Source organism: Rattus norvegicus, chromosome 2 (assembly GCF_021556685.1).
Source record: "Rattus norvegicus strain SHRSP/BbbUtx chromosome 2, alternate assembly SHRSP_T2T, whole genome shotgun sequence".
Lineage (NCBI taxonomy): Eukaryota > Metazoa > Chordata > Mammalia > Rodentia > Muridae > Rattus > Rattus norvegicus.
The window spans coordinates 143,632,328-143,776,506 of NC_141535.1; the positions used below are offsets into that span (position 1 = coordinate 143,632,328).

Genomic DNA, 144,179 nt, shown 5'->3' on the forward strand with positions numbered 1-144,179 from the left:
TTCATTTGACTATAATGTATACCTCATTACTTATAATTGCATGTTTTGTTTAAGATATTAGCATCTTGACTCTTCAAGTATAATAATTTGCAATATTCCTTCTTCTAATGCCACTGGGAGCTTTTGATAACAAGGTTGTGGTTACCTGACAGAAACTCAAAAGTGTGGGTCTGTTTATACTTCTTCTCAAAATAGATATTAGTTCTCCTTCAACTGTTTGGAGGAAGTTTTACAACAAAGCTACCTGAGTTGTGATTTTATTTTGCTTTGGAGAGTATGAAGAGGCTTTTAATCCAGATTTAATTCTTTAATCAAGATTAAGTATTTTTAAGTATGAAATTTCAAGGTTCTTTTTCTACTCTTTTTCTTTCTCTCTCTGATTAGGCCTCTCTAAACATTCATTCCTCTGTAGTGTCTGTGTTCATTCGTGTGGTCTTGTGTGCATACACGGGTGTGTGAATCCATGCATGCGTGCATGTGGAGACCAGGAGTCAGCATAAGATGTCCTCCTCAAGCACTGTTCTCCTGATTTTTTCAGATCAGGCCTCTCACGGAACTGGAGCTCACTGGGCTAGATTGGACAGCAAACCTCCAAGATCTACCTGTCTCAGCCTCCCAGAACTGGGGTTAGAGGCATGCATTGCAATCCCTGGCTTCTCATGTGGATCCTGTAGATAAAAATTAAGATGCTTATGAAGGAAGCATTTTATAGATTGAGCCATCTTAATGGCCCATGGTTTTTCCTCTTATGTTTAAATGCTTTCTATTCTTCTTACTTTTTTTTCTGTTTTTAAGACAAGCTCTTACCATGCAGTCCCAGGTGGCCTGGAACTCACTCTGTAGGCCAGGCTGGCCTTGAACTCACAGAGATCTGCCTGCCTCTGCTTCCCAAGTGCTGGAGTTAAAGGCATGTGTCCCCTTGCCTGACATTAATTCTAATTTCTTGGGGAATTTGTCCAATTCAACATTGTGATCAACTCTTGGATACAAAATGTCATACTCCTCTCTTAAATTGTTTTATTTTATAATTAGGACCTGTAGTCTCATCCCCTTTTACCACTGACTTGGATAGTTTTTATATTTTCTTCTTTATTCTATGACCAAGTTTTACCAATTTTATAGACTTTAAAAAAATAACTGGAACTTGTTTCTGATTTTTTCTACTTCTATCTCTGTCTCACTGATTTCTCTTCTCATCTTTATTCATGTCTTTTTGTTTGTCTGTGTTTACTTGCTTCTTCTAGTTTCTTAACATGAAAACTTTAAATATTAAGCCTTCTCTTCTTTAATCATTTGTGTTCAGCTCTCCTTCTTTTCAATCACTAGTGTCCAGCCCTCCTTCTCTTTAATCACTGGTGCCCAGCCCTCCTTCTCTTTATCACTACTGTTCAGCCCTCCTCTTAATCACTGGTGTGCAGCCCTCCTTTTCATTAAGCAACAAATCCCCCGCAGCATTAATTCACCTCTGCTCCACATGCTTTGGTGTATTCTATTTTTACATCTTTGATTTGTCATTTGAATTATTTTAAATTCTTGATAGATAAAGCAAGCACATAAAAATATAGTACAGATGTGTATATAGTAGAAAGCAAGTTTGTCATCTTTGTGCAGACTCTAGAAATAAAAACTTCCCCAACCAAAATGGTCCAAACGAAGATACTTTAATAAGGACTTCTGTAGAAATTCTAATGCAACATATAACGAATAGTGTCACGACATAGAGATGATTCATCAGCAGAACATCATTATTTCCTCTAGCAAATCAACAGAACATCATTGCTGCCTTAAGTAGGGTGAACTTGGGGAAATGGTGTTATTAGATATTCCTCAAAGCCAGAACACAGAATTCAGAATGTGAATTATCATGGCCACTGGTCTCCATGTTTCCAACTTTGCTGTTGCTTCTCTTTAACTCGTCAAGCTAGTCCTTACGTGGGGCTCACAAAGTACTCGGGGCATAAACCTAATAAAAGAAGAGTACAGACTGGAGGCATTGTAGACAATTGGATGACAAGCATCAGTGATGTCACTCAGGTAATGGGGTGGAGCTGCTTTGAACGGTAAGAGCTGAGCATAATACACAATTGTAAGGAAAGTACCCTGATAATGGAAGACCAAAAACCACAAGTGGTCCTTGAAGTCCATTCTAAGAAAAGAAGTCATGAAAGAATCACAAAGATATTGCCAAGATGGTGTTCTGTACTACAAACCCTGTCCTCACTGTAGGGTATGTGTCGTGATGGTGTGCAAAGTGGTAAAAAGTCTCAGTATAACATCACATTGAATCACATGCTAAGAAATCTACTCCTTTAATGTTTAGAACCCTTCTTGAAGTGGAAGTTTCTGGATATGTCAGGTGACGCAGACTCACACTGTATTTTACTGAAGCAAGACCTGAGGGAGGACACATGACGTTTGGACAGAGTATAAATAGGACTCAACAGACAGTGATGGCACGCTTGCATAGCTAGCTTTGCAATGTTTCATTAGTCTCACATCTTCACCGATCTGCACTTTGTTGAGAGAGGCAAGGTAGAGAACTGATCCTAGTTGCTCCCACTGACTCATGCTGATTCTGTGGAGGCCTGGCGGTTTCTGCTAGATTGTGCCACCACTGCTGATTCGGGTTTGGTATCTTAACACTACTGAACTGGACTGCTGGTATCCTGACAACGGAAACTCGAATTGCCTTCAAAGAACTACTTCTAAACGGGTCTACATTCCCTTGTCCTATTTACCTCTTTTCTCCCCTATCTTTGGATGGTTGGTTAGAAAGAGGGTAGGTCAAAGCATTTGTGAAACCTTATTAAATGTAGGATTTAAAAAATAATCTAAGCCTACACCTTCTGATTAAATCAGAAAGAAAGGTTCCACTTAAAACTTCCAACAACTTGAGTTCTCTGCACCCAAATCCTGGGGGAGGGAGAGCTGAACCTTCAGAGAGGCGGGCGCGCCTGGGAGGCCAGAAGAGACTGCACTCTGCGCACGTCCAGACGCCAGAGGAAAACACCAAATGCCATCTGGAACCCTGGTGCACGGAGGCTCCCGGAAAGAGCGGCGCAGATCTTCCCGGTTGCTGCCGCCTCGGAGAGGACTTAGGCAGTACCCCACGAGCAAACTTGAGCCTTGGAACCACAGGTAGGACCAACTTTTCCCCTGCAAGAAACCTGCCTGGTGAACTCAAGACACAGGCCCACAGGAACAGCTGAAGACCTGTAGAGAGGAAAAACTACACGCCCGAAAGCAGAACACTCTGTCCCCATAACTGGCTAAAAGAAACCAGGAAAACAGGTCTAGAGCACTCCTGACACACAGGCTTATAGGACAGTCTAGCCACTGTCAGAAATAGCAGAACAAAGTAACACTAGAGATAATCTGATGGCAAGAGGCAAGCGCAGGAACCCAAGCAACAGAAACCAAGACTACATGGCATCATCGGAGCCCAATTCTCCCACCAAAATAAACATGGAATATCCAAACACAACAGAAAAGCAAGATCTAGTTTCAAAATCGTATTTGATCATGATGCTGGAGGACTTCAAGAAAGACGTGGAGAACTCCCTTAGAGAACAAGTAGAAGCCTACAGAGAGGAATCGCAAAAATGCCTGAAAGAATTCCAGGAAAACATAAATAAACAAGTAGAAACCCATAGAGAGGAGACACAAAAATCCCTGAAAGAATTCCAGGAAAACACAATCAAACAGTTGAAGGAATTAAAAATGGAAATAGAAGCAATCAAGAAAGAACACATGGAAACAACCCTGGACATAGAAAATCAAAAGAAAAGACAAGGAGCTGTAGATACAAGCTTCACCAACAGAATACAAGAGATGGAAGAGAGAATCTCAGGAGCAGAAGATTCCATAGAAATCATTGACTCAACTGTCAAAGATAATGTAAAGCAGAAAAAGCTACTGGTCCAAAACATACAGGAAATCCAGGACTCAATGAGAAGATCAAACCTAAGGATAATAGGTATAGAAGAGAGTGAAGACTCCCAGCTCAAAGGACCAGTAAATATCTTCAACAAAATCATAGAAGAAAACTTCCCTAACCTAAAAAAAAGAGATACCCATAGGCATACAAGAAGCCTACAGAACTCCAAATAGATTGGACCAGAAAAGAAACACCTCCCGTCACATAATAGTCAAAACACCAAACGCACAAAATAAAGAAAGAATATTAAAAGCAGTAAGGGAAAAAGGTCAAGTAACATATAAAGGCAGACCTATCAGAATCACACCAGACTTTTCGCCAGAAACTATGAAGGCCAGAAGATCCTGGACAGATGTCATACAGACCCTAAGAGAACACAAATGCCAGCCCAGGTTACTGTATCCTGCAAAACTCTCAATTAACATAGATGGAGAAACCAAGATATTCCATGACAAAACCAAATTTACACAATATCTTTCTACAAATCCAGCACTACAAAGGATAATAAAGGGTAAAGCCCAACATAAGGAGGCAAGCTATACCCTAGAAGAAGCAAGAAACTAATCGTCTTGGCAACAAAACAAAGAGAAGAAAAGCACACAAACATAACTTACATCCAAATATGAATATAACAGGAAGCAATAATCACTATTCCTTAATATCTCTCAACATCAATGGCCTCAACTCCCCAATAAAAAGACATAGATTAACAAACTGGATACGCAATGAGGACCCTGCATTCTGCTGCCTACAGGAAACACACCTCAGAGACAAAGACAGACACTACCTCAGAGTGAAAGGCTGGAAAACAACTTTCCAAGCAAATGGTCAGAAGAAGCAAGCTGGAGTAGCCATTCTAATATCAAATAAAGTCAATTTTCAATTAAAAGTCATCAAAAAAAGATAAGGAAGGACACTTCATATTCATCAAAGGAAAAATCCACCAAGATGAACTCTCAATCCTCATCTTCGGTTGCTTTATATACAAGTGTGCAATTTCTAGGCTTGAAAGTAAAATGATGCTATCTGGTGCTGGATAGAGGAGCCTTATTTTTTATTATGGCAGCAGGCTATTTTTGTAACATGGTGATTTGGTTGAACACAATAAAGTACAGTAGTAACTAAAAAAAAAAACTCAGATGACAGCAAATGCTGGCAAGGATGCGGAGAAAGAGGAACACTCCTCCATTGTTGCTGGATTGCAGACTGGTACAACCATTCTGGAAATCAGTCTGGAGGTTCCTCAGAAAATTGGACATTGAACTGCCTGAGGATCCAGCTATACCTCTCTTGGGCATATACCCAAAAGATGCCCCAACAGATAAAAAAGACATGTGCTCCACTATGTTCATTGCTGCCTTATTTATGATAGCCAGAAGCTGGAAAGAACCCAGATGCCCTTCAACAGAGGAATGGATACAGAAAATGTGGTACATCTACACAATGGAATATTACTCAGCTATCAAAAACAATGTCTTTATGAAATTCGTAGGCAAATGGTCGGAACTGGAAAATATCATCCTGAGTGAGGTAACCCAATCACAGAAAAACACACATGGTATGCACTCATTGATAAGTGGCTATTAGCCCAAATGCTTGAATTACCCTAGATGCGTAGAACAAATGAAACTCAAGACGGATGATGAAAACGTGAATGCTTCACTCCTTCTTTAAAAGGGGAACAAGAATACCCTTGGCAGGGAATAGAGAGGCAAAGATTAAAGCAGACACAGAAGGAACACCCATTCAGAGCCTGCCCCACATGTGGCCCATGCATATACAGCCATCCAATTAGACAAGATGGATGAAGCAAAGAAGTGCAGGCCGACAGGAGCCGGATGTAGATCTCTCCCGAGAGACACAGCCAGAATACAGCAAACACAGAGGCGTATGCCAGCAGCAAACCACTGAATTGAGAATAGGACCCCCGTTGAAGGAATCAGAGAAAGAACTGGAAGAGCTTGAAGGGGCTCGAGACCCCTTATGTACAACAATGCCAAGCAACCAGAGCTTCCAGGGACTAAGCCACTACCTACAGACTATACATGGACTGACCCTGGACTCTGACCTCATAGGTAGCAATGAATATCCTAGTAAGAGCACCAGTGGAAGGGGAAGCCCTGGGTCCTGCTAAGACTGAACCCCCAGTGAACTAGATTGTTGTGGGAAGGGTGGCAATGGGGGGAGGATGGGGAGGGGAACACCCATTAAGAAGGGGAGGGGGAGGGATTAGGGGGATGTTTGCCCGGAAACCGGGAAAGGGAATAACACTCGAAATGTATATAAGAAATACTCAAGATAATAAAAAAAAAAAAAACTTCCAACAACTTTAACTCTTGACCCTCTTGCTAATTTTCTTTCTCAAATACAGAATAAGCCTGTGTTCAGAGCTTCTGCCACACAGCAGGATTTGTTTTGAGTTAGTGACATGTTCAGAGCACTGACTTTTAAAATTCTGCTGTGGAAAACATTACTCTTTTTCTCTCCATGTAGAAGATGCAGGCTACATTTGAGGTCTATGTATTTATCAAAGTGAAGCATCATCATGTGTCTGTAGTTCAAAACAAGGAAGACAAAAGCCGTGGACATTATGAATTTGAGGTCTAAGCCACAGAGAAAGACATTTTTTCTCAAAATGTGTGTGTGTGTGTGTGTGTGTGTGTGTGTGTGTGTGTGTGTGTGTGTGTGTTTTGCTTAAATTAAAAGGCTATGTTAAATGAAATAGTTATCTTATTTAATGTTTTGGCAAGTGTAGTGAATGGATACTTGAATAACTAAGTGTGGGACACAGGTTAATATTACCACGAGGTATCTGTTTGTATCTACCCAAAAGCTTCTGCTCTAAATTACAGCAAACAAAAAACCCTTTCTGTGTTTGAGACATAAACTGTGGATCCTGACGCATCTGGAAAACAGCATCAGAGTGGTCTGGCCACATGGGTAGTAAAGAGAATTTACTCAAGTCTTGAAAAGACAGAGAGGTTATAGAAATATATACACAAAGAGAGGTCAGGAACCCAAAGAGTGGACTTTTGGGATTTAATAAGCCTACCCACAGTGACATAGTTTTGCCAATAAGGCCCCATACCCAAAACTGTCCAGACAGCACTACTGGGGACCAAATATTCAAATGTCTGACACTGTGGGAAACATCTCACTCTAACCACAGAAGGTCTCAAGGAGCCTGACCTCCAACCAACTATGTTTCCTGAACTCCTCAGCTCCTGGCTTCACCTCCCAAGTGCTGGATGTTTGCAGGATGGGTGCTGTCATCTCCATCTAGCTTTTGGTTTTGGCCTCTTTGATCCTCAAGGAGACAATGTGTCTGACTTTCAGATATCACCTTCTTTGTGGATATTACTTCTGGTGCAGAACATCAACACTCAGTTTTGCTCTGCTTTTGTTTGGGGTTTTTTTCCCCCCTAGTATTGAAAAATATTACACTCACTTCCTCTGCCCATGCCTTACACAAAACCAAAAACAAGTCCTGTGTTTTCCTACTTCGTGTTCATATTTTGAAAGCTGGAAGAAAATAGCATGGGAAGTTGCCCATTAAGGTTCTTATTAAAAATAGCAGGCCCATGTAGAATGCTTTTAAAAAAGACTCCCTTTGTACATACTCATTATAGATAAAGCATCTTAAGAAGCATCATACAACACAAAGGACAGAAAACTTGTTTTAAAGTCCTAGCTACATACATAGATGTTTGATGAAACAAATGTAGTCAGACGTTAAGTTTAAAATGTGTCTTGTGGGTGTATGTTGTGTGTGCTCACTGAGAATGCCTTTTAATTTTTGTAAAAAATTAAAATTTTCTTAATAAAAGGTTGAAAATATCTGACATTTACACAAGGAAAGCATATGAAAATTGGACCCTTCATCTCTGTGCTCAGTTATGGGGAAAGGATCCGTTTAGGTTCCCTAATGAGGGTTCGGCCATCTTGGTGGTTGATCAAGTGCTTCCTGGGTCACACAGTTGCTAGGTACCGTTTAGGGTCTCAATTCACAGACACATTGACTCACCACTTGCAATCCCACCTGGGCTGCTGGCAGGACAGATTTCACTGACACCATTGATCACCTTTTGGAAATATAGAAATTAAAATTCTGAACTAAGTACCAGAAGCTCCTGGGGGATAAGCCAGGCCTCGGACATGCAATTCTTTGTTTGATACTGACTGCCTTTTCATTGACTTTAGTTGAAGACTATTGTAAGTTACCAGAGAGACAAGGGGGTCTGACAAACAAATTCAAGGAGTAGAGTTAGCCAAGGAATTGCTGACTCAAAAGTGGTGAGTCTGCTACTCCTATTGGAGTTTTTAAAAAGACAAGTGGAAAAAAATTAAGATGATCTGTAGTTCAGCCTGTAATTCTAGCTTCAGACATGGAGGCCAAAGACTGAGAGGGAGGGATGAGATAGACAAGCTTTTCACTGGGGACCCAGACAGCACGCTGCTCATCTCACTCCAAGCGAACAGCTTCTCCATCCACACATAAAGTTGCCCTACTGAAATTAGCCTCTGTGCTAAGGATGTTCCATACAGATACGTGGCAGACTCGTGTTATAAATTTCAACTTGCACTTTAAATTTTCTGTGTCAGGAATTCTTCTTTAGGTTGATCTAGACTTAATACAATTGTTTAAAAATTTCTCCCTGCTGGTTTAGCTTTACAGATGTTTGTTGGAGTAGTCTCTTCTCACTGGGAATTTGTAAAGTGTTGTAAACATAACAGTAAAAGTCAATTGACCTGAGTTCCTGTGATTTCATGAACTCAGAGTCAGTTTCTACTGACATGACCAATTCAATGGTGCATATCTCATAACACAAGATAGGATGCTTGCTTAATTAGGTTTGTTCTTGAGACTCTTCCAAAGTTTTACCACTAATGAAATCCCAAATATTTTGGCATAGTCGAAGAATCTTAAATAAGATTTTCTTAAATATGAGATGTCACTGTGACCCAAGAGAACACAGCACCAAGTGTAAAATTGTTTTCATGAACATGCTTTGCTAGAAACACACATACTTACGTCTTCATAAATGTCAGAATTTTTTTATAATAGGTTTTTAAGCTACACTGGTTATAGTTACTGCAATTTGCCAATTAGATCTGATGTCTTTTGATAGTGGACCATGGGCAAACATGGGTTCTTTTAGTTCAATTATTAATATCAAATATCAACTCTCAGATCTCTCTCTCTCTGTCTGTGTATGTTGTGTGTCTGTCTGTCTCTCTGTGTGTGTCTGTCTGTCTCTGTGTGTGTCTGTCTGTCTGTCTCTGTGTGTCTGTCTTTGTCTCTCTCTCTCTGTGTCTGTCTGTCTCTGTGTGTGTGTATGTGTGTGTGTCTGTCTGTCTCTCTGTGTGTGTATGTGTGTGTGTCTGTCTTTCTGTCTCTCTCTCTGTGTGTGTCTGTCTCTCTCTGTGTGTCTGTCTGTCTGTCTCTCTCTGTATGTGTGTCTGTCTGTCTCTCTGTGTGTGTATGTCTCTCTCTCTCACACACACACACACATACACATACATACACACACACACACACACACACACTAATTATATCCATATCTATATAGATTACACAGTGGCTACAGAAGTGTCAAAGAAGCCACATTTAGGTTGGATGAGTTCACAGAGACCTTCCTGGAGGAGGAGGTAGAAAGTTGAGATATTGTAAAGAGAGCCACTGTTGCTACACACAGTTGGAATGCTGCCAGAGGCTGAGAACAGGGCCTTCAGAATTGCAAGTAAGAAGCCACGACCTAAAGACTATACATGGACTGACCCTGGACTCTGACCTCATAGGTAGCAATGAATATCCTAGTAAGAGCACCAGTGGAAGGGGAAGCCCTGGGTCCTGCTAAGACTGAACCCCCAGTGAACTAGACTGTTGGGGGGAGGGTGGCAATGGGGGGAGGGTTGGGAGGGGAATACCCATAAGGAAGGGGAGTGGGGAGGGGGATGTTTGCCCGGAAACTGGGAAAGGGAATAACACTCGAAATGTATATAAGAAATACTCAAGTTAATAAAAAAAAAAAAAAAAGAATTGCAAGTAAGGTCACAAGGTTGAACCTGGCCTGGGGGTTGGGCAGAACTTTAGAGACAAAGTGGAATCCATAAACAGGGCAGGACGATAAGACTGTGGAGGCAAGGTGAAGGTCTGCTCTGGTCAGACAAATGTATGCACAGATGGTCAGCAATTAGAACAAGTTGGATCAGTAGTGGAGGCCCCAAGAGTAGTTCTTCACCTATTGATCCTTTTATACACATACTGAGTAGTCAGATGACAGGTTGTCAGGGCCATTATCATTGTTATACTAGGTATCTTTCTTTATGGGTCCAGTTGGGAGTATTATATCCTTCCTTAGTCTACTGTGTTCAGTAAGTTCTTGGGCCTGGCCTTTCTAATATGGTTGTGATCATATGGTGCTATTCTGCTGTGTTGTAGATGATCCCTTTTATTTATCACTGTCTCTCATAAGTACTACTGGACAGGTAATTACCTATGTGGATAGAGGTGCCTGCCTCTGTATTTGCACTCAAGTAGCCAAATACTACTTGCACAATGCAGTTACTCAGAACAAGGCATAATAGCCTGAGAACCAGTTTTACACAAGAGAAAGGAACTTAGAGCTGAGCACAGTCTAATCAAGTATGTTCCCCTACTCCACTACCCACAATATTTTATCAGCTGTGGTCTGTAACTACCTACATAGATCAAAATGGCCCTCAAACTTGAGGTGATCCCATGTCTGTCTCCAGAGCGCTAAGATTACAGTCACCATCAAGATGGCTAAACTATTTGAAGATAATTCATATCCTTTAAAATTATTACATTTAAATTCTTAAATAGTTAATTCAGCAGGTTTTTGAATATTCAGCATCGTGCAAAAACCAGCACATGATAGTGTGTGAGCATTGTTATCGCACCAAGAGAAAACCTGTAACCATCAGCAGTTGTGTCCCATTCTAGTTTTTCCTCAGTTCCTCACATCCCCTAGTCTACTTTTCATCTCTATGTATTTGCCAGTTCTGGGTCTTTGCTTGCTTTAGGGCAGAACCTGAGATAGACCATGATGGTCTTGAGCTCTCCATGGAGTTGAGGATTTTGATCTCTTGGTTCTCCAATTTCTGCTTCCAAAGTGCTAAGGTTACAAAGATGCACACACAGTATGTGTGCACTAGGCTTTCTATATGAATGGGCTCAGGCAGGAGATGGCATGTTGGGACTAGTATCTTTTCCTCTCAAGGTTCATCCGTGCTGGGGCATTTACCAGCAATGTATCTCTTCTTATTACTGACTAACCTTTGTGTGTATTTCCATTTTGATGTATTCATCAGTTGGGGTACACTGGGCTTATGTTCACTAGGCATGTACCTAGAAACAGAATTGGTGGGTCATATGGTTAACTCTGAATTTAAAACTCTGACTACTGCCAAAACTGTTTTCCAAAGTAGAGCAGCCATTTTATGGGATCAGCAGCAAGATGCGGAAATCCAAGCAATACTGGAGAAGAAACTGAATCTGAGCCTCAGAGATCTACACTCAAGAGAGTAGAATGGATGGTCTGAGCTCAGGAGACGCTGAGCCCGAGGTCCTCTGTTGACGACTGGTACCAAGCCGTTCTGCAGAATCCGGATAGTCAAAAAGTGGAGCTCTGACCAGCAGCATGTTCTGAGGAACTACTTAACACGTATGTCTCAGGTTCCACCCCAAATCTACTGATGTGAAGGGCAGTTACAGTGGTTTTCCTGACACGCGTGGCTGATCACCGTTATACAGCACTTAAAGCACTTTTAAAACAATGTCTGGGCACCTGTACCAGATGGGAATGCCAGGTATTTAAGATCGGTTCAGGGAAGAACAGCGTGCAGGCACATATGTGTCCAAGGTCTCCAATCCAACACCCCCAATTCTAATTATTTTTATTAATCTTCTTACTTTCATATTTTATATTTTATTTTTTAAATTTTTTTTTAATTTTATTTTTATAAGCAGTCATTTTCTTTGTTTGACCCCTCTCCTATAGTATGTTTCTTGTATAATAGCCCAATTGCTACTCAACCACAATTTTAAAAAATCATTGGGCACCACAATAAATGTTTTGGTAAAACTAAGAAATGAGAAGTCAAACCATTTATTTTATTTATATTTATTTATTTATTTATTTATTTATTTATTTATTTATAAGAAATTTCAGGCGGTCCAGATCTGGGCCCGGATCAGAACTGAACTGGTCAAAAAGTTCCCTACATTCAAATCCCTTGCGGGGAGAGGGGAGAGCTAGACCATCAGAGGGGCAGACACCCCTAAGAACTCTGCTCTCATTCCCAACTCAAGAGGAAAACGCCTAGTGCCATATGGACCCTCTGTGCACACGAACCTAGGAGCAGTAGGGGCAGGACTCTTCTAGTTGCTACCCTCACAGAGAGCTAAAAGCCAGCCCCAAGGAGCAACTACATGCCTGAGAGCAGAGGAAACACCAATTTTTCTGCTCCAAGTGACCTGTCTGGTGAAGGCAGAATTCCTCTGGGACCGAGCTGGCACCCGAATCTCCCTGATCCCGGCCCACAGCTCCCTGCTCCCAAATCCAATGGGAGACAGAACTGAACACCCAGAAGTGTGGGCAATTCTGAGACTGCAGGGCAGGACAGACTGCCACTTCTTCCCACCTTTGCCCACATCCCTGGCCCAAGAGGAAACTGCATAGTGCCTCTGAACACAGGAATATAGGAGCAGTCAGCTGCAGGAGCCCCAAGGTTCAGACTGTGCCAGGATCTGAACTGAACCCAACAAATAGCTCCCTGCACCCAAATCCAGTGTGAGGGAGAGCTAGAACATCAGAGGGGCAGACACTCCTGGGAAAGCAGAGGAGACTACTCTGCCCACATTCCCGACTCAAGAGGAAAACACCTTGTGCCATTTGTACCCTCTGCACACAGGGACCTAGGAGAAGTAAGGGCCGGACCCTTCTGGTTCCTGCCTACGTGGAGAGCTGAAAGCCAGTGGACAGGAATGACTACACACCTGAGAGCAGACACTCTGTTCCCATAACTGGCTGAAAGAAAACAGGAAAACAGGTCTACAGCAATGCTGACACACAGGCCCATAGGAGGGTCAAGCTACCATCAGAAACAGCAAGACAAGCTAACACCAGAAACAACCTGATGGCAAGAGGCAAGCGCAGGAACCCAAACAACAGAAACCAAGACTACATGGCATCATCAGAGCCCAATTCTCCCACCAAAGCAAACATTGGATATCCAAACACACCAGAAAAGTGAGATCTAGATTTAAAATCACATTTGATCATGATGATGAAGGATTTTAAGGTCATAAATTATTCCCTTAAGGAAATAGAGGACAACACAAGTAAACAACTAGAAGCTCTTAAAGAGGAAACACAAAAATCCCTTAAACAACTACTGGAATAAACAACCAAACAGGAGAAGGAAATGAACAAAACAATCCAGGAGTTAAAAATGGAAATAGAAACAATAAAGAAAGCACAAAGGGAGACAATACTGGAGATAGAAAACCTAGGGAAGAGATCAGGAGACACAGATGCAAGCATCACCAACAAAATACAAGAGATAGAAGAGAGAATCTCAGGAACAGAAGATACCATAGGAAACATCAACACACATGTCAAAGACAATGTTAAACAGAAAAAGGCCCTAGCCCAAAACAAACAGGATATCCAGGACAAAATGAGAAGGTCAAACCTAAGAATAATGGGTATAGAAGACTCCCAACTTAAAAGGCCAGTAAATATTTTCAACAAAATGATAGAAGAAAACTTCCCTAACCTAAAGAAATAGATGCCCATAAACATACAAGAAGCATACATAACTCCAAATAGATGGGACCAGAAAAGAAACTCTTCCTTCCACATAATAGTCAAAACACCATATGCACAAAACAACAACAACAAAAAAGAATATTAAAAAGCAGTAAGGAAAAAGGTCAAGTAACATATAAAGGCAGACCTATAAAAATTACACCAGACTTCACACCAGAGACTATGAAAGCCAGAAGATCCTGGACTGATATCATACAGACCCTAAGAGAACACAAATGCCAGTCAAGGTTACTGTATCCAGCAAAACTATCAATTAACATTGAGGGAGAAAACAAGATATTCCTTGATAAAACCAAATTAACACAATACCTTTGTACAATCCAGCCCTACAAAGTATAATAAATGGAAAAGCCCAACACATGGAAGCAAACTACACCCTAGAAAAAAAACAAGAAAATAATCTTTTTGCAACAAAACCAAAAGAAGAGAAGCACACAAACATAATCCCACTTCCAAATACGAAAACAACAGGAAGCAACAATCACTATTCCTTAATATCTCTTAAAATCAATGGACTCAATTCCCCAATAAAAAGACATAGACTAACAGACTGGATACATAAAAAGGACTCAGCATTTTGCTGCCTACAGGAAACACACCTCAGAGACAAAGACAGACACTACCTCAGAGTAAAAGGCTGGAAAACCACATTCAAATCAAATGGTCTGAAGAAGCAAGCTGGAGTAGCCATTCTAATATCGATTAAAATTGATTTTTCAACCAAAAGTCACCAAAAAAGATAAGGAAGGACACTTCATATTCATCAAAGGAAAAATCCACCAAGATGAACTCTCAATCCTAAATATCTAAGCTCCAAATACAAGAGCACCTACATTCATAAAAGAAACCTTACTAAAGCTTAAATCACACATTGTACCTCACACAATAATAGTAGGAGATTTCAACACCCCACTCTCATCTATGGACAGATCATGGAAACAGAAATTAAACATAGACATAGACATAGACAGACTAACAGAAGTTATGAACAGATATTTATAAAACATTCTATCCTAAAACAAAAGGATATACCTTCTTCTCACCACCTCATGGTACTTTCTCCAAAATTGACCATATAACTGGTCACAACACAGGCTTCAAAAGATACACAAAGATAGAAATAGTCCCATGCGTCCTCTCAGACCACCATGGACTAAGGCTGGTCTTCAATAACAACAATAAGGAAAGAATGCCCACATATACATGTAAGTTGAACAATGATCTACTCAGTGATAACTTGGTCAAGGAAGAAATAAAGAAAGAAATTAAAGACTTCTTAGAATTTAATGAAAATGAAGGTACAACATATCCAAACTTATGGGACACAATGAAAGCAGTGCTAAAAGGAAAACTCATAGCTCTGAGTGCCTGCAGAAAGAAACAGGAGAGAGCATACATCTCCAGCTTGACAGCACAACTAAAAGCTCTAGAACAAAAAGAAGCAAATACACCCAGGAGGAGTAGAAGGCAGGAAATAATCAAACTCAGAGCTGAAATCAACCAAGTAGAAACAAAAAGGACCATAGAAAGAATCAACAGAACGAAAAGCTGGTTCTTTGAGAAAATCAACAAGATAGATAAACCCTTAGCCAGACTAACCAAAGGGCACAGAGAGTGTGTCCAAATTAACAAAATCAGAAATGAAAATGGAGACATAACAACAGAATCAGAGGAAATTAAAAAATCATCAGATCCTACTATAAAAGCCTATATTCAACAAAACTTGAAAATCTGAGGAAATGGACAATTTTCTAGACAAATACCAGGTACCAAAGTTAAATCAGGAACAGAGAAACCATTTAAATAACCCCATAACTCCTAAAGAAATAGAAGCAGTCATTAAAAGTCTTCCAATCAAAAAGAGCCCAGGACCAGACGGGTTTAGTGCAGAATTCTATCAGACCTTCATAGAAGACCTCATACGAATACTATCCAAACTATTCCACAAAATTGAAACAGATGGAGCACTACCGAGTTCCTTCTATGAAGCCACAATTACTCTTATACCAAAACCACACAAAGACCCAACAAAGAAAGAGAACTTCAGACCAATTTCCCTTATGAATATTGATGCAAAAATACTCAATAAAATTCTTGCAAACTGAATCCAAGAACACATCAACCCAGGGTAGGCTTCAACCCAGGTATGCAGGGATGATTCAATATTCAGAAAACCATCAATGTAATCCACTATATAAACAAACTCGAAGATAAAAACCACGTGATCATTTCATTAGATGCTGAGAAAGCATTTGACAAAATTCAACACCCCTTCATGATAAAAGTCCTGGAAAGAACAGGAATTCAAGACCCATAACTAAACATAGTAAAAGCCATATACAGCAAACCAGTAGCTAAGATTAAACTAAATGGAGAGAAACTTGAAGCAATCCCATTAAAATCAGGGACTAGACAAGGCTGCCCACTCTCTCCCTACTTATGCAATATAGTTTTCAAAGTCCTAGCCAGAGCAATCAGACAACAAAAGGAGGTCAAAGGGATACAAATTGGAAATGAAGAAATCAAAATATCACTATCTGCAGATGATATGATAGTATACTTAAGTGACCCCAAAAGAGCCAGAGAACTCTAAGCCTGATAAACAACTTCAGCAAAGTGTCTGGGTATAAAATTAACTCAAATAAATCAGTAGCCTTCCTCTACACAAAAGATAAACAGGCTGAGAAAGAAATTATGGAAATGACACCCTTCATAATGGTCCCAAATAATATAAAGTACCTTGGTGTGACTTTAACCACGCAATAAAAGATCTGTACAATAAGAACTTCAAGACTCTGAAGAAAGAAATTGAAGAAGACCTCAGAAGATGGAAAGATCTCCCATGCTCATGGATTGGCAGGATTAATATAGTAAAAATGGCCATTTTACCAAAAGCAATCTACAGATTCAATGCAATCCCCAACAAAATACCAATCCAATTCTTCAAAGAGTTAGACAGAACAATTTGCAAATTCATCTGGAATAACAAAAAACCCAGGATAGCTAAAACTATCCTCAACAATAAAAGGACTTCAGGGGGAATCACTATCCCTGAACTCAAGCAGTATTACAGAGCAATAGTGACAAAAACTGCATGGTATTGGTACAGAGACAGGCAGATAGACCAATGGAACAGAATTGAAGACCCAGAAATGAACCCACACACCTATGGTCACTTGATTTTTGACAAAGGAGCCAAAACCATTCAATGGAAAAAAGATAGCATTTTCAGCAAATGGTGCTGGTTCAACTGGAGGTCAACATGTAGAAGAATGCAGATCGATCCATGCTTATCACCCTGTACAAAGCTTAAGTCCAAGTGGATCAAGGACCTCCACATCAGACCAGATACACTCAAACTAATAGAAGACAATATGGGGAAGCATCTCGAACGCATGGGCACTGGAGAAAATTTCCTGAACAAAACACCAATGGCTTATGCTCTAAGATCAAGAATGGACAAACGGGATCTCATAAAACTGCAAAGCTTCTGTAAGGCAAAGGACACTGTTGTTAGGACAAAATGGCAATGAACAGATTGGGAAAAGATCTTTACCAATCCTAGAACTGATAGAGGGCTAATCTCCAAAATATACAAATAACTCATGAAGTTAGTCTGCAGAGAGACAAACAACCCTTAAAAAATGGGGTACAGAGCTAAACAAAGAATTCACAGCTAGGAATGCTGTATGGCTGAGAAGCACCTAAAGAAATGTTCAACATTCTTAGCCATAAGGGAAATGCAAATCAAAACAACCCTGAGATTCCACCTCCCACTAGTCAAATGGCTAAGATCAAAAACTCAGGCAACAGTAGATGCTGGCAAGGGTGTGGAGAAAGAGGAACACCCCTCCATTGTTGGTGGGATTGCAGACTGGTACAACCATTCTGGAAATCAGTCCGGAGGTTCCTCAGAAAATTGGACATTGAACTACCTGAGGACCCAGCTATACCTCTCTTGGGCATATACCCAAAAGATGCCCCAACATATAAAAAAGACACGTGCTCCACTATGTTCATTGCAGCCTTATTTATAATAGCCAGAAGCTGGAAAAAACCCAGATGCCCTTCAACAGAAGAATGCATACAGAAAAGGTGGTACATTTGCACAATGGAATATTACTCAGCTATCAAAAACAACGACTTTATGAAATTCATAGGCAAATGGAATGAACTAGAAAATATCATCCTGAGTGAGTTAACTCTATCACAGAAAAACACACATGTTATGCACTCATTGATAAGTGGATATTAGCCCAAATGCTCGAATTACCCAAGATGCACAGACCACATGAAACTCAAGAAGGATGACCAAAATATGGATGCTTCAGTCCTTCTTTAAAGGGAACAAAAATACCCATAGGAGTGGATAGAGGCGCAGTTTAGAACAGAGACTGAAGGAACGGCCATTCAGAGCCTGCCCCACATGTGGCTCATACATATACAGCCATCAAAACTAGATAAGAAGGATGAAGCTAAGAAGTGCATGCTGACAGGAACTGGATATAGATCTCTCCTGAGAGACACCGCCAGAACATGTTAAATACAGAGGCAAATGCCAGCATCAAACCACTGAACTGAGAACAGGACCCCTGTTGGAGGAATTAGAGAAAGGACTGAAAGAACTGAAGGGGCTCAAGACCCCATAAGAACAACAATGCCAACCAATCAGAGCTTCCAGAAACTAAACCACTACCCAAAGACCCTGGATGGACCCTGGGCTCCAAATTCATAGGTAGCAATGAATAGCCTTGTTGGGGCACTAGTAGTAGGGGAAGCCCTTGGTCCTGCCAAGGCTGAACTTCCAGTGTACGGGATTGTTGGTGGGGGCGGTAATGGGGGGGATGAATAGGGAGGGGAACACACATACCGAAGGGGAGAGGGGGGGTTAGGCGTCTGATGGACTGGAAACCGGGAAAGGGAATAACATTTGAAATGTTAATAAGAAATACCCAATTTAATAAAAATGGAAGAAAAAAAGAAATGAAACAAAAAATAAAAAGAAATTTCAATGTTTTGGAATTTTTTTCCTGAAAATGACCTGGAAAATAAAGATTATATCTATTATTTATGTCAAATATCCTGCATAGTGATAAAAAAAACTGAATAATAGGAAACAAGGGTAGGGAAGAATCTGAAAAGGCCACTAGAGGTGGTGTTTGCATGCCTAATGAATGTCATGTTAAAGAGTATCCTTTGCTAGAGACGGCCTGTAAGTTTCATCTGGAGCTTCCTTGCGGTCAACAAGAAGAAAAAAAAATACCGAATTACAATAAAACAGGAAACAACTACTCAGAAATTGCCTGGCCATCCATGGGGTTGAGGTTCATCAGAATTTTCATCTTCAGTCTACAAATCAAACAGATCCAAATGCATGAATTACCATCTTCTAGTCTTGAATATTTTACAGTAAGTACTCCCTGTACGTAAGCAATGGGAGAGCCAAAGAGGGCATCTCAACTCCTGACTCAAGGCAACAGCTGTGCAGACCACTGAAGCAGCAAAGGTTCTGCGGGTGTGGTGTAAATGGTCATCTGGAAGGACTAGACCAGTCTACTGGACTCTCAATAAGTTTTCTGTCTCAGCTCTCTCTTCTTCCACTATTACCCTAGAGCAGAAAAATCTGTAATTAAACATCCTTCACTGATATATAAAAACAAAAATTATCCTTAAAAGTGGGGATTCCATTTGATAGTTTCACATGTGTTTATTGTCCCTGGGTACAGAGTCTAAGTCAGTTTAAACATGCCAGAAAAGAGCTTTACTATACGGCCCAGGCTGTCTTCGAATGCACAGTTCTCTTTTCTCAACTTCCAGTGAGCCATGATGGCAACATGAGCCACCACGTGCTTCTGCTCAGCATTATTTTATACAAAGAAAACGCTTACCCCAGACTCTGCCCACAAGCGTTCTATTCTTAATTAACTTCTAGGAGACCAGATTCTTAGATCCCAATCTTAGCATACAGACAACTATGTCAAAAGATCTTTCCTATTTGACTTAGCCCTGATCGCTTTGCTCAAATCATCCGATCCCATTTTAAATGGCAGGGATATTGGAGATAACTAGGCTAGCGTCCACACATCAGCAATTCTGGAAGCCCCAGATGCTATCACAAGTCATTGCTGACTTTGCCAAACCAGAAATGCTAATGTTTCCCTGGACACTAGCAATTGGCTGCCAAGTCATTCAGGTAAAAGGGGCCAGGCTAGCCAAAGCTCGATGGTGGCTGGAATAGGACACAATGTGACTTATGTATAAGAAGGGGTCATTTGTGATGGAAACAGTACTAATTTGGCATTAAATATCTGAACCTGAGCGAGTCACTGATCCCTCTGGAATCTCCTTGCCTGTAATTAACAATCAACAGTAAATACTTAGCTAGATTTGTAGTACTTAACATGAACTATTCGTGATGAAACATTAAAAATAGCTATTAAGGTCTCCATTTTTTTCATATAAGAAAACTCAGGCATAAAAAGGCACTTGCCCATGGACACACAATTGAATCCAATCAAAATCTAGAGTCTGAGCTTTGCAAATTAAGGGTTGAATAGACAGACACTAGAGGCCCCTTCCAGTTCTGCTATTAATTTGCTTTCCTGACAGACTGGGATAATCGGGCTGTTGTGTGTTGCACAGAAGAGGAGATAACACAGGCTAGGTGTTCAGCACAGCAGAGATGGTTCAGTAGATAGCAGCTATTAGTATTGTTCAACACTTGTACTATTACCATTTCTCAGAACAAGTCCCTTCTGTCCTCTCTCCCACAGCTGCCTGCGTACACAGTTATTCCAACTGAACTGATTAATAAACTCAGACAACAGGTCAATTCAGTCATAAAAAACGAGCGAGCCTGAACTGGTGCTGGGGTGAGCTGCCCAGTGGGTCTCCAATGCCATCCAGCGTTTCGCAGCGATGGAGTGCTGTGCCATCCAGTACCGTAGTTACTCGAATCGGATGCCCATGGAGCTTTTAAAATATCTTGGAGACTGAATGTCTAACTTTTAAATTTTTACCTAATTATAAAAACCTTCAGTGGCTCTCATCTTAGATAACTCCAGCAAAATCTGTCTGGCAGCTGGGAACTCTTGATGGGCAGACACCAAAGAAATAATCCAAAGTTTTCTAGGTCCCCTGCACCTGCTACGTGGGAACGTGCAATGGGGAGGGAGAAAGAACTCTTTCCTCATCAGTGTGTCTCCAACTTTTTTTATTTTATTTTTCAGGATTGTTTAAAAAATTTTACCGGGGGTGGGGGGGGGCAGAGTCACTTGGACATACCTGTAATTGTAGCCCTAGGGGAAATAAGGCATATGAATATGAGGCAAACTTACATAGTAAGGCTTTGTCTCAAAAACAGAAAACTATTTAAGACCATGAATACCTATAATTAATGGCATTATACCTTTCAAAACCTCATTTTTAGTATGAACAGAAACTAAAAGGTGCTTTTAAGTCAGGGCTTGAATATTCAATTAGGAAAAAAGCAATCCATTCAGATGAAGAAAACATGACGTATTTGAAGGGGCTGTCTCATCTAGTACACTAATGGGTAACTAATGTAAATCTTATGCGCATCCTCATATCTCAGAACACATGATACTCTACCTTACAGGTGGATCAAGAGCGGAAGGGCCATCAGTAAAGAAGTATCAGTTTCACTTTCGGTTTCTTCTGCAACAATTTACCTTCCAGCTTAATATATATACAAATGTATACATTTATACAAGTACATTTACATTATACACGTTATGCATTATACATTATACAAAAGACATTTATAAAAATATAAATACATTTACACAAATACAAAATTCATTTACATAAATACATATATATTTGTATTTATATGCTTTCTAATATGAAGAACACAACAAATATAGTTGAGCCTAAGCCTATAATTTATCACTGTACAAATTACTAGACTTTTCGTCATGTTCTGGGTCTCAATATTTTGAGCAACTAAGAAGGCCCCAACTTTTCCTTTCCGCCCCCATAGAAGCTGGCTGGGTGAATACTTCAGTGGCTGCCCAAATTTACACAAAATGAGATTGAAACCTACTGAGGCTTACTTGTGTTAAACCAATTGTTAAATGATAGTAATTAATGGAGTTTTAACACAGGAAAGGCTTTGTTTGGATTGCAATGTTAAAAACCGCCTGGAAGGGTCTTCTGCACAGAGCCTTCAGTTTTCGCTGCCCTAAAATCCTGCTGGCCAGGGTGTGAGCAGTAAATGCTAACACAGTGACTGCCCTGGCACATGCCCTACTCCATCACTGTCCTGTTGAGTTAGCCTCAGAGAAGGCCTTCCATCAGGACTGTGGCTTCTCGGGCTGTCTGCAAACAGACATCAGGCCATCTGCCCCTTTGCCTTCCACCCAAACACAGCTGTTGGGCTCTATCCCAGCTTCAGCCATCTGGAGTCGAACAAAGACCCTCTCCTCTTCCTCCTCCTGCCTCCAAAGGGACACTGCGGGAGTTTTTGCCCTCTGTTGGCCTCAGTAAGTAAAGGAGGATGGGAGCAGAAAGATCCAGTTACTCATGGCAAGCAGCTCCTTTTTCTGTATTTGCAGAGTTAGTGAAAGCCTTGAATCATTGTCTAACCCAGACCTAGACTAGACTTCCTGGACTCAAGAATGGGATCCAGTCTGTGGCCTCCAGCAGCCTCTAGAGAGTATGACAGACATGTATATAGCCAAGTCTTCTGCAAAGAGATGCTCAACCCTGACAGAAAGGTTGGAAAAGTCTCTGATGGGCCTAGCACCTGAAAACAAGTCTGCATTTGGTTACTGCAAATCATATACAGAGCGACTAGCCCATACAATGTGGGGGAGAATGTGCACAAAGGGAGGCACAGGTAGAGCAGAGTAGGAGCTCTTGTGGGAGGGTCGTAGTCTTCTTGGAGGGAGTTGAAGCAACAAAACCAATTATGAGGAAGGTGTTGGAAGTTCCTGGGAAGAAACATACTTTCTACTGACTCTTCTGCCATGCTGATTAACTGATTAGCTCCTCAGTGATCGTGGAGAGGTTGTAATTTTACAGCTCAGTGCTAGATTAGAAATCTATCTTAGGCTATCTATGTAACCCTTTAATAGCCAAGCCTTACGTAACTCCTTGTCTGACCTAACATTCTGTGAGTCACAGATAAAAACTTCTGAGTACAGTAGCTATCAGGGCAACCCATTTCCATGAACCCAATGGCTAAAATGTCATCGACAAGTATGTGAGGCCCTATGCCAGAGAACCCTGCCCCCACTTTGCTGTAAAAAAACCTACCTGATATTCCATTGATGCAGTTGAAAAGTATCTTGATTTATGAATTTGTATCGTTACTAGGAAGCTTCTTAAAACTGTTACCATATTGAAATTTTGGTTAATAGGTATCTGAGTTCTCAAGCCATAGTTACTCAGATTAACTACCTCTTCTCCCCTTTAAGGTGAGAGCTGTGTTTTCCTGTGTCTGTAGCAGTTGGTAATCTATAGGAGCAGTTGTGCTGGCTGATAAAAGGCAATGGGTAGGGACAGCCAGATGCGGCGTCTCCACTTGGAATTAATCACACATTTAATAACATAAAAGAAGGGATGTTTGACCACCCATTTGTTTTTAGGTTGATGCTGCTAAGTGGAGGAGATAACCGGCGAGTTAAGGCTTGCCACCTAAGCATGAGGAGCCAAGCTTCATCTCCAGAACCCCCACACTGCTGCAGCTTATAATCCCAGTACTAGGGAAGCTGGGACAGATGGGTCCCCGGAGTTTGCTGGCAACCAGGCAGCCTACTTGATGAGCTGAAGAACCCCAAAAGACCATCTGTCTTCATTAAGATTTCTATGGTTGAGGTAAAACACCATAACCAGAGAAACCTGTGGAGGAAAGGGTTTACCTCAGCTTACACACTCTGATTGCCCTCTACCATGAACGAAAGTTCAAAGACAGAATTTGAAGCAGGAACCTAGAGATAGGACCAGAAGCAGAGGCTGTGGAGGGGTGCTATTTACTGACTTGACCCTCATTGTTTATTCAGACTGCCTTCTTATACAAGCCAGGACCACCTGTTCAAGGGATGGGGGGCACCACCCACAATAGGCTGCCCCCCACATCAATCATGGAGCAGAAAAATTCCCCACAGGCTTACCCATAGGCCAATCTGGAGGGGGCATTCTTTCAATGAAAGTTCCCTCCGCTCAGGGTTCTAGCTTGGGTCAAGCTGACAGAAAGAGACCAAGACACCCTATCTCAAAAGACAGTTCAGAGTGCTTTTGAAGAATGCCCAAGGTTGTCCTCTAGTCTCTACCTTTATACACGCATACACAGACTGGCAAACCTGCCTTTCAGCCTCAGCCCATTGACTCCAAAGGCACCAATCTTGTAGTGTTCTCTGTTACTTCTTGGTCTTGGCCTAAGATCAGGTGAACCATGGTGTATTCATGTATGGGGGGAAACATGAAAAATGATCAATAAGGAATTTCATGAGTGTTACTGTTCTAGGTTACTGATATAAAATACTGCTGCTGCTTCTGCCCAATCTAATCCATTCTCCTTGTCCCTGTTGTGGTTGCTAAATGCCCCAGTGCTGTGCTTCACCTTACCTGCCTGCTGACCATGGTCCTTGAGTCGCATTCTTGTATTCAGAGGCCTTCAGTACAACCTGTCCTCTAAGAACCCTCCGACCTTTGCTGAGCCAGAAGGGTACGTCATGTGGCTCCCCCTTGCACGCATGACTGTCTGAAGATGTCACAGCGTTTCCTTCATGGTCTGCTTGTGTTGTGGATTGGTTCTAATGCTATTTGTGTTCATGTGTCTCCCAAAATCAAATTAGGATTCACATGTCTGCGTGTGAGACAATGAGGATCCCTGCCCCCAGTTGGCTCTGATTGGTGAATAAAGTTGCCAGTGACCAATGACTGGGCAGATAGACAAAGGCAGTAGTTTAGATTTCCCAGGCAAGGGACCATGGGAAGGAGAGGGTTTAGAATCGCTATGCCTGAGAAGCAATAGGATGCAAGCACGGGAGCTGCGGGGACAGAGAACCAGCTATGTAAGAATCAGGAAAAACTGCCCGCCCCAAGGGCCACTTCCCAAAATGGGTCTGAAGTATCAGAGATGAAATATAGATTTTATTAAAAAATAATTCAGGAATATTGGAGGGGAGAGTGTGTTAGCCGTGGGGAGGTTTGGAAGTGACCAGCCATTGAGCTCCTTAGGGCATATTAAAAATAACCCAGCGTGTTTGTCTTTCATTTGCAAATCCAGAGCATTTTGGCGGGTGGTGAGAAGTGCACACATCCACAGGGGAGTTTAGAACAGATTAAAAAGTTACCACTACATGGTTGTGCTCTTTTCTTTTTTTTTTTTTTTTTTTTTTATTAACTTGAGTATTTCTTATATACATTTCGAGTGTTATTCCCTTTCCCGGTTTCCGGGCAAACATCCCCCTCCCCCCTCCCCTTCCTTATGGGTGTTCCCCTCCCAACCCTCCCCCCATTGCCGCCCTCCCCCCATAGACTAGTTCACTGTGGGTTCAGTCTTAGCAGGACCCAGGGCTTCCCCTTCCACTGGTGCTCTTACTAGGATATTCATTGCTACCTATGGGGTCAGAGTCCAGGGTCAGTCCATGTATAGTCTTTAGGTAGTGGCTTAGTCCCTGGAAGCTCTGGTTGCTTGGCATTGTTGTACTTTTGGGGTCTCGAGCCCCTTCAAGCTTTTCCAGTTCTTTCTCTGATTCCTTCAATAGGGGACCTATTCTCAGTTCAGTGGTTTGCTGCTGGCATTCGCCTCTATATTTGCTGTATTCTGGCTGTGTCTCTCAGGAGCGATCTACATCCGGCTCCTGTCGGTCTGCACTTCTTTGCTTCATCCATCTTGTCTTATTGGGTGGCTGTATATGTATGGGCCACATGTGGGGCAGGCTCTGAATGGGTGTTCCTTCAGTCTCTGTTTTAATCTTTGCCTCTCCCTTCCCTGCCAAGGGTATTCTTTTTCCTCATTTAAAGAAGGAGTGAAGCATTCACATTTTGATCATCCGTCTTGAGTTTCGTTTGTTCTAGGGAGCTGTTTTCTACCCCACCTCTCTAAAGTTCTTAGAAGTGTGGAGACCAGGTAAGCATGTAGATATGTCTCCATATATGTATCTACAAATGTCTGTATCACAGACAGACAGACACAGACATACACACACACATGCACATAGACACACACATGCATACACACAAAGTACACATACAGACACACATATATGCATGGACAACACACACACACACACACACACACGCATGCACGCATGCACGCACGCACACACACACACCCCACAACTCCAGAATGAATATTTCCTCAGGAACAAGAAGATAACAATTTTTGTTTCATTCTTGCTCCAGATCAGATTATTTGAAAATAAAGGTCAATGATGAAGGTCAATGTGCAGGAAACAAATTCAGTAGTGCCCTTGGGATCAACATTTGTAGAAGGATGGGGAGGAAAAAGAGGGCAAACTCAAACTGTGGAGTAGATCCACTACCTAACCTGGTAGCTTTATGCAGCCAACAAGGATGTCTAAAAATAAAGTGACCATTAAAAGTGTGCACCAACAAGGTCAAACGGCAGGTCCTCCGGACTCCAGTAGGTCTTTGGATGTGGAAGAACCCAGGAAAGGCCTGTTCCGAGGTATCTGGGGTAAATCTTAAAGAAGCTGACAGTTGAAGACTAGCTGCCATCTGCCCTCACAGCAGCAGAAACAACCAAGTCTTCCTTTAGGAGAGATTGATGGCACACATCACTCAGGCCCCTATGAAGCTGGTCCTAACTTGTATCCACATAGGCAGGGCAATTTGCTGCTCTGTGTTTTAAATCTATCCTCTAAAATGAGACTGATTGGATTAGGCCATTCCTAAGATTTTTCTAGTTCCAAAGTTCTAAACATTTTAAGTGATCTTTTTAATACAATTATATTTTCTTACCCAGAATTTTACTGTGTCTATGCAGTATAGGAGGATATAGGAGATTACCCTGTGTTTTATACATATGGATGGATATACGTATGCTATATGACGTATGTAGTTCTTAATGACATGGACATGGAGAATGAGACAGTGTCCTTGTTCTTTTTGCCGTGGCAGAAGTTTGGCTAGGACACACAAGCAAAAGGGAAAATGGGGGATTAGATAAATCCCTTCTTCCGGATCATCTCTGAAGGGGTAGGGTAGGAAGGTGAGCACACACTTGTGTCTGGACTAGAAATATAAAAATAAGGTTGTTTACTTAAGAATTTAGGAGTATAATTATGTCAACCGGTTCTCACTTGCTTGCTGCAATTATGACGACTAGGTTCAACGGCAGGAATTCTGTGGGAAAAGAGTCCTCTCCTCTTTTTTCCCTTCATCAGCCAGCCTACGGGATCTTCCACCTCCTCCCCTGCTGGAGTTTTTCAAGGCTCATGTGGGCATCTGCAACATGGAAAGCAGATGGCTTTTTTCTTGACTCTGCTTTGTTCTTCTTTAACAGCCTCTTTACAAAAGCTTCCCAGAAGCGGATGCTCCAGGTCGGCTCAGCACTCGAGAACAGCAGAATCCGGTTATCTAAGAAGGTGAGATTCCCAAGCGCTAGGTAGACATGAAGACAAGGCAGACCGCTGAAGGTCAGTGTGGGGATTTTAAGGAGTCTGTCACTGAGTAAGGATGCCATGTGCTGAAATTACCTGGGCCATGTTCTATGATTATCTGAGTTGTGTAAGTAGCTACCCATTTGCAGGTAGGGGTGACTAGTAGGACAAAGTTTTGATGTCTGCAGACAGGATTACTTTTTAAAGACTTTGAAAGTATGTCCTTATCTCATGGTGAACATCTCAAGCTGGGCCAGCTTGGTTACTGTCATTTGGTTGCTGAGAGAAAATGGTTAGGGTGGTACACAGGTGGGGGAAAGGAAATTCAGGATGCTGGGGCGAGGATAGATACATCAGAACTTGGTTTTCAAATACCGGTCTGCAGGCTGGTAACAAGCTGGCTGCTTCCAAATTGCTTGGGAAGCTTGTTAAAAATAGACGCTTCTAAAACCTAGCTCCAGAAATTTTAATGCAGTATCAAATTATGGTTGATTCTGATAGGTTTAGGAATGAAAGGAGTAGTTAATATGTAAGATTTAGAAGACTGGTATGCATCCATTATGTAAATATGTGGTTATTAAGTGTCAGCTGCATGAAAGTTAGGGTTTTTTTTTCCTTTGGTTCTTTGGAAATAACAAACATGTAGGGGACAGGCTGTGATGGTTGATATTGGTTCCTGAGGTGACTGGATTGAAAGACATCTAGAAAGTTATTAAAGCACACTTTAGGGAGTACTTGACAGTGCTTCCAGAGACAGTTGGCATGTGTGTCAGGAAACTGACCTGGGAAGACCTGTCCTGAATATGCAGGACACCACCCAATAGGCTTGAAGCCTAGATCAAGTAAAAGGACAAGCAGAAGCAAGGGCACGCACAACTCGTTTTGAGTAGGTGCGGTTTTGCTGCTGTTATGGTCTGTGAACATCAGATTTCAGCCTTTGCAGCCTTTGAATGTAAACTCACACAAGCAACTCTCTGGTGAGCTTCCAGGCCTTCAGCTTCAGAATGGGGATGTATCGTTGGCCCAGATTCTTGGATTGAGAAGCTGATGGTTTCTTTGAATTTTTGCCTATAGTTGCTGTGATGACTCAGCCTCTGATTAATGAAGATAATTAATAAATTCCACCACACATATACACACACATGCACTCACACGTGGGCACACACACATTCCAGGAGGTGCGTATTTTCTTTTCTCATGAACGTGACAAAGTGCCTGACAAGAACATCATTAAAGAAGGAAAGATTCACTTTGGTGCATGGTTTCAAGGGTTTCAGTCCATCATGGTGGGCAAGGCATGGCAAAGCAGCCCCATGGCATTGAGAGCTTGTGGTAGAAATCTTTATACAGTGATTCTAACACGAAAGGGTTAGATGAGAAGGAGCCAAGGATAATACACTCCCAAGGACTCACCACCAGAGACCCATGTCCACTAGCTAAGCCTCGTCACCTAGAGGATTTACAGCCTTCCCCACTGGAACTTCCAGCTGGAGACCAAGTGTTCAGATGTGCGTGTGTGTAAGAGGTAACAGACTCAGACCATCTATAATCTATTGGTTCCTTTCCTCTGGTGAATGCCTACACACACACACACACACACACACACACACACACACACACACACATGCATGCAGCATGTTTCAAATATCTTTGAGCAGTTATGGAGGATTGTATAGGTGGGTAGATTAATAGCAGACAGATACATAAATTTTCAGACATCAGTTTTTACAGCTCTTTGGGATATAGAGAAAAGAGTGAAAGTGTGCTTTCTAGAGAAAATAAGTAGGTATTTAGAAACATATAAAGAATGAAGAGAGAAAGAGTTTGCCCAGAATAATTCCTGTTTGAGAGATCTAAAAGTTGGGGAAAAGTTCAATGACGCTAGGTATGCAGTGCTTAGCACAATGTATGTAAATGTCAGTAAGTGATTAAGTATTAATTATAGAGATTAAAAGCTATGGCAAAGTAACATTTTATCTTTCCCTCCCTCCTTTTCTCCCTCCCTCCCTTCCTCCCTCCTTCCCTCTCTCTTTCTATTTCTCGTGTGTTCTACAATTCCAATTATTTTTCATGGAAATTTAAAGTATTTTCTAATTTCAAGACTTTTATTTAAAAACCAGTTTTGAAAGACATTAAACCTTCAATAGTTTATGTATGAAAAAATAGGGGGATGGGCAGTGCGATGGTTGCCAGAGGAAAGGCAAGTCAGAAAAGAGATGAGGCCGTATCACAGGCTTCCATGTTTCTATAGCAATCCCTGTGAAGTTGTCTTCCTGGAAAAGCTATGGCTATCTCAAGGTGAGGTTATGGTCCCTGTGGCCTTTCAGAGCCCAGGTCTTCTCCATTCAGCAATTTTTTCTTCGTCTTAGCATCTGCATATGAGGAAAGAGACTATAGAAACAGTACATGTGCTGCCATTGACAATTGCATCCCCATATCTTTACAAAATTATTCTGCTCAAATTCAATTGTTGAAAATTAGTCACTGGGCCCAGCTAGACGTGAGTAGTGTATGAGTACGGAATGCTGGGAAATGTAGTCTCTAATGGAAACTTTGGGTCCTAAGATCCTCAGGTATGTGGCAACATACTTGTGAAAGGAAATCAGAAAGTGAAGCAGTCACTAAAAGCAGTCAGTAAAAGAAAGACTAAATCAAATCTCTTACATTTGAGAGAAGAGAAAGCGTTCAAAGAGTCCGTAAAAGATTAACCATTGAAGCCTCAGGTTTAAAAATGAGAGCTGGCTGAGAAGGTGCCTCAGTGGGTAAGGTTCATATGAATGAGGACCTCTGTTCAGATTCACACATCAAAAGCTGACTGTAACAATGTGCATCTGAAATCTCAGCTCTGGGGAGGCCGAGGCAGGAAGATCACTGGACTTCAATGGCAGCCGCGCAGCTTAATCTGTGGTGGGTTGGCCTGATGCTGCTTGTATTCTAATGTTAATACTGGTTCCTCAAGACTTGGTTGCCCCAGAGACAAGAGAGTACTTTCAAGAGAACTTTTTTTTTTTCAGGGAAAGTCTTGTATTACAAAGAGAATCAAATTTACAAACTGGAATCGGGTAGTTTATACAGGTGGGACCAAGCTTACGAAAGATTGATCCAGCTGGAGTTCTGGGTCACCCGTGACCAATTACAAAGCATCTGTGTGCTTAAGGGCAGTGTTTTGAACACAACAGGCACACAAACTTCGTGGTGTAACAGACAGCAGGGAAAATGGGATTAATGAGTAGATGGGAAAGCAAAGCAGACAGTATGGCCGTGCCTGGGGGCTCCACTGTGGGTGGCTGGGTGGGTGAATATATGGGTGTGTGGATGACAGAGGAAGTGTGGAAGTAGAGACCTTTTTTTCTAGAAATTTACCATCACCTGGGTGGGGGACAATTGGAGACAAGCTCCACCTAGATTCCTTTTGCTCTTGGGTTTCCCAGCAGCTAGGAAGAGGACACAGAACATGTAGTTTAAAGACCCATCCCTTCTCTCTCCTTTTCCAAGATGATATAATGCCACCCCTTGGTGGACAACACACACTGTTTGAGCCCTTTACATGTTACCAGTAAAAGCTTGCCCCTGAGGAGGATTAAGCCGAGGTTGCCCAGAGGGTTAGTTCCTGGATTCTGCTCCTCTTGGGTCCCTACAGAAGTCCTGGTTGATCAGTTTCTGAGGCTTGTCTAGAAGTGGAAGAACCTGCAAGACGGTTAAGCCCCTAGCTGTCATGAGGAAGGATGTTCTTCACCCTCCTCCTAAGGACAGACTTCTCTGCGTCAATCGGGGTTGGCCGACCTGACCTTGTCCTTTCTGGCAACACAAGGGCTCTGGCCACGGGTGCAGGAAAATCCCTTTGCTCAGCTGCCAGCAGGCGGCAGGGACTGAAAAGGAGGAGCGCCACCTAGTGTCGCTTCTAAGCACGACCAAAGGCATCCAGACTCATTAACCCTCCTCAGAAGACAGGGCAGTGTGGTAACAAATTCACCTTTGCCTTCACACAATAAAAAAATACTACCCCCTTCTCTTCCTCCAAAAAATCCAGGAAAATATCCAAAGCTGCTGACATGTAGGGAAAAGGCACAAAGCGACTAATTGGACAGGAACCAAGGAGGAACAAGTTATCTCAAGAACTTGCCTGTTCGATGATGCTGAGGAAAGCACACCACGGGTCGGCTCAGACAGGAACCCCGAGAGGCACATACACTGAGCCCGGTTCATGTACAGATTCTGAGCATTTTTTTCATAATTGATCATCACATAGCTTGTTCATACATTGAATGTTAGAATACCATGTCAAACCACGGCCAAAGAGAAATGTGTAATCCACCGTGTAATTCTGCTAGTAAGGAGGCTGAAGTTAGAAAACCCCAGGTTGAGCCCAGGTTGAACACAAGTTCAAGACCAGTCTGGGTAACCTAGTGAGAATGTGGGGAAAAAAGGGATGAAGCAGTACCAGTGTTTCACATGGCACAGCATGGACAAAGCCTAAGTCCAATCTCTAGCGGGGGAGAGACAGAGAGAGAGCACATATATGATAATATAGTTTATGTGGTATATAGTGTATGTAAGGTATGTGATATGTGGTATATATGTGTGTATCTGTGGTATATGGTGGGTATATGTTGTCTTTGTATGTGTGATATGTAGTATGCATATATTGTGGTTTGTATAGATGGGATGTATGTGTGTGGTGATATAGTATATGAGTCTCGTATGTGTGGCATGTGGTATGTGGTTTGTATGTGTATGTGGTATGTGGTGTATATATGATATATTTATGGTGTATTTGTGTGTGTATATGGTGTGTGTATCTGTATTTGTGGTGATATAGTATGTGCAGTGTGGTATTTAGCATGTGATGTGTGTGTGTGGTACGTAGAATATGTATGTGGTGTGTGTAGTATGTGGTGTACATATGTGTGATATTTGTGTGTATGTGTTATGTGGTGTGTGTATGTTGTATTTATGTGTGTGATATATGTTGTATATGTGTGGTGTGTTTGTATAATATGTATATGTGTTGATGTGTGTGGTATGTGGGGTCTATAAGCATGGGGGAGTGTGGGGTGTAGTTGTACATGTGTGTGTTAGAGTGACCAATGCATATCAAAGTTCCCGTCCTCCTTCTCTTTGTTATCTTTGTTTAGGGGTTCTCTTGCTTATGGTAATGATACTCCTTGGCGGTTCGAGGGACTCTTCCTCATTTCTGATGTCACATATTTCCATGTGTTTCATGTGGGCATTCTCCGTTTTTCTTATTTAATACCTGTCTTTTCCTTAATGATAGTTCTGCTTTCTGACACATTCCATGGGGAGGAAAGGACTTATTTTTCTCACAGTTCCACAGAACAGTTCATTATCAATATGTTTTTGTGGGATCTCTCTGCTCTCCTGGCTTCCTATTTCTGTCTCTCAGTGGTGTGTCTGGATGAATATGGGCTCTTAATTTTAATGGAATCTCTGAGTATATGACATTTTATGATTCTATAAGTTTTCTTTTTTAAAGATAGAAATTTTAGACTAGTTTTAGGTTAAGAGAAAATTTGACAGATGAAACAGATTTCTTTCTTTTTCTTTTTTTAAATTTTTTTTAATACGAGTACACTGTTGCTGTCTTCAGACACACCAGAAGAGGGCATCAGATCCCATTACAGATGGTTGTGAGCCACCATGTGGTTGCAGGGAATTGAACTCAAGACCTCTGGAAGAGCAGCCAGTGCTCTTAACCACTGAGCCCTCTCTCCGGCCTGGAACAGAGGTTTCTTATACATCCTTCTTCCTGCCCATACATACAACACCGCACCACCAACACCCCTAGAGTGTGGTGCTTGCTGTAATTGGTAGGCTTGTGTTGACACATCACTATAACCCCAAATCTGTCATTTACAGTCCTTCTTGGTGTGGTACATTCTATAAGTTTTGGAAAATGTAATGGTAGACATTCTCCATGGTAGAATATTTTAAATAAATATATTTAAAATGTGAGTATTTCCTCTGTACTGAAGTCTTGTGCTTCATCTGTTCATACACCTTCCCTCCTACCTATTGTCTCCATAGCTGGACCTGTTCCAGAATGCCACACAGTAAGTCTCAAACGTGGCCCATTTGATACAGTGCTGTGCATCTAACCAAGCTCTTCTACGTATTTCCTTGGCTTGATAACGCGTTTCTTTCCGGTGCTGAATATTCCATCCCCTGGATGAACTAACTTGCCTTAGTTAGGGTTACTATTGCTGGGATGAAAGGTCAATTACCATGGAGAGGAAAGGACTTATTTTTCTCTCAGCTCCACAGAACATTTCGTCATCAAAAGCAGTGAGGGCAGGACCTCCCACAGGGCAAGAACTTGGATGTAGGAGATAACAGCTGAGGCCATGGAGGGCGCTGCTTACTGGCTTGTTTCCCTATAGCCTGATTTTCTGGAGATAGATTCTCAGTCAAGGCTCCGTTCTCTTTGAGGACACTAGCTTGTGTCAAGTTGACATAAAACTGGCCAGTATAGCAGTTTTTCCAATTATGTGCTGGAAAACATCACCACTGCTTTCACGATTTCCATTTCCTTTTGAGACAGCATCGCATTAGTCCAGCCTGCTCCAGATTCACTCTACACGTATGTATATTATTAGAGTTATAGCTAAGTACCTTATTTTATCAAATGCTAATGTGAATAGTGTTATATTTTTAAGTCCAAATCCCACTTGTCTATTGCTGGCACGTAAGAAAACGACTCACAGGGTATACTGTATTACACAGCATGTTAATGCTGTGACCTACAGCTTTGCTGCGGTGAGGTCCAAGAGTGTTTTGGCCGTTTGCTCAGATTGTCTACATAAACTTTAGTACAAGGTTTTATTTCTTCCTTCCCCATCTGTGTGACTACAGCAGCAGTGTTTGGATTATGAAGAAGTTTTAATATATTTTTCGATGTCGTGGCTAATAGAAAAAGTAGGTGTTTAGGAACAACATAGGACTTCCAAGCACTGGTGTGGGCTTCCCAAAGATGGTTACACACAAGTCTCAGCCGTAATCACACAAACAATATCAGTGGCTCTCAAGTTACACCTCAGAGGTTGCTAAGAAATACCCCACCACCACTAACACCCTTTAAAGAAATAAGATCATAGGTTTCTCTGAAGGTGCCTTGGATGGGATCACAATCTTACGAGATAACTGTGTGTCACAGAGGGTTTCATAAGGAGGTTAAGATATGCCTTTTACTCTAAATGTGTTCCTGGTGCGAGTCCTAGAAAATCACAGCTCTATAGCTGGGCAAAGAGATAGGCCATCCCCAAGGCTCATATACACCTCGGCTTTGAGCATGGTTCACTGTTATTTTAATATTCTTATTTAAATTATCTCCTTATGAAATAGTTATTTTCTGTATATGGCAACCTTCAAAGGAAATATTGTTAATTGTGCTGGAATGAGAGGCTTCAGTTAGGCATCAAACTTTACACATTTCTTTAATTTTCTAAGTCCTTCTATTCTGCCTCAAAATGACTCTGCAGTGTGTGTGTGTGTGTGTGTGTGTGTGTGTGTGTGTGTGAAGATACAGCCACCTGTCTACTATCAATCAAAAGACACAGTCTCATAAATGACTCATTACTACCAACATGGAAATGCCAACTATAAACTTCCCCAAATAGATTGGGAACACCTGAGCACTTGGTATTACAAAGACTAGTCCAGGAACTGACTGAATACACCAGACCCACAATGGATACAAAGACCCTTAACTTGTGATGCAGTGGATTGCAGTGGCAACAGTTCTACCTCCCTGCCATCTAACCCCCAGTGTGTGCATCAAGGGACATAGGGGCAGAGAACACTGTACTTACTGTCTTTGGGGCTTCAGCTTAGTTTGGTTGTTTGATAAGGCACACTAGAACCATTTTTGCACATCCGCCCATCTATCTATCCATCTATCTATAGTTGGTCCCATCCTTTGCCTTCAAGGTCCTATGACTTCTGTGCCTAAGCTGTGACCCTACTGTACAAGAAGCTCTCTGAGCTCGTTAATACCTTATTTCTCATCTCTCTCTGCATCTGTATGAGCTTTCTACCTTTGCTTCTAGCAGGCCTCTCTGAACTCTGCAGCCTCTTCAACCCTACTGTAGTCATTCTGTGTGTATTTACATATACATGTATAGACAGACACTGCGTACTGCTACACACACACACACACACACACACACACACACACACACACTGCAACGTGTGATTTGAGAGTTAATAATGGTGACTAATATTGTTATAAAATAACCTGTGACAGGAATGGCCAGTGGAGGTCTACTAGGTAAGTTACGGTCAACAAAACCAATGGAGCCTGCATATTAATGTTATCCAGTAAGCTCTGACATTGTGGAAAGGCCCATACATTTCTGTCTATGTACGATAATGCTTACCTTCCTGTTCTTCTTCCTTCAAAATCTTTGTAAAAGTTCCTAGTAAACATCAAATTAGCACATTACGTAGCTGGAGCCCTAGGCTAGAAGCTTGACTCCAGAGAGGGTTACAACAAATTAATTCTAGCATGAGCACCAGAAAGTAACGGGGGCAGTTAGAGGAAGGTTTTAGTCAATAGGGCCTTGTTGGAAAAATGGAGACTCATCTTCTAGATGTCAACTTGACTGGATCTAGAACCATAAGAGAGATACATCTCGAGTAAGTCTGTAAAGCTATTTCCTGGAAGAGTTAACTGAGTGGAAATACTTTCCACTGGAAGGAAGCTCAGATGTATGGAGGCCCAGGGAAAAGTTGTTTCTTTTGCCTGCTTACCTTTGCCCCCTTCCTGGTGAGGGTTTCTAACTTTTTTTAGGACCCCAGAGCCCAGGTTCTAATTCTTCCAAATGGACAGATACCAATGGCTTTCCAGGAATCCCCCAGGCCTTCATCACAAGACAGAGATTGTCGAAGTATCTACCATCCTGGAGCTAACACATAATAGGTTGTCAGCCTCTGCAATGTGCAGCCGCTGTTAGACTAACGAGGCATGGATCATGGAAGTCAGGACATCATTCCTGCATAGAACCCTGACATACAATCGAGACAAGCTTTTAGTTTAAACAGAGAAAGAATTGTGGCAGAGGTAAGGCCTATGCATAATGAGGTAACCTTGGTCGAACTCTCGTTAATCCTGGCTTTACAAAGTGATTTCAGAGAAGTTTGTATTGCTTAAAGAGACAACCTAGTGTTCTTGACATGATCTCTCCTACTCCGTGCAGAGTTGTCCCCAGTTTCAATCATGGGGTGACCTACCTTTGAAGCTTTACTGCTTCAGTGTAAACTATAGATTTAGGGCAATAACTGGGTACTTTCAGAGACATTTCCAAAGGTCTAGTGCAGAATATTGTCAAAGCTCACACACACACACACACACACACACACACACACACACACCTCTTAATATTTTACCTTAGCGTTGTGCTTTTTGGCCTTTGGGGCATGAGCAGTTTGAGAGTTGGGTTAATGTACCTTTCACCGGGACCTTGCTTTGGATTCTCCTCAGCTCCTTGTGACTTCCATTCAAAGACCTTCAAGGCAGGCTGGAGAATGACTTATTGGTAGACAGTGCTCCCTGCTGTCTCACAGGGCCTCAGCCTTTCTGTCAGGTGCTCATAAGCCCTTGGTAGCGCCAGCTCCACAAGATCTGCAGATACCTGAAAACAGACACCCACATGCACATATACACGTGTTCACACACATAAGCTCACTCACACATGAGTGCATGAACATGTGGCACACGCGCACAAATAAAACTTAAAGTGAATCTGAAAAACATTGAGAGTTAACACACATGCAGGGTAGTGTGAAATAGGCAAAGCTCATTACTAGAGTAACATAAAGCACCCTAACAAGTGAGCACAGGCCATGGATCCAAAGACTCCATCTACAGTTTAGGCAGGGTTTATACTGCCTTAAACTCTCTGGAATAGAAATCATTCCTGAAGGTGCCCTCCCAGTAATTGATCACCCGATTCGGACTGACTTGCAGGAGCAGGCAACGGCACGTTTGGGTTTTTTTGTTTTGGGTGTTTTTTTTTGTTGTTATTGTTGTTGTTTTTGTTTTTGTTTTTGTTTTTTTTGGGTTTTTTTTGTTTTTTGTTTTTGTTTTTTTTTTTTTGCTATCAGAAAGTTTCCTGTCAGACAATAATATTGTGAGGTTTTGAGCTTTGAAGATGTATTTAGATTCCTCTGGCCAATAATTACAGTCTCTAGTTCCAGTGCGTGGGATACCAGCTGTTGACGAGAGAGGGTTCTAACCCTAATATTTTACAATCTAGATAATGTCTGTCTCTCTACCTAATACCTGAGTGCTGAGTTAAGCCTCAATCCACTTTGAATGAAGGGGTCAGACATCAAATGAAAGCAGCGACCCCGCGCTCTTATCTTGCAGATGCCCCCACAGAGGAGTCCATCTTTTTAGCAGAAGCATTTGCAAAGTAAGAAAAGACCTGTTCTATTTATGACTGTTTTTCACAACTTAATGACAAGGACTCTAAATTGAAATGAAATGTCTGCAAAGCCACCTAACAGAGGAGAGAGGGAAAATAAATCAAGATTTTGATTAAGGGTAGGAAGACAGGAAGCGCTGTGTGGACAGTATAGTTTTTCTTAGGTTGCTTGTGTTAACTGGTCTTGAGAAAACAGAAATGAGTAGCTGAGGCAGGCAGGCAGACAGGTTAACAGAAAGGGTGCTTACAGATGGAGAGAGTCCTCATAGGCAACAATGAAGAGAGGGTAAGGAGAAAAAACTCAAGTGAAGAAAACATGGGAGGCTGAGGTGGTGGGAGGTCCCTCTAATTGTAAACTCAGGATCTAAGTATTTGATAAAGGGGCGGATTAACTCTCTACCCACCAGGCAGCCCTCAGTTTTGTGGATTTCTCAGTAAAACATTGTTAAAGAAAAAAGACACTTGAAGAAATCCAGAAATTAGTGACAATGGATGTTTACCACTTAAGCCTTGAAGGGAGTAATTACTTCCTGATTGTCTTGTCTTTTGTTACCAAGTCAACAAAACACAAATTGTTTGTTTTCAAACGTGCTTTTGGTATCGTAGCAGTATTTACATTTCCCCCAAAGAGATAATTGGATAAAGACATCAGTGGGAACATCTCAGGCTTTGGTGAACAGACTGACTTAGAATGAGTGCCTTAGTACTTACCAGGATGAATACCATCCTGCTGGACTGCAGCCTTTTAGGTGGGGACCTAGGACCTCTCAGCATTAAACTGTGCATGCGGTGACAGGAAGCCTTGGAGCCATAGCTGGAGACATTACTGGTCCTTGGTAAATATCCTGATCATTGCACCACTATTTGGTAAAATTTCAGTATGATGTTTTTCACTTGCAAAATAACAGCTTTGTACTAAGAATCCTCTTGGGGACAGAATATCCAAAGGAGGCTAGGTGCTGATGTGCAGCAGTCTTACTTTTTAAGGGCATCTGCAATAGAGCCTAAGAAGATCTTGGAGTGTGAGTTTATTTGCTGAAACAAACTACAGCACTCAATAGTAGGAAATCCTATTAAGATCATGAAAACTCTACCACAGGAGCATTCCCTCTGGGACAGTAGTTTTCAACCTTCCTTTCAACCTTTAACACAGCTCCTTTTGTTGTGGTGACCCCAACCATAAAATTATTTCATTGTTACTTCCCAACTGATTTTGAATCGTAATGTAAATATCTATTTTTCCCCCTTTAATCTTAAGTGACTCCCATGAAAAGTTGTTTGGTGCCCAAAGTGGTTATGACCCACAGGTTGAGAACCACTGCTCTAGAAGAACTCATATATTGTTTGTCTGTAATCATAAGATAATTGATAGATTTGACCAGTCACTGCAGGAAGTCATAACAAAAGGCACACAGTTTGAGCTCCTCCGGAAGCCAAGCTCTTCCATCTCTCAATCCTCAAACCTCACAGTGCACCAGCCGCTCCCATGTCCATGAAGTCACTTCCAAATGCTTGTGAAACTAAAATTTGTGTTATTTCCAAAAAATCCTTGATATGGAAAGAAGTGAGTACAGTCCTTGAACGAGAGAAGGTTTCCCTCACCAAGGCCAACGTTATGCTCCCAGGAGGCATTTATCTGTGGTCACACAGGGCCCCCTTCTCTTTGCTGAACGCTGAGGTATTTCTTCTGCAGTTCTTTTTCATTCATTTTGTTATTAAGACCACTCAGTTCCCAAGCACAGAGGGAACCAATGAAGCCTGGACCATTTGTTATATCTGTTTGTCCTGTTTCAATGCACAAGTTGATGGAAACATTGTATACTATAATTTTAAGAAGGAAACAGCAGGGGAAGCTTAGAAAGAAGGAGTTCTCAGGGAAAGTTAGGGAAATCGAATTAACTGGGCAGATTTAGTTCTCACAAAAATATTGCCTTTGTCCGAGTTCTCTCTCGGGTCTGCTCTACAAACAAATTATGTCTGTGAAGAAAAATCTAATGGAATTTGACTCCAGAGGAAGCTTGTTATTGTTAAAAAGAAAAGGAGAGAAATGGAGACTTCAGCATTTTCATAATTGTAGGTAGTGACTGTTTGGGTCCATGGAGTTTTTACAATGGAAAAAACATGAGAAATTACAAACCACAGACACAGTGTTGATGGGGAAATGGCAGCCCAAAGGCACTGCTGAACTGGCTTGTAGTCACACACACCCTTAGCACTGAGTGGAGAAAGAAACCAAGGACTCCAGGTCTGAGGGCCAGTCTGTCTGTCCCATCGTGATAGCTATCTTGGACCACCACACATTTTCAAGAAACACCTTTTAAGACTTACACTTTTTGGAAAGTCAACGAAAACCTTGAGGATCAAAACATACCACTCTATGCCTGCAGGAGACTAGGATACACTACCCTAAAACATACTTCTGTGGTGTATTTTCAGATGATTATTCTAGGGAACTACAGACATAAAAAGCAGCTCTGAAGACGTGCCCTTTGTAAAAGGATTTACACTTACACAGAAGTCTGAATCAAGTTCCTGTGAACAGGAGAGGAGTTGCTAAACATAAAGACAGACTATGCTAACTGACAGGCACCATATAGTCTTCCCTTCATTGTTCAGTGTCTCCATTTCACCACTTCTAGAAGCCCTAAGTCCCTGATCTTCACACAGCTCAAGATGCTGTGTAAGGCTGAATCTCCGGGCCCATTTTGAGTCTTAGATTTTGTAGGACTCCTGTGTGCTGTGTGTATATATAATTAAATATGCTTTTCTTCTATTCTGTTTTTATGTCAATTTAATTTGCAAGGCCAGCCAAAGAACACCAAAAAGTAGAGGGAAATCTTTTGTCTTTATTCTCTACAACCTCAAACCTAACAGAAATGCACTTTATAGGTTGTGTTCCTCAGTCCAGTATCATCAGAATTTCCTGCTGCATTGCTTTTCCTAGAGTGACACAGAAATATCTCTTTATCCCTGCCTTCAGCTGTCTTACCTGTCCATGGTAGGTCTATAAAATAAACTTTGTCAAACTGTTGACCACTGTCCGGGTAACTACAGAGCCTTTCTTTGGTGACAATCCTATCTGGAAGCAGATCCAAGTCCCCTTCACCTAAGAATCTGTACAGTGATTACTTTGGTTCATGGAATAGCACAGAAACTATTGTCTGCCTTTTCCCAGGCTCTGGTTTCAGAAGCTGCAGACTTCTCTTTACGGGACTCTTTTTCTCTGAATACTCTGAGCCATCGTACAATAGCCAACCGGCCATGGTGAATTCTTAGTGCTAGAGAAGCCATGTGTGAATGTAGTTGAGAGGCCCTGCTGATCACTGCTTTATGAATTTTGATGCTAAGGCATCAGACATATAGGCATCAGTGATGACGCTGTCTTAGTCTAGCCTAGCTACCAGCTGAACATCACTCGGTGACTTAAATCAATTTAGAGGGAAGCAAAATTGTCCGGTTGAGATCTACTGCTTGAGATCCCAAGCACAAAGTAGTAAACTGGATGGCTGTTGCTTTAAGTCCTAAGTTTTGAGAGCAATTAGTAACAGAAAACTAGAATAGGCTCCAACTAGAATACTCAAATGAAACAACCCCAACTCTCAGTGACTTTAATGCTACTTCCTAGAACACACTCACTACATTAGCTTTACAAAAAAAGTAAAAGGAAAAAGAATGTTTGACTGAAAATATGGGGGGACCTGTTATAGTGGCTTAAATGGACAATAGAATCCAGAAGTAGGCAGACAAAATCAGTATAGCGTCTCTAAGCTGTTCACAGAGATTCAGGCCCCCTTCAACTTCCTGCAGCACACAGGAGGACTGCTGTGTGGCTCCCAACTGGTGTGGCCTTGTTCTAAGGTACAAAAAGAGATAAGGGAAAAACAGTATGGGAGCAAAAGCCCATGAGACTTCCAAGTAAACTTGCTTCTTCTAAGCACTGTATTCTACGATTTTCTCTTACATTTCATTGACAAGATGGGGTCATGTGAACCACGTCTAGCTGCAAGGGAGTTTGAAGGGCAGGTGGTATTTGGCAGAGAGTGACATCACCTTCACAGAAATTGGATTCTGCAGGAAGGAGGAATAACATAGATAAGTGACTAGCATGTGTAACAGCTCTCTCTTCTGGAGGCTCAACCAAATGAAGAATGGCTATAGCTCTTGAGTTCTTATGGGAAAGTGCTTTATAGCATAATGTCATGGGGAAGCTAGGTAAGAGGATTTATATAAAGTTGAGCTGTGATAGAAAGTTCATCGTGTCTGCTTTACATCACATTTAAGATGGCTTAGTGAAATCTATAAGAACTTCTTTGTAAGGGAGGTATACGCCCCTCAACTTGTCAAACATCACAGGGCCACCAGAGATGACACTTCCTTCATGGGCGGTGAAGCAACAAGCCAGCGCCATTATTCTAAGAAACAATTTGAAATTTGCTCTTCACAAATATAAAAGGCCCTAATAACTAGGCCAACCTGTAACAGTCGCTGCCACACGTCTTTGCATGACAAATGAACAAAGATGTAAATCCACTTTCAAATAGCACGGGCAAACACAGAAACTCATTACAAAAATGGGGGCTTGTCATGTTTGGCACACACACACACACACACACACACACACACAAAGAAGCCCCACTCCACCCCCATCCCCCCAAACCCCCTCTGCTCCAAAGTCTAAATACCTTGTGATCACTTGAATGCCTAAATGTTAATGAAGCAATTTGACTCACTCAGCAGGATGAGTAACAAAAGGAATGCTTTTTAAGATGCAGCTGTCAACGATTACAGTCAGCGGTTAGAGCTGGCTGGTACTCAGCTTCTTAGAGCTCATGGAAATGTGGCGCCCATTTGACAGGAACCCACCCCTGACTCCCAGGAAGACAGTAAACCCATGTTTACTTGGCAGGCCAGGGAATGGAATATTCTGGTGAGCTGAGTACCTCCACCCAGCTCAGAAAGAAATGACAGGGTTTGAAATGGTCCAGAGTGATCAAGGAAAACGCACTAAAGACAGATTCAGGATTCACTCCATCCGTTCTGGACGTACTGGCTCAAATACCGTTTCTAGGCCTTAGGATTTCCTCTCTTGTTAATTAATCAATTCATTTTTATTTTTATGTGTATATGTATGTGTATTCTGCCGCGTGTAGGCCTGTGCACCACGGGTGTGGTTAGAATCTAGTGCTAAGCTTGGAACAACAGAGAAACAGAAGGAGCCTTGGGCTTCCTGACTGGCCCCGGAGCACGCATGCCACTGCTTGGATTCTATTCACTTTCCATTCAGCCCAGAGTCCCTTGATTAAGGAATGGTCTGGCCCACAATTAGTATGAATCTTCCTGTATTACTAGCTTAATCAAAATAATCCCTCACAGACATTCTTAGAAAATAAAAGCTTAAGATGAAAACTCTTTCAAAGGTGTGCCTGGGTGCCTCCAAAGATGACAATTGGTACTAATCATCACAGAGTACAGTTGGAAGAATTAATATTAGATAATTTTTTAATTGTTAATGTTTGTCTTTGTTAGGGCTTCCATTGCTGTGAAGAAACACCATGACCAAGGCAACTCTTTAATTGGGGCTGGCTTACAGTTCAGAGGTTCAGTCCATTATCATCATGGCGGGAAGCATGGCAACATCCAGGCAGGCACGGTGTAGGAGGAGCTCAGAGTTCTACATCTCGATCCAAAGGAGGAAAGTGGAACTCTATGCTGGGCTGAGCTTAAGCCTCAAAGGCCACCTACAGTGACACACCTCCTCCAACAAGGCAGCCTGCATTGCCATCCCCTTTGGGCCAAGCATTCAAACACTTGAGTGTCTGGGGGCCATTCCTATTCAAACCACCACAATTTTCTTAAGAGTAATGATAGCATTTGCATGCTTTTTGAAATATGTTTGCTTAAGTATTAAGAGTTAAGTATTATGTTTGCCTATTGCTTTTAAATTAAGAATAGGTAAATACATAGACAGACATTGTCATGCATACATAGAAAAAGGACTCAGTTACGGCTATTTACATATAGATCAAGGTAGAAAGAGAAATGTGATTAAAGAGAGGGGAGATGGGAGGAGGGAGGGGAGGAGGTGGGGAGGGGGAGAGGAGGGGGAGAAGGGAGAGAGAAAGAGAGAGAGAGAGAGAGAGAGAGAGAGAGAGAGAGAGAGAGAGAACAATCATTTAAAACTAGACAGGGTGGAAATGTCATTCAATTTCACCTTTTATGTACGGAAAAACACTGAGAAATAGGGAAGGAAGTTGTGGTTTAATTTCTATCTTCAAGTGCAAACCAAATAATTCTGATATTAACTTTAGAGCCCCAACCTATTTTTTCCCAAATAGTACTTGGTAAAGTTTCCTGCTTCTTCATAATACTTAAGCACGAAAGGTGGGGATACATGCTTTCCGTAATATTTGACTTTAGTGAAGCTTTGGGTTGTAGTTTTCTTATCCTTATCAGAGTGGCATCCATTCCCTCAGACTGCGTCACCCACCAGTGGCGCAGTTCTCACAGGCACCTTTGGGATGATAACTCTTACATAGAGTATGAGCACTTCCTCCCAGTTCTCCCAGAGTGGATGAGTGGGTGAGTGGGCCCACGCAAGTCCTACCCCTCTGGTCCATCAGCTCAAATACATTGCAGAAGATCCTAGCTGTGTTTTCAGCACATTGAGCTGAAGGGAGGTGACAGTTAACATTCTATCCTGGTAGTGCATGGATCTGCTTCCATGAATGGCCGACCCTTGAATGGCTACTTCAACATGTCAGCAAGTACTGACTATCATAAACTAGCCCAAAGGGTAACATCAGTTTCAAGGGTGCTCTTCTAGCCCTGGGCACTTTGTCAGACCCAGGCTTCTTCCTGCCTCCAGCGTTGGAGAAAAAAGCCAATGACAGGGTTCTAACTAGCCACAGACTGCACACTGCTGTATCTCTGTGTTGTCTCCGGTAAGTGATTACAACTTCTCTTGTCCTCTATCCAATTCCAACCCTGATAATAGTGCAAAAACTATCACTTTTGCCCAACAATAGAGACCTGGAGAGGATAAGTTATTATCCCAAAGCCCCAGAACTCATAAAGATCAGTACAAGACCTGAAACTTTCCCCATCAGAAACCTCTCTCCTAGTGGCTGCTCTCCATGCTGGTGCACCACATCCACCTTCCTGCTAAAACGTACTTTTTTATAAGCGTTTATAGGTGGACAGACATATGGCCTCTTGCTGTATCAGGGTTATGGCCTGAGATCAGACACTCTCAACAGGATCAAACCATAAGGTATTTTGTTTTAGCAATAGAAAATGCACAAATACAGACCTCTCACCCAAGGAGATACAAGACTAGTAGGGATGTTGATTCCAACAGCAAGGAGCCTCAAAACTCTTCATAGTCACTGTTGGATGGATATCCACTCACAGCACGCTATAGAGTGTTTGAAAGCCACAAACCTGACTCAGCCCTGACTTACCCCTGTTAGTATTGCTGTGATGAAACACCATTGCAAAAGGCAACTTGAAAAGGAAAAGGTTTATTTGGCTTACATATTACAGTCCACTGAGGAAAGCCAAGGCAGGAACTCAAACAGGGCAGAAACATAGAAACAAGAGCTAGTGCAGAGGTCACAGAGAAGTGCTCCTTTCTGACTCGCTCAGCCTGCTTTCTTATAGAACCCAGGACCACAAGCCCAGGGTGGTGCCTCCCCCATCAATCACTAGTTAAGAAAATGCCTGCAGGCCTGCCTGATCCGATGGAGGAATTTTCTCAACTGATGCTCTCTCCTCTTAGATGACTATATGTCAAGTTGACACAAAACTAGCTAGCACAGTCCTCCAAAGCAATGATCTTGCACAAGATATTTCAATCTCATTTATATGACTAAAGAGGGGGTGGGGTAAAAATAAATCATATTAGGACTTAACTGATGATAAGGGGGTCTGTGACAGCAGAGTGAAAACTTCCATCTTCTATCACACTCAACATGCCCATCCAGACTAAGCCAGTTTCAGTAGTCAAATATACATAAGTTTAAAAATTTTAAACCTTTAAAATGTAATCTTTTAGTCTCCTGAAAGAATCTAAGCATGACTATAATATAAAGTTATAATTTTATTTTGATTATTTTTATACTATTTATTTATTTGTGTATGTGTTTGCAGTATGTGTGAATGTGTATATATGTTTATAAGTATGTGCTCACGTGTGTGTATGCAGTTGTGTGTGCAGGTGTGCATGAGTGCATGTGTGTGCAGCTGTGTGGGTATACAGGAGTATGTGTGCATGTGTATGTGTGCATGGTGTGTATGTGTGAGAGTGTGTGTGTGCATGCAGGTGTATGTGCATGTGTGTAAATGTGTGAGTGTGTGTATGAGTGTGTGTGTGTGTGTGTGTGTGCAGGTGTATGTGCATGTGTGTGAATGTGTGAGTGTGTGTATGAGTGTGTGTGTGTGTGTGTGTGTGTGTGTGTGTGTGTGTAGATGTGTGTAGGTCCATAGTTGATGTAGGTATCTTTTTTCACACCTTTCCACTTCATTTATTGCAGCAAGGCCTCTCATTAATCCCCGGAGTTTACCAGGTTCAGGCAGTCTAGCATTTCAGTATTCTCTCACCTCTCCTTACTGGATTTTTTCGTTGTTTGTTTTGTCTACCTGCTTGCTAGCTTGAGACGCTGGGAATGGTATCCAGGCCCTTTCACCTGCTAGGCAAGCACTCAGCCACTGCTTCAATGACCTCAGTCTCCCTGGTCTCTCTGTCTCCCAGCTCTTCATTACAGATTTTGAAAATCCACCATCTATCTTGCCTCCAATCCCTACTCTCTCACCTCCTCTTCCCTCTCCCCATGACCTATTTGCATTTTTCCCCTTTTCTTTTAAAAGAATAGCTAAAAGCAAAGCTTTCACTGTGTTGGAAAATCTGCCTCCCAGGGATCTGTAGTCTTCGCTGCAGCCCATCTCAACCAAGGGCTCTTCAAGTAATTGATGATGGTTATTAGTCCATGTTGAGTGAAGGGTATTTACTGCTCACTCAAGGCCCTGGGGTTCTTGTTTTTAAATGCTCCCCATCAACATTTGCTTTATATGTTCCATGTGTTCAATAAAAGGCTTAATGCAATCTCTGCCCTCTGTGGGAATATTTTTCTAGCCTGGTTGTCACCCTCTTACTATGTGGTTTCATAACTGTTATTCTCAGCTGGAGTTGTGTGGTTTGGTTTCTCAAAGGATATTTGGAGACGTTTTTAATTACCATGATAGCAGGGGATGAATAAAGTATCCTAGTAGGCGGAGGTTAGAGATGCTGCTAAATGTCCCACAAGTCACAGGATGGCTCCTCCAAATGAGTATTATCTGGCAACTGTCAAGAATGTCAGGACTGGAACATAGCTTCGTATTAATTAATATGTCCACAGTCTAATAAAATCAATGCATTTAAGATCAGAGAACTTTCTAGAACCTAGTTTGTGTAGCTGCTCTTGTTCCATCTATAATTCTGTCATATCCAGACCTTGCTTCTTCTTTCCCTGATAATAGGGACAGAGGAAACACTTTGGCATGAGCATGTGCTGGGGAGAGACGGTTGTGTTAATCTTGAGATTCACCAGAGAAAAACAAGTTCCACCATTTTGGGCCAAATTTGAAGCAATCTTACTAAATATTAAATACTGAGCAAGGTGAACTTTGCAGGTTGCAGGGGTTTACAAAGACAAACCTATAGGCCACCATACTTTCCTATGAGGCTTTACTATATTCCAAGAACTACAACTCCCAGCATTCTAGGAAGTTACTTGGCCCTTGGGCAGATGGGGCTTACAGGTTAATTTTGGGCATTACATTCCCCACTGGAGTTGTGTCTCTGGTCAAATCCTTGACTCTGTGATGGGTACTTGTTATTTTTAGAATCTTATAATCATCAGTTTAATGAGATTGAAATAGGGATTATCATTTAGTTATTGTATCAATGATGTAAGAGCCAAATGTAATTAGTAGAAGTAAGAGAGCCAAAGGCCCTATGATGACTGACATCAGAGTTACTCTCTCGGAACCTGAAAGTGGATAGGGCACCAGTCATTTATTTTATCTCAAGTATTCTTTTTGTAAATGTTTTTTTTTAGTACAGCCCCATTATAATTCTGAATGGATTGTACAGAAATAACAATTTCTTTAAAGGCTATATAATACTCCTTTGTTCTGCATAAAACAGGGCAAGTGTCCTATTATATTGCAAAACTATTTTCACTAATGAATCTAACAGTTGACAAATCTGGGCTCACTTTTCTGGTATGTCAATTGGCATTATAGGTAGCCATTTTGTTCCCTATGCCAGGAAGTTTCCTTTTGATTTAGAGTTTCAGCCTGTTTGGAGGATTGGAGGTGGGACAGGGGTTAGGACAAGGGCTGGAGGAGGTGCAGTGGCAAAGGACAACACACTCTCTTCTGTAACTGCTTCTAGTTGAAATCAGGGTGTTGTTGTCAGGGTCCAGCAAGACTGAAAGGTTAGTCAATGGCCGGGCGATAGGGCATCTATCAGAAGCATCTGGTTGGCTGACCCAGCTGAAGGGACAGGGAACAATCACATGGGTTGGACTGGTTTATGTCAGCTTTCAGCAAGTCCAGAGCTCAGTAGTTTGCAGTCCTTAGGTGATTCCCAGCTGGTGTCTGTTGGCCAAGTGAAAATCTGCTGAGACAAATGTAAGCTAGAGGCAGAAGTCAAAGTTTCCTAGTAATTGGAGAAGGGGAAGAATCTCAAGACCAGGGGAAAGTCCCATTTTGAGGAAAAGACAGGTGCAAAAACTTAGACTGTACTTACCTGCAGTCTCCTTGAACTCTGATGGGTTCCAAGTCTTATGCTTTCTCTGACGCCCTGAAGCTTACATGAATCATTAGCTTACAGAAGGAGATACATTAGCATTCTCACTGTGTTGAAACCCACATGGAAAAGGCAGCTAATAGGTGTTTCTAAGGCCTCCGCAGACTCATGCCTTTGAGTCCTAACAAAAGCTATGGCTTTAAGTTCAAAAGCATGACCGTGATTATTTTTTCTTGTCCAAAAAGCCATCTATACGGATTGGACAGAGATGTTTCAGCTCCATGGAGAGCATCTTGAAGTCTATATTTAGTATAACAACCAGAGACAACTCAAAATCTTGAGCTTGTAACTGAATAGCAAGCAGTCAGTGCTCTACCAGCTTCTTTTAACACTGTTGATTAATGCTAAAACTCTGAACCTTTGAAATCTTAGTGAAACAATGGCATAGAAGGGGAAAGAAATCTGAAATATAATTTTAAAATTTTTTATATACTGTAAATCATTTTTGAGACCCTAAGAACTTATTTAAGCTTTTATATCCTCAAGCCTTCAGACACTCTAGAACATTTTTTCTTTATTTAACCATTTACCAGAGACATCAGCAGTTATCACAGAGAAGTCATTGCAAAGCATGCTCGTTTAATGAAAAGTTACACTGAAAACCTGTTTATCCTTTTTTTCTTTAATAAGAAACCTAGCAGCTTTAACTAACCAATGAACTCACTAATGAACTAACAAGGTAGTTCTTGCCTTAGAAGAAGGAGCTAGTTGCCTCATGTTCCCTAGCTGATAAAGCAATGGTTAGCTTAGCCGTCAATATGATCAGAGACCTGAGAAGGATAAATTATAATCAAAATGTCCAATTAATGTAATTAATTACATTAGTACTAAGTATAACTACGAATATAGTTTGAACACATTAAACATTTGGGGCACTTATAAGGTGATACACTATTAACTTACATTTCTTAATTATCCTTAACAATTCCTATAAGACTAGACTTTTCCTTCCATCCCTGCTAGGGTTAGCCTTTGAAATAATGACTTAAATTGAAGCTCTTTTAGTATCAAAATAAAACTTTTAACTCGTAAACATAATATATAAAGAGACTGGAAACTTTCTTGATCCTTACATGGTGTACCATTATAGAACATAATAGTGTCCTGCGTGACTTAGTTTACCAAAATAGCTACAGCTTAACAATGCTGGCAAAAGCCAAGGAAGTTAGACATATGTCCTTAAACCAGTCTCTGTTAGCGCGGAGAGATGTTTTCTAAGCCAGTGGATCTCAACCTTTTTGGTGTTCTAACTCTTTTTTTTTTTTTTTTTTTTTTTTTTTTTTTTGGAGCTGGGGACCGAACCCAGGGCCTTGCGCTTGCTAGGCAAGCGCTCTACCACTGAGCTAAATCCCCAACCCCGGTGTTCTAACTCTTAACACAAATTTTTATGTTTTGGTGACCCCAACCATAAAATTGCTCTCATTGCTATTTTACAACTGTACTTTTACCATTGTTATGCATCACACTTCAGATATCCAACATGAAGGCAACCCTAAGCTATTACTGTAAAAAAAATAATAATAAAGGGCGGGGGAAGTCATGATCCATAGGTTGAGAAACTGTTCTGAGTTCTTTGTCAGACTGGTTAAGGTCGTTTGTCTTACTGTATTATAAGATAGGAATTCCTCAGTCTCTCATATTTAGCTATTGCCCTAATTTTTAGCCTTTTACTCACCTATCTTATAAGCTTTAAAATGTTCCACATTCTTATAAACTTAAATATTTTTAAAAGTTGTTACTTTAAATATCCAGTTTTAAAACTTTTTCAAAAGAAGTTTAAAGTTTTTCAATTATGTATTCTTGCAAAACCAAAATAAAGTGTCTATTTAAAGAGTGAAGACACAGAGGACAACCATAATTTTCAGAAGGCAAAAAACAAGCTCTAACAGTACAATTGAATGTCTCTAAAATCAATAACAAATGGGTTACTCTTGGGTTACAAAGTTGGGCTGTCAGCAAGTTATTCTTGTATATGAACACACAGAGGTGCAACTTTAATAACTTATTTTTAAAAAGCATTGTTTTAAATTCCATCTCATATAAATTTGTTTTTAAGACCTGGACAGGAATTATACAAATATCTTATCCCAGATCTGGGGATCTGTTGTCTCCTTGGTCAGCCACACTACCATGGGTGCCCTTGGTCAAAATGGTGGTGAAGCTATGATGTCTGCCTTCTCCAACCCTAACAAAGATAGCAACCAGCCATGTGTTGCTGCTCAAGGTGGCAGCAAGATACCCAGACAAAATATCACATGGTCCCTTTAAGATTATCTAAGCATAGGCTTTTGATTACCAACCCCAAATTAGGAGTTTTAAGTTAACTTTTTGTTACAGATTTTTAATTATACTCAATAACTTATAAACCAGTAATCTCTTTCGTTTCTGGACATAGACTTTAAAAGCATGCCTGAGTTTGAAGAAGGGTGAGCTATAACCCAATTCCAGAATCAGCTTCTCAATAAAGTAGTGAGGCCATGCTGATTCCATGACAGGAATCAAATGGGCAGTGAAGGAGACTAGGCCTAAATCACTGTTTCCAAGAACTTAGCAATTTCAGGCAAGTCCAGGCCACAGAAGCTGCTCTGCCACCTGGCCACAATGGATCAGCAGCAGTTTCCAGACTTCCTCAGCCACTTCCTCAGCAATAGTTTCCAGACTTACACAGCAAGTTCCCAGCCCCATACCCTGGTAATGGAATGTCCATAGAGATGGACCCAGCATATTAGCATAGAGCTCACCTACCCCAGAATTCCTTAATGTGCTTTAAATGAGGCCTGAAAGCTCACTTGGTTGTCTCTCTTTTCTGATAATGGGAGACCCCAGCATGCTAGACTTCTGCAGAATAAAACACTGTTTTAATTTGCTTACTATTTGAGTCTGGGTATTATTCTTCAGCAAATCATGAACCCTTAAAGTAGAACAGCACAAAACATCCTTTAAGCTCACACATTCAAACAAAGTGGCTGGCTGTAACAGTAGCAGCCAAGCTATAATCAAGACACAGTAAACGTATACATCCAAGGAAGAGGCCAGTCAGAAGCAAGCATGCAGTGACCACTGGGTATTCATACATTTCTTAAACTGAGCCTGATGCAATTCTGCCTCTGATCCATGTTTGCTGCACGTTGGAAAGTCACATATCCATCCATATACACAAAATAAACAGACAACACTTCTCTTACCCACTCCGGTGTTAGAATTTCAGAGGAGGAGTGCCTTGTGGCTTTCTTATGAGGACTCTGGGTTTTTCAAAGCTGTTTATTGGCCCCATGCACTGTATTTTGTGAATCTTAAAACCCCCAGAGATCCTACTTTGTAGAAGTGGCTTTTGTTCAGACAACAGCTCCACTGTAGTAAGACTCGGGCAGGAGGTCAGATGGTACAGGCTGTGCCAGGCTTATAAGAGCTGTATGTGCAGACTTCCATATCGTTTCAATTCAGAACACACAAGGACAGATCAGATGCACAAGATGCAAAGCCAAAGCAAGAACAAAAACATAGAGCTAACAATAACAGAGAGTACAAGACAATGACATTTAACAATTCCTTCTTGTATGACCCAAATGCTAAGGACCCATCAAAGGCAGTCTTTCCTGCCTCCCAAATCCATGCTGAGGCTACCCAAATCCTCAATTTTGTCTCTCAGTCTCCTGGAAAATACCCACATGGTCCCTAGGCTTTGGAATTTGTTGATCACAAGGTGCCAGGCTTCTCCAAGAATTTTCAGTCAGGAGAGTGAATCTAATGGCGTGGGTTGAACTCCTCAAATAACCAGAAGTAACCAGTGGGCCCTGGGACATACCCCAGTAGCTCAAATGGTGCTGCACAGAGCTTGTCAAATCCTCCCCATTCATCAGATAGGATATTCCATAACCAGAATCTAGAAATCGGGTAGGAAATTGTCCCAGAAAGCTAACTTAGAAAGAGCTTCTATCATTCATGTACCAAAAAAGGAGGCCTCAATAAAAAAGAAAAAGAAAAAATACTTGCTATTGTCTTTCGAGTATAGCCATTCACATCAGAATTCTGCGGAGTGGAAAGTACTTCTTGGGGACCTTGGGTCAGCCTGGTTAGCTATCACAAGTCGTGTGTACCCCCTGGCCTTGGGGATCCCGGAGTGAAAAGAGAATTTCAGGTGGATTTATTTCCTTGTTGGGCCCCAAATGTTAATCCTGAGATTCTCTGAAGAAAAACTAGTTCCACCAATTTGGACCAAATTTGAAACAATCTTTTTGAATATTAAACACTGACAAAGAGGTGGATTTTGGTCAGGACCACTCCTGGAATTTCCACTGAATGGCCCCAAGACATGTGTTGCAGGGGTTTATAAAGACAAACTTACAGCCACTGCATGAGGATTTATTATTTTCCAAGAACTACAACTCTCAGCATTCTAGGAAGTTACTCGGTCCTTGGGCAGGTGGGGCTTACAGGTTAATTTTTAGGTAATACTGATGCTTAGCAGGGAAGCTGGTGTCCAATGACGCACCAACAAGATACTCTCTTTGTTTTCTGGGTGTAGAATGATGTGAAACTTGCCTGTGTCTTGACCCATGAATGTAAAGCTATGAGACTTTGGCATTTCTGGCCTGGAGCAGAAATGTCCCCTTGTTGGATAAGATTCAAAAAGAACACGCTTGGCCTGGAGAGATGGCTCAGTGGTTAAGAGCACTGACTGCTCTTCCAGAGGTCCTGAGTTCAAATCCCAGCAACCACATGGTGGCTCACAACCATCTGTAATGGGATCTGATGCCCTCTTCTGGTGTGTCTGAAGATATCAAAAAGGAGGGAATGCACGATGAATCTCGGAGACAGCACAGAGCCTGTAGCACACTGCTAACTTCAGCATGGTCCACATCAGCAGCTGGTCTGGAAGCCGAGTATTTCTTTGATTCTCTTAGGCAGTGACAGGAGATGAGAGGCTTTCTGTCTGAAGAGCCTTCTGAGAATGGATTACTCTAATGCTCCTCAGGAGACAGAGAGGTTTCCTGATCTATTTTGCTCTAACACATAGCTAAAAAATCAATTCATTGCTCAGAGGGAATTTCTAGTGGTTCTCCACCGGTGGGTGGAATTCATCACAAAACATATATCTGGTGGACTTAGGTACTGAAACATGGCTCAGTAACAAAATTACAGTTATAAAGTAGCAACAAAAATAAATATCTGGTTGGGGGTTCCTAAGATTATAAGAAGTATGTCTGTGACCATGGTGTGACCCACAGGCTGAGAACCACTTCTCTAACTGAGAGCGGCTTTTACATTCGTAATCCTCTGCAGAATTCCAGCCATATACAGCAAACCAGTAGCTAACATTAAACTTGAAGCAACCCCACTAAAATCAGGGACTAGACAGACTGCTCACTCCCTCCCTACTTAGTCAGTATAGTACTTGAAGTCCTAACCAGAGCAATCAGACAACAAAAGGAGGTCAAAGGGATAAATATTGGAAAGGAATAAGTCAAAATATCACTATTTGCAGATGATATGATAGTATATTTAAGTGATCCCAAAAGTTCCACCAGAGAACTTCTAAGCTTGATAAACAACTTCAGCAAAGTGGCTGGGTATAAAATGAACTCAAACAAATCAGTAGCCTTCCTTTATTCAAAGGATAAACAGGCTGAGAAAGAAATTAGAGAAACGACACCCTTCACATAATCCCAAATAATATAAAATACCTCGGTGTGCCTCTAACCAAGCAAATGAAAGATCTATATGACAAGAACTTCAAGTCTCTGAAGAAAGAAATTGAAGATCTCAGAAGATGGAAAGACTTCCCATGCTCATGGATTGGCGGGATTAATATACTAAAAATGGCCATTTTGCCAAAAACAATCTCCAGATTGAATGCAATCCCCATCAAAATTCCAACTCAGTTCTTCATAGAGCTAGAAAGAGCAATTTGCAAATTCACAAACCCAGGATAGCAAAAACTATCCTCAACAATAAAAGAACCTCTGGGGGAATCACTATCCCTGAACTCAAGCAGTATTACAGAGCAATAGTGATAAAAAACTGTGTGGTATTGGTACAGAGACATACAGGTAGATCATTGGAATAGAATTGAAGACCCAGAAATGAACCCACACACCTATGGTCACTTGATCTTTGACAAAGGAGCTAAAACCATCCAATGGAAGAAAGATAGCATTTTCAACAAATGGTGCTAGTTCAACTGGAGGTCAGCATGTAGAAGAATGCAAATCGATCCATGCTTATCACCCTGTACAAAGCTTAAGTCCAAGTGGATCAAGGACCTCCACATCAAACCAGATATACTCAAACAAATAGAAGAAAAAGTGGGGAAGAGTCTCGAACACATGGGCACTGGAGAAATTTCCTGAGCAAAACACCAATGGCTCACGCTCTAAGATCAAGAATTGACAAATGGGACCTCATAAAACAGCAAAGCTTCTGTAAAGCAAAAGACAGTGTCATTAGGACAAAACGGCAACCAACAGATTGGGAAAAGATCTTTACCAATCCTACAACTGATAGAGGGCTAATATCCAAAATATACAAAGAACTCAAGAAGTTAGACTCCAGATAGCCAAATAACGCTATTTAAAAATGGGGTTCAGAGCTAAACAATTCACAGCTGAGGAATGCCGAATGGCTGAGCAGTACCTAAAGAAATGTTCAACATCCTTAGTCATCAGGGAAATGCAAATCAAAACAATCCTGAGATTCCACCTCACACCAGTCAAAATGGCTAAGATTAAAAACTCTGGTGACAGCAGATGCTGGTGAGGATGTGGAGAAAGAGGAACACTCCTCCATTGTTGGTGGGATTGCAGACTGGTACAACCATTCTGGAAATCAGTCTGGAGGCTCCTCAGAAAATTGGACATTCCCTTACCTGAGGACCCAGCTATACCTCTCTTGAGCATATACCCAAAAGATGCCCCAACATATAAAAAAGACACGTGCTCCACTATGTTCATCGCAGCCTTATTTATAATAGCCAGAAGCTGGAAAGAACCCAGATGCCCTTCAACAGAGGAATGGATACATAAAATGTGGTACATCTACACAATGGAATACTACTCAGCTATCAAAAACAATGACTTCATGAAATTCGTAGGCAAATGGATTGAACTAGAAAATATCGTCCTGAGTGAGGTAACCTAATCACAGTAAAACACACATGGTATGCACTCACTGATAAGTGGATATTAGCCCAAAAGCTAAATTACCCAAGATGCAATCCACAGATCACATGAAACTCAAGAAGAAGGATGACCAAAGTGCAGATGCCTCACTCCTTCTTAAAAGGGGGAACAAAAATATTCATAGGAGGGGACATGGAGGCAAAGTTTAGAGCAGAGACTGAAGGAATGGCCATTCAGAGCCTGCCCCACATGTTCCACACATATAAATATGCAGCCACCAAAACTATATAAGATTGATGAAGCTAAGAAGTGCATTCTGTATATCCAAAATATACAAAGAACTCAAGAAGTTAGACCGCAGGGAAACAAATAACCCTATTAAAAAATGGGGTTCAGAGCTAAACAAAGAATTCACAGCTGAGGAATGCCGAATGGCTGAGAAACACCTAAAGAAATGTTCAACATCTTTAGTCATAAGGGAAATGCAAATCAAAACAACCCTGAGATTTCACCTCACACCAGTGAGAATGGCTAAGATCAAAAACTCAGGTGACAGCAGATGCTGGCGAGGATGTGGAGAAAGAGGAACACTCCTCCATTGTTGGTGGGATTGCAGACTGGTAAAACCATTCTGGAAATCAGTCTGGAGGTTCCTCAGAAAATTGGACATTGAACTGCCTGAGGATCCAGCTATACCTCTCTTGGGTATATACCCAAAAGATGCCTCAACATATAAAAGAGACACGTGCTCCACTATGTTCATCGCAGCCTTATTTATAATAGCCAGAAAATGGAAAGAACCCAGATGCCCTTCAACAGAGGAATGGATACAGAAAATGTGGTACATCTACACAATGGAATATTACTCAGCTATCAAAAACAACGAGTTTATGAAATTCGTAGGCAAATGGTTGGAACTGGAAAATATCATCCTGAGTGAGCTAACCCAATCACAGAAAGACATACATGGTATGCACTCATTGATAAGTGGCTATTAGCCCAAATGCTTGAATTACCCTAGATCCCTAGAACAAACGAAACTCAAGACGGATGATCAAAATGTGAATGCTTCACTCCTTCTTTAAAAGGGGAACAAGAGAGCAGCTCTCTGCTCCCAGACCCGGTGAGAGAGAAACCCAACCGCCTGGTCAGGTGGGCACTCCTGAGGCTGCAGAGCGGAAGAGACCACCAACACTGCTCACCCCTGCCCACATCCCTGGCCCAAGAGGAAACTGTATAAGGCCTCTGGGCTCCCGTGGGGGAGGGCCCAGGAGCGGCAGGACCCTGAAGGAAACAGACCGGATAAACAGTTCTCTGCACCCAAATCCCGTGGGAGGGAGAGCTAAACCTTCAGAGAGGCGGACAAGCCTGGGAAACCAGAAGAGACTGCTCCCTGCACACACATCTCGGACGCCAGAGGAAAAAACCAAAGACCATCTGGAACCCTGGTGCACTGAAGCTCCCGGAAGGGGCGGCACAGGTCTTCCTGGTTGCTGCCGCGGCAGAGAGCCCGTGGGCAGCACCCCACGAGCGAACTTGAGCCTCGGGACCACAGGTAAGACCAACTTTTCTGCTGCAAGAAAGCTGCCTGGTGAACTCAAGACACAGGCCCACAGGAACAGCTGAAGACCTGTAGAGAGGAAAAACCACACGCCCGAAAGCAGAACACTCTGTCCCCATAACTGACTGAAAGAGAGGAAAACAGGTCTACAGCACTCCTGACACACAGGCTTATAGGACAGTCTAGCCACTGTCAGAAACAGCAGAACAAAGTAACACTAGAGATAATCTGATGGCGAGAGGCAAGCGCAGGAACCCAAGCAACAGAAACCAAGACTACATGCCATCATCGGAGCCCAATTCTCCCACCAAAACAAACATGGAATATCCAAACACACCAGAAAAGCAAGATCTAGTTTCAAAATCATATTTGATCATGATGCTGGAGGACTTCAAGAAAGACATGAACACACTTAGGGAAGCACAGGAAAACATTAATAAACAAGTAAAAGCCTACAGAGAGGAATCGCAAAAATCCCTGAAAGAATTCCAGGAAAACACAATCAAACAGTTGAAGGAATTAAAAATGGAAATAGAAGCAATCAAGAAAGAACACATGGAAACAACCCTGGATATAGAAAACCAAAAGAAGAGACAAGGAGCTGTAGATACAAGCTTCACCAACAGAATACAAGAGATGGAAGAGAGAATCTCAGGAGCAGAAGATTCCATAGAAATCATTGACTCAACTGTCAAAGATAATGTAAAGTGGAAAAAGCTACTGGTCCAAAACATACAGGAAATCCAGGACTCAATGAGAAGATCAAACCTAAGGATAATAGGTATAGAAGAGAGTGAAGACTCCCAGCTCAAAGGACCAGTAAATATCTTCAACAAAATCATAGAAGAAAACTTCCCTAACCTAAAAAAAGAGATACCCATAGACATACAAGAAGCCTACAGAACTCCAAATAGATTGGACCAGAAAAGAAACACCTCCCGTCACATAATTGTCAAAACACCAAACGCACAAAATAAAGAAAGAATATTAAAAGCAGTAAGGGAAAAAGGTCAAGTAACATATAAAGGGAGACCTATCAGAATCACACCAGACTTCTCGCCAGAAACTATGAAGGCCAGAAGATCCTGGACTGATGTCATACAGACACTAAGAGAACACAAATGCCAGCCCAGGTTACTGTATCCAGCAAAACTCTCAATTAACATTGATGGAGAAACCAAGATATTCCATGACAAAACCAAATTTACACAATATCTTTCTACAAATCCAGCACTACAAAGGATAATAAATGGTAAAGCCCAACATAAGGAGGCAAGCTATACCCTAGAAGAAGCAAGAAACTAATCGTCTTGGCAACAAAACAAAGAGAATGAAAGCACACAAACATAACCTCACATCCAAATATGAATATAACGGGAAGCAATAATCACTATTCCTTAATATCTCTCAACATCAATGGCCTCAACTCCCCAATAAAAAGACATAGATTAACAAACTGGATACGCAACGAGGACCCTGCATTCTGCTGCCTACAGGAAACACACCTCAGAGACAAAGACAGACACTACCTCAGAGTGAAAGGCTGGAAAACAACTTTCCAAGCAAATGGTCAGAAGAAGCAAGCTGGAGTAGCCATTCTAATATCAAATAAAATCAATTTCCAACTAAAAGTCATCAAAAAAGATAAGGAAGGACACTTCATATTCATCAAAGGAAAAATCAACCAAGATGAACTCTCAATCCTAAATATCTATGCCCCAAATACAAGGGCACCTACATATGTAAAAGAAACCTTACTAAAGCTCAAAACACACATTGCACCTCACACAATAATAGTGGGAGATTTCAACACCCCACTCTCATCAATGGACAGATCATGGAAACAGAAATTAAACAGTGATGTAGACAGACTAAGAGAAGTCATGAGCCAAATGGACTTAACGGATATTTATAGAACATTCTATCCTAAAGCAAAAGGATATACCTTCTTCTCAGCTCCTCATGGTACTTTCTCCAAAATTGACCATATAATTGGTCAAAAAACGGGCCTCAACAGGTACAGAAAGATAGAAATAATCCCATGCGTGCTATCGGACCACCACGGCCTAAAACTGGTCTTCAATAACAATAAGGGAAGAATGCCCACATATACGTGGAAATTGAACAATGCTCTACTCAATGATAACCTGGTCAAGGAAGAAATAAAGAAAGAAATTAAAAACTTTTTAGAATTTAATGAAAATGAAGATACAACATACTCAAACTTATGGGACACAATGAAAGCTGTGCTAAGAGGAAAACTCATAGCGCTGAGTGCCTGCAGAAAGAAACAGGAAAGAGCATATGTCAGCAGCTTGACAGCACACCTAAAAGCTCTAGAACAAAAAGAAGCAAATACACCCAGGAGGAGTAGAAGGCAGGAAATAATCAAACTCAGAGCTGAAATCAACCAAGTAGAAACAAAAAGGACCATAGAAAGAATCAACAGAACCAAAAGTTGGTTCTTTGAGAAAATCAACAAGATAGATAAACCCTTAGCCAGACTAACGAGAGGACACAGAGAGTGTGTCCAAATTAACAAAATCAGAAATGAAAAGGGAGACATAACTACAGATTCGGAGGAAATTCAAAAAATCATCAGATCTTACTATAAAAACCTATATTCAACAAAATTTGAAAATCTTCAGGAAATGGACAATTTCCTAGACAGATACCAGGTATCGAAGTTAAATCAGGAACAGATAAACCAGTTAAACAACCCCATAACTCCTAAGGAAATAGAAGCAGTCATTAGAGGTCTCCCAACCAAAAAGAGCCCAGGTCCAGACGGGTTTAGTGCAGAATTCTATCAAACCTTCATAGAAGACCTCATACCAATATTATCCAAACTATTCCACAAAATTGAAACAGATGGAGCCCTACCGAATTCCTTCTACGAAGCCACAATTACTCTTATACCTAAACCACACAAAGACACAACAAAGAAAGAGAACTTCAGACCAATTTCCCTTATGAATATCGACGCAAAAATACTCAACAAAATTCTGGCAAACCGAATTCAAGAGCACATCAAAACAATCATCCATCATGATCAAGTAGGCTTCATCCCAGGCATGCAGGGATGGTTTAATATACGGAAAACCATCAACGTGATCCATTATATAAACAAACTGAAAGAACAGAACCACATGATCATTTCATTAGATGCTGAGAAAGCATTTGACAAAATTCAACACCCCTTCATGATAAAAGTCCTGGAAAGAATAGGAATTCAAGGCCCATACCTAAACATAGTAAAAGCCATATACAGCAAACCAGTTGCTAACATTAAACTAAATGGAGAGAAACTTGAAGCAATCCCACTAAAATCAGGGACTAGACAAGGCTGCCCACTCTCTCCCTACTTATTCAATATAGTTCTTGAAGTTCTAGCCAGAGCAATCAGACAACAAAAGGAGATCAAAGGGATACAGATCGGAAAAGAAGAAGTCAAAATATCACTATTTGCAGATGACATGATAGTATATTTAAGTGATCCCAAAAGTTCCACCAGAGAACTACTAAAGCTGATAAACAACTTCAGCAAAGTGGCTGGGTATAAAATTAACTCAAATAAATCAGTTGCCTTCCTCTATACAAAAGAGAAACAAGCCGAGAAAGAAATTAGGGAAACGACACCCTTCATAATAGACCCAAATAATATAAAGTACCTCGGTGTGACTTTAACCAAGCAAGTAAAAGATCTGTACAATAAGAACTTCAAGACACTGAGGAAAGAAATTGAAGAAGACCTCAGAAGATGGAAAGATCTCCCATGCTCATGGATTGGCAGGATTAATATAGTAAAAATGGCCACTTTACCAAAAGCAATCTACAGATTCAATGCAATCCCCATCAAAATACCAATCCAATTCTTCAAAGAGTTAGACAGAACAATTTGCAAATTCATCTGGAATAACAAAAAACCCAGGATAGCTAAAGCTATCCTCAACAATAAAAGGACTTCAGGGGGAATCACTATCCCTGAACTCAAGCAGTATTACAGAGCAATAGTGATAAAAACTGCATGGTATTGGTACAGAGACAGACAGATAGACCAATGGAATAGAATTGAAGACCCAGAAATGAACCCACACACCTATGGTCACTTGATTTTTGACAAAGGAGCCAAAACCATCAAATGGAAAAAAGATAGCATTTTCAGCAAATGGTGCTGGTTCAACTGGAGGGCAACATGTAGAAGAATGCAGATCGATCCATGCTTATCACCCTGTACAAAGCTTAAGTCCAAGTGGATCAAGGACCTCCACATCAAACCAGACACACTCAAACTAATAGAAGAAAAACTAGGGAAGCATCTGGAACACATGGGCACTGGAAAAAATTTCCTGAACAAAACAGCAATGGCTTATGCTCTAAGATCAAGAATCGACAAATGGGATCTCATAAAACTGCAAAGCTTCTGTAAGGCAAAGGACACTGTGGTTAGGACAAAACGGCAACCAACAGATTGGGAAAAGATCTTTACCAATCCTACAACAGATAGAGGCCTTATATCCAAAATATACAAAGAACTCAAGAAGTTAGACCGCAGGGAAACAAATAACCCTATTAAAAAATGGGGTTCAGAGCTAAACAAAGAATTCACAGCTGAGGAATGCCGAATGGCTGAGAAACACCTAAAGAAATGTTCAACATCTTTAGTCATAAGGGAAATGCAAATCAAAACAACCCTGAGATTTCACCTCACACCAGTGCGATTGGCTAAGATCAAAAACTCAGGTGACAGCAGATGCTGGCGAGGATGTGGAGAAAGAGGAACACTCCTCCATTGTTGGTGGGATTGCAGACTGGTAAAACCATTCTGGAAATCAGTCTGGAGGTTCCTCAGAAAATTGGACATTGAACTGCCTGAGGATCCAGCTATACCTCTCTTGGGCATATACCCAAAAGATGCCTCAACATATAAAAGAGACACGTGCTCCACTATGTTCATCGCAGCCTTATTTATAATAGCCAGAAAATGGAAAGAACCCAGATGCCCTTCAACAGAGGAATGGATACAGAAAATGTGGTACATCTACACAATGGAATATTACTCAGCTATCAAAAACAACGAGTTTATGAAATTCGTAGGCAAATGGTTGGAACTGGAAAATATCATCCTGAGTGAGCTAACCCAATCACAGAAAGACATACATGGTATGCACTCATTGATAAGTGGCTATTAGCCCAAATGCTTGAATTACCCTAGATCCCTAGAACAAACGAAACTCAAGACGGATGATCAAAATGTGAATGCTTCACTCCTTCTTTAAATGAGGAAAAAGAATACCCTTGGCAGGGAAGGGAGAGGCAAAGATTAAAACAGAGACTGAATGAACACCCATTCAGAGCCTGCCCCACATGTGGCCCATACATATACAGCCACCCAATTAGACAAGATGGATGAAGCAAAGAAGTGCAGACCGACAGGAGCCGGATGTAGATCGCTCCTGAGAGACACAGCCAGAATACAGCAAATATAGAGGCGAATGCCAGCAGCAAACCACTGAACTGAGAATAGGTCCCCTATTGAAGGAATCAGAGAAAGAACTGGAAGAGCTTGAAGGGACTCGAGACCCCAAAAGTACAACAATGCCAAGCAACCAGAGCTTCCAGGGACTAAGCCACTACCTAAAGACTATACATGGACTGACCCTGGACTCTGACCCCATAGGTAGCAATGAATATCCTAGTAAGAGCACCAGTGGAAGGGGAAGCCCTGGGTCCTGCTAAGACTGAACCCCCAGTGAACTAGTCTATGGGGGGAGGGCGGCAATGGGGGGAGGGTTGGGAGGGGAACACCCATAAGGAAGGGGAGGGGGGAGGGGGATGTTTGCCCGGAAACCGGGAAAGGGAATAACACTCGAAATGTATATAAGAAATACTCAAGTTAATAAAAAAAAAAAAAAAAAAGGGGAACAAGAATACCCTTGGCAGGGAAGAGAGAGGCAAAGATTAAAACAGAGACTGAAGGAACACCCATTCAGAGCCTGCCCCACATGTGGCCCATACATATACAGCCACCCAATTAGACAAGATGGATGAAGCAAAGAAGTGCAGACCGCCAGGAGCCGGATGTAGATCGCTCCTGAGAGACACAGCCAGAATACAGCAAATACAGAGGCGAATGCCAGCAGCAAACCACTGAACTGAGAATAGGTCCCCTGTTGAAGGAATCAGAGAAAGAACTGGAAGAGCTTGAAGGGGCTCGAGACCCCCCAAAAAAAGAAAAAAAAAAAAGAAGTGCATTCTGACAGGAACTGGATATAGAGGTCTCCTGATACAGCCAGAACATGTCAAATACAGAGGTGAATGCTAGCAGCAAACCACTGAACTGAGAACAGGACTCCCATTGGAGGAATTAGAGAAAGGATTCAAGGAACTGAAGGGGCTTGCAACCCCATAAAAACAATGCCAACCAACCAGAGCTTCCAGGGACTAAACCACAACCCAAAGACTATACATGGACTGACCCATGGCTCCAGCTGCATATGTAGCAGAGGATGACCCTGTTGGGCACCAAAGGAAGGAGAAGCCCTTGGTTCTGCCAAGGTTGACCCCCGAGTGTAAGGGAATGTCAGGGGGTCGGGGCAGGAAGGGGAGGTGGATGGGGAGGGGAATACCCTTATAGAAGAAGGAAAAGGGGAGGGGATAAGGGGGCTTATGGACAGGAAACTGGGAAAGGGAATAACATTTGAAATGTAAATAAAAAAATCCAACAAAAAAACAACAAAACAAACAAACAAACAAAAAACCAAAGAGAGAGAGAGATTCTACTCAAAATACAAGGTTGACGGCTTCTAAAGTGTGACACTTGAAGCTGACCTCTGGCAGCCTCACATGCACACACATGAACAGGCACACATAACTGCATATACGTATATGCACACAAGTGCAAAAAGATGAAAAGGTGTAGACTTTAACAAGTTTACCTGGAGTTAACCGAGATCCTATAGATTTAGGGGAGCAATGGGCTAAAGAGACAGCTCAGTGGTTAAGGGCACTTGTTGCTCTTGTAGAGGGTCCAGGGTTGACCCCATCTGTAGCTCCAGTTAGGAGGTTTCTGACGCTGTCTTCAGCCTCCTCTGACATTGCAGTCAGGTGTCGCACTTGCATAGGTAGACGAAAAACACTCATACATATGAGATTAAAATGAATATAAAAATATTGGGAGGGAATAAAGACAGTGTGTGTGTGTGTGTGTGTGTGTGTGTGTGTGTGTGTGTGTGTGTGTGTATACGCTGATTAGTTGTATGTCAACTTAGCACAAGTTAGGATCTCCTGGAGGAAGGAATCTTAATCTAGAAACTATTTTGTAAGGCAAGTCTTTAAGGCACTTCCTTGATTGATAATTAATGTGGGAGGATCTAGTTCACTTGGGTGGTACCACCTCTGAGCAGGAGTCCCGGACCATATAAAGAAGCAGGCTGAGCCAACCACGAGTAGTAAGCCAATACGAGGTATTCCCCCATGGCCTCGACTTGAATCCTGTCCTGAATTCATTCTCTCAGTGATGAACACTTGGAGGTGTCAGATAAAATAAACCCTTTTCTCCCCAAGTTGCTTTTGGTCATAGTGTTTTATCACAGCAATAAAAATATTAAGACAGTGTGAAAAAATTTTTGAACATTTTAAAGTTTTTCATTTTAATTGAAAAGGAAGCCCCCTTTGTTGCTTATGCCCTCTGAAGTAATCCCCTACCGCCCCACCCATTTTCTGTAAGAAATGCTTTGTGAGTACTTACCAGGTGCTCAATAAAACGAGGAGCTTCTTGAAGAACGTCACACAAAATAAACCAACCAATCACAACAAAAAGCCAACAAGATAAGCACCTGTTGGCTTGTAGCTGTTCAGACCAAGGGCCCCTGAGAACTCACCCAAAGTCAATCAGACAGATTCAAACAGAAGTTGGGCCCACCCAAGCAGCTGAGAGCCACTGTACTGGCTCTGGGGCAAGAAAGCCAGGAGAGTTGTCGAAGACATCATGACTTGCCCATGGCTCCCTCCTAGTAAATGAAGCCAACCTCTGCAGAGCCTACGCTCCCACACCTGCCTCCTTGTCTCTGCACGGGGTGCTTCCATTCAGGCCCCCTAGAAAGGATGCTGCCAGAGACATGTGAGCCTCTGTTCCACGTCCCATTCGCTGTGCTTTCTGAAGTGTGGAACCAGCAAGTCATGGAGTGATTTCATTTAGTTTTGAAGAAATGCCAAACTATTGTCTACCACTCTGCATTCCCGCTGGCCACCCTAAAGGTTCCGACTCCTCTATGTTCTCGCTGATGTTTTTCTTTTTTTCCTTTTCTTTCTTTTTTTTATTATAACTGCTGAGGCTGAGATGAGATGTCATCTCATTGTACTTTCGATGGCATTCTCCTAACAATAAATGACATTGAGCATCTTGTCATGCACTTGTTGGCCATTTGTATGTCTTTTTCAGAGAAATACCTGTTAGAGTCCTCACAATTTCTGACTGGGTTGTCTGCCTTTTTGTCAGAGGTTGGTTATTTATTTATTTACTTATTATTTATTTACTTGAGACAGGGTTTCATTATGTAGTCCAGGATGGCCTCAAACTGAAGATCTTCCTGTCCCGGCTTCCTAGGATTGCAGGCACACTCCACTACAACTGGTCGTAGAAGTTGTTTTTTTCTGGAGATGTCTTAAGTGAATGTCTAATCCTCAGCCACACATTTTCCAGTCTTAAAGTTACAACTGGAGAAAAAGATGCTGTCTTACTTAAGGTTTTATTGCTGAGAACAGACACCACGAGCAAAGAAACTCTAACAAAGGCGAACATTTAATTGGGACTGGCTTACAGTTTCAGAGGATTAGTCTATTATCGTCATAGCAGGAAGCATGGCATTGTGCAGACAGACATGGTGCTGGAGGAGCCAAGAACTCTACATCTTGATTTGACGGCAGTCAGGAGGAGACTGCCTTCCCCATTGGGCATAGCTGAGCATAGGAGACCTCAAAGCCCACCTTCACAGTGACACATGTCCTCCAATACAGGACACTTGCTATGGTCAAGCATCGAAACACATGAATCTATGGGGGTCAAACCTATTTAAGCCACCACAGATGCATTTCATAAAAGCCATAAAACTAACTGCAGAAAAGAGTATGATGTGTGAGGGAACTAAGGTCATTAAGCATCCACTCCACCTACCTGAAGCCAGGGGCTTTCTTCTAAATACGTGTGTACAGGATCCACTTCTTGGGGCTTGTCCCATGCCTGCCCCGAAGCTCCGTCAGCCTGCCTGACAAAAGGATAAGGGCTTCCAACCACTTCCACTGTCTTCTGCAGGATTTCCACCCACAGTCTCAGCAGAGTGACAGCGCTTGAGGCAGGAGGAGGATGGGAGATGAGAGGATCTGCAGTATGGGAGGCGCTGTAAATCAGGATGCTCTGCCAGCCTGCCTTTCAGTGAGTGACTCAGCACTAGCAGGTCACAGTCATCACCCACCACCGGGTGCTCTGCATATCCACTGTTGCTACAAGTTGCTTGTTTTCCAGGGCAACACGCACTTTATAAGGTCTCTCTGAACATCTCGGTGCTCCCCCCTCTCTGTGTCTGTCTGTCTGTTTCTGTCTATCTGTCTCTGTCTCTCTGCCCCCCCCCCCGTGTGTGTGTGTGTGTGTGTGTGTGTGTCCCTCTCTCATTCTCTCTGTCTCCAGGTCTCTGTCTGTCTCTAACTCCCATGTCCCCACTCTAAGACAGCCTTTCACTCTCCCCTCTTAGGGACACACTTTTGTCCCAATCTGCCAAGGAACCCTTCACAGTTTATCCCATACGGAGGCGCTTCCTTTCAGACAGGATAGAGGGATAAGGGGGTGAGCACAAATGATATGGTACTATAGAAGAAATGACAGTTGAGGTGAGGACTTTGCATGCTGAAGGATCAAAGAGAAGGGAGAAGAAAATCATGAAAGTGCAAGGTAAATATCAGAAAGAGGCAGACAGTGGGTCTACCAGGGGACAAGCCTTCGTAAACACAGCCTACCTGCTAGAAAGCCCTGAAGAACTTTGGCTGTTACTGAGAGAACTTCTGCCTTCACTCTAGGCTCCCACAGTCCCCCTCAGGTCTCTGTCTCATGGCTAACAGTAGGCATTCTAACTTCTTTAATTATTTCTTTATTGGTCACATACAGGGGGCCAAAATGAGAATACAACATTTATCTGTACCACAAGAAGGGAGCCAGTGAGCCAGGGGACCCTAATTCTCAGCATGTTTATACATAGATGCACAGCAGTGACACAGGCAGGATGAGGGTAGACATACCCAGGCGATGTCTGCTCTGTGGAATGGAAGCAGCTGGCAGAAGCTAGACACTGATCTAAGTTTAGCTGCTTGGAGGAATCCTGCTGAGACTCAGGCTAGGGTGGCAGGAGGCGCTGCTCACAAATCCACCCGGGGACTTTTCCCTCCCCTAACTGGAAGAATCCCAATTTGAGCATGGTTGCTGGTCTGGAATTTACCACATGGCATTGGAATGGAACCTTGACCAAATTGTCCTTCTGTGGCCCCTGAAGCCAACACATGCCACAATAACAGACTACAATCCCATGATAAGAAAGAGTTTGGAGCTAGCATCTGCGTTCCTTATACCACTGTCATTCTCAACCTGCTCACTGTGAGGATTAGCATCAGCAGCTCATGAACCGAACCTGTGAGACAAAGAACCATGGTTGGTGAGCTGGAGTTTCCATAATGAAATGTAATGCGTTTTTTTTAAGAAAGAAGCTTGCAATGGCTATTAAGGTGGAGCAAGCAAGGGAGCTCTTTAACCCAGACTCCTGTCAACACAGTCACAGAGGGAAGATTCTGTGGTAAAGTGAACCATCTGTAGATGCCTGACCCAGTGTAAGAAAAAACATCGAGGAGGATATACATATACGTATATGTATATATTTTTTTACTGTTGCCAACCACCATTTTCTTTTGCATCATCCCAAATTACTGTACTCATTATTCCTCTGCAAGGGAACTGACCATCAGGGGCTCTGTCCTTCAGAAGGCAGTAGGATGGGCTGAACTGAAGACTTCAGAGGAGGGATACCAGGCTGGCATTAAAGCCTGTACCAGATGGAGGCAGTGTCAAAAGGAGGTAGACTCATGAAAACAGCAGACATGTAGCATAGTGTCTCTGACCTGGTCCATCCCTATGGTCACCCAGGTTCTAGCTTGCTTCTGAATGGACTACTCCAGCTACAGATTTAGGTCCGAAGGAAGAAACCATGCTTACAGGTTGTACCTGTTTTCCATTGGCTCCCCAGTGCCCAGCATGGAACCTGCACCCAGTGCATAGTTCTTATCGGCATCCATGTCAGACGAGTTCTAGAACTACCCCAAGGATTCCTAAATCTGTGGAATATCCAGTTCTCCTATGTAGATTGCTATATTTGCATATAACTTGGACATATCCTCTCATATACTCTAAATCTTCTCTGCATAATACGTAATTACCAATGTAAATGCTATATAAATAGTCAGTTTGTTTGGGGGAATGGCAATAAGTATCTATCTATACAGCTGGATTTTTTTCAAATATTTGCCTGCACTTGAATCATGGAAGAAGAGTCATGTAGCTTAAAGGTGCAGTGGGTGAGTAGATGTCAAGGTGTTTCTTTTTAGCAGGATCAAGCAATATTCCTATCCTAGAGGACCAAGAAACTAACTCAGAATGCAGCCATCTTCCACAGCAGATGTCACTGAGCCTGCCTCCTGGTGTTCATACTCTTGTAAATGTGTTTCTAAGACATCATTTATGGTTGAAGAAATAATACCCAAGATTGGGTTACAAATTTATTAGCTTCTGTAGAGGGATTTTAATCAAGCAATATGGCTACTCTGACTGGAATATAGTCATTCCCTTGGCACACACCGCTAATCTCTCTGGCTAGAATATAGGCACACTTTGAGTACACATCTTTAATTCCAAACAATGAAGGCAAAGTAAAAGGAAGCAGCCATGTTTGGAAGTGATGTCTAATTGATAGGCAGGCAAAGTGATGAATCACAGAAAGATTTGTCAGGACAAGATATACCCAACTCTCAGGAACAGAGAGAAAAGAGAAACTACTTAAGAGAGAGATTTTACCAGGACAATTGTAGAAAGACAGGTTGCAGAGAAAAGACAAGTTAGACACTGCTGAATAAAAAATTAGCCAGAGAATTAGAAGAATCCAGAAGTTTTGACCATATTGACAAAGTTAGTATGAGGGCAAGCAGAGCAATTTAGTCAGAAGCTGAGAGAAGTCAGTTTGAATCAGTCAGCCTGGAGAGGAATTTTGAGCCAGAACAGTTTTAACTAATCAGCCAGAATTCGGAAAAAGTTAGAAAGGGTGAGTTTAGAGATAGTAAGTCTCAGAGGCTGAAATCATTCTAGGCCAAGGTAAGTTTATATGGAGGCTAGAAGTTTCCAGGACTAGGTTTAGGTTAGCAGACAGAGGCAGTAAGCCTCCAAGATTGACAATTATATCAGGCAAATTGAAAACACTTTTACAAGCTTTCATCTTGAGAACTTCTCTTTTGTTCTTTCTGGGGTATGCCAGCTACCATGTGAGGACCTGCCCTATGTTAAGACCTACATTGCAAGGAAGCATTACATAGCATTGTAAGAGAAGGGAGGCTTCAGCCAACAGCCAACAGCCAACAAGTTGAACTGTTGAAGTCCTCAGACCAACAACCCACCCTCAATCTATTGAGGATTCAGAGAACAACAAAGCCCATCACCTCTTGACATGATGGAACAGGAAGTACCCCACAGAGACTATACTCTGCCATGTCAAATTGCTACCTTGGAATAATTTGTTATCAGTGAGGGCGTTGCAAGTAAGTGAGAGACATGAAGCTATGAAGACTGAAGTTCAGTAGGTGACCACTCATAGAGCTCGGTCACCTGGTCATTAAAATGAGTTTCTGAAATGCAGCAGAATTTGAAATTTGACATTAAAATAGAAGGATGTTTAAGGATAGACATAGTTGGCTTATTCAGGCATAAGAACTTTAATGTCCACCTCAGTGTCATTCCTTTAAAGGTTGTTGCCCAGGGTGAGTGGGTGCTTAGCTCATGATCCTGTCATTCCAGTTGAGCTCAGTGCTTAGTGATCTCACATAGAATAGCAAACACGTTGTTAGTCACGTCTCAATAATAACCTATATTCTAAATCAAGAACCCTATGACATCTAGTTTCTCTGAGTGTGGGGAACTCCAGAGACCTTCAAGAGAACTTGGGCCCTGGCCCAAAGCCAACTGAGGGTATGACATAGTCAGGCCTATGGCCTGAAATACCCTTTCAGTTTCCTGCCAGAGAAGTTTGGTCAAAGGTAGGAATGAAGCAGACGTTTTGAATCCAAACTGGAAAACAGCATCCCAGCTGCCCATGGAGTATAGGCAGTGGAATGCGCTAATGGGTTAACTACAAGACAGATTTCCTAGGGCCTCCTTATGGACCAACAGCCTGTGGCATCACAAGTTAAATAGGTCTTAGTTGCTATGCATCATCAATCAGTAAACTATGGGCAGTGAGAAAGGCGCCCTTATTTGGACAATTTCATCAGTGCAAAAGAGAGGATTGCACTGCCTCTCTGAACAAGGAATCCAGTCAAATGCCAAGAGAGTTCAGGCTCAAGGACCCATGGTGTTATCACTGGGGAACACGGGGGTGGAATTCTTAGCCTGAGGCTCCTTAATCTTTGTCCTCACCTGCCTGAGACAATCTTGAGGGTCGATCAGCATGAAGCCTTGCTCCAAGAGGAAGCAATCTTGTTTCTTGGAAGCTAAGGATGCTACTTACTGATGCATGTATCTTCAGAAACCCACAGGCCTTTATTTTGATATATTTGACCTTAAAGCATCTCATTGGACTGAAAACTCATTCTCCCTTTCGCAGGTAACATCAACACTGTCTTTGTTGAAGAACCAAAGGAAGAATAGATGGGTTATCTTTTATTATAAATTCAAATGTTGTAAAAATTTGAATGGTTGTAAAACTGGTCTTAAAATATTTTATTGTCTTTGGATTTATAAAGTCAGTAATAGCCATGATGAAACCTTGAAACTGCTCATCGATTTAGTCTTGAGGAACCACTGCAAGGAGTTAGCTTGTGCACTGAATGCAACACAAAAGAATTACCGTGTGCAAACCAACTCAATTTGCTTACTTAAAATGTCAAAAGAGCTGGAGGTCTCATACAAATCCAGAACTTACTAGTACCTAAGAAACATGTACAGCAGATTTTTCGTCAGCCCCACAGAGAACCTCAAGTATCCCTAAACTCCAGTTTGTGTTCTGGTTTTTCACACAAACATTGGTGCCTTCTATGGACTTGTGCGATATTGTAAAGCTGGGACCGTATTGAGACCACACAAGCAACACTTCCCCCAGGATGCAGATGCAGTCAACCCTGCCTTGGGAGAGAGAGAGAGATGGGCAGAAATGGCACCCAGTTTTTCTCACCATAGCAGCTTCCAGGCAGAGGGTGGTCAATCTGACAGCTAGATATCCCGCCTCCCCCTCCTTAGACACTCCTCTTCCCCTTGATAGCAAGGCTCCATGCTGATCAACCCTCAGTCCTCTGATACCACAGCATCTAGTTGGGGAGGGGAAGTTAATCCTCAGTGTAAAAATGAAACTTCCAGAAATGCTCTGAATCACCCACAGCTAAATCCAACTGAGTAAAAGACATTTTAACATGGCTAATACCATTTAGAGTCCCAAAGGGGCACGACATAAATTGATTTTGTTTTTGTACTTTTCCGAAGTGGACTCAGGCAGTTTCTTAAGCACAGTGCTTTGGGTACGTCTGCTGTAATCGCATTGGCTCCTGTGGTTTGCAGGGAAAGTGTCTATTAGATATGAAATGTAAGAGGCTTAATTAAAATCATCCTCATTGCTTTCCAGCTGCCTCAGACACTTCTGAGAGGCAACCAAGATGGCGTTAGTTTCTAATGAAGTTCTAATAATTGGATTTATAGCTCATTTAGGGGATTTATCTTCATGAAGAAATAGAACTGATATCTTAACAGCTTCAGTGCGAGCTGGGTGGTGGCGGCAGCGGTGCACGCCTTTGATCCCAGCACCCGGGAGGCTCACTGCTTTTTAATTTGTTCTGTTTGCCTCAGATGTATGTGTGTATTCTTTCTTTACACATCTTTTTTCCTTTATGGAGGTGTTAGAATCCAGCCGTGACCTGATGCGTGCTAACCAAACACTCACCCTCTGAGCTGTACCCCCAAGCTCCATTTATTTACTTGGGATTTTTTTGTTTGTTTATTTGTTTTGATGGGTCTTTTTTTTTCTTTTTTCTTTTTGAGACAACATCTCATATGGCCCAGAATGCCCTCAAACCTGAACTATGCAAACCTGAATGACCTTGAATTCCTGATCCTCCAGTCTGTACCTTCCAAATACTAGGATTATAGGTTTGTCCCAGCATACCTGATTCTGACTCATTCTTATGAAAACCATGTATACTGATTTTAAAAATTAACAATAATATAATGTAAAAGAAGTCTCCACATATAATTTTTGGTATCATTAAAATGTCACCACACCACTCTGTTTTAGCCTACATTTCTGTTTTTTCCTCAGGCTCTCCCAGATCTCTGGAGACTTCCTCCCTCTTAACTTGAGTGCTCCTTCCACATTTTCAGTCTAGGTTGTGTTGAAGCCCTTGGGGGTGTCCTTCTTGTCACAGGCCCCGCTTTTAAGCCTGGCTTTTCACATCACTGGCTCCCTCTTGTGGCTATAGGTGGTCATTGCATACCCACTGCAGTGCAAGGGGAGGTTTGTGGGGTGGGCCCAACCATGAGAAAATGCTCCTGGATAGAGCTAAGCATCAGATATAATCCAGCTGGTGTTTCATTTAAGCAGCAGGGGGATGGCTAGCTTCAGTCAAAACCATAATTCCAGAACTATGCAGTGCCTCTACCACGGTGGCCATTGGCCTTCTACCAGGTCTTTCCCAGAAACTTCCTAAGTACCTCCCCATTTGCTCTGAGTATGCTCAAGATCTCGTGTGTTGGTTTGTTGGTTTGTTGGTTTGTTGGTTTGTTTGTTGGTTTGTTTGTTTGTTGGTTGGTTGGTTGGTTGGTTGGTTGGATGGATGTTTTTGTCAGCATGGTCTCTGCCAACTGCTGTCTTGGGGTGGCCTTTAACTCAGTTCTGTGGCACACATCTGTGATGGAGGTTGACGATGCCTAAGCTGTATGTATCTCAATGATCATACGAACCCCTTCTTCTCTGCTGAGGACAGCCTTCTGCAGTGCAGAAGAGGAATAATAGATAGTGCACTTGTTTCCTCATCCGTGGGTGGGAACTCTGGGAATAGCCCACAGAGAGCCTGCCTACCTTTGGTTGTCACTTTGACTATATCTGGAATGAACTACAATCCAGATGTGGAGAGCACGCCTGTGAGAGATTTTATTCTTGGTTTGCAGTCAGTTAATCCACTTGTAGTCCAGACCTTTGAGGTGGGAACACCCACACCTTTGATCTGGATGTTGAGGCAGCAGACAGGTCTTTACATTGGGCCACATCTTCTGGAAGCTCATATAAGGACAGGGAGGAAGGAAGCTCTTGCTCTTTGCCTGCCTATCATCCCCTTGCTAGCACATCCATTCCTTCACTGGCATCGGAGCCTACTTCTTCAGGATTCCAGCGTATACAGAAGACTAGCTGAGACTTTCTGTTTGCAGCCAGCCATTGTTGGATTTGCTGGCCTATTGTAAGTCATTCCAATAAATTCCCGATAGATAGATAGATAGATAGATAGATAGATAGATAGATAGATACATACATACATACATACATACATACATCAAGACAGATTCAGTACCAAAGTTCTCTGACTCTAGAGAACACTGACCAATGAGCCCAGTACTGCCCACTCTCCCAGCATGATCATCCCCAGTGTCTCTCCTTCTTGATCCTTCTTCACTAGTTTCCTTCCCATCTGCCCCTATCTTTGCCTCCTAGGATCCCTTCCCAAGCAGCCTGTTGCACACATCCTTGTGTAGAACACCAGTTCCATGAAAGCCCAATCTAAGACAACTCATACTAGAAGTATTCCAAGGAAACAGACACAAACATAGAGGGGATTCTGGAACTGGATGGATCCCTTACTACCAGGGTAGAACAGAACATTAATTGGGACAGAATCCCCTAGAAGGAGGTGTACTGACTTACACGGGAGCTCAGGCACTCCAGAGTTAAGTGGCAAAACCCCAAAATAGCCGGTGCTAATCGCAACAAAAACTCCCAAACTGACTGAGACTAAGAACCCAGGGTCAGAGGCAGCATTTAACCACCATCATCTCCTACAGCCAGGAACAAGCTTGTGACGAGAATCCAGCCCACAGCCTGGTATCCAGTGCAGTGGAGTAATAAAGGAAGTTGAATTTACACCCTGATACTCCTATTGTAGGGAATTGAAGACTCTGATAAAGAGTAGAATCTGATGCACAGGATGAGAACCCAAGACGATACACTAAAGTATGTTGGTCTTGTAGATTCCTATAAACATGTAGTAGCAGAAGTTTCCTGTTCCCCAGAACAAATGCCTGCTTCCTAGGGAATGTTCGATATCCTGGGAATTGGTTGCTCCTCTCCAGTAATTATGGCCACAGGTCAGTAGAGCTTGGGAAAAAAAGCGGTACTCAGGAAGGACAGAGATTTGCCAGGAAACTGAGCCACAGTTGTGTCCCTAGGGCAATACTATCTGCAGGGAATGGTAGAATGGATCCTGACCTATTGTCAATGCTTGGTACTGCTCTGTAATACGGAAGGCTATGAACCAGAGGTAAGGTGGGAGTCAATATCACAAAACAGAGCAAAACAGAAAAACAAGCTAATGCTTCGCAGGGACCTCTGAATGATGCCTGAGAGGCCACACGCCTGGTTCGTGGAAGGTGGGGCCCAGGGCTTCACACATGCTAACAATGCCAGGCCCTCATTCCAGGAATTCTGTACTGAGGAAAGGATATTTATTACCTGCATCTTGACAACTGTGGGCTGATGTCATTATTCCAGTTATCACTATCAGCTTCCAGCAGAATCATTTACATATTCAATTACACAGGATAATTTTTAATGACAAATGGCCCAGGCCCAGTTGACGATAACTTGCGCTAGCTGACCCTATACTGACAGACTCAGGGAAGGCATTATTATGGTTGCATCCTCTTACAGCTGCTCTGCTTTCTCTCACAGTTCTAAAACTCCTGGCAATTGCGATCCTACTTTCCCCAACTCCCTTCCAGTCTGCCCCCAGCATAGCCCGACCTTGCCCTCCACCCTCACCCACTCACTCCCGTGTCTCTATGATCAGAACAGCCAACCACAACAACGCTTCAACTGGCAGGAAACAGTCTTCACACTCTTGGGATTTCCTATTATGTGATGTGCAACCTTTTCCAGAAACAATCGAATCTAAAAATAGAAACTGCCTGGATTCACCTTCATCTCAGCACAATGACTCCATGGCTGCTGTAACTGGCCTTGAAGCAGTGCCAGGCCCTTTGAAATACAGACTCATCAGTGTAAATGAAGGAAGCACTTCCAGGGACTCCTGAGCTTGCTGGCGAGCTAGGGGAGGCTGCTGTTTACTTATTCCCCATTCTTTGTTATTTTGTTGACTTTTGCCAGGAAAGCCTGGGTAGGAGGAAGGAAAGCAAGAAGAAGTAAGTGGAGGAGCTCAGAGGGGTGAAGAAGATTAGCAAGCAGGATTGGTGACTCCTAGACTAGACTCCAGAGGTATTAGGTGAGTTTTTGGAGGCTGTGTTTGAACTGGAGAAGAGAGGGAAGGAAAAGCAGATTGAAACAGGATTTTCAGCGGCCCACATAGCTGGAGTGTCTGGGCTTTCACAGCTGGTTCATGGCTTCCGGAAATGGAGAAGGAAGGAGAGTCAGTTTTAACGTCACCACCAGGGTCAGCAGTTACTGTTTCTCTCTCACAATCCCCTGAGTTCTCATTCTCTTCTGTGTGGAGGAGGAGACTGAGGAAGGGACAAAAGACTAGAGAGGAAGGAAGCATCTGCCTGAGACAAGAAAAGAAGGGGTGGTTAATCGGACACGGCCCCTCAATAAAGACCGGGATCCCACTGGTATGTGTGACCCTGGGAGAGAAACTGGGAGTTTTCAACAGTGATGCTAAAAGCCACGACCTGGGGATTCAAAAGCAAATAGAAAAGAGACAAGACCCAGGAGACCGGAGCTTGAAGTTCCCGTAGGAGAAACAAGCTGAATATAAGGTCTTCCCAGGCTCGACTCCGAGGTAAACAGCCTGTGTCCTGAGCCCAATCCTTCCCACCACCAAGCTGGGTGACTTGGAAGTCCTTGTTTCCTTTCCCTGGGCTGTGACCCATTTCATAAGGTAGTGGCGAGGGTTACACGAGGTGGGAACGAACATCTCTATCTCCTTCGTTGTGTTCAGGGGCTCTGTGGGTAGAGCCGAGACTCACCCAGAAAGATGTGGTTGGTAGAAATTAACTTTCACAAGAAGCCGGGCCTGGATGGAGAAAGAAGACAAATTAAAAGAAAAATGGCAATGGGGAGGGAACCAGGTGCTTGTATACATGGTGCCTTGGGTACTCAAGGGGACGTGGGAAATTTCTCTCTGAACAAGCACCCGGTAAATACAGAAGATCAATAAAACCAAATTACTACTGCTCTGCAGCCACCAAAGAAGCAATGAAGGTAAACAGTGACCATTATATCAATATATAAGTTATTGCCTTTCCGCCCTAAGTCCACCCTTTCAGTACCTGTTCGGAGGTCATTCATTGAACGAACTCCAAACACTTCTTCCCATTGCGCATGATCTGACACTTCATCAGTAGAGGGCACTAAAGAGACACAGCAACAAGGGGCTTTCCTCTTGGTTTTACTCCTGGTGTCTGACCTCCAGCAGTGCTCTTGTAGGTTCCTCAGCCATGCCCTGTGCCATCAAGATCCCTACTGTGTACGGTCCTTCTCCCAGATTCTCTGCCTGAACTCAGGGACCCCTTTGCCTTTGCTCTCATGAAGTACAAGTTTCACACGTACAGTGGAGTCCGACCTCCTACCCACTTTCCACCTATGGCTGGACTTTGTTTTTTAAAGCCCTCCAAGTGTGAATGCTTCACACGAGGCCTTACACTTCCTATTGTGTATGGTAAGTAAACAGCCTTAGCCTCAGCTTACCTGTGCCTTTTGGGCCCTTCCCTTCTTGCATGGCAACTATGAACGTATGGACGGGCACCTGCCAGATAGCCTAGTGTCCCCAACTACTGGCTAGTGTGCCTCAAGCCTTCCTCTTCAACAATGTCAGAAGCCCAGCCTTAGGGGGAGCCCCTATTTCAGGGTTGTTTTTCTTTGATATTCTCCCTCAGATATAGGGTGGCCTTTAGAGGCAACTTTACATCTCCACAGCTATTATTTTAATAATTCTGTATGTTCAAATTTCTGTTATTTAAATTACTGATTAGTTTTCTGTTTCCCAAAGTCAGCCATGACACAGGTATGTGTTGGGGGATAGTGGTTGGGCTAACTTCACAGAGAGACAAAGAAATCACCTGGTCTTGCTGGAGATCTATAACAAAGAACATAGCAGTTCAAGTGTTCTTGACAAAATATCAAGCGTGGTTGCTGCCAAGACTTGGATCTAACCAAACATTTGGGAGGAGAGAAACATGTTCAATGATACCATTCGATATGATCACAAGATCAAGGCTTAAGAAAACTTCATAGGAAAAACAATCAGAATTCTCGAGTGACAGAGGGAAGAACCTGCCTGTCATCTGTCTAGAGAGTTACTCTGTCCATCTGTCTACCTATCGATTGTCTGTCTGTGGATTTTTATCCAATCAGAACTAAGGTTTGTCTGTCTATGAGTTTTTATCCAATCAGAACTAAGGACTTCATTGCACACTGATTCCAGAAAAAAAAATTGAGGCAAATGAATATAACTGTCGGGATATTTGATAATACTAATTATCTTTTTAAAAAAGAAATAGTGAAGGAAATATGAATGCTAGATATTTGTGGACATTATGAAAAGTCTCTTTATGTTTATGTGTGAGTGGTATGGGGGAATTTTCTTCAAAGTAATAGTTGTATGGGATACAGGAGTATGGGGGACTGTATTGTGCAGGACTTGATAATATTGAAGCTAGTGATGAATACACGTGTTCATTAAAACATTTTTTTTCCCATTAGAGGTAGCGTCTCATTGTATAACCCAGGCTGGCTCGCTGTGTGGCCCAGTCTACTTCAGTCTTCTGAGCACCCCCATTTTTTAGCTTCATTTAAAAAAATCTGCAAACTTAAGAGAAAAGGCAACATACCTGAAAAATAATGAGTGAGAAAAGTGCGCATGCCCCAACTCATGTGACATCATCCATTCACAGGCAGGATACGCATGGAAACATGGTTCTTGTCACTGGTGCTACCACACCGACAGTCCACCATAAGTTTTCAAAATGTAGAACAGACATGCACTAGTGTAAACCCCATTGTTCTGGTTCCAGATAGCTATTATGGAGAAATTGTCACATACGTCAGCTAAAACCTGCGTTTATTCAAGCAATCTGTTTAGTAACCAAATCCTAGGGGCCGAGCAAATGTTGGCCAGTGGAGAAGGGGCTAAGAGGAAAAGGTAAACAAACACGGGGGTGGGGAGGTCCACACAGGATCTTCTGAAACAGTTAAAAGGAGAGGTTATGTGGACTTTTGTGGCAAACTCCAGAATGTCACTCACGGAGTGGGGTGTTGCATTTAATCTTTCTGTTGATCTTTTCATAAAATTCTACTCATATTGCTTGCAATTAAAGAGCAGGCAGGGCAAGCCCCTGCCACCCTAGACTGAGCAGCTGGTGACTGAGTTTTGCAAACCTTCAGAGGATCTGAGGAAAAGCAGTTCCCTGGGGGCAGTAGAGCATGAATGCGGCAAACTGGAATCATCCTCGGAGGGTGGTTCAGTGTCCAGACCGGCAGGCCCTGCCTGACTCCTGCCTCTTTAGTATACAAGTAAAACTCTATATTTTAAGACAGAAAACTCAGCCTTTTCCCTATTCCAAAGGTTTCCTCAAATATGCCTTGTCATGAGGCTTGAAGGCAAGTGATCTTACCTGACTCAGGTGTTAATTTTTAAGGTCCAAAAAGCTAAAGCAATTAGTTGCCCGTAATGCCCAGAAGGTTTGACATCTTCTTAGGGGTCTCCAGCTCAGTACTGAGGACAGTGTTTTAGCTACTTATCCACTGCTGCCTCAGGACATGTGACAAGTCAAGAGAAGAATTTTTATTCTGATTCATCATTGAAGAGATATTTGAATACATCACTTCAGGGGAGGCATGAGTAGCTCTTCACTTGACCACTGTCCAGGAAGCAGAGCACGGGACTGGAGCCACAAGCAGGTATAAACTTCACAGGCCTGCCCTGAGTGGCTCATTTATGCTATCATCTCCTCAGGAAGCTACAGCCTTCAGCACAGTCTTCACAAACTGGGCAATTGAGTGTTTAAAACACGAGCCTAAGAATGACATTTAGACCCAAAGCAAAACGGGCAAAAGAGAATGCCTGGGAAAACGTTGAGTTTTGGGAATTGTGTGTGAGAACAGCACCCATGTTAGGAGGCCTGCAAAGTAGCTTTGCAGCCATATACACGTGACTGGCAACAGCTGACAAACCACCACAGCCAGGACAAGAGCATGAGTTACCCCAGGCTTTGGGCTTTGGAGGACAGCACTCTTTTAGGGGGTGGGGGTGGGGCTTCTCTGTTCTACATCAGGTGATCATTTTGAAATGATCATGGTGCTGAAGGACCTGCTAAATCTGGCCTTGTTCCTGCCTTGGCAGGCTGCCACGCATGGCCCAGGATGATGGAAGAGTGTTTTTACAAGTGTGAAGCCCCAGGAACGTTGTCTTCATCCTGTCTGATAAAGCCCAGAGTCAGACAAGCAGGAGGCAGGGTGGCGGGGGGCAGGAGGGGGTGTTACACAGGTTCTAGCTCCATTCCAACCCCTGCAGGCCTACTCACTAAAAACTTCTCACAATGCCAACTTAATAGTCATTTCCCAGCTCTTATGTTTGAGAAACCATTTGGGAATAAAAGTAGTTTTCACTCAGAGTATCATTTTCCCCCCATATTTCCCTCCCTCAAGCAAAGTGAGAAAGAAAAGTAAGATAAAGGCAGCCAGAAGTCAGACACTGAGAAGGAGGTGATGGTTATTCCATCGAGGAGAAGAAGGTTTACTGTGGCTCCTGCTGATGGGGTGGCGGCCTGGAGGGCTGACACTGAGATCAGGAACAAGAGCATTGGATCCATGATTGACTCCTGCCACCATGGGGAGGGAGGGAGAGAGAATGTGGTACATCAAGTTTTCCTCCTCACGCAACCAACTATGATACTTCATGAGCCCATGGATCAAATGCCAAATAGGGAATGCACGTCATGAAGTTTCTTAGGAAAAAAAAACCAGGAAGCTGGCTCATTCAAGGACATTATTAACAAATAAGAACAGGTAAATTTTACAGAATTAAAAAAAAATTGTGAAACGGATTAGATATTTTCTTGTGCAATAAGTTTAAAGGAAAAACAAAGACTTAAAAAAATCAGCTTTGTTCCTAGCACATGGATTCAAGTTTGTGGTTTGGTTTTGGTTTTTGAAACAGGATTTCACTATTGTGGTGGCTTGAATAAAAATGTCCTCTATAAGATCAAAGGGATACAAACTGGAAAGGAAGAAATCAAAATATCACTATTTGCAGATGATATGATAGTGTACTTAAGTGACCCCAAAAGTTCCACCAGAGAACTACTAAACCTGATAAACACCTTCAGCGAAATGTCGGGGTATAAAATTAACTCAAACAAATCAGTAGCCTTCCTCTACTCAAAGGATAAACAGACTGAGAAAGAAATTAGGGAAATGACACCCTTCATAATAGTCCCAAATAATATAAAATACCTCAGTGTGACTTTAACCAGGCAAGTGAAAGATCTGTATGACAAGAACTTCAAGACTCTGAAGAAAGAAATTGAGGAAGATTTCAGAAGATGGAAAGATCTCCCATGCTCATGGATTGGCAGGATTAATATAGTAAAGATGGCCATTTTGCCAAAAGCAATCTACAGATTCAATGCAATCCCCATCTAAATTCCTACTCAATTCTTTATAGAGATATAAAGAGCACTTTGCAAATTCATTTAGAATAACAAAAAACCTAGGATAGCAAAAACTATACTCAACAATAAAAGAACTTCTGGGGAAATCACCATCCCTGACTTCAAGCAGTATTACAGAGCAACAGTCAAAAAAACTGTATGGTATTGGTACAGAGACAGGCAGATAGATCAATGGAACAGGATTGAAGACCCAGAAATGAACCCACACACCTGTGGTCACTTGATATTTGACCAAGGAGCTAAAACCATCCAGTGGAAAAAAAGACAGCATTTTCAACAAATGGTGCTGGTTCAACTGGAGGTCAGCATGTAGAAGAATGCAAATCGATCCATTCTTATCACCATTACAAAGCTTAAGTCCAAGTGGATCCAGGACTTCCAGATCAAACCAGATACACTCAAACTAATAGAAGAAGTGGGGAAGAGTCTCGAACACATGGGCACTGGAGAAAATTTCCTGAACAAAACACCAATGGCTCATGCTCTAAGATCAAGAATCAACAAATGGGACCTCATAAAACTGCAAAGCTTCTGTAAGGCAAAAGATTCTGTCATTAGGACAAAAGGGCACCCACCAGATTGGGAAAAGATCTTTACCAATCCTGCATCTGATAGAGGGCTAATATCCAAAATATACAAAGAACTCAAGAAGTTAGACTCCAGAGAATCAAATAACCCTATTAAAAATGGAGTACAGAGCTAAACAAAACAATCTCACCTAAGGATTATCGAATGGCCAAAAAGCACCTAAAGAAATGTTCAACATCTTTAGCCATCAGGGAAATGCAAATCAAAACAACCCTGAGATTCCACCTCACACCAGTCAGAATGGCTAAGATCAAAAAACTCAGGTGACAGCAGATGCTGGCGAGGATGCGGAGAAAGAGAAACACTCCTCCATTGTTGGTGCGATTGCAAACTGATACGACCACTCTGGAAATCAGTCTGGAGGTTCCTCAGAAATTGGACATTGAACTGCCTGAGGATCCAGCTGTACCTCTCTTGGGCATATACCCAAAAGATGCTCCAACATACAACAAAGACACATGCTCCACTATGTTCATAGCAGCCTTATTTATAATAACCGGAAGCTGGAAAGAACCCAGATGCCCTTCAACAGAGGAATAGATTCAGAAAATGTGGTACATCTACAAAATGGAGGACTCAGCTATCAAAAACAATGACTTCATGAAATTCATAGGCAAATGGAATGAACTAGAAAATATCATCCTAAGTGAGGTAACCCAATCACAGAAAAACATACTTGGTATGCACTCACTGATAAGTGGGTATTAGCCCAAAATCTGGAACTACCCAAGATGCAATCCACAGACCACAGGAAGCTCAAGAAGAAGGATGACCAAAAAGCAGATGCTCCCACTCCTTCTTAAAAGGGGGAAAATATCCATAGGAGGGGATATGGAAGCAAAGTTTAGAGCAGCGACTTAAGGAACAGCCATTCAGAGCATGCCCCACATGTGGCCCATATATATATATACAGCCACCAAAACTAGATAAGATTGATGAAGCTAAAAAGTGCGTGCTGAAAGGGATCGGATACAGATCTCCCCTGAGAGACACATCCAGAACATGTCAAATACAGAGGTCAATGCTAACAGCAAACCACTGAACTGAGAACAGGACCCCCTTGGGGGGAATTAGAGGAAGAATTGAAAGAATTGAAGGAGCTTGCAGACCCATAAGAACAACAATGCCAACCAACCAGAGCTTCCAGGGCTAAACCACTACTGAAAGACTATACATGGACTGACCCAGGACTCCAACTGCATAGGTAGCAGAGAATAGCCTTGTTGGGGCACCAGTGGAAGGGGAAGTCCTTGGTCCTGCCAAGGTTGGACCCCCAGTGCAGGGGAATATGGGGGGCAGTAAGGGGGATGGATGGGAGGAGGGGGAGGGGATGGGGGCTTATGTACAGGAAGCTGGGAAAGAAAATAATATTTGAAATGTAAGTAAAGAAATATATCTAATAAAAAATGGTCTTCATAGACTCATAGAGTTGAATGTTTGGTCATCCAGGAGTGGGAGTATTTGGAGGTGTGGCCTTGATGGACTGGGTGTGGCTTTTTAGAGGAAGTGTGTCAATGGGGGCGGGCTTTGAGTTTCAAATGCTCAAGCCAAGCCCAGTGTCTCTTACTTCCTGCTGCCTGCCAATGAAGATGGAGAACTCTTGGTTCTTCCTCCAGCACCATGTCTGCCTGCATGCCACCATGCTTCCCAGTACAGTGACAACAGACTAAACCTCGAAGCATAAGCCAGCTCCTATTAAATGCTTTCCTTTGTAAGTGTTGCCATGGTCATGGTGTCTTTTCACAGCAACAGAACTTTAAGACAACTGTATAACCCCTGCTGGCCTTGCACTCACATTAGTCGTCCTCCCTCAGACTCCTCTGTGCTGGGTTTACAAGGCTTGTGCCACTATATCTGGTTGCAGCTTGAACATTCAACACTGTAACATGATGTAAATGTTTTCTTTAATAAGTAATAGATTCCTTTTTAATGCTTCTATTTTACTTTAGTTTGCTTACATTCAGTTAAGTAAGTTATAAAGTAGGGCAAATGGCATACACTAGACAAAAATAAAACCTAACGCAAGTAAGCAACAACAGAATAATCGATCACCCCCTCTGCCATCATCACCTCTGTTTTCAGAGGAACCTAAGGCAAAGGCCCAAAAGGTACCACATAAAAACATACAACTCCCTTTTGAAGCTTGAATCAATCTGTGGGATTCAGGACTTGGCAACATGCCATGTGGAACAGGAGGACTGAACTTGAGGGGAGGTGACCGAAGCCACCATGCAATCCGCTGAACCACAAGAGGAGGGACATTAACCTGGCTGGGCAAGAAAGCAAATGGTCTCTGTGCCTTCAAGGAATTCTCTGCCAGCTGGGGCTCAGTTGAAAGCACCAGTTCTCATTAGTAATTCCTCAGGCCCAGACGTAAGACTCACTACCGTGCGGTTTCTACAATCCTGTACCAGACTGACTAGCTGATGTTTTTTAACTGAGTTGAGAGAGGGCTGCAAGCTTCTCCATGGCTGCTGCCTTTGAGCACCGAGGCCACGTTTTTCCATTTGCCTGAAAACGACTCAACATTTTTGCTGCATTACCAAGGCCACTTTAATTTATCACTTTGTTTTAAAGAACTGCACCATCCAAAAATAACACAAAATTACTCATTCTGTTGGAGGGTACTGCAGCCTTTCATAAGTCGTGTAATCTTCCACTGATTGGGCCCGGCTGAGACAAGAATCAGCCTTCTACAACCTAGCAGTCACCAATGGAAGCTGCTGGGTTTTCAAAGCAAACTGTAAGTTCTGTTTTTCATTTCGAAACAGGGTCTCATGTAACCTAGGCTAGCCTTAAACTCAATACTAAGTAGTCAACGATGACCTTCTACTTCTGATCCTTCTGCGTCTACCTCCCCAGTACTGGGATTACTAGCCTTGGCCAGCACACCCAGTTGTTTGGGGTTTGTTTGTCTTTTGTTTTGTGTCTTTTAACCACTAGTGCCAGAAAGAATATCTGAGCAGAGAGAGAGAAGCTGTGCAGCTAAGTTTTACATCCCTCCCTTGTCTCATTTACGTTGACTGTAATAGTACAGAGATAGCTGGCTTCCTCAGCCATCTTCCTCCCAGTTCTCCCGATGTCCATAAGGAATTATGACTCCGCTTTTTAAATGTTGAGTTTAATATTAAGTTTCATGCTTTAAGTATCTAAAGAACTTTGGGACTAAGTTCTTTATATGAGAAGACACTTTAAAACGTGGGCTTGTGGAGAAGTACAAATCAAGCCAGTTTCCAGAAGTTTCGCTGAGATCATCTGTGTGTGATGATGATCCGTGCTGCCTTGGCCTTCAACTGCATTGGTGTGCTTAAGACAGCCTTACGGTGATCTGTTTTGAACATCATCATAATGGAATATATATATGAGGACCTGGCAGAGAAATGCACTGTCTTATTAAATTTCAGCATCCACTTCCTTTTGTGTTTCTCATTATCCCTCTAGTCTCTTTGTGCAGAGGAAGGAGTCTCCATGTCTTAAATGTTTCCCTCCCCCAAGGACAGCCTGGGGTCAGTCATGACTGAAGCCTGCAGTGTTCTCCACTTTTGTTGACTTTCTATTTTAGAGGAGACCTTTGAGAGATTCTTTGCAATGAAATTCTGCTAAGAGGAAAAGTCTAGCAGTTGGTGGTATTATTAAATGCCCCCAATTAAACCACAGAATCTGCCATTCACAACCCTCGTCCCTTGGGAGCTCAGAGAGCTCTGGAGGTTTTACCGTATTAATCCTCACATTCCATTGTGAGGAGGACAGGATCAGACCACTTTAAATCAGGGCTTCCTAGATAGTTTTCCTTCACAACCCCTTTCTACCTGGGAAAATTGTACGTGGCTCTGCAAACACAGGTATCTAAAATAGGCATGGAAATCAAACATGCAGCACTGGTAAACTAACTTTATTTTAAAACAACTCTTGACTTTACCGTTTATTAAAATAAAAGCAAATTTACAGACTAATGAGATGAACATGACTGTTTATTTATACACAAAAAATGAAATCTTAGCTGAACATTTATTTGCTACTACAGGACACAGAGCATCTCCGACGTTTTCCTGAATTGATTAATATTTTGACTTCATCATCAACAACACAAAGAATGCCACATCACATAAATACGTAGCACAAAACTAGAGAAGTATGTTTCACGCCATTTTCACTTCATAAATTGTTAGAAATTCTGTTCTAATCCCAAGCCAAAGTTCATTTAACCATCTTGTAGATAAAATCCAAGTCAGCGATCCAGACAACACTTTTTTTTCTTTGCTTTGTTGCCTGGCTTTGTTTTACTTGCCTGTTGTAAATATTTTTGTTCAATGTTTATTATTTTGTAATTTCACATATTTACACAAAGTATGCAGATCATATACACTCCCCACAATCCCCTCTATTCCCCTCCAACTCTTTCACAGCCCCCTTACAACTGCCCTCCAACTGTTCCTAGACCCCACCTCCACAACTCCCCACAAACTTTATGAATTTTTCTTTTCCCTTTTTGCTAATGATACACTGAGTCCAATTAGCCTTACCCATATGTACATGGGTAGAGGACTACCCCTGGGACCCAAGAAACAGACCATAAACCAGTTTTCAAGGATAAAAACAAACCACAATTTTAAAGATTAAACATTCCAATAGAATGCAATACAAAGATATACAAAGTTAATATTTAAATACTGAAAACGGACAGTAGAAAATATTAAAAGTCTTTGTTTCCATAAGAGCAGACGACTTTGTATTTGTAATAAAAAGACCATAATTTAGAGCACACAATAGCCTTGAATCCTGGTTAAGATATTCCAGTTGACACTGCTACTGTGACAGTACAATGTGAATATTGCGTGTTCCCAATGAACGGAAGCTTAAGTGAAGTCATACAAACTACATGGACAGGTGCTGCACAGACACCTTTGCTTCGTTACATTTTGATGTTCGATTTCTTTTTGGTCATGGACATTCGGAGAAAACGTTGGTAATGTTTCATGACCCCTACAATCAATTGTGCAACCCCATAAGGATCACACACTACGGCTTAAGGAATTGCTCTAAATGACGCTCTTGCCTGGTGGCAGTGGTACTATGTTGATCCCCAGTTTCTCATGCAGGGATCATGCAATTAGAAAGGTGGAGTTTTCACAAGATCAGAGGGAACTGGGGTAGGGTATGAAGGCTCGGTAGCTGGACAATGGGCCAGTCTACTGTGAAGGGAGCAGGAAGGAGCAAGGGAGCCCACAGAGGAGCACTTGGCCCAATGCATACCTGATCCAAAGCACATTTCCCTACCTCCTGCTGACACATCTCTCCGGCAGCCTTCACTTTAAAGACCTAATCTGCTTATCAATGTAGACTCATCTCCCTGAAGCTGCCAAGAAGAATCTGGGTCAGTGGAGTTGACAGTTGCAGGAGTGGTCAGACCAGGATGTGAGCAATGATGAGTACACTCTAGCTTGTGGCTAGAGTGATCAGGCATATTCTTAACAGAAGTGTAAAGGCAGAGCTACCTGTAGGTAAAGAACAAACTTGAACTTCTCTTTCTTCCCTTTTGGCAATCATATTCGTTCTGAAAAGTGAGAAATCTACACACACACACACACACACACACACACACACACACACACACACACACACACAGAGGCACATTCAAATTGAGGGAGCTTCTCCCAGGCCCCTATGAGGTGTTAATTTACTTTAGAGAAATGATTTTCTGAATCATTTAAGGTGTTTGCACATCTCATAAGGGTCTTTGTCCTAGAAAGAAGCAAAGAATGCAACTAATATTTTGGATGGGAAATTTCCAAGTCAGGTGGAGGAGGCATTGCAGTCAGAAGAGATCTCTATCCTACAGATAACTGTTATCCCCACTCAGACATAGTATGGAGAAGTTGCTGAGACTCCAGCAATGGAGTTTGGAAACTTTGCCTCCATGGTGGTCAGTGTGTGTTGGAGTAGTAGGATATGAGGAAGAAGTTACCATATCTAGTTGTAGCACAGTCACCTGACTGTGAGAACTCAGTCAGGGCTCAGGTAAAAACACCAACAAACAAACAAACAAAAAACCCCACAGAGAACAACCTGAGCAGGACTAGAGCAGTTCCTACAAGTGTGACAAAAAGGAGGGACTGGCCATTGATGTTGTCATGTTGTTGTCATGTGTTGTTTTAACCTTCCTGAGATGCTTTTAGTCTATACAGTCATCCTATATCCTGATGCTTTCCAGGTGGTTCATAATCTAATGTTATTGGCTTCAACACAGACTTACAGGTAATAAGATCAAATGTAAACTATGTGAACACCTAGGTACCTGGAGGAATACAACTCAGGCTTCTGCGTCTGTCACTAGACTTGTTGCAGGTTAGACCATGATGACAGGTACCTGGGATACAGGATGAATCCTTTCTCTTTCCTGAATGGCAGGTGTAGAGAAAGATAACCAACACAATATAAGATACAGAAGGTTCCATAGAACTGTGGAAGAGGAGTCCTTGACCTACCATCGTGATGGGATGAACTTAGAGAGCTAAAAAGTGAGGGCCCCAACAGAGAGGTGAGATGGGGAAAAGCATTGTAACAGAGGGAGACCCTGGGCGGGGGAGGATTGGACAGGAGGACAGGGAGCAGGAAGGAGGTGGTGGCATGAAGAGAAGAGATGGCAGCCACTAACGTTTCTATTCTCTTCTCTTTAACTCACATTCCTTCAGATGGAAAAAGGAAGTAAATCAAGGGATGGTTTTAATAGTTTAAACATATACAGTATTGGGGCTGGAGAGATGGCTCAGCAGTTAAGAGCTACTGCTTTTCCAGAGGTCCTGAGTTCAATTTCCAGCAACCACACGGTGACTCACAGCCATCTATAATGGGATCTGGTGTGTCTGAAGAGAGCTATAGTGTACTCATATACAGAAAATAAATAAATAAAATACACACACACACACACACACACAATATTATCAGAGTTCTGTTTCTAATAGCAATGATATAAACAGAAGCATCAACCTTCAAACAACATAAATATCCACCTACAGAGAAATGGTTGAATATGAGGCATCTATGTATATTAAGTAAGTGTGTGTGTGTGTGTGTGTGTGTGTGTGTGTGTGTGTGTATAGTATGTAATCCTTCAAAATAGAAAGAGCTCCAGATGTAAACACAGCAGCAAGTCTGAGAAATATTAAGTAGAAAACCTAGATCTCCGGGTGTGAAGACTCATGCCTGCAATACCAGTAATCAGAAGGCTGAGACAAAGATGGGTCAGTGATGGCTGAGACTTCGCCATGAACAGGACTGTCTGCTTGTGTATACTTCTTGCCCTCTGAAGTTAAACTTCAGGTCAGATCCCTAAGACAGACCAGGGGGTGCTGTTAAGACTCCTATGGCTGCATTAAATAAGGTTTGCCCCTGTTTTTCATGCTTGTCTCTTGATGTCTTGGGGATACATTGTCAAGCCTAGCTTGTTGAGCCCAGGCTTAGAGCTAAAAGCTGGAGCAACACAAACACATGCCCAGCATCAACTGGGAAGCACAGACTGATAATAATTTACTCCTCACGTAAAAACATACTAACCACCTGAACCCTTAGGCAAGTATATGGAAAACATGGACATTTGAGTGTATCAAAACCATGCTTAAAAAACCAGGGCCAAAAACTCATCAAACTAGGGCTGGAGAGATGGATCATCAGTTAAGAGCACTAACTATTCTTCCAGAGGTCCTGAGTTCAATTCCCAGCAACCACATGGTGGCTCACAACCATCTGTAATGAAATCTGATGCCCTTTTGTGGTGTGTCTGAAGACAGCAACAGTGTACTCATACATTAAAAAACAAAACAAAACAAAAAACCAAAACTCATTGAACACACTAGACTAACAAAGGGTATAATAATACCCACCCTCTTCAGGATTCCTTGAAGGACAGCTAACCCTGAGATGGCGAAGGCTCCACCCACTTTCCATCTGACCATCCCAGAGAACTCCTGACCGTTCTGGGGACTTCAGATTAGCCTGGTCTCTACTGCTAGGCACATACCACTTGAATTACTATCTATTAATCCATGGTCAATTCACCTATCCACAAACTCGGTCACATTGTCCTACCCCTTTAAGGGGACCCACAACTCAGCTCTCAATGCCTCTGGCAGCTTTCCAGCTGAGCTTACTAATGTGTTTTCTAACCACTTGCAGGGACCCTCTCGGCATCAGCTCTGAACCTCTTCTTCCACAGACCTTTGTGAACTTTAATGCCTCCTCAGCCCTCCTTTTAAAAAGAATAACTTTTTTCATTTTCGTTTATTTGTGCGTATCTGTGTAGGGTATACGCTACCTGTGTGCGAGTGCCCATGGAGACTAGAAGAGAGTATCTGATGCCCTGGAGCTGGAGCCGTGGGTAGGTGTGAGATACCTGACATGGGTGCTAGAAACTGAACTCAAGTTCCCTGCAGGAACTGCAAGTGCTCACAACCCTTAGAACATCTCTCTCACTTCCTGTTCAATCTTTTTGTTGCTATTCTGTGGCGCTCTCTCTCTCCTCTCTCTCTCTCTCTCTCTCTCTCTCTCTCTCTCTCACATAAAAACTATATGAAATGCAATGTTCAAGTGTAATGTATTTTGTGAATATACTGCCATATGAGAAGAAATAAGTTATTAGCTATTAATCTCAGAATAAAAAAAAAAAACAAACAAAACCCTCTGTGGCTGCCAATGCTCAGCTATTGAACAAAAGCAGGAGTCCTTGCTAAATTACAGCCAATAAAGTAGTTTGTGAATATATGATTATTCAATAAGTTCTGACATTTTGGAAAGACACAAATGTGTCAATCTGTTTCTGTCATAGCGCTCATAAACTGAGACAGTCTCACGTCCTAATGCCTACGTCTGAGCTTTGCCATTGGACATACTTTAGAGGTCCCACAGCTGGATGGGTGGGACAAAGGGGGTCCGTCATCATTTTCACTAACTACTGTGTGACATTTAGCAGACTTTCAGTACTGGAACAGTTCAGTACTGGATTTGTACCTAAAGCCCCATGAGTGGGAAGTAAGTTCACCATGGATGACATTGGTCCTCAGTCTCTTTTACTTTATTTTGAGACGAGGTCTTACTGATTTGTTCCAGGAGGCCAAGCCTCCTGCCTAGGGTCAAAGGCCAACACAATCAAGCCTGGCTTAGCTAATTCCTATTTTGGATGTGGCATAAGCATAGGGTATTGTCAGTGTCTATGACTTAGTCACCAACAGATCACAGAAAGGTAACATATTACAGTCGTTTCAGAGATCTCAAAATATCTGCCTTCATCATTACTGCAGATTATGTCCCTTAACTAACAAAGGGACCTCATGAAACTGAGAAGATTCTGTAAGGCAAAAGACACTGTCATTTGGACAAAGCAGCAGCCTGCAGAATGGGGAAAGTTTGTTTTGTTTTGTTTTGTTTTGTTTTGTTTTGTTTTTTAACCAACTATGCAGCCAATAGAAGGCTAAAATCTAAACTATATAAAGAACTCAAAAAAACTAGATATCAAGAAAACAAATGAGCCAATTTAAAAATAGGGTGCAAATCTGTGGTGGGTTGAATAAAAATGGCCCCTGTAGGCTCATAGGTAATGGCACTGTTAAGAGACGTGGCCGTTCCTAAACTGGCCCAACTTGAGATCCAACCCATGGGCAAGTACCAATACCTGACATTATTAATAACACTCTGTTATGCTTGCAGATAGGAGCCTAGCATAACTGTCCTCTGAGAGGTTATCCCCAGAAGCTGACTGAAACAGATGCAAAGCCCTGAAGGGAATGGAAACTCCACTGAAAGACCAGCAGAATCAACTAACCTGGACCACTGAGAACTCCCAGAGACTTTAGCCACCAACTAAAGAACATGCATGGGCTGAGAACCAGACCTTCTGCGTTTCAGTGTTCCTGTGGGTCTCTGGAAATTGGACTGAGAGCTCTTCCTAAAGCCTAACTGTGGAATCCATTCCCCAACAGGGCTGCCTTGTCTAGCCTCAGTGGGAGAGGATACACCTAATCCTGCAGAGGCTTGACTCTCCAGGGTCATGGGGGAGGGGCATGCCAAGGAGATCCCACCTTCTGAGAGGAGAACAGGAAGGGGAGGGGGTGAAGGGAAAGGACTCTGTGAGAGGGGGACCAGGAGGAGGAGTAGCCTTTGGGATGTAAACAAACAAACAAATTAGAGGTGTGGCCATGTTGGAGTAAGTGTGGCTGCTTTCCTGGCTCCTAGCTCCCTCTCCAGCACCACATTTGCCTGTATGCTGCCATGTTTCCTGCCATGATGATAATGGACTAATCTGAAACTGTAAGCCAGAAGTAACTGAATGTTTGCCTTTATAAGACTTGCCTTGGTCATGGTGTCTGTTCACAGCAATGGAAACTCTAATTAAGATAATGTATATATTTGTGGCTTCCAGTTTAGTATTTGTAGTTGTCTGCAAATAAAGTGGGTCTCTGTTTTTTGTGCTTTCTCTTGGGCTCTTTGTATTCTATTTGCCCAATTTTGATGTACAATTTTTGTTTTGTCTTTTATATTATGTTACATTATATTATATTATATGGTATGTTATTATTGTTCCAAAGAAGCCAGTTTATTTTCTAATGAGAAATAGAAAGGAAGTGGATCAGGATGGGACGGGGAGTGGGATTTTTAGGTCTCAAACCTGGGACAGACCAACTGAAGTGCCTATTAACTTACCAACACTGGTGCTGGCCACTGTGTTCTCCCAGCATCCTTCAGTCTATACCTGTTACTCCCTGCCCTGAGCTCTCCAATCACAGCTGACTCTAACTACAATTAGAAGCCTAGGTTCTAAACTGGAGCTGGTAGTGCATGCCCTTAATCCTGGCACTCGGGAGGCAGAAGCAGAGAGATCCCTGTGAGTTTGGGGCCACCCTTGTCCACAATAGTGAACTCTAGGCCAGTCAAGATTACATAGTAAGACAGAGGAAGGAAGAAAGAGGAGGAAGGAAAGAAAGGAGGGAAGGAGGGAAGGAGGGAAAGAGGGAAGGAGGGAGGGAGAGAGAGAGAAGAAAGAGGAAAAGAGTGAGGGAGGGAGGAAAGAGGAAAAGAGGGAGGGAGGGAGAAAAAAACCTCTAGATGAGGTTAGAAGCTTTGTGTAATCTCAGTTTGGGAAAGCTGAGGCAGTACAATTCAAATTTGAAGCCTGTGAATGCTACTGAATGATACTATGTTTGGTAACAAACAAAAAATATAAAAGGGGGCAAAGTGGGGTTTACCTCTGCCGCTGTCTCTGTACACATTCTGGAGGCTCAGCCTCCAGCTCACTGTACACTCCTAACCAAATACGCTAAGGAAGACTCTATGTCTGTGTAAACACTGTCCTGCCTCAGTGTTAGGTGGCCCCACGTCTGCACACTTGCTTAAAGTTAATGGCATCAGAAAGGCCCAATACCCTGTGTAGCCAAAGGAAAAGAAGTGGGTGTCTGGAATTACAATCAGGCATTTTAGTTTGACTGCTATCAACTCTTCTTTCTTTCAGTTCAAGTGCAGCCAGCAAATGTTATGAAAATGAAAGAATAAATTCAAACCCTCTAAACAGCTAGTTTAACTTTCTGAGTGGATGTTAGGGAGGTACTTAACATCTGCTCTCAGTGTGGTTAGGAGTTAAGGTTTCTAATAAAGGCCAGGGCTTAGACAAAGCACAACAAACAGGTTTCATCCAGATCTGCTCCATTCACCAAAGTTCTGGGAGGGGCCGGCTTCTCAGCCAACTGCAGGCACTGGGAGGGAGAAAGGGCTGATTGCCTGAGGTCTGTGTTATGGGAAAGGGGACATAGCTATGAACATGTCCCATTTATCCAGAGGCCAGCCACAACTGGTGCTGACAGCCACCTTTAGTAGACACCGATAAAAATACATCCCCAAACATTCCTTCCACAGGCCACGTGTGACGAATACAGGAGGAAACTTCAGCCCCTCCCATTATTCTCTCATGTTTTGCTAACTTAGTGATTTAAACAGGTTAACCAAGAAGATAATTAATTAAACTTCTGTTTTTAAATCGATAACAAGGAGCACGAAGTGTAGCATAATATCTCCGTAAGACTATCTGGGATGCCGAAAATATAGCACAGCTGATGAAAACAAATTTATCCCAGATAACTAATTTGATCAAAGGCTGTGTGATCTACATGCTTCCTGTTTTGACCTCATGACTTCTGCTCCGGAACACTTCTCGCAAATGTAGTGCTTACCTACTCGTGCCTTTGAAGATGATTTTGGGGAGTGTGTATTGAGAAGGGGTAAGCATGCCTTACCCCTTGAGGGTGCTTACTGATCCTTCTACCTATATGGAGCAATTTCTGAAGCATTCTCTTCCCAACCACCAGGGAAGACTAGCTCTTCATCAGCCCTGTTTCGTGGCTGAAGCACCTGAGGCTCTAGCTGACGTCAGAGAGCTGTGCCTTCTCTGCTCTTTTGCTTACAGTGTCGCTGGTCAGGGTTCTGCATGCCTATGTCATAGCCTCCTAAAGACAGGAGGTCTTTTCAAAGGAACAAGAAAATAAACCAATATTCCTCTATGGATTAAAGGCCATAACTTACCTATCCACTGCTCCCCAGTGGCTGGGAGAGAAGTCGCATCTCCAGCTTTCTGACCTGGGCCGGTTCACCCCTCCTTAGGCAACCTGGTGGTCCCCTGCTCCTGGGAGGTCACCATATTGATGCCGAACTTAGTGCGGACACCCGATCGGCATAGCGCACTACAGCCCAGAACTCCTGGACTCAAGCGATCCTCCTGTCTCAGCCTCCCGAGTAGCTGGGACTATAGGCGTGCGCCACCGCGCCCGGCGCATCTCCAGCTTTCTTATTTTTATTATTCGTTTCCACAGACGTGAAGGAATCTGTTTGGCTGCTTGTGCTTTGTCCTTGAATCCGAACAATTTCACCCAATGTGCTTGTTTCCGTGTTTTAAAATGTGCTGTCACTCTGTAGTACAAGATGGACTGCTTTCATGTTCCTCCACCTTAGTCTAGCTTCTATGTCCACCTCACCAGACATCCTAGTTATAATGTCATGAAACCAATGAATCTTCTCATGTATTAAACATTGCTGACTGGGAGGGGTGGCCATTCGACACAAGTGAAAACATATGAGAGAAGAAGGGGTACAAGCTTGGGAGATTATCTAAAACGAAACCGTTAAGATGGCAACACATTACACAAACTCACACTCCCTAATGGTCTTCTTACAGCAGTGTTTGGAACCCTGGTCCCACTTTTCTCATCAGCTACTAGTAACCTTCTCTGATTTCTCTTGCCAGCGCTATAGTCCTGGGTTCTGGCTCCGGAAGTAGAATTTAGTTACTGCTTGTGTTGCTGAAACAAAATGCCTGACAAAGGCAACTTAAGGAAGGGTTTGTTTCGACTCACAGCTCCAGGGTACAGTCTATATGACAGAGCAGGGTAAGCGTATGCACGTTCTGTATTATAAGAACTCATGGGGCTGGGGATTTAGCTCAGTGGTAGAGCGCTTACCTAGGAGGCGCAAGGCCCTGGGTTCGTTCCCCAGCTCCGAAAAAAAGAACCAAAAAAAAAAAAAAAAAAAAAAAAGAACTCATTTGCACTTTCTTGTGTGGGAAGGAATCTATGCAGACACTGTTGATGCTTTGTTTGCACTGAGTTAACCTCTAGTCTGGATCTCTTCAAAAGGATTGGCTCAAGAGGCCTTGATGTTTGCAAACCCTCCCCCAGCTCTGCAGAGGAACCAATACGGAGAAAAACACCAACACCAGTGACAAGATGGCCACCTGACCAGAGGGGAAAGACTGGACTTGGGACTGACTGATGGTCTTGTTTCTTCCTTTCTGTGTAACCTGCTAGTTGAGGGGGAGATAAAAAAAAAACAGGTCTTCAGGAAGCTGGCCCATTGTCCTCCCACATTGCTGGCTCTCCGAATAAAATGCAGTTTAAGGATTCAATCCCTAGATTTTGCTTCTGTAGTGGGAATCAGGGCCACTTACACATCATAGCAGGGAAGTCATAGCTGCAGAAGCCTGGGGTAGTAGGCCATGTTACAGCCACAGTCAGAACTTGGGGGGTAGGGGTGTGAGGGAAGAGCACTGATGCTCAGCTCACTTTCTAGCTTTATTTTTTTTAATTTAAATTCATTTCTTAAAAGTAGAACTAGAGACCTCTTATTAAGAAAGAAAAGAAACACTCCCTGGGGTGGAAGCGGGCTAGTGACTTCTGATCCTTTATGGGTTGATTGTATAGCAGCCCCTTCTTCTGCATTTGTTTATTACAGAGCCCACTCCTGCCTGCAATGCATATACATATACATGTATACGTACACGTATACATATGTATATATAATAGCAGATGAGACAGTTTCCTGTCTCTGCCAACTGGCTTCTTTTACACATTAATTTTGATGCATCTTCTTCCAGTCCCTACTTCCCTGGCGGCTGTGGTCCCAGGGCTCTTGTATGGGAATTACGGGATGAAGACCTTCTATTGTGGACATGAGGGGCATAGCCACACCCCAGTGGCCAGAAGACCCTCTTCCTCTGCTCTACCTATCAGTTAAACAGGGGGGTGGGGTTCTTTGTGTTAGGAATTGCTACATCGCTGCATCCTCAGAAGAAGTTTAGTTTGAAATTGTGGCGTATTCTAGAACATACACATTTTACACGGTCAAAATACAAATTTTAAGAAATCGTGATTATGCTACCTCCTGAGCCAGAAAGGAAAGAACAAGGAAATCCATGGCCAGGCTTGTCCCAAGAGAGTCATTCTCCGCAGCTTGTTCTCCTGGGGGTGATCACTTGGGCTGCTGAGTTACAAAAATGTAACTCAGGGTGTGGGGGAGATACAAACAAATCAAAGCAAAACACCCACCATCCAAACAAACAGAATGCTTAGGAGGAATCCAATGGTGGAACAGATTAAAAAGAAGACAGCGTGAGGTTGCAACAGCGGAAGGAAGACAATGCAAACTGAATCATAAAGTCAGGTACAGCTCCACAAGGTTAGTATGTTTACAGAGGAACTGACCTTTGCACCACACTCAGGTGGCCACGATCATCCTAACCGGCATGTAGTAGCCTACGCTCAGAGTTCAACAAGGAGTCCTTTAAGGTCTGAGGTACTGTCTGCCCTTTTCTTTTTAAAGTCTAGCCTACTTCTTTATGTTTTTGTATCATTATAATCATCTTATTATTGGGCTACAATTCTTGCTGGAAATTAAAGACCCCATAGCTAGCAACAAACAAACAAACAACAACAACACCCAATCTAACTATTAAAGTAAGTTGAAGCTTCTAAGGGTTATTCTTGTGGACTTAGAGTCCTCTACCAGTGTGCCATCTTCTGGAACATGTCAGCACCTGGCTAACCATGAAGCTTCCCTCAGAGGCACTAGAGATAGTTTCCTCTTTGTAGAACATGTACTGCTATAGCCAGCCTCTTTTATAAAGGTAATGGAAACGGACATCTTGCTCTCATTCTAGATATTCAAGGGAACAGCTTCAGCTTTTCACGTTCAGTATCATGCTGCCTGCTTGGGAAGTTTCCTACCTTTATTGTGTGAAGGTCTAATCCTGCTGGACCTAACTGGTTGAAGATTTTTCTGCTCATCCTGAATTATAATGAATTTAATCAAATTCGTCCTGGCATCTATTGAGATGGTAATAGCAGCTTCCTCCTTTATTCTACTGATGTGCAATGTGTTACACTTGCTGTATTGTGTATGCTGAAACATGTTTGCATCCCTGGGACAAATCTCACTGGGTCATATTATATGATCTTTTTGAAGCGGTACTGGATTTGCTTTGAATTCTTGAAAAATTTTTGCATCTTTATTCATGAGTGATGTTGATTTAGTTTCTCTCTTGTTGCTGTCTCTTTGTCTGGTTTAATGTGAGGAAATGGGTTTCAGGACTGGATTAAGAGCACTTGCTGCTCTTCCAAAGGACCCAGTTCCTAGCACCCACATTAGGCACCTGTAATCTCAGTTCCAGGGAACCTAATAAACTCATGCCAGCAACACATACACACACATAAATAAGGATAAGTTAATCTTTTTTTAAGGAATAGGAAGAAGTTGGCCATATAGATTGAGTGTATAAAGACTGTTTCTTTTCCATTCATTTTATATTTTTGGACTTATTTGAGAAGTCATTCTTAGTTCATCTTTAATTTTTGACAGAACTCAGCAGTGAAGCTATTTAATTGCCTTTCCTTCCTGAGACCTCTCTGGGTGACTTTATAGCTCAGTTTCCGTGGGTTACATGTGCCCAGGTCTACCCAATTCTCCAGAGTTTCCAGTTTGTTATTGCACAGATTTTCAAAATGATCCCACGTGATCCATTGAGTTTCTGGGTAATGTGCTATAATCTCTCTCATTGGTCTACACTGTGGCTGGGTTTCCTCTGTCCCGGTCTCCTCCTCTTCCTATCTTGTCTAAACCAACAAGGTACTTGTTGATTTTCTTTATCTGTTTAAAATCCCAGCTCTTCCTTTTGTTAATCTGTAGTGTTACCTTGTTTTTAGCCCACTTTTCCTCTCAGACATGTTTTTGCTTTCCTTGTGCCTAATTCTGGATTTGCCTTGTTCCACTTTTCCAGTGTGTGTGTTGCACCAGTTGATTGTTAAATTAAAATCTTGTTAAATGTAGGTGTGCATTCCGATCCATTTCTCTCTTGGCCTTCGTTTTTGTCCTTAGCTTGTGTGCAGTGGCTTTGACATCTTGTGTTTCCATTTCCATTTGTTTAAAGACAAATCTGAATTTCCCTTAAATTTTTCCTCGACTGAGTGATCTTCTGGACCACACTGCTAACCCAGTTTCTTTAATAAAGCTCATCTGTCTTATTCTAGCTTTACTTCACCATGGTCGGAGAAGACACACAATATAATTTCATTTAAAAATTCTTTGAGATATTTTCTTGTGTCCTATCACAGTTTATCTTAAAGAATCTTCCATGTGCTGATAAAACAAATTTGTATTTTGCTGCTGACGGGTGGGGTCCACTGCAAACACCTGTTACATCCATTTGGTATATAACACAGTTTAATCTAAATGTTACTTTGGTGATGTGTTTGGGACTGTGTGAATGAGTTACCTGTTGATAAAAATGAATATTGAAGTCTCTAAATGTTATTTTATTAAGTGTATCTCCATTTACTAAAAATAACTGCTTTATATAATTGTGTGATCTGGAATTTCCTCTTCTCAAGTTGACCCCCTTATCATTTTATGGTGACCTTTCATTGTCTATTTATAACTCTGGACACATCTGTTTTATCTAAGTGTAACTCTTCTGCTCACTTTTGCTTTAGGTTTGTGTGAGATACTCCTTCCTTTTTCTTTATTTCTAGTCTGCTTTACTATCAATGAGACGTTTGAAGGCAGCCAATCTCTAATTCTGTTTCTCCCTTTATTATTATTATTATTATTTGTTTGTTTGTTTGTTTTTTCTCCCATTATTTTTATTTTACGTGGATTTCTCTTTCCTGTTTCATTTTTAGAATCATCTTTTTTGGACTCACTTGAACGCTCTCTCTCTTGAGAGCTGGGACTACAGTTATGTGCCTCCCCCACACTGTCCTGAGTCTCCTTAAAGGAATGAAAACAATACATCACAGTACAAAACAACAACAACAACAACAACAACAACAACAAAATCCCTCCATTCAGGTTTTGATTTGCTTCTCTGTTGTTTTCAGAGACAGAGTCACAGTGTGCATCCCTAGATGCCTGGGACTCTCCATGTAGCGCATGCTGCCTTGGAACTCACAGAGATCTGCCTGCCTCTTTCTACCCTGAGTGTATAACACAACTCCTTCCTACAGTCTAAAGTTTTTAAATGAAGGAATTAAACCTATTTACATAAAGTTGATATTGATAGATAAGAACTTACTCTGGTCATTAATTTTTTTTCTGGGCTGTTTTGTGTATTCTTTGATCAGATCTTCCTCTATTTTTGATTATCTTTGAGGCTTGATGGTTTTCTGTCTTGATAACACTTGACATATACGCTATACTTGGGAGTTCCATGCTTTTGTGTGATGTCACAATTGTAATTATCTTTCTTTAACTCCTAAATGTAGTAGTCCCCAGTGGGCCAGTGGTAGTAATGGATTCTCCATTTGTTGTTTGTCTCCCTAAGACTTTATTCATCCATCATTTCTGAAGGATAGTGTTGATTAGTTTTCATGTCAACTTGACATAATCTCAAGCCATTTTGGAAGAAGGAACCTCATTTAAGAAAATGTCCCCATCAGATTCACCTGTGGACAAGCCTGTGATGTATTTTTTGATTGGTGATTGACATGGGAAGACTCAGCCCGTTGTGACTGGGGCCATCCCTGTGCTGGTGGTCCTGAGTACATGGGAGCAACCAGTAAGCAGTAATCCACTTGCTTTAACTCCTGCCTCTAGGTTCCTGACCTGATTCAGTTACTGCTCTGACTTCTCTCAGTTATGGACTGTGATATGGAACTGTAAGCTGAAATAAATCCTTCTTTCCCAAGTTTGTTTGGTTACAGTGTTTCATTACAGCAATAGAATCCAGACTACAACAGAGAGTAGTTTTGAGAATGCCCACTAGCTGTGATATAGCTCCCTCAGACAGGGCATATTTACTTTAAGAGAAGTATAGGATGCCTAAAATCGAAAGTCAGGTGCCCATCAGTTGAGCACCAACTACAAATTAGTATGCAACATGAGAGAACAATGTACCCACCCATCCATTTCCACAGATCACATAGACATGAAGGCCACTTGGCCAGGCTGGACAAGCACACACAGCTGCGAGAGCAGAGCGCTTTCTTCTACCTCTGTAGCTTTGGTTGGTAGAGTCTCAAAACTGCCGTGCAGCAGCCTGAATAGTGCAATAGTGCATGTATGACAGGGGTGATGTGGACATAGATAAGGTGGCGAGGTTAAGGTTGGTGTCTTATTTAGGGTTTCATTGATGTGAGGAGATACCATGACCATGGCAACTCTTATAAGAAAAACATTGCATTGGAACTGGCTTACAGGACCAGAGGTAGTCCATTACCATCATGGCAGGAAGCTCAATGGCAATGTGGGCAGATGTGCTGCTGGAGAAGGAGCTGAGAGCTCTACATCTGGATTGGCAAGTACCAAGAAGAGCGACACTGAGCCTGACCCGAGCATTAAAAACCGCAGAACTTATTCGCAGTGGCACGCTTCCTCCAAAAAAGCCACACATTCACTCCCTGGTGACCAGGCACTCAAACACGTAATCTATGGGGCCATTGCTCTTCAAACACTCACATTCCATCATGACCCCATACTCTTGTCCAACTTCCAAAGTCCCCAAAGTCTATCACTCTCAACCCTAAATCTCGTCTGAGACTCCTGGCAACCTTTGCATTCTAATCCCCTACAAAATCAGAAAGCAAATTTGGCAGATCATATACTACTTCTAACGTACAAATGGCACAGGATACGCATTACCATTGTAAGAGGGTGGAAAGGGAGCAGAATGTGGGCATACTGGACCAAAGCAAAGCCAAAAACCAACTAGGCAAACTCCACACTCTGTATCTCCAAGTCTGATATCAAAAGGCTTTTCAGACTTCCAACTCCTTTCAGCTTTGTTGACTGCAAAACACTTCTTTCTCTTGGTTTCATTCCCTGCTAGCAGCTTTCCTCTGCAGGTATCCCAAAGTTCTGGCACCTTAGAGTCTCCAAGGCACTCCATGCCTCACCTTCACAGCTTCACATAATGGCCTCTCTAGGCCTCCTTGCTTGGACACTCCTCACATATTTTGCTTTTAGTGGCTTTCCTTAGTTTAAGAGAGAGATTGCATAACATTTTTCCCTTTTTTGGTCTATTCTTGACTCTAAAGCCAGAACCATATGGCCAAAGCTCCCAAGTTCTGCTGCTTGCTGCAGCTGGAACATGGCCCTTGGGTTTCCTTCACTGCCTAAGCTTGGCTGTCCAGGAATTCACTTTGCACACCAAGCTGCTCTGCTCCCAAATACTGGATTTAAAAGTGTGCACCAGGGCTGGAGAGATGGCTCAGCAGTTAAGAGCACTGACTGCTCTTCCAGAGGTCTTGAGTTCAAATCCTAGCAACCACATGGTGGCTCACAACCATCTGTAATAAGATCTGATTCCCTCTTCTGTTGTGTCTGAAGATGGCTATAGTGTACTTACATATAATAAATAAATCTTAAAAAAAAATAAGTGTGCACCAACACACCTGGCCCTAAGCTTTACTTTAATTCCTTTTCATAAGTTGGAAGCTTGGCTGGGTGGGGTCTTGCTCTGAGGTCACCACCCCCTTTATTCCACATAGCATCACCCTTTTCATTAATCTGTTCACACTTCCTGGTGCCCCTCTTCTTCTCATTTTGTATATTTCCTTGCTCAGCTTGCTTCTTTTCATCATAGATCTTCATAAAACTGGCCCCCAAGAACCACACCACACAGTCAACACTAGACTGTTTAGAGATCTTCTCTGCCAACACAATTAACCCAAAACTCTTCAATGTAGCCTCAGGAAGACTTTTTTGAACAAGAGTCAAAAAAGAGTTACATTCTTCTGCAAAATATCACAAGAATGTTCTTTAGGCTATGTACAAATATTCTTCTCCTTTGAAATCTCTTGACCTGGACCCCCACAGTTCAAACCACCCTCAATATGACTGTCTTTCATGTTTCTACTAGGATGGTCCAATAAGGCATGCTTAAAAAGTCCAATCATTCTTCTAATCCAAAGTCCCATATTTCCCCAAGCAAAAACATGGTCCATCCTACCACAATAATACTGGAGTCCCTGGTTTGAATAGAAATGGCCCCCATAGACTCGTGTATTTTTATGCCTGGTCACCAGGGAGAGGCACTATTAGGAGGTGTGGCCTTGTTGGAGTAGGTTTGGCCTTGCTGGAGGAAATGAGTCACTCGAGGTTGGGTTTTGAGGTTGTAAATGCTCAAATCAAGCTCAGTGTCTCTCTCTTCTTGCTGCCTGCTGATTTGGATTAAGAACTCTCAGGTCCTTCTCCAGCACAGTATCTGCCTGGATGCTGCAATGTTTTCTGCCATAATGATAATGGACTAAACCTCTGAACTGTAAACCAGTTTAGTGTTTCTCTTATGAGTTTGCTGCAGCCATGGTATTTCTTCACAGTAATAAAGCCTTAAATAAGACAGTTGGAAAAGTAAGAGCTACTTCATAAACAGTCTTACGTGCATACAAAGAACTTAAGGTCACATCTTCAGAATAGTAGAATGTCACTTTCTGATTAAAAATTTCAATATTGATTTCCCTGATTTGGGAGTATAGAATTTTCTTTATTTTTCTTTTCTAGAATGACAACGATGTCACTTTATTGGTTTTCTTGTGGCATTGTGTTGTTGTAAAATTATAAAAATAAAATGCTGTCTTTTATCCCCCACTAGGTCCAGCACTGCAGTGCCCCAAGATATCTGCTAGATATCTTAATTTCAGTCAGCAAAGCATCTCACCCACTCGGCTCCATCCCATATCACATTGCCAAAGGCCTCTCTCTGAGCCTGGCAACAATCTCTCTACCCATCCAGTTCCCAAGGCAGGTTTCCATGCCAGAAGCACACATCCCAACTTCATGGCGGCCCAGACTAGCTGCCGCACACTCTCTTACACTTAAATCTGCACAAGAAAGAACACACAACCCAATAACCTCTGATCCAATTGATAAGATATAATTGCCCACCTAAACATACAAGGCTCTGTATGCATCCATCCCTTAAGAACATTCATAACAACCTGTACATCCCTTAAGAACGTTCATAACAAAGGTACAGCATGGACTCTTAACATCAGACTCCATGTTCTCTTTCAGCAGCTGCTCTGCTGTGCCTCCAGTCTTCCTGTCCTTTCTGTCTCAGTCTCCTCCCCTTCCCTCAAACTTTTCTGCCGCCTATCCTTCCTTCTTGTCCAATGACAGACCTCATTCTATCTTGTACCTGCCTTCACCTTATAAGATCCTAGAGCACTGGGAGGTCAAACCTGGGCTTTGCCTTTGTTAGGCACTCTACCACTGAGCTACAGGCTCCTAGATCATGAGGTCATGATGAAGAAGACTGAAAGTAGGAAAGCCAACTTCAATCAGGTGTCATGTGCTGATGTCCTAAGCATAGGGAAAAGAGTGGACATAGAAGAAAAATAATGCAAGAACCCAAAATGAGTAGATTCATGTGTCAAGCAAGCTGCTCAAAGTCCCTTTCATGAGTTGTCATTTTTACATCAACTTGCTTGAGCTGTACCATTTGCCTTTTGAGCTGCAGGGCCTGAACACACAGAAGCTCCATTATTAATAAGGACAGCGATTCTTCAGGATGGTTAATTTAGGGATCTCAAGTCCAATTAGTAAGTATGCTGGGTTTCGCTAAAGGTACCAATTCTGATAGGAATGGCTGAGATGTGTGTTTTGAGTTTATTTTTGGATGAAGAGAAATAGGGAAGCAGAAGAAAGAGTTTTAATATTCACAAACCCAAGCTTCATCCAACACTAAAGTGTCCTTTAAGGTAGCACAGGGACCACAGAGGTTCAAGAGACATCTGGTAAGCACCATTTTTTCTCTTCTGTTTTTGTGCCACAATCAACAAAAAATACCCTGAGGCACCTCACTGACTCTGCTTGCCTTCCATGTGTGCACTGTGGTTTTAGCTTTTCCTGCTGTGATAAAGTTTCCCTGTGCCGTGTCAACAGTGTCTTTCTGACAAAGTCTACAGATCACTGTCAATGATAGACCATGTACAGAACGTCTACAAAAAAAATTGTTATTGGTTCTATATGGGTCCCTTACCTTGAAGTCAAGAGGATATAACTTATTGAGATGGGTGTCCTTCGTCAACCGTGTGTCATGGGTATTCTCCAAGAAAGTGGCATGTGACATCTATTAGCAGCCTGGTTTGGATGAGAAACGTCCCCCATAGGCTCAAGGTATTTGATAGTAATGCTTTTGGGGGAGGAAATATAGCCTTGCTAGAGGAAGTGTAACTTCATCCCATGTCCATATCACTTTCTCTCTGCTTCATGTTTACAGTTCACGTGATCTCTCAGCTTCCTTGTCCTGCCAGCACTTGCTGTTATGGATTTCCCCCTTGCCATGGTGGACTCTTATCTCTCTGAAACCCTAAGCCAAAATAAACTCTTTCTCCCATAAGTTGCTTTGGGTCATGGTGTTTTATCATCACAACAGAAAAGTAACTAGTACACAACAGTATAGCAACCTTTCTGAGGAAAAAGAGATTGGAAAGATTCTGTCAAGAGTCTTTTAGTAATAAAGTGCCAGTTATATTTCACCAGCTGTAAACAATAGAAGTCACCACAGGCAAAACAAAATATAGTAGGGAAGGAATGAGCAGGGAGGCGGGGGACCTGGGCCTGTGAAGCCAGTAGTCATATGAGTAATAGGCTTTATGGCAGGGATCATCAGCATGTTCCAAAGACAAGAAATATTTCCACATGAGCACAGAAATGGTAGAAGTCTACAGAACCCAAACGAATCATCAGAAGACTCAGAACAATGGCCACCTTGAGACTGAAGGTACACATACTCTATATCTTGTGTGCCTTGGAGAAAAATTTTAAATGTTGATCCATCTGATCAAAAACTATAAATTTCAAAAAGGAAACTTGTTGAACCAAGCATGGGGGAAGACAGACACCTGACTACAGAGCAACAGAAGGCTTTACATATGCACAAGGCTGACCTGAGAAGTGGAGGGATTTCCACTGCTGAGAAACATCCAGAAAACCTTTGAAGGCTGAAAATCCAGATGGTTCTGCTGCATGAACCCTTGCCATTAATTATTTGTAAATCTCACATGCAGTTTTGTGCACCCTTCACTGAGTGATTAGGCAAGGTTCTCTAGAGGAACAGAATGGTTAGACTGTATAAACATTATAAAAGGGGATTTATTAGATTGGCCTACATGCTGTCGGCAGGGTAGTCCAACAATGACTGGCTGCATGTTGGAGACACTGAGAATCCGGTGCCTCTTAGTCTACAAAGCTTCACCAGCTCCAGTTTGGTGCCAAAGGCTTGGACAATCCCTGGAGAGTTACTGATACTCAGCCCACACTGAAAAGCTGAATCTTATGTCAGTGGGAGAGGGCAGTAGTCACAGCAAGAGACACACTCTGGGAAAGGTGAAGTCAGGCTAGCAACATTCTTTTTTTACTCAGACCTCTTTATATCTAGGCCATCTGTGAGAAGATCATCCAATCTAAGGACAGATCTTGTCCCTTCACTTAATCCTCCTCGGAAATTCCACAGACACATCCAGAAGTTTGTCTCCTAAGAGGTTGCAGATCCTGTCAAGTTGTCCTCCATTGTCATAGTTCACAGTGTAAAGGAATCTCTGTCCTCATGCCAACTACATAATGCTCAACAAGCCAGAAAAGACTAAGTGGTCACAGTTAGGTAAAGTGCCCTTGTCCTGGATGTCTATAGGATGATAAGAGCAGGAATAAAAGCAACAAGGAAGCAGGCACAGCCAGAAGAGCAGACACTTAGCAGCACAGCACTAACAATCGCCCACTAAGGGAAACCTGGGTTCTTTTGGTCAAGAGGATGAAATCTCCAGCCTGGGTAAAGATCTAACATTGAATACTACCCAAAACATAAACAAACAAGCTAGTTCAGTCAGGCCAGCCAAACATCTAGCCCAAGGACCACCTCAGGAAGGTAAGACCATCTCACCCTAATCTATGCTAGAGAAATAGGCAGAATAATCATTCCTTTCAATAAGAAGCTACACTTTTCCTTCCCAGAATTCATGCTCTGGAGCACAGTCCCAGAAGCCATCACTCCTTCTCTCTTCTATTTTCCTCCTCCAGGCAGCTGCTGAGATTTACAGCATGCCTACCTTGGGATATTCTTTTAAACTCTAAAACTTGTCGTCTTTGAAGAAACTTTGGTTCTGCTTTACTTTCAAACTCTTCCTGCCTCTTAATTCTTTAATCAAAGGAGAAACCAAAGGTCTATCATATATGTATATATATATATATATATATATATATATACACACACACATATAACAGTCCGATGAAACTGAACATTTTTATTACTGTATATTAATTATACAAGATAAAGGGTATCACGACTTTCATACACGCCTACAATACACTTTAATAAGCTTTCGCCCCATCACCATTTCTTGCCTTCTTCCCTCTCTTTTCTTACTCTCCAACACCACAAACTCATTATTCTCCAAACTGCATGTTTACGCAAAAAGAAAGAAAGAAAGAAAGAAAGAAAGAAAGAAAGAAAGAAAGAAAAGAAAGAAAAGAGAAGTCTAGGTTCTGCACATGAAATAAAACATGCACTGTTTGTACAGAAAGTACTTTTCCTTTCAGTTCCTGGAGCAGGAAGTGGGTGTTCAGATTAAACTACCAAGATCTCACACAATGAGGAGAATATAATTCTTTAGTGGGAAACTGAATGTTGGGATGGATTGGGATAGAAAAAATAACAAACAAGCTTGTGCCAATATGCCAAGCTATTTTTTAAGTAATTGAGATGACAAACCTTCCAATTTCTATTTTCTTTTTAAAAAATGTTTGTTTGTTTATTTATTTTATGTATGTGAGTACACTGTAGCTGTCTTCAGACACACCAGAAGAGAGCATCGGATCTCATTACAGATGGTTGTGAGCCACCATGTGGTTGCTGGGAATTGAACTCAGGATCTCTGGAAGAGCAGCAGCCAGTGCTCTTAACCACTGAGCCATCTCTCCTGCCCCCATCAAACTTGTATTTGATAATTATCCATTGGATTCCAAACGTTAATGTCCCAAATTAGGGAATGTGTAGAGAAATGTAGAACAAGAATAATTTTCAATGACTAAATCCTGTAAGACAAGGGGAGAGAGGTGGGAATAATATCTCTAAAGAGAGTTCACATACTAAAAATAAACATGATGTTCTTATAACTAAAGGTGATGTGATAAGATCATCAGGCCCTTACTCTGAGGATAGCTTTAATCTTTAAAAATCGGACTTGGAAAAACCAAACCCACAGAATGTCTGCTTCGGATTTGATACAACAACACACACTGTCTCTTATTTGCCAAACTGGTAAGTTTGGTGAGCAGAACTTCACACAATTAGAGCACAGATATGTCCGCTAAATGAATGAATGAATTAATGAGTGAGTGAGTACATAAACAAATGTAATTTTAAAATGTTTAATGGTATTTATATACTGGCTTATGGGAAAGACAACTATTTTAGCCTCCCCTTTGAGGTTTATATGACTTGTTTATTTTTGTTCAACTCTACCTTCCTCAGAGAGTTCATTTAGGACAGGATAAATTGTGGCTGAAAGTGGCACAAATAAACGTGAAAACCGGACAGTCATGTGACAAGAGAAATCTAGATTTAGAAATTCAACCTGGAGATTAAACTGCTGGAAATATTCTTAATGTATATTTTAGTGGTAAATTGTTGACATTCTTTCCATACTTCCTGACCTCAGCTATTCAATCTTCTCTGCTGTGGTTAAGGGAAAAAATTTCAGGAATAGATAACTTTAGAGAATTAGGGAGACTGTTCTTTGCCTGTGGTTAGGAAAAAAATGAGGAAATGGAGAGAAAGGCGAGGAGGAGAGAGGGAAGAAAGGAGAAGAATGAAGAGAGAAGGAGAAAGAAGACTCTGTTTCAGTTGCTTGGAATGATCTGGTGAGAAGTCAAGGCTCAGGAGACTCCAGAAAGGCTCCACCTTCTCCTTTCGCTGGGCCAGGGGAACACAGATCTGTCATCAAATAGCTCAGGCAAAATGGGCTTAGGCATTTTATATAAATGGTAACAAAAGCAAACTGCATGAGTGGTGACCCATTTCTGGTCGTACTACAACGTTTCAAAACTAGTAAAATCATCTTCAAATACATCCTCAAAAAGACTTGTCTATCGGATTGTCACATTTATGGCCCCGATGAATTGCTCTCAACTATCAACGTTGTAAAATTGATATATGGGCACTCAGAGTGTGGTTTTTCTATTTAGGCCCCAAACTTGATAAGACTACCTCCCTTTTGCATGAGAACTTTGAAATTGAGAGATTTGGGAACAGTGGACATCATGGATGCTGGGGTGACAGTTTTACGGATCTCATTTCTTTTCTTTTCCTTCTTTCTTTCTTTCTTTTTAAAAGAATCTCCTCTTTTGGTTCCTACCATGGCAGTAATCAGCTAAAAGGACTTTTCCTGGGCCAGGACCTCTAATAAAATTATGAAGGAATCATTTGAAGCGATCCAGATTGAGAAACTGTGATTTTTAAAAACTGAAACCCTAAGACTCTTCAGTAACATTTTGGTAAACTCATCAGGAAGCACACATTTGTGAGGCTGGGGACTGAGGAAACGCTGACAACACTAATCCTGCAGAGACCTTGCTTCCCACCCTCCCACCTCCCCACCCCCCCACCCCCGAGGAATCTAGAAAGAGAACCTCTTTCAGAGCCAAGACCTGCCTTCAGTGCCCACAGCCTTGTTCTGGGAAAGCCCTGTAGAAAACAATCATTTTAAATAGATCATGTTCAGTTTTATTAAAAACCAAAACAGCTGGGGCATTGATTTGCAGACTTTGTAATGGCATCGGTATGTCTGGTCAGGCCAAGATATTAAGATATTTAAGGAGATGTCAGTAAGCGCCTCCAGCCAAGCTCTGGCACACTCAGTGTCCTAGTGCCTCAAGCAATCGTCTTCCTTCATATTCCTCTATGCAAAGAAGGGGGAGGGAACATTTACAGCATGATTTACTGTGACACATCCATTATAATGAAAGCATGTGCTACTTGCCAGCACTCCTGGACAATCTGCCCCCTCCCAGATGCTCAGCCATATGTCCTAGGCTTGATGTGAGGAGGCATTATGTTGGTGGGAAGGGATTCTGGGATCTGAAATGTTTTAACAGAAATCCCAGAAAGCTCAGGGGCTGTTGACTCAGGTGAAGAAGGTGGCAGGAAGGTCTGTTCAATGGGAGGCTAGGTATTCTTAAAGATGCTCTCGCTCAAACCGTGGAATGGAGGGAGGTTGACTGTCTCATGGGGACACTATCCGTGCTGAGAATTTCTCAGGCTTAGTTTGTGGAGGTTTCCATCTGCCGCCTAGGTTTAGGTTTCCTGCCTTGCCATCCCCTCTCCACCCCCAGTTGCTCTCCTGTCTCTACTTGCCTGCTGTAGCCTACCTCTTGGTTATCAGAGCTTTGGCCTACAAGCTTAGCCACACAGGTGACCGGGCTATGAGAAAGCAACGGCCGCTTGGCCGTTCACGTTTCTGGTCTCCTGCCTATTGCAAAACTAGTTTAACTGCCACTGCTCTTGGAATAAGCAACATTTATTGAACACCTACTATATGGATGACAGCATAAGACACTATGAAAAGCAAGACAGAATCTGAAATGTGGTGGGTCTTTGTCTTGAAAACTCTACAATCAAATTGGGATTTAGTAATTTCCTCTATGTCCTCGTAAACATCAGTCAAGTTTCCTGAACTCTATATCCCTCAGTACCTCCATAGACCAAATGCTCTGCAGAAATGCTATGAAATAATGGGTAAAAAATGCTCAGAAGGATATATAGTAATAAGTACTACTAAATTGTGGCCAGTTATTTTGGCCCTTAGCAGGAGGATAGAGAGTGACAAAAGTATTTATCTACCATATTTTATAATAAAAGTTTTAAATTCTTACCGTGCTATGGAAGGTGGGCATTACTGTTGTCCACTCATTTTTTAAATACAGGAATCCTCTGCCAGGTTAATAATTCACGTGAGCTTTCCTCATTGACGGAGACTACTGTCGGTGCCAAAGCCACATAATGCCAAAACTCATGGTTTTATAAAGACAAGTGAAATCTTAAACAATGCTTTTGAGACACCAGAGTATATATGGAAAAACGAATGCCAGCAGATTCCTCAACTTGTGGGAAGCCTCAGCAGTAAAACTCCAATGCAGTGCTACCAACACCACAGCATCCTGCTCTTCCTGGCAGGAGGCCTGAAGGGGCAAGGAGGAGGGAGAAATTCCTGGAGCCCAAGAAGGATAGATGTAGGAAGAAGACTGTCTGGCAGAAGCTGCCTGTAACTCTGGGTAAAGGGACATAACCAACTTGCCCAAGGCAAGCCAGGAAAATACATAGCCCATCTTAGCCACCCCCATGTCTCCTTGCAGGGACCCTTGAGCAAGTAAGTTCTTTGCTACTGTCCTGGAGACCATACTTGTAGGCAGGAGAGAGTAGAGGAGTGCATGGTGGTCCAGAAGAGAACTGTAAGGAGACAAGGCAGCCTGGCAGCACCGACTTCGTATAGTAGAGCTAGGCCAGCTCAGGGTGGCTCCAGTTGTTTTCTTGACTTGGGTGGCTTGTGTCCAGCCCAGCTCTTCAGGACATACACTAAAGGGAGAACTTTGCTGCTGCTGCTGCTGCTGCTGCTGCTGCTGCTGCTGCTGCTGCTGCTGCTGCTGCTGTTGCTGCTGCTTTGAGGCAAGGTCTCCCATGTATTCCAGGCTGGTCTCAAACTCCTGACAATTCTTCACCATACCCAGCTAATGAAAACATTTTCTAAAATGTGCAGTTGTGTAACTGACTCCCTGAGAAGTCAACTGAGTGCTTTTGCCTAGAAAAAAAAAAAAAAACAAATCCCCAAACAACAACAATACAACAACAACAATACAAACTGTCTACATTTTTTAAAAAGGAAGTTTGGGATTTTTTTTTTGAAACCTCAACCTTTGTGGTTTGTGTCACTGGATGTTCTTACGTTCTTAACAGAGGAAAGGGGCCTGTTTGTTTACATTGCTATGCAACAGGAGGCATTGAGCAAATGGTTTCCCAGTTTTTATTATTTTAAACTTCACCCAGGAGAAAACTGGTCCAAGTTTTTAAAAAAAAGAGAGCAGGAAGAGAATCTAATGTTTTCAGAATTTTATATGTAATTTCAAGTAACAGACAACATTAATAAAATAGGAATGGGGGGAAAAACCTCTTACATTTCTCACTTTCAAGGTAAAATCCATATAAAGCCATATTTTTACTTAACCGGTTTATTTTACAGCCAACTTGTTATATTTCACACTAGCAAACTGCTGGAAGTTGGAAATGTGTCCCTTGTAGCCAGATGTTAGCAGAAGGTTAAACGGCTGTAGAATTCTTTTCATCTCTCTTCCTAACCCCAACAACACATACCAAGTCCCCAACAGAAGCAGTCACCAGCAGGGAAGGAAGACAGGAAGATGTCACCCATCTTCCCAAGCTCACACTTCTCCACATAACACAAACTACTTTGTCTATAAAAACTTGAAAATCCCTCACTGAACTGTCTTCATTATGACAGGAGACCTTCGGATGACATGCATGTCCGTGCTGACTCTATCAGATTGGCAGCGTTCATGCAGTTTCTGGACTTTCTGTTTGAGCTAGAAAGGAAAATGCACATGAGTGCCCCAAACGTGGTTAAATCTGAAGCCAAGGGTGGGGAAAGGGAGCAAAGGTTAGGGAAAAATAATGCTCAGTAGCAACCAGCAAAACAAGTGTGTCCAGAGCAACGAGACAGCCATGCAAACAGGCATCGGCCTGGGCATACTCATCGTTTAGAAACAGTGTCCTCCTGCTGTCTAATGCCAGGGCGTGGGAGAGGAGGGAATACAGCCACTAAAACGCCGTTACCCACAGACTGCCCTCATGTTCCCATTCATTTTCCTATCTCATATACATTACTCGGAGATCAAAGTGAGCAGCAGCAAATATTGTCGCACTAAAACCCGAGTTACTCTAAGCATACAATCTTACATGTTTATATATTTTCCCTGCCTCTATGTGTTCTCAGAATGGCTGCTTGTTTTCATTAAGTATTAAACAGTTCATGCTGGAATGCAGCGTAATTTATTATAAAAACTGGATATGGTACTGTCTCTAGCTTTTTAATGTTTCTAACAATGTTTTGGAGAATGTCCTTAAAATCATCATCGTAACATTGTCTATAGGATAAATTTATAAAAGTGGAATGAGTAGGTTGAAAGGCATTTAAGCTGGGCATGGTGTGACAACACTCAAGGTCAGTCAGATGGAAATGAAGGTTGTCATCTTTAACTCCAGCCCTCAGGAGGCAGAGGCAGAGGCAGGGGCAGGGGCAGGGGCAGGGGCAGGGGCAGGGGCAGGGGCAGGGGCAGGGGCAGGGGCAGGGGCAGGGGCAGGGGCAGGGGCAGGGGCAGGGGCAGGGGCAGAGACAAGTAGATCTCTAGGAGTTCAAGGTCAGCCTGGTATACATAGATAGTTTCGGGATAGCCAAGGTTATGTAGTGAGACTCTGTCTCTAACAACATAAAATTAAATTAAAATTAAATAAAATAAAGGGAGGGGGTTGGGAAGAAGGGAAGGAGGAAGAAGGAAGGAAGGAAGGAAGGAAGGAAGGAAGGAAGGAAGGAAGGAAGGAAGGAAGGAAGGGTGAGCAAGCAGGAGATAAGAAAGAAAGCACCTAAAACCTAGAGCTCAAATCATCAGGAAAAGCTATTCCAAGCTTTGGCCTTCTGAGTGGCTTCTACAAATACCTATTTCAGGGCAGCGAGATGGCTCAGAAAGTAAAGATGTTTGTTGTACAAGCCTGACTAACTGCGGTCGAGCCCTGGAACCCACATAAATGTGAAAGGGGAGATTCTACAAAGTTTCCCTCTGACCACGCCCATGCACATGTGTGTGCACACACACAGATACAACACACACACACAATATTAACACATTTTTTTAAAGGAAGGAAAGAAATAATTGTTTCATTTACAGCTGGCTGATCTTGAGGGTTGTCATCTTTAAAATTCCGAGTCTATTTGAGAAGTAGAAAATGGTACCTTCAGATTTTTAAACCGTTGTTCTCTGCTTAACAGTAACTCTGAATATTTATTTACCATGTAAACTAATCTTTGAAGTAATTGATTTCCTTTTGCATAAACTAGTCCTTGAGAAGAATCAAACTCTGTCATAAGAAGATCACCTTCCTAATATAAACATGACAAACTCCCCAGAACCCTTCATTTTTAATGATAATGCCAAGAAATTGATTCTTCATGCTGTGTTTTGTAATATAGTCACACCAATTTTCAGAAGATAACATATCCTGGAATTATAAGCACATATTTTATCAAGAAACACTGGTCATTATCCAACCAGAGTGAGAAAGGAGCATCTCTGTCACTCTGAGCCCACATGGGATGGGGCACAGGACCTAAAGACATTAAAACTGATTGGCAACCTGTCACTCACTCACTCCTCACATGCTAAGGACCCTGTCGGTCAAGTCTATAGATGTCTTATTGTAATGCCTTTAGTTGATGTGGTGATTTGAATAAGAATGTTCCCCATAGGTTCATATATTTGAATGCTGACTCAGGGAATTGAATTGTTCAAAAGGATTAGAAGGATGAGGAGGTGTGGCCTTGTTGGGAGAAGGTATGTCACTGGGGTGGGCTTTGAGATTTAAAAAGCCCAAGCCCAACCATTTTCTCTCTCAGCCTGAGGATATAACTCTCAGCTATTGTTCCAGTCCTGCATGACAATATGCTTGCACCATTCTGAAACTGTAAGAGAGTTCTCAATTAAATGGTTATAAGAGTTGTCTTGGACATGATGTCCCTTCATAGCAACGGAATAGTGACGAAGAGTTTTATAAAGTAAAACACAATTATAAAAGAATCTAATTACATTAAAATATTATTATGAAACATTTATAAAAATCTTTGCTATCATGACATACATGTTCATTTATTAACAGCAAAAGCTAGAAGCACACACCTAAACATATATATATACACACATGTATATATATTACATATGAACTACCATCACATATATACATATATACACACATACATACACACACACACGCACACACACACACACACACACACACATATATAAAAGTGGTAATGAAGGTAAAGGTATTTCAACACACCTATGACATGTAATTACATCTATGATGTAATGTAGATTACCTTCTGTAACGAAGTCCAGGTGTTAATAGCATTGTTATGAGCATTGCCTGCCTTGTTTCAGTGAGCACTAATAAAAGATGCAATTGTGTTCTCACCTCGGAATGCCTGAGTTCCTTCCATGGACCCCTGGCTAAGAACTCAGTGGTCACTCAAAATGTTCAGAAGCTAGACGTTTGGAAAGACATTATCTCTACTTCCTCCCCACTACTAGAAATCTGACATTTTCTCTAGATTCTTTTTTCTTTCTTCTCTAATTACCACTATTCTGGGAAGTTGTTGGAATAGTGCATTGGGATTAGCCACAGTGGAAGATCTTAGGTAAAGGGCTGAACTCAAACTGTTTAAAAAAAAAATACTGTGCTTAATAAGGCTGCAGACTTGTGTGCTCTGACCATGGCTGTCTTAAGCATCACTAACTACACTATGAGTTAACCCTTCATTCTTGGCACGGAAGCCCAGAGTTGAGGATACAGAGTTACATTAACCAGCTGTGTGACTAGAGAAGGCCTCTGATATTTCTAAGTCTTACATTTTCCTCCTAAAAAATCACTTGGCAATGCACTGGTTCTAACAAATCCATGTTTGTGTAAGCGTGCAACATTGGAGGAAGCTGAGTGAAGGGCACAAAGAACTTCCAGACTATTTTTATGACTCTTTTGTAAGCCTAAAATTATTTCAAAATAGAATTATAAAAATTTTAAGCTTCCTTTTTACCATTAAAAATAATAGTAAGTTGGAAAAGAGTCTACCTCCAGCTCTTACAATATTTGACTTTGAAACATGTTAACTCCCATGGTACTTTGGTGATGACTGGATCTCTCCAGGACAATATTTGAGTATCCAGAACAAAAAGCCTTTCTGTTTTCTGAAGTTTCTGACTCATTCATCTCTGCCAGTTCTCCCTTTTCTGTTTTTCCTCATCCTTGTTCATTATATAAAATAAGTTTGCTCCTTTCCTGGAAGCCACAGAACCTAAACTCATGCTGATCCCGACAGAACGCAGAGCTCTTCCGACCTCCCATCTGGCACACTATTCTCCCTCTGTCCCCATGACAGGGTCCACTTCAGCAGTGTGCTCTGTAGCTCCTGACCCTCAGTAGGACAACTTACTTCTTATGCTTGTAGACTCCTGAAATCTAAAGCAAGGATTGCTTTCCATGTGTTGTACTAAAGAGTATCCTAATCTCTTACTTAGACAGAGACCACAGAGTAAATATTTCTTAAGGCTTTTTCTTCTTGGTGGCTATACATTGTAAACATTTGACACTCTGCCCTATTGAAGTGGTTGAACCCAGATTAAAGGAGTGCCCTGAGCTTTGGGTGTCAAAGAGAACAGGAGTGCCAGCAAAATGGGTTTGCCTGGCTGGGACAGCATGGGCCCCTGGGTCTTAAGAACACTAACAAGGCTGAAGTGAGAGATTCAGAAGTAGCCTGCTCTTGGCAAGCCCAGGCAGGGCTCTCTTTGATGTGCAAGCTTGCTTGATCTTGCTTTGTGTGTCTGCCTTTGTCCTTGGCAGGCAGGAGGCAGTTCCTCTCCAACAGTGTGGTGCCCTTGAGTATTACAGCCATCCATTGCAGCAGGGATGTAGGTAGGAAGCTTCAGGGGATGGAGGAGGTAGAGGAGGCCAGGGCTGTTTCTGAAGGGTGAGAAACAGATACTTAAGAAGAGCCCAGAACCAAGGAAGCTATGGCAGGCCTAGAACTTTCAACTAGGGTTCTTAGAGCATTTGACTGATTTTTTCTGATGTGGGAATGATTTGAATGGAATACATGGAAATCAGGAGCTAGATGATGAAAAATGGTTTCATTCGGTTAAAACGCAAAGAGATTTACAATTAACTACTACAGTTTTGTCAGGTTAGTCTCATTCAGACACTGGCTTCAAATATGGCGGTTTGAATGAGAAATTGTCTCAGCAGTCTTGGCTCATTTGAATACTTGGTCAGTTGTAGGTGGGAAGTTAGCCTGTAGTTTTCTTATTTAGTGATTAAACAGGGACGTACCAGCCTATTGTGGGTGGTGCCACCCCTGGGCTAGAGGGCCTGGGCTCTATAAGAAAGCAAACCGAGCAAGCCATGAGGAGCAAGCCAGTAAGCAGCACCACCCAAGGCCTCTGCATCAGCTCCTGTCCTCTAAGGTCCTGTCCTGTTTGAGTTGCTGTCCTTGCTTCCTTCAAAGACATACTGCTGTGCAAAAGTGTAAGTTGATTAAACCCTTTCATTCCCAACTTGCTTTTGCTCATAGTGTTTCATGCAGCAATAGGAACCCTAATGTGAGGCTTTTTAGTTTCAAAGGCCTCCCAAGGTGACAGAGTTCCTCTAACAAGTCTTCTTCTCCTAAACTTTCCCAAATAGCTTCCCCCTTAACTGATGATTCTAGATTGTGTTAAGTTGACACAAAAATAGCCAGAACAAAAATAACTGGAAGAAGTGCAGAAATACAAATGAAGAGATGGGAGGTCCTATGACTACTCAGTTTGGAGTCTGTAATCCTGAAACTGTGAACCAGAGGTCAGGAAATGATAGCTCAGGGATGGGAATGTGTTTGCCTAACAGTAGCAAAGCTCTAAGTTCAATGCATAGCACCTCATAAATTAGACATGGTGTACATGTCTATAATCCCAGGACTGGATACATCTATGTATCTAGGCAGGAGGATCAAAGTCATCCTTGTCTATATACCAAGTTCGAGGATATCCTGGGCTCAAGAGTCTATCTCCAGGTAAGAAAGAATGAAAATGATAAACAGCCTCCGGACTCAGTTGCCCCATGCCATGAAGCCAGTCATTAAACAGTGGAGTATGAAGTTTTCTATAACGAAAACTCACTTCTCAAAGTCTGCCTTTGCCACTGTACTATGAGTGGTCTCTGCTGCATTTCCCTTCCATATCTTGTAGACGAATCTCATTTCCTGGACTTCATTTAAAACTTCTGTGGGAAAGGAGCTTGGAAACATAGCTGTTAGGCTTGCAGCCCCTGTGATGCTAGACGGTGAATTGGGGTAGAGAAGGACACTGACTGCTCCTCTCTCCTTCACTCTGAGCTCTCAGGAAAGGTCAACCCTTCTCACAGACAACTTTTCTACGGATATTTCTTTGCTGTGCTTTTCTGTGTGTGTGTTACCGGGAATAGCCTCAAATCTATTTCAGCCCATACTGTCCTTGAACTTTGAAGGTCCTACTGCCTCTTCTCCCAATTGATGAGACTACAGTGGGATACTGCTATGCACAGATGAGCTGACAATTGTTTTTAGCCAATGAAAACACAGTGCATTCATTGCATTTGAGCTCACTGTTAGGTACCTTGAACTAGGCAATGATAGAATGTTTCAGATCATGTTGACTCTGCTCTTTTCAAAAATATATGACAGTCACTCTTTATCCATGGTTCGAGTTATCCATGGTTAGTTAATGTTCTAAAATACTAGACGGAACATTCTAAAGATAAATAATTCTTAACTTAAACAATTTAGGTGGAGCCCATGAGCCTCCTTCCTCTGGCGTCTGTCGCACTCTCCGCACCACACACCCCGCTACGGCTGCTCGCGAGAGGGCTGGCCGCCATGGCGGAGCCGCTTAAGTCTGTGGACTACGAAGTGTTCGGGACAGTGCAAGCCTGCTGATGAGACACCCCCGGAACCTGAAGGAACAGACCGAATAAACAGTTCTCTGCACCCAAATCCCATGGGAGGGAGAGCTAAACATTCAGAGAGGCAGACACGCCTGGGAAACCAGAAGAGACTGCACTCTGCACACATCTCTGACGCCAGAAGAAAACACCAAACGCCATCTGGAACCCTGGTGCATGGAGGCTCCTGGAAAGAGCGGCGCAGATCTTCCTGGTTGCTGCCGCCGCGGAGAGCTCATAGGCAGCACCCCACTAGCAAACTTGAGCCTCGGGACCACAGGTAAGACCAACTTTTCTGCTGCAAGAGACCTGCCTGGTGAACTTAGGACCACACAGAGGCAGAATTCCTCTAGGACCGGGCACTTCCTGTGGTTACCGGGAGTCCCACACCCGCGGATCCCGGCCCGCAGCAGCTCTCTGCTTCCAGACCTCGTGGGAGAGAGACCTCACCGCCTGGTCAGGTGGGCACTCCTGAAGCTGCAGAGCAGAAGAGACCACCAACACTGCCCACCCCTGCCCACATCCCTGGCCCAAGAGGAAACTGTATACGGCATCTGGGTTCCCGTGGGGGAGGGCCCAGGAGCGGCAGGACCCCTGCGCCTGAGACACCGCCGGAACCTGAAGGAACAGACCGGATAAACAGTTCTCTGCACCTGAAAAGCTCTCAGGGAGAACTTTCCCTCAGGATGGAGACCCTCCAACTCCAAACACCAGACCGAGACACCACAGGATGCAATCAGCAAGAGGATTTGGTTTATTGTCGGGATACACAGGCACAGGCACCTGCGGGCGCTTCAGTCACTCGGGGGACTGGCGCGCCCCACAGAACCAAGGATGGGCTTTTATAGGATTTTGGGGAGCAGAAGCAAGCATACAGAAGCAGATGCATGGTTACAGGGATATAATTGGTGGATTCTAATATGGCAAGGGTTTAGCCCGGGGGCAAGTTTCCTAGCTACCTTCCAGAAACATAACGGCTGACTCGGCCCCCCAAGGGTTCAGCCCGGGGGCAAGTTTCTTAGCTACCTTCTTGGAACATAACGACTGACTCGGCCCCCCACCAGGGTGTGGGACCTCTCCTGGGGCTTTTTTTCATTGTCAGGTGCTCAACGGCAGTCCTCCTGTTGCCAGGCCTTCAACCAAACACATCTTGTTTGGCAGCCGCTGTGTACTCAGTGTTCTAACCTTTCCCTGAACCAGTCATCTTAAATATAGCCTTGCAAAATGGCGTTACTGCTGCTAAGCTGGGGTCTTTCAGGAGGACTGCCGTTGAGCACCTGACAATGAAAAAAAGCCCCAGGAGAGGTCCCACACCCTGGTGGGGGGCCGAGTCAGTCGTTATGTTCCAAGAAGGTAGCTAAGAAACTTGCCCCCGGGCTGAACCCTTGGGGGGCCGAGTCAGCCGTTATGTTTCTGGAAGGTAGCTAGGAAACTTGCCCCCGGGCTAAACCCTTGCCATATTAGAATCCACCAATTATATCCCTGTAACCATGCATCTGCTTCTGTATGCTTGCTTCTGCTCCCCAAAATCCTATAAAAGCCCATCCTTGGTTCTGTGGGGCGCGCCAGTCCCCCGAGTGACTGAAGCGCCCGCAGGTGCCTGTGCCTGTGTATCCCGACAATAAACCAAATCCTCTTGCTGATTACATCCTGTGGTGTCTCGGTCTGGTGTTTGGAGTTGGAGGGTCTCCATCCTGAGGGAAAGTTCTCCCTGAGAGCTTTTCACACCCAAATCCCGTGGGAGGGAGAGCTAAACCTTCAGAGAGGCAGACACGCCTGGGAAACCAGAAGAGATTGCACTCTGCACACATCTCTGACGCCAGAGGAAAACACCAAACGCCATCTGGAACCCTGGTGCATGGAGGCTCCTGGAAAGAGCGGCGCAGATCTTCCTGGTTGCTGCCGCCGCGGAGAGCTCATAGGCAGCACCCCACTAGCAAACTTGAGCCTCGGGACCACAGGTAAGACCAACTTTTCTGCTGCAAGAGACCTGCCTGGTGAACTTAGGACACACAGAGGCAGAATTCCTCTAGGACCGGGCACTTCCTGTGGTTACCGGGAGTCCCACACCCGCGGATCCCGGCCCGCAGCAGCTCTCTGCTTCCAGACCCCGTGGGAGAGAGACCTCACCGCCTGGTCAGGTGGGCACTCCTGAAGCTGCAGAGCAGAAGAGACCACCAACACTGCCCACCCCTGCCCACATCCCTGGCCCAAGAGGAAACTGTATACGGCATCTGGGTTCCCGTGGGGGAGGGCCCAGGAGCGGCAGGACCCCTGCGCCTGAGACACCGCCGGAACCTGAAGGAACAGACCGGATAAACAGTTCTCTGCACCCAAATCCCGTGGGAGGGAGAGCTAAACCTTCAGAGAGGCAGACACGCCTGGGAAACCAGAAGAGACTGCACTCTGCACACATCTCTGACGCCAGAGGAAAACACCAAACGCCATCTGGAACCCTGGTGCACGGAGGCTCCCGGAAAGGGCGGCGCAGATCTTCCTGGTTGCTGCTGCCGCAGAGAGCTCGTAGGCAGCACCCCACGAGCAAACTTGAGCCTCGGGACCACAGGTAAGAACAACTTTCCTGCTGCAAGTGACCTGCCTGGTGAACACCAGACACAGGCCCACAGGAACAGCTGAAGACCTGTAGATAGGAAAAACTACACGCCTGAAAGCAGAACACTCTGTCCCCATAACTGGCTGAAAGAAAACAGGAAAACAGGTCTACAGCACTCCTGACACACAGGCTTATAGGACAGTCTAGCCACTGTCAGAAATAGCAGAACAAAGTAACACTAGAGATAATCTGATGGCGAGAGGCAAGCACAGGAACCCAAACAACAGAAACCAAGACTACATGGCATCATCGGAGCCCAATTCTCCCACGAAAGAAAACACGGAATATCCAAACACACCAGAAAAGCAAGATCTAGTTTCAAAATCATATTTGATCATGACGCTGGAGGACTTCAAGAAAGACGTGAAGAACTCCCTTAGAGAACAAATAGAAGCCTACAGAGAGGAATCGCAAAAATCCTTGAAAGAATTCCAGGAAATCATAATTAAACAAGTAGAAGCCCATAGAGAGGAGTAACAAAAATCTCTGACAGAATTCCAGGAAAACACAACCAAACAGTTGAAGGAATTAAAAATGGAAATAGAAGCAATCAAGAAAGAACACATGGAAACAACCCTGGATCTAGAATACCAAAGGAAGAGACAAGGAGCCGTAGATACAAGCATCACCAACAGAATACAGGAGATAGAAGAGAGAATCTCAGGAGCAGAAGATTCCATAGAAATCATTGACTCAACTGTCAAAGATAATGTAAAGAGGAAAAAACAACTGGTCCAAAACATACAGGAAATCCAGGACTCAATGAGAAGATCAAACCTAAGGATAATAGGTATAGAAGAGAGTGAAGACTCCCAGCTCAAAGGACCAGTAAATATCTTCAACAAAATCATAGAAGAAAACTTCCCTAAGCTAAAAAAAGAGATACCCAGAGGCATACAAGAAGCCTACAGAACTCCAAATAGATTGGACCAGAAAAGAAACACCTCCTGTCACATAATAGTCAAAACACCAAACGCACAAAATAAAGAAAGAATATTAAAAGCAGTAAGGGAAAAAGGTCAAGTAAAATATAAAGGCAGACCTATCAGAATTACACCAGACTTTTCGCCAGAAACTATGAAAGCCAGAAGATCCTGGACAGATGTCATACAGACCCTAAGAGAACACAAATGCCAGCCCAGGTTACTGTATCCTGCAAAACTCTCAATTAACATAGATGGAGAAACCAAGATATTCCATGACAAACCAAATTTACACAATATCTTTCTACAAATCCAGCCCTACAAAGGATAATAAATGGTAAAGCCCAACATAAGGAGGCAAGCTATACCCTAGAAGAAGCAAGAAACTAATCATCTTGGCAACAAAACACAGAGAAGAAAAGCACACAAACATAACCTCACATCCAAATATGAATATAACAGGAAGCAATAATCACTATTCCTTAATATCTCTCAACATCAATGGCCTCAACTCCCCGATAAAAAGACATAGATTAACAAACTGGATATGCAACGAGGACCCTGCATTCTGCTGCCTACAGGAAACAAACCTCAGAGACAAAGACAGACACTACCTCAGAGTGAACGGCTGGAAAACAACTTTCCAAGCAAATGGTCAGAAGAAGCAAGCTGGAGTAGCCATTCTAATATCAAATAAAATCAATTTTCAACTAAAAGTCATCAAAAAAGATAAGGAAGGACACTTCATATTCATCAAAGGAAAAATCCACCAAGCTGAACTCTCAATCCTAAATATCTATGCCCCAAATACAAGGGCACCTACATACGTAAAAGAAACCTTACTAAAGCTCAAAACACACATTGCACCTCACACAATAATAGTAGGAGACTTCAACACCCCACTCTCATCAATGGACAGATCATGGAAACAGAAATTAAACAGAGACGTAGACAGACTAAGAGAAGTCATGAGACAAATGGACTTAACAGATATTTACAGAACATTCTATCCTAAAGCAAAAGGATATACCTTCTTCTCAGCTCCTCATGGTACTTTCTCCAAAATTGACCATATAATTGGTCAAAAAACGGGCCTCAACAGGTACAAAAAGATAGAAATAATCCCATGCGTGCTATCAGACCACCACGGCCTAAAACTGGTCTTCAATAACAAGAAGGGAAGAATGCCCACATATACGTGGAAATTGAACAATGCTCTACTCAATGATAACCTGGTCAAGGAAGAAATAAAGAAAGAAATTAAAGACTTTTTAGAATTTAATGAAAATGAAGGTACAACATACCCAAACTTATGGGACACAATGAAAGCTGTGCTAAGAGGAAAACTCATAGCTCTGAGTGCCTGCAGAAAGAAACAGGAAAGAGCATATGTCAGCAGCTTGACAGCACACCTAAAAGCTCTAGAACAAAAAGAAGCAAATACACCCAGGAGGAGTAGAAGGCAGGAAATAATCAAACTCAGAGCTGAAATCAACCAAGTAGAAACAAAAAGGACCATAGAAAGAATCAACAGAACCAAAAGTTGGTTCTTTGAGAAAATCAACAAGATAGATAAACCCTTAGCCAGACTAACGAGAGGACACAGAGAGTGTATCCAAATTAACAAAATCAGAAATGAAAAGGGAGACATAACTACAGATTCAGAGGAAATTCAAAAAATCATCAGATCTTACTATAAGAGCCTATATTCAACGAAACTTGAAAATCTGCAGGAAATGGACAATTTCCTAGACAGATACCAGGTACCAAAGTTAAATCAGGAACAGATAAACCAGTTAAACAACCCCATAACTCCTAAGGAAATAGAAGCAGTCATTAAAGGTCTCCCAACCAAAAAGAGCCCAGGTCCAGACGGGTTTAGTGCAGAATTCTATCAGACCTTCATAGAAGACCTCATACCAATATTATCCAAACTATTTCACAAAATTGAAACAGATGGATCACTACCGAATACCTTCTACGAAGCCACAATTACTCTTATGCCTAAACCACACAAAGACCCAACAAAGAAAGAGAACTTCAGACCAATCTCCCTTATGAATATTGACATAAAAATACTCAACAAAATTCTGGCAAACTGAATCCAAGAGCACATCAAAAGAATCATCCACCTTGATCAAGTAGGCTTAATCCCAGGCATGCAGGGATGGTTTAATATACGGAAAACCATCAACGTGATCCATTATATAAACAAACTGAAAGCACAAAACCACATGATCATTTCATTAGATGCTGAGAAAGCATTTGACAAAATTCAACACCCCTTCATGATAAAAGTCCTGGAAAGAATAGGAATTCAAGGCCCATACCTAAACATAGTAAAAGCCATATACAGCAAACCAGTTGCTAACATTAAACTAAATGGAGAGAAACTTGAAGCAATCCCACTAAAATCAGGGACTAGACAAGGCTGCCCACTCTCTCCCTACTTATTCAATATAGTACTTGAAGTTCTAGCCAGAGCAATCAGACAACAAAAGGAGTTCAAGGGGATACAGATCGGAAAAGAAGAAGTCAAAATATCACTATTTGCAGATGATATGATAGTATATTTAAGTGATCCCAAAAGTTCCACCAGAGAACTACTAAAGCTGATAAACAATTTCAGCAAAGTGGCTGGGTATAAAATTAACTCAAATAAATCAGTAACCTTCCTCTACACAAAAGAGAAACAAGCCGAGAAAGAAATTAGGGAAACGACACCCTTCATAATAGACCCAAATAATATAAAGTACCTCGGTGTGACTTTAACCAAGCAAGTAAAAGATCTGTACAATAAGAACTTCAAGACTCTGAAGAAAGAAATTGAAGAAGACCTCAGAAGATGGAAAGATCTCCCATGCTCATAGATTGGCAGGATTAATATAGTAAAAATGGCCATTTTACCAAAAGCGATCTACAGATTCTATGCAATCCCCATCAAAATACCAATCCAATTCTTCAAAGAGTTAGACAGAACAATTTGCAAATTCATCTGGAATAACAAAAAACCCAGGATAGCTAAAACTATCCTTAACAATAAAAGGACTTCAGGGGGAATCACTATCCCTGAACTCAAGCAGTATTACAGAGCAATAGTGATAAAAACTGCATGGTATTGGTACAGAGACAGACAGATAGACCAATGGAACAGAATTGAAGACCCAGAAATGAACCCACACACCTATGGTCACTTGATTTTTGACAAAGGAGCCAAAACCATCCAATGGAAAAAAGATAGCATTTTCAGCAAATGGTGCTGGTTCAACTGGAGGTCAACATGTAGAAGAATGCAGATCGATCCATGCTTATCACCCTGTACAAAGCTTAAGTCCAAGTGGATCAAGGACCTCCACATCAAACCAGACACACTCAAACTAATAGACGAAAAACTAGGGAAGCATCTGGAACACATGGGCACTGGAAAAAATTTCCTGAACAAAACACCAATGGCTTATGCTCTAAGATCAAGAATCGACAAATGGGATCTCATAAAACTGCAAAGCTTCTGTAAGGCAAAGGACACTGTGGTTAGGACAAAACGGCAACCAACAGATTGGGAAAAGATCTTTACCAATCCTACAACAGATAGAGGCCGTATATCCAAAATATACAAAGAACTCAAGAAGTTAGACCGCAGGGAGACCAATAACCCTATTAAAAAATGGGGTTCAGAGCTAAACAAAGAATTCACAGCTGAGGAATGCCGAATGGCTGAGAAACACCTAAAGAAATGTTCAACATCTTTAGTCATAAGGGAAATGCAAATCAAAACAACCCTGAGATTTCACCTCACACCAGTGAGAATGGCTAAGATCAAAAACTCAGGTGACAGCAGATGCTGGCAAGGATGCGGAGAAAGAGGAACATTCCTCCATTGTTGGTGGGATTGCAGACTGGTACAACCATCCTGGAAATCAGTCTGGAGGTCCCTCAGAAAATTGGACATTGAACTGCCTGAGGATCCAGCTATACCTCTCTTGGGCATATACCCAAAAGATGCCCCAACTTATAAAAAAGACACGTGCTCCACTACGTTCATTGCAGCCTTATTTATAATAACCAGAACCTGGAAAGAACCCAGATGCCCTTCAACAGAGGAATGGATACAGAAAATATGGTACATCTACACAATGGAATATTACTCAGCTATCAAAAACAACGGCTTTATGAAATTCGTAGGCAAATGGTTGGAACTGGAAAATATCATCCTGAGTGAGCTAACCCAAACACAGAAAGACATACATGGTATGCACTCACTGATAAGTGGCTATTAGCCCAAATGCTTGAATTACCCTAGATGCCTAGAACAAATGAAACTCAAGACGGATGATCAAAATGTGAATGCTTCACTCCTTCTCTAAAAGGGGAACAAGAATACCCTTGGCAGGGAAGAGAGAGGCAAAGATTAAAACAGAGACTGAAGGAACTCCCATTCAGAGCCTGCCCCACATGTGGCCCATACATATACAGCCACCCAATTAGACAAGATTGATGAAGCAAAGAAGTGCAGACCGACAGGAGCCGGATGTAGATCTCTCCTGAGAGACACAGCCAGAATACAGCAAATACAGAGGCGAATGCCAGCAGCAAACCACTGAATTGAGAATAGGACCCCCGTTGAAGGAATCAGAGAAAGAACTGGAAGAGCTTGAAGGGGCTCGAGACACCATATGTACAACAATGCCAAGCAACCAGAGCTTCCAGGGACTAAGCCACTACCTAAAGACTATACATGGACTGACCCTGGACTCTGACCTCATAGGTAGCAATGAATATCCTAGTAAGAGCAGCAGTGGAAGGGGAAGCCCTGGGTCCTGCTAAGACTGAACCCCCAGTGAACTAGATTGTTGGGGGGAGGGTGGCAAGGGGGGAGGATGGGGAGGGGAACGCCCATAAAGAAAGGGGAGTGGGGGAGGGGGATGTTTGCCTGAAATCCGGGAAAGGGAATAACACTCGAAATGTATATAAGAAATACTCAAGTTAATAAAAAAAAAAAGCCTGCTGATAAGAAAAAAGAGAAAAAAAAACAATTTAGGTTACAATATATTTACATTATATTGTTTATTATAGTTCTGTTTTTAGGATTTTAAAAATTACATTCATTTAATTGTTCACTTATTTATGTGTGTGGGCACCATTGCTATGGCATATGTGTGCAGTTCATAAAACGACTTTTGAGAACTGGTTCTCTCCTCTGCCATGTGGATCTCAGGGACTGATCAGGTTCTTAGGCACCCTTACCCACTGAGTCATCTCACCAGCCTGATATTTTTGGCTATTGTTGTTTATTATTATTTACTTTTACTACTAAGTATAATACTGAGTGTTTATTATTATAATACTTTATAAATTGAACTTTATTATAGATGTAGGTGTAAAAAAGAGCATAGTAACCATTTGGTGCCATCTGTACTTTTGGGTGGCATCTCTCTTGAAACTATCATATGTTCAATGTCTATAAGGCACTCAGTAATCCGTCCATCACTTTATTATCTGTCAAATAAGGCTTAAGAACCTTAATTCAAACCTGAAAGACTGTCCAGTCCCCAGCCTCAACTTATGCTCGCAGCAGTAACATCTTCCAGTTTTTTACTTGAGCTCTCATGGGCCAGGGAGACCGTCTGGTTTCTATTCTTTTGCATGGCCTCTCCTTTTTAGCAACAGCATTTCTACCCTGATGCTGTTCTCCCCTCACCCCCTTCTCCCTCTCAAATGCTCTCCTCATCTCCATATGACAAGTGCTGCTGATCCTTTAGTGTCCAATCAAGTGTCATCCTCTAAAGGGTTATTTTTCATACCTTACAGCTAAGGATTGCTGTTCCTCACTAAGAGCACCAGAAGCCAGAGCAGGGCCTGTAGCTTGGTGGTAGAGTGATCGCTGGTCATATGCAAGGCCCAGGGTTCAATCCCAAGTTAAAAATAAAACAAAAGAATACCAAGTGCTTAGTCTATGTTGGTGGAAGCATTTAGAATGGTCTATCTTCCACTACAGTGCTTTGTCTTTATTTTTAAAAATGGATACCATTTCTTTTCTAGTAGAGCAGAGACTACTGTATTTCTCTCTTAGTGTCCTTATTCCTTAGCATTCATGGTTATTAAATTAGTCAACAGGCAACTGATACAGCTTTTACTGTAGGCAAATTTAAAATCTAATAGTGGGAATAAAATAAAAGCAAGCGTGGTCCCTGCTCACTGACATGGCATCTATAATTCTTTGCCTGGGATTTCATTTTTCCTAGACAAGTCACACTTCCATTGTCAATTCTTTCATCTTTTGGAAACAGACCAGCATCTGTGGTCTTTGAACTTACCTTGCTCATCTTTCCCTCGCCATTGCTCTTGCAAGTTAAGTTTGCAATTAGAACCACATTACTTCACTTGTTACCAAAGCACAAATGAGACGAAAATGTCTCCTTATGCGATGGCAATAAAGCCAGTAAATTATGCTCCTGCGTTTCTAACAAAAACAATCAGTCAAAAACAATAGCTTAATTAGAAGCGAGAGAGAACACATTCACAAATATACTTTCAAAAATTCTACATGAGAAAATTCGTTCACCAGTTCTTAAATCGTCTAATTATAAAATAGGTCTTGGACTTTGCCCTGTCATCAAACCAAAGACTTTAAAATGGAACGACACACAAGAGCGGGATCACCAAACGACAGCTGTTTGCCGATGAGTGCCTTTACTCCTTTGTAAGACAACAGTGCCTACCTGTGCTCCCATTCCCTTTCTCAGAAGTTTCATTTGTCTCTCTTTCTCTCCCTGAAACACGTTCTACATTCTTCAAGGGGAGGTACATGGTTTCTTTCCCATCAGCCTTTATTCTCTAGGGTTCTGTCTACTTTCTTACTATTCTTGTCTTTGAGCAGTACATTTTCAAACATGTAATATCTTGATTGCAAGCAATCATTACTGATCACGACATGAAGTGCTATGTTATTAATGTCATTGTGCAAATCTAACCCCCAAATATGGCCTACCATCTTCCTTGTTCAATAAAGGTGTTTGTTTCTTTTCTTATTATTAAACCTAGGTCTGTTATATAAACACACATGCTCTGTTCTCTGATACTTGTACATATATTGTCAGTTTGGGGAACAGGGGGGCGTCCTTTGGCAATGGATGGCAATTACTGCAGAGGCTCATAACTAGTCAGGGTTGGAAGCAGAGCCCTGAGTGAAACATCTCCAGCACCCTCTTCAAGGCTCAGGGAATATTTCTGAAGAGGAAGTAGAAATGTCAGACAGAGGAGGGGGTAGAGTGATGTGGAACCCTATTTTCTGGATCTGGCATAGCCACTGCACTCTCGAACTTACAGCACCTGTGTTTACCTGAACAAGGCCTGCACGAGGTTAGGTCCCTCAAGATTGCACTTAGAGAGAGATGGCTCTCAAGGCCTCACATCCGAGGATTTATAACACAACTGATGATTGCTGGGAGAGGGAATGAGACTTCTTTCAGTGGTGTAGCCACTGGCCAGTGCCCATGCTCCTGGGGATAACCTTTCACCCACACCCCTGTAAGTTACCCTAATTAATTCATTGTGTTACACACACACACACACACACACACTCACACACACACACACTCATGTGCACCATGGAAGTATAAGAAGGAATAGAAAAGAAGAGAAAAGGGATAACTAGGAGTGGGAGGAGGATTATAGACGACTAGTCAGGGGAGTGTGAACGTGGTCAAAATACAGTACATACATGTTTGAAACTTTCATAGTGAAATCCACTACTATGTGTAATCGATGCTTGTTAGTTAAAAACTAAAAAAGAGAGATAACACACTCTGAAATGAACTGGGCGTGGTGGCACATAACCATAATTCAGTACTTGGGAGGGAAAGCAAGAGGTTTAGGATCCTTGGCCATTCAGTGACGGTAAGTTTAAGGCCAGCCTAGGAGTTGTAGCTCTTGGAGATGAAGCTAGGAAGATGAGAAAAAGACCAGGAGCTGTGGTGCTTACATGGTTTTATGTCAACTTGACACATGCAGAATCATCTGGGAAGAAGGAACTTTGAGAAAAATGCCTCCATGAGTCTAGCCTATAGGCAAGTCTTTGGGGCATTTTCTTGATTCCTGATTGATGTGGGAGGGCCCAGCCCACTGTGAGGGTGTCATCCTCGGTAGATGAGACCAAGCCAGTAAGCAGCACTCCAATTCGGTCTCTGCTTCTGTTTCTGCTTCTGGGTTCCTACCTCCAGTTCTTCCTCGGTTTCCCTCGGTGGACTGTGACCTGAAATATGTAAACCAAATAAACCTATTTTCAGTCGCTGTTTTATTCACAGCAACAGAACCCCTAGCTAATACAGGAGCTCAGAGTCACCTTTGATTGTATAACAAGTTCAGAGCCAGCGTGTGCTACATGAGTCCCTAGAGAGAAGGGGGAGAGGGGAACATGATCTGGAGATACAAAGGGAAAAGGCTCACAGACAGAAGTAAAACCACCTAGATAAGGTTGGTTGACCTATTGTCATTGAAAATAAACTCTAGAGCAATATTAGACAAAGTAATAACGTCTTCAGCTTATCTCAACCAGCAGCTAGCAGTCACTCTCAGACATACATCTGGTTATGCTTCTGCATTTTAATGAGGATCCCTTAGCCCTACTCCCTCACTGGTTGGCTACCAACATGGACTTCTGTTGGGAGTAGCAACAAGGCTTTTGCAGTCTAGGTATGTTTGTGCTTTTAAGTCCCTGTGGCTGTGTTGTTATGCAAAGTCCAGCTGTAAGAAGTATGCTTACAGAATTGTGATTCAAGGACATCGCTGTCCTTACCTTCAAGAGGCAGGCTAAACATAACCCTTGAATTACATCAGATCATATCAGCACTGTGCACCTGAATATATTACCTAAATTATATTGCCTTGGTTCCTTGAAGACCTCCTTTGTGCAGATTTGTGCCTTAGCCTGAGGCATCAGCCTAGAGAAGAAAAAAACATGAAGTTCCACAGCATGTGATGGAATTTTCCACCATAGGTCCAGCAGCCTGGATCTGGGTAGTAATAATCTGGCGTCATGACCTAGAGCAGTGGTTCTCAACCTTCCTAATGCTGTGACACTTTAATAACATTCCTCGTGTTGTGGTGACCGTCAACCATAAAATTATTTTTGCTGATACTTCAAACTATAATTTTGCTACTGTTATGAACTGTGATGTAAATATCTGTGTTTTCCGATGGTCTCAGGTGGCCCCTGTTAAAGGGTCATTTGCAACCCAAAGGAGTCATGACCCACAGGTTGAAGAACACTGATCTAGACTATTACACAGTAACTTCTGTCCCAGAACACTAGGGAATGTTACAAAATATGAAAACTGTATGTCTTGTGTAGAAAATACTAAGCCCAAAGCATTTCCCCAAACCATCGTTTCCCCAGTTTCTTTTTTTCCCTTTCAATGATTTATTATAAGGATTAACTACTGCCTGTAAGGTTAATGGTGAGGTATGTGACACATTGTTGGCAGGTACTCCATGAGGAACACAAAATCTCTCAGGTATACACTAATAAACTTTTATCATTTTTATCATTGTTTGTCTTTTTAATTGCATTTTATTTACATTTTAAATGTTACCCCTTTTCCTGGTTTCCCCTCCAGAAACCAGCTATCACACTCCCCCACCCTGTGCTTCTATGAGGGTGCTCCCCCACCCACCCACTCCCTCCCACCTCCCCACCCTGACATTCCCCTACACTGGAGCAAAGGGCCTCTCCTCCCATTGGTGCCCAACAAGGCCATCCTCTGTTACATATACAGATGGAGCCATAGGTCTGTCCCTGTGTTCTCTTGGGATGGTAGTTTAGCCCCTGGGAGCTCTGGGGGGCCTGATTGGTTGATATTGTTCTTCTTATAGGGTTTTAAAGGCCGCAAAGATGAGCATTTACTTCCCCCGACGATTATAGCCAGTGGGATTCACATGATACCACATGGTCCCAGCCTGGCCATCATGTAAAGGAGGAAATCCACAAGAGCATTTCTAGGACGGCAATTGCTTGGAGGTAGAAAGATGGAGAAAGCACTGGGCTGTTTTTCCCCTCTGCCCCTAGAATCCCCAGTGGACACTGACACTGAGTGGACACTGATACCCAAAACAGCAGTGGATAGGAAAGACCTGTTTCTGAGCAAGTGCTTTCCTCCATCTAGGCTTCTGCTCACATGGGAAACAGCCACAGATTCGCGTGAGTAACTCTTGGGTGGGCTTCCTGCCCATTTTAGCTTACCTCATTTTAACCTCCTTTTTATTTTACAGTTTGTTTAAATCTTGCCAGTTTGAACGTTATTGATTTTTTTATTTTAATGCCAGTCCAATTCACTCATTTTTGTGTTATATTCATTTAAAAAAATTTAAATTACAGTGGTGTGTGTGTGTGTGTGTGTGTGTGTGTGTGTGTGTGTGTGTGTAAGTCAGAGGACAAATTGCAGAAGGAATTGGTTCTTTCCGTTGACCCTGTGGGATAGGACCCCCAGGTTAGCGCTCAGCTCCTCAGTCTTCCCACTGAACCATCCCGAAGGCCCATTATATGCACTTTAATTTTCTAGATCATGACAATATGAATATAAACAAAAGAATTCTGTTGAAAAGCTGACAATGTTGTCTTCTCGAAGGTTTCAGAAAAAGGGGGATTTCTGTCCCTATCTTGCTGTCTAACTTCAATAATGCCAATAATCCGTAAGGCTGTCACTATGGCCTAGGAAAAACAACATCTCTGTTAAACTCAGCCCTCATTTTAAGATTTTCAAATAAGGGGACCCACAGTTAGACTTCAAGAGTCCATGAACCTTCTGGCAAAGGAAAAATTTTGTTTGTTCACACAGACAAAAACTGAGGTTTTGGGGGCCTATAGGTCTAAAGTTTACATAAGTTTCAGCCGGACTATTATACCAAAAGAGCAGTGTAATGAAAAAGTAGTGGACTGTGTGACATCTACCATTTCAAGTCCTTCTTTACCTTGCATCGCCACTGTGGCTCACTGGGGGTTTTGCTTTTCTGTCAAAATGCCGATACATGAGTATTCTGGGACTGCACCCTCAATAAATGTTGGTTGGCTTGTATTTAAATGCTGGGTGATGTATTTAATTATTTATACAGCATTCGGTGCGTATGGCATTTGGTGTCTATTGGAATGCCAGTCCCCAGTTGCTCATTCGAGAGGTTCTGAATCCATTGCAGTTCCCCACTGGGCTTAGTGAGCTGCAGACACACAAATCAAATCAGCGGGAGGGAGGAGGGAACCAGCCCCATCCAGCATTATGTATTTTTCATGAGAGGTAGATCATTAGCAGTGGTGAGTTCTTGCTCTGATGTGTCTTCCTTTCCCTGGTGCCCCGGTATTTTCTTCCTCTTCTCCTGCGTACCCCTCTGTTTTACATTCTGGTTTTATCAGTTCCCTTTCTCACTAATATACTTTAACAGTTTCAACATGATGTGTGCCGCTGAACAGTTTCTTATGTGCTTGGGTCTCTGTCCCCTTTTATCACCTGGCATTGCTCTCTTCCCTAGCTGATGTATGCCTCGCTGTCACATTACATTTGATACATGGCACATATTTTCACAGATTTATGATTTCAATTCCTAATGCATAAGATGACAGGCTCATATCCTGTTTTACCACAGTGTGTTGATTCTCCCCAAAGATTTAGTTTTACTGTCCATTGGAATCCCTGTCATTTCTTTTCATGCCTGCGAATACAAACCAAATAATTTACTTGGACCAGTTCTCTGTCATGTCATGTGAATTCTGTGGCACTTTCCTCCCAAATGATGGAATGGAAATGATTCATCCACCCATCTCATTCCTCAACTCAGCTTTCTCGCCTCTGGTTAAAATTAGGAAGAGGTTTAAATACAACGGACATTTTTGACGATGTGTGTAATGAGAGGGACATGCATACAAGGATGTCAGCAAGAGTTGTTCTATAAAAAGCACCAAAATAAATTATAATTTTCACTACAATTTAATTTCGTACAGAGAGTAAACATCTGGAAGTTGTCTTGGTAATCAGTTTGAATTTTTATGGTCAATCAGAGGCCTACAGGATGTCGTAGAGTTTAGAGAGAGCAGTTGTAATGTTCTACACGCTGTTCTTTGTTTCGATCATCTTTAAGAAATCTTAGAAGTCAAGGCAGTCATGAAATGGGAAAATTCCCACTTTATATCTTTACATATCTCTCCAGGGACAGCAGCATGGCTGGAGAATGGAATCTAGTATTGTAGGGGGCTTTTGCTTTGCTTTGTTTTGTTTTAAAAAAACCAATTTATTTGTGAAAGTTAAGAAGCAGTAAGGGTCTTAAGTTGGGCAGGTAACTGGGAAAACAATAAAACTCAAAAACTACCCAAGCATGAAATTCGCTTGAACCAGGAATGCTTTGAACAGTAAGTTCTCCGTGAGCATAGACTGTGGATGATGACATCTCAAAAGTGCTTTTTAAATTACAGCCCATAATAGGAAACTTGATCACACAAAATTAGCCAAACCAACCTCTTACTGTCTTAAAATAACAGCTTAAACCTCTACCCAATAGGACCCAAATAGCAGCCTGCATCTCACCCCCATAATAGCTTGGCTTGAGCCCAAGAACTAATACATACATGACACTCAGAACTGCATTCCAAATAAATAAAAAAGGAAGTGGCATTCACTGTCTCCAGAGAGCTCTCACAGAACAGTAAGCCTCCCGGGTGAGGTTGGCACTTAACTGTGCTCCAGGGTGAGAAGTGTTGAGTGACCACACCCTTCCCTGGGATCCAGGCTCTCAGTTGCAGCCTCAGCAGATGCTTCCCAAGTGCTTTGTTCTGTCTTCCATTCTGAGAGGAACTGGCAGTCTTTGTTCTGAAAGCTGAAGGAAGATTCACAGGGCTGACCTGCTGAGACTGGAAAATCACCACAAGAGAAATACAAGTTGTTTTATTTAGGTATTTAGATTGGTTTTGTTCTTGTTGTTGTTAGTTTGTTTCAGTTCATGGATGAATCAAATGGATAAAATAAAAAAAATACTGGAGGTGGGAGATTAGTAAGAGCCCCATTAAAGGAGTGGGGGAGAACTATGTTCTAGTGTCTTTGGTACAGGAAGACCCTCTGTAGGTTACCAAAAAGAAAGAGAGAAGTACAAACCCAGTCACATCCTTTGACCTACAATTTGCCTGCATTCCATATATGGCAGGGCAATGGCAGTCTAGAACTTGTGGGGGTGGTCAACCAATATCCGATTTTACTTAACGCCAGTTCTGTGAAGTGGAACCTGAATCTGACACAGCTTGACTAACCAAGAACCAGAGACTAGTTATTCTAGAGATGTAGTTTAAAACCAAACACTAGTAGGAGGGAGGGAGGGAGGGATGGAGGGAGAGAGAGAGAAAGAGAAAGAGAGAGAGAGAGAGAGAGAGAGAGAGACTCATAGATAAATAGCTTATCCAGCCATCAGAGAAACTTCCTTCAGCAACAGATGGGAACAGATGTAGAAACCAACAGCCAGACATTATGCACAGAGAGATTCTAAAACAGAGGTATCCACAAAATCCCTCCTCTCAAAGTTCAGGGAATCTTGTGGAAGAAGGAGGAGGAGGAGGTGGAGGAGGGGGAGGGGGAGCAGAGGGAGAGGGAGGAGGAGGATGAGGAGAAGGAGGAGGAGAGGGAGAGGGAGAGGGAGAGGGAGAGGAGGGAGAGGGAGAGGGGGGGAGGGAGAGGGAGAGGGGGAGAGGGAGAGGGAGAGGAGGGAGAGGGAGAGGGAGAGGGGGAGAGGGAGAGGGAGAGGAGGGAGAGGGAGAGGGAGAGGAGGGAGAGGGAGAGGGAGAGGGAGAGAGGTGGGAGAGGGAGAAGAAGAAGGAGGGGGAGAGGGAGAAGAAGAAGGAGGGGGAGAGGGAGAAGAAGAAGGAGGGGGAGAGGGAGGAGGAGGAGGAGGAGGAAGAAGAAGAAGAGGAAGAGGAAGAGGAAGAAGGAGAAGGAGAAGAAGAAGACTGTAAGAGTCAGAGGATGGAGGACACCAGGAGATCAAGGCTCTCTGAATCAACTAAGCAAGGCACATGTGAACACAGAGACTGATGCAGTAAGCACAGGCTCTACACAGTCTGAACCATGTTCTCTGTGCATGTACTGTAGCTTTAGCTTAGTACTTTCATGGGAATCCTGACTGTGAACGAGTAGATCTCTGGCTCTTGGGCCTTCTGTTGAGGTTCTTTGTCTTCTACTGGGGTGCCTGGTTCAACCTTGATGTGATGTTTTGGGTTTTATCTTATTATATTTTATTTTGTCATGTTTGGTTTTTATCTCTTTTTAAAAGGAGTGAGGAGGAGGAGAAGGAGGAGGAGGAGGAAGGGAGGGAGAGAGAGAGAGAGAGAGAGAGAGAGAGAGAGAGAGAGAGAGAGAGAGAGAGAGAGAGAACAATTGAAAGAAAAATAATGCAAGTCCCGGAGGAAAGGCCATAGCAAGGTTAAATCAGATTGTTGTGGGCCTGGGAAACATTCACCTCCATGGTATCTTCACACCCAGCCTATTTTTAAAATTAGATCTTACAAATGCATTGGAATGACTGAATATATGAATTAAAACACTTTCACATTGAAAGTCCATCTCTTGGCTTCTGCCTGACTTCAGTTTCAAAAGAAATGGGCCTGGGCATGAGAGGGTATACCTATAGTCTCTGCACTCTGGCAGCCTGAGGCAAGAGGAGCTTGAGTCCCAAGACATATATAGTGAGACAGCATGCTCAGGTAACTATATAGTGAGACAGCACCAAAACTTTTTTCTTTTTTTTTTATTTATTTTTTTTTTATTAACTTGAGTATTTCTTATATACATTTCGAGTGTTATTCCCTTTCCCGGTTTTCAGGCAAACATCCCCCTCCCCCACTCCCCTTCCTTATGGGTGTTCCCCTCCCAACCCTCCCCCCATTGCCACCCTCCCCCCACAGTCTAGTTCACTGGGGGTTCAGTCTTAGCAGGACCCAGGGCTTCCCCTTCCACTGGTGCTCTTACTAGGATATTCATTGCTACCTATGGGGTCAGAGTCCAGGGTCAGTCCATGTATAGTCTTTAGGTAGTGGCTTAGTCCCTGGAAGCTCTGGTTGCTTGGCATTGTTGTTCATATGGTGTCTCGAGCCCCTTCAAGCTCTTCCAGTTCTTTCTCTGATTCCTTCAACGGGGGTCCTATTCTCAGTTCAGTGGTTTGCTGCTGGCATTCGCCTCTGTATTTGCTGTATTCTGGCTGTGTCTCTTAGGAGCGATCTACATCCGGCTCCTGTCGGTCTGCACTTCTTTGCTTCATCAATCTTGTCTAATTGGGTGGCTGTATATGTATGGGCCACATGTGGGGCAGGCTCTGAATGGGTGTTCCTTCAGTCTCTGTTCTAATCTTTGCCTCCCTCTTCCCTGCCAAGGGTATTCTTGTTCCCCTTTTAAAGAAGGAGTGAAGCATTCACATTTTGATCATCCGTCTTGAGTTTCATTTGTTCTAGGCATCTAGGGTAATTCAAGCATTTGGGCTAATAGCCACTTATCAATGAGTGCATACCATGTATGTCTTTCTGTGATTGGGTTAGCTCACTCAGGATGATGTTTTCCAGTTCCAACCATTTGCCTACAAATTTCATAAAGTCGTTGTTTTTGATAGCTGAGTAATATTCCATTGTGTAGATGTACCACATTTTCTGTATCCATTCCTCTGTTGAAGGGCATCTGGGTTCTTTCCAGCTTCTGGCTATTATAAATAAGGCTGCTATGAACATAGTGGAGCACGTGTCTTTTTTATATGTTGGGGCATCTTTTGGGTATATGCCCAAGAGAGGTATAGCTGGATCCTCAGGCAGTTCAATGTCCAATTTTCTGAGGATCCTCCAGACTGATTTCCAGAATGGTTGTACCAGTTTGCAATCCCACCAACAATGGAGGAGTGTTCCTCTTTCTCCACATCCTCGCCAGCATCTGTTGTCCCCTGAGTTTTTGATCTTAGCCATTCTCACTGGTGTGAGGTGAAATCTCAGGGTTGTTTTGATTTGCATTTCCCTTATGACTAAAGATGTTGAACATTTCTTTAGGTGTTTCTCAGCCATTCGGCATTCCTCAGCTGTGAATTCTTTGTTTAGCTCTGAACCCCATTTTTTAATAGGGTTATTTGTTTCCCTGCGGTCTAACTTCTTGAGTTCTTTGTATATTTTGGATATAAGGCCTCTATCTGTTGTAGGATTGGTAAAGATCTTTTCCCAATCTGTTGGTTGCCGCCAAAACTTTTTTCAAGTGCTCTCCTGTTATGAGGCCAAAGCAGTGTCTCTTGCTGAAAGGGAAAGGAAGGGACAAAAGATGCAATACCAGAAATACCAGCGGGGTTCATCAGCAATAGAAAAATTCAGTATACAGGTTTGTGTATTTCCATAATCCAGTATATGTCTTAAGTTATTTATAACTATGTCAGCTAAGCTTTATCTCTTTATCTCTTTGTCCCTCATCCCACTCTCATCATTTATCAATCTGTGGCCCCCATAGCTCCAGTTCCCTCTGATCTATGTCCCCACTGTTACCAGAAACAGGCTTCTAGACTGCCTAATAAGGGAAGAAGAGATCACAGCACTGAATATGTAATTTCCTTTGCCAGCCCCTCCTTAGGATACAGTTCATTTGTGTAGTTATTCAGGAAGTACTTACTGGGAGCCTCCAAACAAGATTACAGGATCAGAGGTCTCAATATGAAGCTGGGCAGGCAAGAGAGGTAGCTCATCCACTGAAGGCTAGCCTCACAACTGAAAATATGAGAAGACAGGCAAGGTAGATTGAACTCCGCACATCATGGAAGTTTACAGGTTAGGAGGTCACTGGTGTTGAATAATGGATAAGACATGCCTATTAGAAAGTTTGGATCCAGCCAACAGCCACTGATGTGCTTTTGAAGCAATTAGTGCCTGATCCAATTAGCGCCTGATCTTGGATGAGGGAAGCAGCTAAACACAAGAAAAGTAAGAGAAAAGAAAGCAAAGAATAGTGTTCCTAGTTCTCTTTGTGTTCCCAGAATTCCATGCACCTTGCTTAATTACTAAACACATTTCGAATATCCTTTTGTAGACAGCCTCAACTGTTCTCCCAGTGCCAAAACCTCATGCAAAGCATTATTGTTATTATTTATCTACATTTTTATATACTGCCTTAGTCTCTAATACCCCTACTGAGAAAAAGTGAAAGAACCAAAAATGGGGAGTGGGGAGGGAGATGTCAAGTCACCCAACTCATTGTAGAAATTAAAAAATATCTAACATCTTTACAGATGAGGAAACAAATACCCCCAAAGTTTAAAGCTGTTGCCTATTTGCTCCTTATAGTTGCGGAGTCCTGTAATTCCAGCATTCAGAGGGCCAGACAGGAAGATCTCAAATTCAAGGCCAATCTAGGCCATAGGATAAGTTTGAGGTGAGTTTGTCTTACATGGTGAGAGACTGTCTCAAAAATCAGAACACAGACAATGACCCCAAAATATTCACTTTTGCCTAAGTTCAGCCAGTTTGCCAACTGAATTTCATCTGGAAGCCATAGAAACCTAGAATGGTTATCATGAAAGTTAGCTTCATTACAAGGAAAGAGCTGAGGGGCAGTGTGGATATTCCAAGTCATAGGTTTTTCTTTAGACCTCTGTGGCTTTGTCCAGGCTGCGATTCTGAAAACACAGACCAGAGTGACTCTTTATGCAACACAGTATTTTACATAAATTTAGTCCTTTACATTCAAGAATTTAAGGATTATATGTACCTAAATAAAAAAATACAAACCCTTTTCATGAAGTTTGATAGCTTTTAAAGACCTGTATATCCCAATAGGAACCCAAGACTGTGCTTATCGCTATCATTTGAATTTGCTTTTTAGAAAATGAATGTAGCTGGAGAGGCAGTTCGGTAGGGAAGATCACTTGCTCCCAAACAGTAAGGCCCAGAATTCAAATCACAGCACATACATAACACACGGGGCATCCTGCAAGCTCTGAAAAGCAAAAGACAGGAGTACCGCGGCTTGCTGGATTTGAGTCGAGCTGAGATTTGAGCCCTGGCTTCAGAGAAAGACCCCACCTCAAAGAAATAGATGGAGAGTAATAAGGAGCAAATGCAATGCCCCCTTCTATCCTCTGCATGTGTGCAACCTAACATGCACATATGTGTGCTTACACAGGTACATACATACTCATTGCACACCATATATCCACATGTGCTTGCGTGTGTGCATGCACACACACACACACACACACACAAATAAAGAAAAATAAGTGTTTTTTAAATAGAAGACAAAATGAATGTGGTATTATATTCAACCCTTTTTGAAGTTTTCCAGAAAAGCAGCTTCAGTGAGTTATGCTGAATACTGTGAAAGAATCATGCAGCTTCTCAAAACCCCATGAGCCAAAGTTGTTAATGCTACAAAAATTAGCCTTGAAAAAGTATCTGATGCACAGATGCTTCTAATTAGCATGCAAAAGGCATGTGAAACATCTCTCGTCGGCACCAGCAAACATTTGTTAGGCCAGTCATATGGATGGTGCGTAGAGATACAAAGGCATTAAAGGTCCAAAACTGAATTCTACCTCAGGACAACCCTTGGATTCTTAAGGCTAACTTTTAAATCCATAGATTTTAATAAACAGCCAACCTTGAAAGTACAATAAAAGTAATTATGAAAATATTACTGTTTTTCCTTTGACTGTTTCTGAAGTATATTTTACATAAAGCAAGTTCAAATGGTATTAAGTGTAAAGCATAAAAATTAGGATCCTTTAGTAGAATTTATTTCTCCTGAAACCTTTTGGACCATTCTTCTCACACAGATTTGCTGTCTTGGTCAATTCCATTAGTGATTAAAATGTTGTTCAAGGCCTTTACACTGAATGCTTTCCTACCTCTCTAGAAATGCCAGAGTAATCTAATCTTCTTATAATTCATGGAATAGGAGGAAAACAATAGCACTTCTCTTCCTTATTCTTCTTTATGTGTATGAGCTGTAGGACCTGACAATTCATACGTGTGTGTGTGTGTGTGTGTGTGTGTGTGTGTGTGTGTGTGTGTGTGTGTATAGCCACATTGTCTTAAAACTGTCCAGGCATAAGACTTAGCAAACTCTGGGTAGGAGATTGTGCTAAATTTGTGAAAAAATGTCTATGTTGTTAACAGTAGGGCTCATATGATAAACTTATGGAGATAGTCCAAGAGGAAGCAACAGGGCAAACAGGAACTTTGGAAAGCTGTCCGTCACAAAGGACCAGCAGTTATTGTGTGCTTGCATGAGTTGCCACATGATTGGGTAATAGTAAATGAGTACACCATGGTTTCTCCATTACCTAGCACATCGTGGCCACATACATCACACTAACATGCTTGCCCGCCTTCAACAGAGTCAACATCAACATGACATCACCCACAGCTAATCAACACACAGTCACGACGCCAGGGGAAGTGTTGAGAGAATCCTTTTGAGCACAAGAGACAGGGTGTGTACGCAATAGGTTTGATAAGCAGCCACCATACATGCCCAGGAGTTCCGAGCTGTATTTATAAAACAGCACCCATTGCTATCTCAAAAACTGTGCCAAGTTCCCAGGAACATCACATGCCACAAGAGAAGCCACCGTGGTGATGGACAAAAGGTGGCTAGGGACAACCTTTGTTCACCATCCCATCACATGGCTTTATAATAAATATTAGTCACCCAGTGTACACATAGGATGTGGCAAAGCTCCCTGAAAGGACAAAACCTGCTGCCAGAGGTCAGAGTACAATCACTGTTCCAGGCAGATAGATCCCTAATCAGATTTATGGTCTTTACTTAGGAGACCTACACTTTTCTCATTAAGCCAGATGCTATGTTGGGAGAGCAGATTAAACCTTCATTATAGAGGCCTTCTCTTCCTCTTTTCCTTTTGCCCCTCAAACAGTTGTGATTCTCTTGTTTTGATTAAGACAGGTTTGTACAGACACAGAAGGAACACCCAATCAGAGCCTGCCCCACATGTGGCCCATGCATATACAGCCACCCAATTAGACAAGATGGATGAAGCAAAGAAGTGCAGGCCGACAGGAGCCGGATGTAGATCTCTCCTGAGAGACACAGCCAGAATACAGCAAACACAGAGGCGAATGCCAGCAGCAAACCACTGAACTGAGAACGGGACCCCCGTTGAAGGAATCAGAGAAAGAACTGGAAGAGCTTGAAGGGGCTCGAGACACCATATGAACAACAATGCCAACCAACCAGAGCTTCCAGGGACTAAGCCACTACCCAAAGACTATACATGGACTGACCCTGGGCTCTGACCTCATAGGTAGCAATGAATATCCTAGTAAGAGCACCAGTGGAAGGGGAAGCCATGGGTCCTGCTAAGACTGAACCCCCAGTGAACTAGACTGTGGGGGGGAGGGCGGCAATGGGGGGAGGATGGGAGGGGAACACCCATAAAGAAGGGGAGGGGGGAGGGGGGTGTTTGCCTGGAAACCGGGAAAGGGAATAACACTGGAAATGTATATAAGAAATACTCAAGTTAATAAAAAAAAAAAAAAAGACAGGTTTGTATTTTAAAGTTTTGGTCTCTTATCTAGCCCTAAGTCAACATAAATATTCCAAGTGATCTTCCGCTTTAGGCCTATTGACTAGAGACACCACAGATGCGAGACTCATGGCTGCCTGGGGCACCGTCCGTCTTCTCAGACTCTTTCACTTCTGGTCTTCAGGCAATGCCCCTCTTCTGTCAATACCTAGCTGTGGATCCTTCAGCAGGCCTCAGCCGAGCAGTAGTCCTGTGGTAGGCACTATGATCTGCACACAATGCGGCAGCCTATACTACTTAAACACGCAAACAGGCTGCAGCTTCGACTTTGTTTCTCCAGCGGAATGGCCTGTCTTCTTGAAAATTCTCTGGACTGGGGTGTTGGAGAGATGGTTCAGCAGTTAAGAACACATGTTCTTGGGACCAGAGTTCAGCTCCCAGCATTCAGCCCAGGCAACTCCAGCTCCAGGAAATACAATACCTCTGGCCTCCATTGCCCCTTAGCATATACACAGACACAGAGACGGACACACACAAAATTAAAAATAAAACATATTTTTTTAAAAGAAAGAATATCTCTATATTATAGGAAACTTCACACTGTGCCTCTCATTCAAGGAGAGAGTTAAGATTGATGGAAAGAACTGGCAGTAATTTAGGCATATTGAGGTAAAAATAGCACAGCATTTACACAGAGAAAATCATCTGAATGTCTTTGTAAACAGAGTGCCCATTTAATAGATTCTGCCATGTGCAAACCGAATAGGACCTAAGCCATCTCAGGTCCCTTCTCTGTGAATGTTCCTTTTACAAAAAGACTGACAGGTCACAGACATTTTTGGGTCATGTCTTGGGACCCTAATGGCCTGGAGTAAGACTGTTTCTAGGTCCCAATCCCATCCATCATTCCAACCAAATACTTCATGCTCGTTCTGATCCTCTTGGTTGAAGCACCGTGTACATCAGGAAACCTTGCTGGACATGTGGATTCTTATGATGTATTTATAAATAAAGATATCAATATGAACACGAAAACATCTCTTGGTTGCAGTAGCAGTAGCAAGACTGAAGTCTACCAAATGCCTCTGAGACTTGTTCTTAACTAGAAGTCACAAAGCTGAGAAGTATCAGAGAGCTTTGCCCAAATGCATTTTAACAGCACCCCAGTGTCCGAGCTAGCTATCTGCTAGTCGCTTTTCCTGCTAATGTAATGAAACAACATAAGGAGGGATTTATTTGAGCTCTTGGTTTAAAGAGAATACAGTGCACTGTGGTGATGATGGCACAGAGAGCAGCAGCCCACGGTGTGTCTTCTGGAGCTTGAGGTGACTTTCTCCTATCTTGGCAGACCAGGAGGAAGCAGGGCCATGTTATAAACCTCACAGTCCATGCCCCCAACAACCAACTTCCT

The 144,179-nt window shown here is 42.4% G+C and overlaps 2 long non-coding RNA genes and 1 other non-coding gene across 3 annotated transcripts; 2 read left to right on the forward strand and 1 right to left on the reverse strand.

Annotated features, from left to right (window-relative positions):
* The first annotated feature begins 27,198 nt into the window (after positions 1–27,198).
* LOC120100827 (uncharacterized) lies at positions 27,199–92,593 on the forward strand. The gene is made up of 3 exons (XR_015674750.1): positions 27,199–27,425; positions 90,428–90,502; positions 91,828–92,593. It is a non-coding gene; the product is annotated as an uncharacterized LOC120100827 (long non-coding RNA).
* A 2,055-nt stretch (positions 92,594–94,648) lies between these two features.
* LOC147996266 (signal recognition particle RNA) lies at positions 94,649–94,936 on the reverse strand. The gene has a single exon (XR_015679222.1).
* A 2,123-nt stretch (positions 94,937–97,059) lies between these two features.
* Positions 97,060–100,613, forward strand: LOC147996267 (uncharacterized). The gene is made up of 3 exons (XR_015678053.1): positions 97,060–97,230; positions 97,595–97,771; positions 99,612–100,613. It is a non-coding gene; the product is annotated as an uncharacterized LOC147996267 (long non-coding RNA).
* The last annotated feature ends 43,566 nt before the right edge of the window (positions 100,614–144,179 follow it).